The sequence below is a fragment of the Globicephala melas genome, chromosome 11 (genome assembly GCF_963455315.2).
Source record: "Globicephala melas chromosome 11, mGloMel1.2, whole genome shotgun sequence".
NCBI lineage: Eukaryota > Metazoa > Chordata > Mammalia > Artiodactyla > Delphinidae > Globicephala > Globicephala melas.
This window is the reverse complement of record NC_083324.2, coordinates 71,100,394-71,222,281: the sequence shown is the minus strand read 5'-3', so window position 1 is coordinate 71,222,281 and position 121,888 is coordinate 71,100,394. Positions and strand designations below refer to the sequence as shown.

General features: G+C 50.2%; 9 protein-coding genes and 2 pseudogenes across 28 annotated transcripts; 4 read left to right on the top strand and 7 right to left on the bottom strand.

Moving 5' to 3' along the window:
* Positions 1-3,895: 3,895 nt before the first annotated feature.
* Positions 3,896-15,096, bottom strand: LOC115860675 (kelch domain-containing protein 3). 7 transcript variants are annotated; one of them, XM_060308856.1, is made up of 15 exons: positions 14,881-15,096; positions 12,466-12,678; positions 12,111-12,287; positions 11,843-11,958; positions 11,583-11,654; positions 11,260-11,473; positions 11,095-11,181; positions 10,840-10,948; positions 10,639-10,712; positions 5,838-5,985; positions 5,640-5,706; positions 5,456-5,560; positions 5,096-5,170; positions 4,870-4,987; positions 3,896-4,431 (listed from the first exon to the last, which is right to left on the bottom strand). In XM_060308856.1, the coding sequence occupies exons 2-15, from the start codon at positions 12,617-12,619 to the stop codon at positions 4,295-4,297; spliced, it is 1,653 nt and encodes a 550-aa protein (XP_060164839.1). In that variant the 5' UTR covers positions 12,620-12,678; positions 14,881-15,096; the 3' UTR covers positions 3,896-4,294. The 7 variants fall into 7 exon arrangements, with proteins under 7 accessions (XP_060164839.1, XP_060164833.1, XP_060164835.1 ...); XM_060308850.2 differs by lacking the exons at positions 3,896-4,431; positions 4,870-4,987; positions 5,096-5,170; ... (1 more) ...; positions 5,640-5,706; positions 5,838-5,985 and adding exons at positions 8,689-9,309; positions 10,437-10,515; positions 13,629-13,745; positions 13,951-14,106 and having other exon boundaries at positions 14,881-15,083; XM_060308852.2 differs by lacking the exons at positions 3,896-4,431; positions 4,870-4,987; positions 5,096-5,170; ... (1 more) ...; positions 5,640-5,706; positions 5,838-5,985 and adding exons at positions 8,689-9,309; positions 10,437-10,515; positions 13,629-13,745; positions 13,982-14,106 and having other exon boundaries at positions 14,881-15,083.
* Positions 15,097-15,490: 394 nt separating this feature from the next.
* On the top strand, positions 15,491-17,250 carry MEA1 (male-enhanced antigen 1). 3 transcript variants are annotated; one of them, XM_030870696.2, is made up of 4 exons: positions 15,491-15,598; positions 16,082-16,361; positions 16,445-16,547; positions 16,853-17,250. In XM_030870696.2, exons 2-4 carry the CDS (start codon positions 16,092-16,094, stop codon positions 17,002-17,004), a joined length of 525 nt encoding a protein of 174 aa, XP_030726556.1. In that variant the 5' UTR covers positions 15,491-15,598; positions 16,082-16,091; the 3' UTR covers positions 17,005-17,250. The 3 variants fall into 3 exon arrangements, with proteins under 3 accessions (XP_030726556.1, XP_030726554.1, XP_030726555.1); XM_030870694.2 differs by having other exon boundaries at positions 15,570-15,707; XM_030870695.3 differs by lacking the exon at positions 15,491-15,598 and adding an exon at positions 15,610-15,747.
* Positions 17,251-17,293: 43 nt separating this feature from the next.
* On the bottom strand, positions 17,294-36,745 carry PPP2R5D (protein phosphatase 2 regulatory subunit B'delta). Its single transcript, XM_030870689.2, has 16 exons — positions 36,610-36,745; positions 31,642-31,719; positions 22,454-22,664; positions 21,999-22,198; positions 21,790-21,900; positions 21,576-21,668; positions 21,017-21,147; positions 20,820-20,879; positions 20,605-20,713; positions 20,337-20,390; positions 19,859-20,029; positions 19,625-19,752; positions 18,877-18,978; positions 18,710-18,782; positions 18,451-18,567; positions 17,294-18,304 (listed from the first exon to the last, which is right to left on the bottom strand). Exons 1-16 carry the CDS (start codon positions 36,634-36,636, stop codon positions 18,167-18,169), a joined length of 1,803 nt encoding a protein of 600 aa, XP_030726549.1. The 5' UTR covers positions 36,637-36,745; the 3' UTR covers positions 17,294-18,166.
* A 1,230-nt stretch (positions 36,746-37,975) lies between these two features.
* LOC115860572 (zinc finger and SCAN domain-containing protein 5B-like) lies at positions 37,976-39,024 on the top strand (annotated as a pseudogene).
* Positions 39,025-42,345: 3,321 nt separating this feature from the next.
* Positions 42,346-54,036, top strand: PEX6 (peroxisomal biogenesis factor 6). 2 transcript variants are annotated; one of them, XM_030870698.2, is made up of 18 exons: positions 42,346-43,315; positions 44,845-45,008; positions 45,483-45,566; positions 48,626-48,728; positions 49,097-49,230; positions 49,871-49,982; positions 50,348-50,556; positions 50,931-51,126; positions 51,324-51,400; positions 51,550-51,682; positions 51,764-51,969; positions 52,088-52,149; positions 52,373-52,481; positions 52,782-52,898; positions 53,022-53,099; positions 53,252-53,391; positions 53,586-53,763; positions 53,927-54,020. In XM_030870698.2, the coding sequence occupies exons 1-17, from the start codon at positions 42,434-42,436 to the stop codon at positions 53,720-53,722; spliced, it is 2,943 nt and encodes a 980-aa protein (XP_030726558.1). In that variant the 5' UTR covers positions 42,346-42,433; the 3' UTR covers positions 53,723-53,763; positions 53,927-54,020. The 2 variants fall into 2 exon arrangements, with proteins under 2 accessions (XP_030726558.1, XP_030726561.1); XM_030870701.2 differs by having other exon boundaries at positions 53,586-54,036.
* Positions 54,037-54,179: 143 nt separating this feature from the next.
* Positions 54,180-57,613, bottom strand: GNMT (glycine N-methyltransferase). Its single transcript, XM_030870704.3, has 6 exons — positions 56,881-57,613; positions 55,684-55,811; positions 55,118-55,234; positions 54,830-54,972; positions 54,604-54,725; positions 54,180-54,512 (listed from the first exon to the last, which is right to left on the bottom strand). The coding sequence occupies exons 1-6, from the start codon at positions 57,123-57,125 to the stop codon at positions 54,341-54,343; spliced, it is 927 nt and encodes a 308-aa protein (XP_030726564.1). The 5' UTR covers positions 57,126-57,613; the 3' UTR covers positions 54,180-54,340.
* Positions 57,614-64,391: 6,778 nt separating this feature from the next.
* Positions 64,392-72,701, bottom strand: CNPY3 (canopy FGF signaling regulator 3). Of its 3 annotated transcripts, XM_060307897.2 has the most exons (7): positions 72,354-72,692; positions 68,438-68,561; positions 67,726-67,781; positions 67,527-67,660; positions 65,428-65,550; positions 65,075-65,192; positions 64,392-64,750 (listed from the first exon to the last, which is right to left on the bottom strand). In XM_060307897.2, the coding sequence occupies exons 1-7, from the start codon at positions 72,526-72,528 to the stop codon at positions 64,527-64,529; spliced, it is 954 nt and encodes a 317-aa protein (XP_060163880.1). In that variant the 5' UTR covers positions 72,529-72,692; the 3' UTR covers positions 64,392-64,526. The 3 variants fall into 3 exon arrangements, 2 of the variants coding, with proteins under 2 accessions (XP_060163880.1, XP_030726563.1); XM_030870703.3 differs by lacking the exon at positions 67,726-67,781 and having other exon boundaries at positions 67,527-67,623; positions 72,354-72,685; XR_004042511.3 differs by lacking the exons at positions 64,392-64,750; positions 65,075-65,192 and having other exon boundaries at positions 67,527-67,623; positions 67,727-67,781; positions 72,354-72,701.
* Positions 72,660-114,369, top strand: PEX39 (peroxisomal biogenesis factor 39). Of its 8 annotated transcripts, XR_011377831.1 has the most exons (6): positions 97,742-98,000; positions 98,269-98,402; positions 102,990-110,276; positions 110,678-111,472; positions 113,310-113,394; positions 113,913-114,369. XR_011377831.1 is itself a non-coding variant. In XM_070046702.1 (4 exons), exon 1 carries the CDS (start codon positions 97,395-97,397, stop codon positions 97,725-97,727), a length of 333 nt encoding a protein of 110 aa, XP_069902803.1. In that variant the 5' UTR covers positions 97,173-97,394; the 3' UTR covers positions 97,728-98,000; positions 98,269-98,402; positions 108,674-110,276; positions 113,310-114,358. The 8 variants fall into 8 exon arrangements, 4 of the variants coding, with proteins under 4 accessions (XP_069902803.1, XP_069902804.1, XP_069902802.1 ...); XR_011377829.1 differs by having other exon boundaries at positions 113,310-114,367; XR_011377830.1 differs by lacking the exons at positions 97,742-98,000; positions 110,678-111,472 and adding an exon at positions 72,660-72,915 and having other exon boundaries at positions 113,310-114,368.
* Positions 75,713-81,966, bottom strand: PTCRA (pre T cell antigen receptor alpha). Its single transcript, XM_030871111.2, has 5 exons — positions 81,909-81,966; positions 79,007-79,036; positions 77,828-78,148; positions 76,932-76,976; positions 75,713-76,355 (listed from the first exon to the last, which is right to left on the bottom strand). Exons 1-5 carry the CDS (start codon positions 81,964-81,966, stop codon positions 75,886-75,888), a joined length of 924 nt encoding a protein of 307 aa, XP_030726971.2. The 3' UTR covers positions 75,713-75,885.
* LOC115860573 (mitotic checkpoint serine/threonine-protein kinase BUB1 beta pseudogene) lies at positions 101,072-106,076 on the bottom strand (annotated as a pseudogene).
* RPL7L1 (ribosomal protein L7 like 1) lies at positions 112,941-118,849 on the bottom strand. Of its 2 annotated transcripts, none has more exons than XM_060307898.2 (7): positions 118,538-118,849; positions 117,820-117,928; positions 116,985-117,145; positions 115,734-115,871; positions 114,955-115,064; positions 114,607-114,821; positions 112,941-114,184 (listed from the first exon to the last, which is right to left on the bottom strand). In XM_060307898.2, the coding sequence occupies exons 1-6, from the start codon at positions 118,576-118,578 to the stop codon at positions 114,613-114,615; spliced, it is 768 nt and encodes a 255-aa protein (XP_060163881.1). In that variant the 5' UTR covers positions 118,579-118,849; the 3' UTR covers positions 112,941-114,184; positions 114,607-114,612. The 2 variants fall into 2 exon arrangements, with proteins under 2 accessions (XP_060163881.1, XP_030726571.1); XM_030870711.3 differs by having other exon boundaries at positions 112,942-114,184; positions 116,985-117,148; positions 118,538-118,847.
* Between the last annotated feature and the right edge of the window lie 3,039 nt (positions 118,850-121,888).

Here is a 121,888-nt window from a genome sequence, read left to right as displayed (position 1 = left end):
CGTGGTCAGTAGTGCTTTCACCTTGGCAGGGTGGAGATTCAAGCCCACCTTGCCACGCGCTGGATGGCTTGCAACTTCGGCAGATCATCCAGCAGGGCTCCATTTCACTTGTTTGTGGAATTGGACAGTCACTATGGGACTCACGTGTGGGAGCCTTTGACATGGTGAAGGCTTTGCCACCAAGTCCCTCTTCTGGCCACCACGCTCAGCAGTGTGGTGCACGGCGCCATCCCGAGGTAAGGCTGACAAGGGGACGGTGAGGTAAAGGACCCTTGTGGCCACTACAAGCACCCAGGACCCTAACGTGTTCCCCATGGACGCTCTAGGGTCTGGGTTAGAAGCTGACCTAGAAGGATCTGCAGCTCCCACGGGCTCCTCCTCTTTGCCCCTCTCTACTCCCCTGCCTCTGCCCCCCTCTGGCTGTGCAGAGCTGCACCCCAGCTAGCTCCAGAGGCAGGCCTGTTGCTCTGTGCTGCCGATTGGCCCCCCAGCCCCACCCACACTGAGGCAGGGTAGGTCGGGCTAGGGGACCCAGTGCCAGGGGTGGAGCTCTGTGTCTGGGCAGGGCCCTTAGCGCAGGAGGGAAGGAGTGACCCAGGCGTCCTGAATCCATGACTAGGTGACTAGGAGAAAGCTACAGAAGAGTCAGGTGGTGGGAGAGGGCACATCGGCCGGAGGGAACTGGGTGCCACCCAGGACTGACATTTGGAATAAAATCTGTAAGGGAAAAAACAGCCAGGGCTTGGGAGTCAGGATGCCCAGGATGAGGCAACAAAGCAAAGTGTGGACACAAAGGGCCCCTGCTTGCTTTGCAGTGTGGTGGCCCTGTGGTGCCACTGGTGGTTCTCACATCGGTGGTGGTTCTCACAGCAGAGCCGTCCTGTTGGTCCGTGCTATTCTGAGGCAGCAGACAGGCAGCAGCAGGCTGGGGCAGCAGTGGGCACACTGGAGTTGCTGCACTTTGTCACTTGGTTGCTCCTCCACCTTTGTGCCAGAGATCATGGCCTGTCTCTCTTTCACTGGCCCAGGCCATGTCCTCCTTTTTGAGCCAGCTCTGTGGGGCCAGCGCCTTTTGCTTCTCTGGGTTCTCATGCTCTTTATGAGCCTATCCTTTCCCACAGAAACCCAGAGAGCCCCCGGGCTCTAGTAGCCAGGCCAGCATGCGGCACATGCGGGGACCAGGTGGGACTTTCTCCCACTGCCACCTCCTGTACTGCTGCTGTCCCACGGGCTCTGGTGTGGGCTGAGCTCCAGGCCACTAGTCTCATCCACGGCGTTTGCTCAACCCCTTGTTCGTCCCACTCAGTCACAAAGTCTCCCACAGGGTACCCACCTGCTCATCTGCAATGGACAAACCTCCAACAGTCCTTAAAGGAAGAGCCCACCAGCCATAATGCCAAAACCCTGCACATTCCTGTCCTCAGTCCTGCTCCTACATTGCCCACTGTCCTCCACACAGTCTAACCCCACTTTGACTCTGATCTGCCTGATCTGGTACCCAAATCCAGCCACCCAGGTGAGCAGTCCTGATTGCCCTTCTCTCACCTGCACCAGTAAAGATCTGAGCCTCCTTCCCTGCCCTCAGGGCTTTCCATCTCTACAGGGCAAACACTTCCTGGCTGACTCGGGATGAAAGTTTGCTTCCCTGATCCCCTTGTGAGACCATCCTCACAGCCTCAATTCCTTATATCCCTTTAGCTGGTTTGCACACCAAGGACCACATAATGATCCCATTTATGTGAAATGTCCCCAAATCGGCAAATCTAGAGACGGAATGTGGTTTAGTGGTTGCCTAGAGTTGGGGGGATTGGGAAGAACTGAGGAGTGACTGCTAGAAGGTACGGGGTTTCTTTTTGGGGTGTCACAAATGTTACAAAATTGTGGTGATGGTCACACAATTCTGTGAATATACTAAAAACCACTGAATTGTACACTTTAAATGGATACACTGTATGGTATGTGAATGATATCTCAACAAAGCTGTTAACAATAAAAACCAGAACCAACCAGACCAACCCACAGCTGCAGCTCAGGGCTCTCCATCTCCTCTGGCTCCTCGTTGAAGGGGAAAAGTAGCAGTTTGGAGGCTTGGGGACCAATACAGCCGTGTGGTGGACATACATTACGGTTTCTTGACTGCCCTTCACCTGAACCCCCTTCTTGTGCTTAGAAACTCCCTACCGCAAACCTAGGGAGAAGGTAGAGCCCACCTCCCACCATATGAAAGACCAGACACTTGGCTTTCCCAGCATCGCCTTTGCAGCCAGGTGACTCGATGCCTCTGCCAGGAATGCCTCAGTCTAGCGCAGAGCAGGGGGAAGTGGGGCACCTCTGGTGTTGGCACTGACATCTTCACGTCGCACTGGTTCCCGCACCGGTAGGGCTTACAGTGCTTTTAACAGCTCTGACTTTATCCCCCACTCCTTTTTTGGAGCTTCTCTCCAGCCTTCTTAGTGTTTCTGTGAGCCCAGTAGTTCAATAGTCTATTTCTGCTTTTATCAGCCAGAATCGGTCTTTTGGCTTTAAACTAGGATTGACACATGTGACACTGGGGACCCTGTAGCACTGGCTCCCTCACTCCCTCTGGGACAGGCGAACTATCCTGGTAGCCAGAGCCCTCATCTAACAATCACTGGGAGAAGCGCACTTTATGCATTTCTGTCATCCGAACTACATCTTTTCCCCCATCCCAGAAGCATCAAGCAGTAACAGATGTCTTAGCTTCTAATTCTACCTCTTCCTTTCCCTTACAGCTGCTTTTTATTTTTTAAATTATTATTTTTTTGGCTGCGCCACACAGCACACAGAATTTTAGTTCCCTGACCAGGGGGCCCCCTGCAGTGGAAGCTGGGTCCTAAACATTGGACTGGCAGGGAATTCCCTATAGCTGCTTTTTAGATGTTAATCTTTCTAATGTTCTGTAGTTTTTGTGATTTATCTAGGTCCCCAACCCCACCGTCTGTGATTAACTGGTGTTCCTGATTCTTAGGGTTTATAAATTATCAATTATAATTCTCATCCCCTTTAACATACTCTCTGCTTCTGGAACTCTGATTTGTCTCACATCTCCTCACTCTATCCTCCGTGTTGTTTAACCTCTTTTCCTCAGTTTCCATTTCTCTCTATCCCTGGGCTCCATCTGTGTAACTTCACATCTACTTCCAGTTCATTCTCCTTCTAGGTGTGTCTAATCTGCAGCTTAACCATAAAGTTTCTAACTTCAAATAATATATTTTTCATTAAAAAAATTTTTTTTATGAATCTGGTCCTTTTTGATATTTTTTTCATCAGTCATAGCTTTTCTTTAAATGTAAGTAAAATATTTTGTATTTTATACTTCTAACATCTCAGTCTTTGCTGGTCTGATTCTCTTGCCTGTTGTTCCTAATGACTCTTGCTTATGGGGTTTTTTTTTCCTTGTTTGCTTTGTTTTCACTGTAAGCTTAGATTCCTTGAAATTTTATCTGAAGGAATTCCTTGAGGCCTGGGTTTAAAGTACAATCCTCAAGAGAGGAATGCATTTGCTTCTGCCAGGTGCCTGAAGGCACTATCAACCTGAGATCACTTTAAACTGAATTGTCAGCTCCAGGATTTTCCAGTCCACACAGGCCATATGAATTCTCCACCCAAACAGTACTGAGAGCCAGCTGTGCTTACATATTATCATATTTTTGTCCCCACCTTCTACCTCCCCTGCATCCAAGACCAAAGCTAAGTAGATGAGTTGTGGGATTGGTTCCGTCTTTGAATGATCGTGTCATCTGTTCAGTTTAAATAGGAAGGGTCTCTGATCTGACTTCCCACTTTGTAGGAGCATTAGATTTATTGCCCACCCAACACGTGGCCCCTGAAATGGTAATTCTAGGTCACCCACAAAAGAAGCAGAATAAAAAGATGAGTGACACGAGTGTTTATGAACTGGCTCCTACATATAAAGTCCCAGTCCCGGGAGCCACTCACAGACTCTATGGCCTTCAACTGGCCTCAATGTCACTCACCAGTCCTTTTCCTTCTATACCAGAATCATTATTTTAAGGCAAGAATGGGAGGACTTGAGGACATGATGACCCAGATCCAAGCAGAAGAAGTGTGGAATGGCAGAAGGCTGAGCTGCTCTTCTTGTCCAGCCCTCAGGCAGTCCAAGAGCCTTTTAGTCATCTCTGAGCCAGTTGGGCTCCCAGGCAGCTGCCACCCTTGCCCTTGAATGGGAAAGAGTAGAACGGGCCAAGCCCAAATGTGTCCCCACAGATGCATTTCTCACTGGGACAGTGGCAGAGCTGAGGACAGCTCCTTACTACTCTTTGCTCAAAGGGAGATGTCTTCTGTCCTTGCCTGCATTTCGGCGCCTCTTTCGACTCAAGAAGCTCTCTAGCTTCTTGCTTCGTTTCAGCTCCTTGAACTTCTCAGCTAGGACCAACTGGCGCTGCTCAGCTGGAGGACAAGGAGAAAGAAAGCCGGTAAGCAAAGGAGGAAGTTCGCTTCTTTCCCTTTCCCCAGGTCAGTAATTCTCAACCACTATGCAGTGATATGTGACTCATCTGGAGTTCACCGGTGTGTGTAAGCAAGCTGACTTCTATGAATCTGCTCCTTCTCAATTCAACCAACTATGAGCTCCTTCTCTGCGCCCTACCCACATATGTGGGGGTGGGACAGAGATAAAAACAATACTCCCTGCCCATGGTCATTAGGGATACAAGAATGGTTACAAACAACAACTCCCTACTATTTTTACTTTCCTCCAACTTACCATGGGATCCAGCCTTCATGCCTCCCTTAGGGAGCTCATGGACCCCTAACGCAGTATCCTGCCTCTATGGCCACCCAACCCCTGTTCCTGTAACTAGCCTGTCATAGCTGTGTACCACTCACATTTCTTGAGGAAGTATGGCCGATGGCCCTGCTGGGCCTGAGCCCGCCGCTCCTGCTTCAGAGCCAGGTGCAGCTCCTGCTGCCGCTTCCGTTCCTGCTGTGCCATTTCTTGCTGCTCCTGAGGAGCAAAGATGAGATCGGTGAGACAGGTGAACAGCGGGGACTGTGAATCACCTCCTGCCTTGATCTGCTCTCACCTTCCTCCCCCGTATTCTGACTTACTCACCATTTGCTGAAGCAGCTGCTGCAGTTTCTCACGCTCCTCCCCTGAACGGCGCTTCTTCAGCTGCTTTTTCACAAGCTCCACGTTGGAAAATGAGTATGACAGTTATCATTCTGTAAATGTTAGGTGAAACTCTGTGCCAAGCATTATTCTAAGAGGTTCGCATATGTTGTTAACTCACATAAACACTATGAGATAGGAATTATCTGTGATAAGGAAACTGAAGCTAAAAGAGGTTAACTAACTTGTCAATGATCACACAGCTAGTAAATTGACGCGCCCTGCTCCCCTCTGCCCGACTCTCTGACCTATGCTCTAGTCTCACCACTTGGAATCCCCACAGACCAATCTCACGTTACTCACATCTTTCTCTCTGGCTCGGATGTCATTTAGGAATTGATACGTTTTATCAAACACCTCAGGATTATATTCCCCTGACAGATCGTCAAAGCGGGGGTCCCGGGCTACCTTTGGAGCGAACAGAGAGAATATAAAAGAACTGTTCAGTCTCCTTTCACTGAGAAAGAGCTTACTGGCTCCTCCTCACCTTCTTACTGACGGGAACAACTTGACGCAAAAATGGCACCCGGACCTTGGCTGACATTTCCAGAGGCCTATGGAGAAATTAAACAGGTCAAGGGAACTCCAGTCTTGTCAAAGGCCTCCCACCTGCCACCCAAGAAAGCAGACACCTACTCAAGGTCCCAGCTATCCTCCAACTCCTGGGGCAGGCCTTGCTCCTCACCTGTGTTTATCTGCAACACATGCTTTTTGGACAGGTGGTCTGGAACTTTGCTTCTTAGTGCTGTTTCCAGTTACCAATTGTTTGTACGTCTTAGTGCCCACTTGGCTCTGCAATTCTAACAGCTCCTCAAATGACATGTGAGATGTGCCTGTGAAAGGTAGGTGGGGGTGGGAGGGAACCGCAACTCAGCTCAGCATCTGCCACTGCTGCAAAGGTGCCACCCCATCTTCATTCTTCATAGGTAACTGATGCTTTCCAACATCCCCTTCAGACCAACCACTGCAGGTCCTGGGCAGCACAGCTTATAACGGCGCTACACTGACACCTAACTCCCCATCGGTTCCAGGTACCTGGGGCCTCACGTTGCTAAAGAAGGTGTATATGTAAGGCTCTTTTAAATCACTCCTTCACAGGTTTCCCCATAAGGACCCCTGTCTCCCTTGCTCAGCTACCATCGCCATTATTCTGGTTCAGGATACGCTCAGCACCTCTCACCTCAATCAGTACTCTAGCCTCCTCACTGCTCTCCCAACCTCCAGTCTCACTCCTCTCAAAGCTATGCTCCCCGCTTCAGCCTGGGAGAGGCATCTGAAAAGCAAAACCTGGGGAGGGGGTAAATTGGGAGATTGGGATTGACATATACACACTACTATTGATATATATAAAACAGACAACTAATAAGGACCTACTGTAGCACAGGGAACTCTACTCAATACTCTATAATGACCTATATGGGAAAAGAATCTAAAAAAGTGGATAGGACTTCCCTGGTGGCACAGTGGTTAAGAATCCGCCTGCCAATGCAGGGAACACGGGTTTGATCCTGGTCTGGGAAGATCCCACATGCTGCGGAGCAACTAAGTCCGTGTGCCATAACTACTGAAGCCCGCGCCTGGAGCCCGTGCTCCGCGACAACAGAAGCCACCGCAATGAGAAGCCCGCGCACCACAACGAAGAGTAGCCCCCACTCACCGCAACTAGAGACAAGCCCACGTACAGCAACGAAGACCCAACACAGCCAAAAATAATATAAAATAAAAAAATAAGAGTGGATATATGTATAACTGATTCACTTTGCTGTACACCTGAAACTAACACATTGTAAATCAACCATACTCCAATAAAAATTTTTTTAAAAAAGGCAACTGGGCTTCCCTGGTGGCACAGTGGTTGAGAGTCCGCCTGCCAATGCAGGGGACACGGGTTCGTGCCCCGGTCCGGGAGGATCCCACATGCCGCGGAGCGGCTGGGCCCGTGAGCCATGGCCGCTGAGCCTGCGCGTCCGGAGCCTGTGCTCTGCAATGGGAGAGGCCGCAGCAGTGAGAGGCCCGCGTACCGCAAAAAAAAAAAAAAGGAAACTACTTCAGACCTGAAGTTTTCACTTTAAGTTCTTTAATAAAATAACTTTCTCTTTCCAAAAAAAAAAAAAGAAAAAGGCAAATCTGATCTTATCACTCCCACCTCATTTCCACATACATATCCTACACGTTATGTCACTCCAGAACTCAAAACTCCCCAATGGCTTCCATCTTGCTCAGAAGAAAAGCTCTAGGCTTTGTAATAGCCTGAAGACCCCATGTGACCTAGCCCGGGTTTTGGCTCTAATCTCATCTCCTACCATCTCCTTCCTACTCCTCTCCAGTCAACTGGCCTCCAAGCAGTTCCTAAGCAGGAAGGTATGCTCCCACCTCAGTTCCTTTGCACCGGACTTTGCTTGGAACACTTCCTCCAGTTGTACTGCTTGCTCCCTCACCTCCTTCAAACGGTTTCTCAAATGTCACCTACCCAGTGAGGCCTTCTGTGATTACATAAAACTGTAACCCCTCCCCTGCGTTCTCTTCAAAGCTCTTATCACCTTTTTCAAAAAATTTACCCTTTAAAAATCTGCAATTCCGTGTTTTATTGTCTTTTATTAATTTGCTTGGTTTTTTTAACCCCTAAAAGGTAACCTTCATGAGGACAGTGTTCTGCTGCTTTATCTACTACTGTATCTCCAGCATCTAGAACTGTGCCTGCACACAACAGATGCTCAACAATGTTGGCAAAATTTGTTGAATCCTCACCTACTAAGCCTTCTCCAACAATCCATCCCCCTTCCTGACTCTGCTTTTGAACATAACGTTTCCTCCCCTGCGAAAAACCCTCTTCGCCCTTTAAAAAACTGCTCAGGATGTTCTAATCCAGGAAGCATTCTCTCTCACTCCCCACTTTCCAGTGCGTTGGGGGGGAGCTCCCGGTGTTCGCATCTTTCAGAGAACTTAGTCTCACGGTCACGGCGTCTCCAGGCTCCGAGCCCGCACCACACGCGGTGCCACTGGCCCCTCACCCCGCCTCCGCGGCTGCCCCTCGGCCCGGCGCCGTCCCCTCACCCTTCTGCAGGTCCCCGGGCCCCAGGCCCCCGCCGTCCCGAGACCCGCGAGGAGACCCGGAGGCCGCCCATTCCCGGGAGTTTGCAGTCAGCATCCCCTCGCGCAGCGCGCCGAAGACTAATGGCGCTACTTCCGCTCCGGCGGCGGCCGCTCCGCCCCACTCCTTCCGGCATCTCCGGCAGGCCGAGTCCGCGAGGTTTGGTGACAATAGAGCAGATCCCGTCCAGCGCCGGGCGGGCCGCTGGTGGGCGGCCGGGGAGCCCTCTCTGGGCGGAAAAGGGCGCCCACCGTAAATAACGTTGCCCCCTCCCTTTTGTCGCTTGGCGCTGCACTCCGCGCCGAAAAGAAACTCCGGCCAGTCCGTGGCGGTATTTGGTTTCCTAATGCTCTTGGCTGAGAAGCCAGAACCTCAGCACCCTGGCCCCACTGCAAACTCCTGCCGTCCCTTGCCTATTCCACACAAAAGAGAGCACACGTTTGGAGACTTTCAATTCATTTTTATAAAATGTGAGCTGGCTGAGAGCGTCAGGGTACAGCAACAGCTCAAGGAACGGTAGGATTATCTGCTGGTCCTCCCCTCCCCAGGTCAGGGAGAAGGAGATTTCATGCCAACAGCTGCAACTCCTCTCAGCTCCCAATCAATGCTCAGGGCTCAAGCAGCGGGAAGAGGTGGAAAGAGGGGTGGGGAGGGGAAGCTCCTGAGGCTGACACTGCTTGCTTCTCCCTCCTCCCCATTCCCTTCGCTTCCCAGCAGAGCATGGCTGACCTGGGGCAGAGCAGAGGCCCAGGAGCAGTTGGAGGGAGGTGAATGGGACAGAGCACCAAGGGGAAGGGGCCCTCGGCCCAAGGAGGAAGGGACCTAGCCCTCCCCCCTGCAGCTCCCCACTAAGTTCACAGCACAGAAAACACCTCTAGTCCAACAACTCCATGTGGAGGTATACCAAGTCCAGGGTCCAAAGGGGCAGGCGGGGGAGAGATGGGCAAGGGCAGTGAAGACACCAGCAGGCTCAGGAAGGGAGGCGGCAGAAACTTCCTCCTACCCATGGGAGGAGACAATGGGGCGACTGATATTGCTGTTGGTGGTCATGGCATTCAGCTCCCACCTGGAAGGCCAAAAATGACAGGCAGAAAGGACAGAAGGGGAAGCCTCCACCCCCAAGTCCAGAATTGCTCAAACAAAGCAATGAACACACCAGTGCCTTCAACTTCCTAAAGCTCAACCACCCACGGCCACCTCTTCCTTACAGCCCTATGAGGGTTAACAATCAGGTCTCCACCCACCACCAAATCCACTACCACCCACTAGTCCCCCTGCAAGCTCATGTGGACTTCCTGTTTATGTTTACATATTGATATTCTTGTGCCCAACACCTGGAGAAAAACGTTTGTGTATACATCTCAATAAACTTCCCAACCTACCTTTCCTCCTCTGCTGAGATCCAACCAGGATGCCCCTCCCCCCCACCAGGAATGTCGGTTTTTGCTCTCAACTCCCATCCTTTTAAGGCCCTGATTCAGCTCTCCTATCCTCCCTGAGGCCTTCCCCAGCCATCCCACCATATTAAAATTAAATTCCTCTCTTTTTGACAACTGTCATTCTACGAAGTACCTCCTTATGCCAAGGCTCTACTCTACTTGGTACTAGGCACTTGCACATGTGTTCATCTTGGGCCAGCCTGGGATCCATCTGTTCAGCCTTGTATACTCTATCACCAAATACTGAACACACAGACCCTCAGCAAGTAAGAATTAAGCTGAACTGAATCAAGGAGAGGAAAGTGTCGCAGAATGACCCAGAAGGGCAAAATTATACACAAGATAACTTTCAGTGCTTGATTTAGACCTAAGAATGGAATTCATAAGGGAAGGAGCTAGGAAGGACCTCCCTTAATTCTGGAATTAATGTGATCCAGAGGCTCCTAAACTTGTTTTTTTCTCCACAGCTAGGTTCTAAGATTTAATCAAACTTTCTCAGCATATTAACAAAAATAACTGTATAAGCTCAGGAATTAGGAAGTGATGCCTGAGAGCTTGGTTTGAAAACTGGACATTTTTTCCATAAAACTTACCCAGCTGACAGTTTTATATTTCCTTCTAGCTCCCTCTCCACAAGTACACTACAGAACAAAATCTTCTCTCTCCTGCACACTGAGACCAAGCCAATCAGGTCACGCGCCTGTGCTGCCCACTCACCCTCAACCAGTCCCTCCTTTCCAACCATTCACTGTACCTGATGTCATGGGGCAAACAGGACTGGTCCAGGTTATACTGAATCACAGCCAGTTTGCACAGGGTCTTCAGACTAGGGCCTTTAAAGGAGGAGTGGGGGAGAGGGAGATGGTCAAAGCCGAGGAAAGGGTCCAGTCCTGGATATCACCACCCAAAGACAGGGACCCTGAGGGCAAATGCATTTAGGGAATAAGTGTACTTACTAAAGTCCAAAATGTGTAAGTCAGAATGATCTATGAGGTCAAATTCATCTCCCAGGCCTTCCTCAGGAGACGGACTGTAGGGATCAAAAGAGAGACGAAGGAAGGAGCGAAGACTACCCACGAGACCCTCTTGCTCAAATGTCTCCCATGTTAGTCACAGGCTTAGGCCCTTCCTGGAGCCCTCCCCTCTCTCCTCCTAACCTGGTACCCCCAAAGAGGACAATCTTGTCACCAACAATACAGCAGCACTGGCGCCGGCGGGGACATGGCCCCTTCCCCTTCGGTTCAATCTTTTTCCAGGTAAACGACACTAAAGAGAAGTTTAAATGGAGGTTCAACACCTGCTAGCCCAGATATCCTCTCCACTCCCGCCCCTCACCCACTCAGGATTATTCTTTTCTTTTCCACGCCCCCTCAATTGCTCCCTGTTCCTCCCTTAAAGGCAGTGCTCTTTACCAGGGTTAAACTTCCAGAGGTCATGGAAGTGCCGGTTCAGCCTTGCATTATAGCCACCAAAAATGTACAGCTCCCCATTGTAGCCAACTGGAAGGAGAGAGGAATGTCAAGAATGTAGGGGCAATGGGGGGACGGGGACTCGGCAGGGACCTAACAGACACTCACAGGCTGAGTGGCTCCGGCGCCCCTCAGGCAGCACTGGGGTGGGTGGACAGTCCAGCCAGGCCTCAGTCCTCGTGTCAAAGACACGGATGCGGTTGCAGTAAATCTCATTGTTGGAATGGAATGGCCCAAAACGGTCTGCACGGCCCCCAAAGACATACATGTGACTGCCCAGCATTGTGGCCGAGTGGAAGTCCCTCCAGCGTGCAGGGTTGCCCTGGGCAGGAGCAGAGATGGGAGGGGGAGGGGTCAGCTTTCACTGTTTGAGCTCCCTATGGTTCCTTAAATTGAGGGTGGGGATCTGGGAGAGAGCAAGAAGGGCCAACCTTTGTACAGATCAGGGTCCATGTCATGGTGCTGGTATCCAGCTTGTGAATGTCATTGGAAAAGCAGTCCGCCTGACAAGGAAGAGAAAGGAAGTGAAGGAAGGGATAAAAGAGAGGAGCAGGGGTCACTCTCCGACCCTCCGTCCCTCCCACCTCAGAACCTGCAAGCAAACCAAAGCCTCCCATTCCACTACTTTCAATTCCCCTTCCTCCTTCTCATTCCCACCCTAGGGAAACTTCTAGTTTCTTCCCAGACCTACCAGCTGCTCGTAGCCCCCGAAAATGTACATGGTCTTGCCCAGGACACAAGCCGAATGTCCATCCCGGGCCCCAGGAACTGTTCCTGCCACTCGGGGTGTGGACCATTTGTGAGTATCTGAAGGAGGGGAGAGGGTGGGCCCAGTAAGCAAGCTGGTGCTCCCTCCTCGACTCTGGGGCGCCTTATTCCCAGCCCCCCTCAGCCCACACCTCCCCCAGCCCCGCGAGGCACCATTTGGCAGAACACAGCCTCCAGAGACTCATACTCACTGACGTCAAAGGCATAGAGCACATTGCAGGCCCCTTCGGTGTCATTCCGCCCACCCCAAAGGAAGACTGTGTCGTCGATGAGGACGGTGGAGTGTCCATACCGCATGTAGGGTACCACGGGAGCCTGCCCGCGGGTGGCGGGCCTCACTGGGGGCAGCTTTGTCCAACGCAAGGACACTGTGGGCACAGCTCTGCTCAGCCCTGGGAACCTCTCTTCAGGTCGTCCACATTTTCCCAAACCACATGTTAGTTTCCCCCACCCCCTCTGGCCGTGGGGGCCACCATCAAACCTCACTCAGCCACCCACTGTCCTCCCCGATGTGAGCACCCAGGGATGATCCCTGAGTTAGCTTACCTGCATTGAAAATGTGCACATCAATCTGACGCAGCGTCTCATAGTCTTCACCAGAGCAGTAACCCCCGAAGGAGTACACCCGGTGTCCGACAGCCACTGCAGCATGGTTCACCCTGCGGGGCCCGCCCTCCAGGTGCACCGTCCACCGTAACATCCCCTGGGCCACTGGTTACAGCAACATGCCCCCCCGGCACGGCCTGCTGCCTCTGCTACCTGCACACAAGTTAGGTCCAGGGGCTCCTCAGGCAAAGCCTTTGCCTGGTTCACCGAGACTCTGCCCAGGACTAGCCTTGCCTCTAAGTGTCACCCTGGTGGCCCTCCCACACCACCCCTCCACAGCTCAGGTGGCTGGCTCTGCTCCAGGGGAGCTGCTGAGGTCAGGAAGCTAGCCCTGGCCCTGTGTTCTCCAACAGCAAAGGGTGGGGCCACTCTGACCTGACTGCCAGCTCAGACTGCTGATCAAGGGCTCAACGTGGTCGTCCCCTACTCATGGCGGCTGCACCCTGTCACTGGCTTGGCCCAAGCTCCAAGCCCCCTTCAAAGGTCAGTGAGTTCTCTTGTCTTTCTGACTCTGCTCTGCTTACTGCCACCTCTCTAAGAATCTCTGTGCTCTTTGAGGTGGGGAGAGGGATCTCAAAATACTCAGAGCTATTAATAGCCCAGCCAACCCCAGACAGTCCACTGAAAGCTGGCATGAGTGCCTCCAAGCAGAAAAGCTTTTAGGCTTTTAGAGTGGAACAGTTCCTCTATCCAGGATGGGGTGGGACTGATCCCTGACAGGGACCTTCATGGATGATTAGCCCCTCATAGGGGGCTCTTGTCAAACAGAGCTGTTGTCATCGGGGTCACCCAGGGCCCCTCACAGGCAGGAGGAGTTCCTTTGACAGCTGTGCCTGGCATGCTGCCAAGAACTTAAGCCAGAAAGGTATGTGTGTGCTGGGGATTGAGGGGGTAGGGTTTTCTCCTCTTGCCACTTGCCCAACCTAGCCATTGTGGTAGAGAACGAGCTATTTCCAGCAGCTCTTCTCCCACTTGGGTCTCTGAAAGGGGACAGGGGTGGGGGTGTGCACTGGAAAGGGAAAGGAAAGCAAAATGCCCTTGGGCAGGACAAGAAAAAGACCCAGGGATGAGAGATCATGGTCTCTTAAAGACAACCCGCTAACCTAGTGATAATGGGTACATCTGAAGGCTCTGTCGGGCAAATCCTGCAGCTGGCACTGCCTGCTCTGGCAGGCACCTGCTGGGTTTGGGTAGATCATCTGCTCCCTGTTCAAGAAGCCCTGGCAGAAGGGAAAAAAAAAAAAAAAAAGAAGCCCTGGCAGAAGGAAGAGCCAGGCAGAATCTCAGGCAAAGAAAAAGCTCAAGTAAGGGAGGCCCCTCGCAAGAAAGACACACTGGTTTCAGCTGGCTTTTGCCAGCCCTCCTGCCCCTGCCCAGCCTCCCTCAACCCCCAACCCCATGCTTTAAATAGCCACTCTGCCAAACCTGAAATAGCCCCTCAGGAAACCACTCTCACTTCATTACTCCTGTCCTCAATCCAAAAGCTCTTGGATCTGGGCTTGTAAGGACAGATAGGAAGGAGGTTGAAGAGCTTAAGAACCGGAGTCCATCTTCCCTCATAGCTTCCACTCCCCACTTCAGCTATATCAAGGTAAAGCAAAGAATTCAGAGGACAAGAGAGAAGCAATTCCATCCAAAGGTGGAGAAAAAAACCTTAGCTTCTCCTCCAAAAAAAAAACAACAACTCAAGCTCGTGAAGAACAAGCCCCCAGGGTCTCAGGGGCTCCTCTTATCCCTGGGTCTCTCCCATCCTCCATCACTGCCGCATCCTCAAGCTTCTTCAATTCCCTTCATGTACCTATCCCCCTTGCTATTCTCTTGCAATTTTCATTCCCCGTTTCTGGCCCTTCTTGATCTCCTGAGAGCTTTGCCGTTTTCTCCTTCTTCCTTCTCCCACAACTCCAAGCTCCACCCCGACAGCCCTCCATTTTCCCTCTTCCACTAAGGGGAAAAAAGCTAATATCCATTGACCCCTTTCCGCCAGAGATATTCCTCCCTGTATATGACGCTATCCCTTTCGTCTCTCAGTCATCCCAACCTCCCCTCCCGCACAACTCCAGACACCCCCGCCCTTTTCTTCCATTATCCTCAGCTTCCCTGTTCTCCTCATAACCCGATCTTCTTTCCAGTTTCCTTTAGTGCCTCCTCCGGCTACCAGGCCTCTCCCACTGGTTTCCTCACCATCCTCCCGGAGCCCTTCTTTCCCCATTAACACTTTCCTTTCCCATCATCCCCCTAGCTCCCTCCCCACCCCCACCTCTTCACTCTCAGGCCCGTCCCCCACGACTCCAGCGCTAACCATGGGCATCCCCAGCCCCTATAGTTCTCCTTGTCCCTCAACCCACCCCGGACTACCTGCCAGGCCGGGCCGGGGCGGGGCCGCGGGTCCTCGCGCTGCCTGCAGCCTAGAACCCGTTGCACGCCAACCGACGACTCGATCCCCAACGAGATAAACACAACCAGGCTCTATCCTTCCGGCGGGCAGCTGTCTGCGAACATGCAGTCAGAGCTAAGTGCCCGAAGCCTACCGGGACTTGTAGTTCATGGGGTTCCGGAGGGACGTCAGGGGCTGAAGAGTGGGCAGGAGCCTGAGGAGATTCTGGGCATGTGCAGATACGTGTCAAAAATCGCGGGGTTGGGCTTCCCTGGTGGCGCAGTGGTTGAGAGTCCGCCTGCCGATGCGGGGCACACGGGTTCGTGCCCCGGTCTGGGAAGATCCCACATGCCGCGGAGCGGCTGGGCCCGTGAGCCATGGCTGCTGGGCCTGCGCGTCCGGAACCTGTGCTCCGCAACGGGAGAGGCCACAACAGTGAGAGGCCCGCGTACCGCAAAAAAAATAAAATAAATTAAAATTAAAATTAAAATTAAAAAATTTTAAAAAATCGCGGGGTTTACTGGGTAATGTAGTCCTTGGTTGTCCGGGAAGAAGACGGTGGAGGCGGGGCAAGGGGCGGACTCTTCGTCCTCGCTCGCGTCAATCATGAGCGCGCGGCAGGGTTGGAGGACTAGGCACCCCGGCACGTCCTGCCGCGCCGGAAGTGAAGGTGCGAGTTTGGCAGCGGGCTCTGAGCGGGTAAGGCGCGCGGAAACGCCAGCGCCGAGAATCGGTGGGGTGGCTGGGGCCGCCGCAGCTGCGGCCGTTTGAAGGAAGCCTCTGGGACCCGAAGGGCGTTCGTCAGGCGGTACAGAGGGGAACCCCTTGGAGAGGAGAGAAGGGGGCGGGTACGCCTTGTCTAGGGGAGCTTATTTGGCGACCCGGAGTTCCTAAGTGGACTGGGGGGGAGGGGCGTCCTCGAAGGGATGTCTTTTGGGAGGTGGCATGGCCTCTGGCTGGGCTGTTAAGAATTGGCGGAGTAAGGCGGGTGGGCCTCCGTTGAAGATAAGTCGGCTTAAGAGGTGAAGGGCCCAGGAGAGGCTTGGATGGTGGGGAGGGGGGCAGGAAACTTGGGGCGTTTAAATGTTTCGTGACGTAGGAGACCACAAGGAGCTGGATGAGAGGCTGAAGGTGGACTTAATTTCATCTGATCACTATTCTCCTGCCGCCCTGTTCTTGCAGCCCCTGCCCGATGGCAGCAGTAGTTCTAGGGGGAGACACCATGGGTCCTGAACGTATCTTCCCCAATCAGACTGAGGAACTCGGGCCACACCAGGGCCCTACAGAAGGCACTGGGGATTGGAGCAGTGAGGAACCAGAGGAAGAGCAAGAGGAAACGGGGGCAGGACCAGCTGGCTACTCCTACCAGCCCCTGAATCAAGATCCTGAACAAGAGGAGGTGGAGCTGGCACCAGTGGGGGATGGAGAAGATGTAGTTGCTGATATCCAGGATCGGATCCAGGTATGGTGGAGGAGGCATTGTTCCTGAGCAGGTGAAGCTGGAGTCCTTGGACTGGCCCTGAACTGTCGTCTCTGGCTCTGCAGGCCCTGGGGCTTCATTTGCCAGACCCACCATTAGAAAGCGAGGATGAAGATGAGGAGGGAGCTATAGCATCGAGCAACCACAGCTCTATTCCTATGGACCCAGGTAAAAGAGCTCATTCTTTTATTCTGGAATAATAATGGAGGAAGGGAACTGGTTAGTGCCAGTAGAGGGAAGTCACAGGAACACCCTGTTCCTAAAACAAGTTTGTAATCTAAGGTTTTGCAGACTTCAGAATCCAGGTGAAATGCTATTCTTCTAGGCTGGGGGAGGATGGGCAGCCTTGCCTAGGAATAACAGGACAGATTCAGTGACCTCACTAGCCCAAAAGCTCTGGGTTAATTCAACGAATGGGGAGAGGAGCTGGTCTTACTGTTTCTACCCCCTAACTGGTCTGCCTGTGATTTCAGAACACGTGGAGCTGGTGAAAAGGACGATGGCTGGTGTAAGCCTACCTGCGCCAGGGGTTCCTGCCTGGGCTCGGGAGATATCAGATGCCCAGTGGGAAGATGTGGTACAGAAGGCCCTCCAAGCCCGGCAGGCTGCCCCTTCCTGGAAGTGATCACCCTGAGAGGTGCCTTATCTCCCTGCATTCCAGGCCAGAACCAGCACAGGACTGAACACATCCTGGTTGTAATGTCCATCTCCATCCTCCCCATCTCCCTTCCACGTCAAGGCAAATCAGACTTCTCAGAGACCCACTTTATTCAGTTCTGTACATATGGGGACAACGGTCCAAGCCCAACCCACCTTAGCATGTATCACTCTGTGGGGAATAAAGCACCCTATGTACACAGCCAAAAGCTGCACTGCCTGTGCCCCTGGAACCCGGGTCCGGCCCCCCCCCCCCAGCCCCTCGCCCCTCCAAGGTTCCTGAAAGGGACAAGTGAGAGCCTGCCCAGCATCAGCACAAACAGGGAAATAAATAGGTGTTGGGGGGAGCCATGCTTAGGGCACTGCCCCCTGCTTCCTTCTTCCTAGCTTTGGGGACCAACAGCACAGGAAAGCAGTCAGCCCCAGGATGGTCCCTTCCGTGTCAGTGATCCCAGGGCTGCTGCTCACCAAAGAGGGGGTACAGGGTAGGGTGTTTGTTCATCCCCTTCTCTTGGTCCATCTGGGCCCTATATTCATCACCTACTGTCCAAAGCCTATGCTTTTCTCCTTTTGCTCTCCTATGTTGTCTTGATCAGGCAGGGGTAAGAGGAAATAATGCAGCCCCATCAGCCTGCACACTGCTGGGGCTGGGGGCCTATTTGTGCTGTTGGGGGTTGGCTCCCCTCCAGCTAATTCACTTCAGGGGCCAATGGGGTTTGATATAACTTTGGTGAGAATCATCTCCTGCTGCTCCCTATGTGCCTGCAGGGGAGGGAGACAAGGAGGAGACACCTGGAGTTCAACTGGGGCTGCAGGGGAGAGGAGAGGAGCACGTTATTCCCGTGTGTATTTCTCAGAGCAGCTGCAGGCAGCTGTGGGATAAGGAGCAGGAGGGGGCCAGGCATCCCCAAGTTGTGTGAGCGCTGAGCATTGCCGCGCTCAGCCTGTCTGTACTAGCCGCGGGGAGGCATGAACACATTTCAGGGGAGAAGAGGGACCACTCTGCGGGTGTCCCCGCTTCAAGTGCCTCATCCCCCTCCCTAGAGCAGAGAGGCCCTGCCTTGCCCCAAGTCAGCCAGTGGGGAGCAGAAGGTGGAGGGCTGGGGCCCTGTGGTGGGAGGGTGAGGAGGTCAGAGCGCCTCCTGGCTGGCAGTTAGAAACTCTTCCGCCCGCTTGTGCGCCTCCAGTGCCTTGATGGTGTACACGTCCTGAGGCAGCTCTGACTTCCGCCGAAGCAGCACTTTCTCCTTCTTGATGTCCTTTAGCATCTGTGTGGGGATGTGCAGGAGGTGAGGAATGGTGACCAAGTCCCGAGAAATCCCACTGTTCCCTGCCCTGATTCCTTGGCTCTGCGGCTCTTGTCTCCTCTCCCTCCCCGGGCTGTCTTGTCTTTCTGCTCCCCGTGCCCTCCCACCTGCACGGCCTCTGTCTCCACCGTTCTCTTCAGAAGCTGGATGTCCTCTGCCGTGGGGGTCTCCGTCTCCATCGAGTACACAGGAGGCAGTGGTGGAGGCGCTCGGAACATGGGATACTGAGAGGAAAGGAGGCAGACAAGTGGCGAGAGCCACTTGGGAAGTATGGGGACCCTGTTTGCTTCCTGCCCCTCCTCAGACAAACCCTCCCCCAACCCAGGCTGGACCCCTCAGTTCAGGGCAAGGGCAGAAGCACCTCACCTGGGGGTTAAGGCGAGCCAGCTCCTCAATCCTTTGCCACATCTCTTCTCTCTCTTTCATTCGGAACCGGCCCCTGAGGGAACAAAGACAGGATTGGGGTGGGCTTGAGAGAGAAGCACAGGGGGCTGGTGTGGAAGAGGAACACCCCCAAGGAGAGAGAGACTCACTTCTGCTTCTCTGCCTTGTACTGTTGTGTACAGTCATCAAACAGCTTCTGATTCATCTCCATAAACAGCTTCAGGGCATTGTAGATCAGGCCATGGATTGTCCTGCCGCCAGGAAGAAAGACGACGTGTAAGAGGCCAGAGCCTGCCCTCAGTGCCGGGACCTCAGTTTGCTCTCTCCCACAAGGTGTCTGTGCTAAGAGCTTTCTCATGTACTACTCCCATCCCACCAGCCTCTGTACAGTGTAAGCTCATCGCTCTGGCCAAATCATGTGACTTGAGATTGGCAGTTCAGGCCCTTTACAAATATGAGTCTGCCTGCCCATCCTTCCTGCACCCCGTGCTCCAAGAGCTCCCTTTTCCCCACTACCTCCTACTCTTCTAGCCCACACGAATGGCCTCCCAGCGCACAGCTTTAAACAGGAAAGCCTTTTAACAATGCTGGGATTTAATACATACTAAGAGGATCACATCAGCTTCTCACAACATGGAATTACATCTCCAAAGCTGCAGAATATCTGACCTCAAGAAGAGATGCGACAGAGGCCACAGCTCTGCTGCTGGGTAGCACAGATCTCTCACGTGGGTATCTTTTCTCCCCGGTCAGTCCCTCAAGGCCCTATTAATATGCAGTGGGCACCAGCCCCGCTTGCTGAGGGACCAGATGAGACCACTGGCTCTTGAGTCCATCCACACCCTCCCACATTCCAAAACCAGATCCTCAGTGCCCAGTGCCACCCCAGTTCCCTACTTGTTCCAGTGGCTCTTGGAGTTCCTGTAGAGTGCAGGGAACATGATGGGAAGGACTCGGGCAGCATTGTCACTTATCAGGCTCATGATGTACTCATTGTTCCAGTAATAGAGGGCACGCTCTGCCACCTGGTGGGGACAGGCGAGACTCAGTGGGGACATGGCTCGCTATGCTGAAGACCCTCCTCAGTTTTCTGGGAGGCAGGGGCTGGGATGTTCTGGGTCTGGGTCTCACCTGGAAATGGGGGCTGGAGACACACTTGGCAAGCTGGCGGAAGAGTGGTTCCATCACTTTGCTGAACTCTGAAGGTTCAATGACATCCAGAATCTCCTCTAGCTCATTCAGGAACATCACCTCCTTGGGGCTGTGGGTCTTGGGCCAGAACTTGAGAAGGCCCACGATCACCTGCGAGAAGAGGAGGACACGGGAATAAAATTCTCACTCAACACCTGTCTGGGTCTCCAGGAAGCCACCCTGCCCTCTCCCCCCAACCCCGGTGGGCACAGCTTGGGTGGCCTCAGCTAAGTGCTCCTGTTTCTCCGGCTTGGATGCTTCCTAGGTGCACAAAGGTTTTACTTCTCCTTTAGAGAGGAAACCATGCCACCTGTCGGGTTACATCGCCCGTGAGTGCTTGCAGCACCGCTCAATAGCTGCTGCTGGCAAGTGCTGCTGACAGGGAGAGGTGGACCCTGGGGCCCAGCAGGGGAGTTACCGGCTCAGTGAGGCTGCTTTCCTTCTCCAGGAACTGTACCACGCAGTACGCCAGCTGCAGAAGGTTGAGACAGAAAGGAGGTGAGGTGCAGGGCTCAGAAGGTCACAGAGAGGTCGGTGACAGAAACCAGACCCCGGTACAGAAGGGGAGGCGTGGAGAGGAATTCTGCCCCCTGCTCCCTCTGCCGCCCCATCACGGCTGGAATGCTTCCCCTTCCCTCTTTTCTCTGCAGCCAGGGCCGGGGATCATCAGGAGGAAGGCCGCTCACCTGAGGGTGGTAGACACTCAGAGACTTGACCTTGTGAAGGGGAAGCAGGACACGGATGAGGAACATCTTGTGCTCTTCTTTCAGGGGCAAGGCAAAGCCATTGATGATGCTGGGAGTTAAGGGAGGGTTGTCAGGACCAAAGGGCCAGGTCCAAGCTCAATGCATCAATCCTCCCGACCTCTTCTAGGCATGTGTGCCCCCGCCCCACCTCTCACCTGCCCAGGATCTCCAGGAGCTCGGCAATCCCATTGTGATGCTCCGTCTCATAGATGAACCTGAGGGAAGAACAAAGACTCTCTTGATAACCCCTGGTGCCCCTCCAGCATTCTGTGGAGTCCCACCTACCACCCTTCTCCCACCCCATCTTAGTGAGGGGCTTGCTTTGCTCCTGAGCCCAGGCTCCTGGCCTCACCTGTAGAAGATGTGGTTGATCTGCCTACGGATATAAGCCCGGAGCCCCAAAAACTTGCCATAGATGCGATGCAAGATGGTCTTGAGGAAGTCCCGCTCTCGAGGGTCCTCACTGTCAAACAGGTCCAGGAGCTGGGAGCAAGCGGGAGGAGAGGCGGCAGTGAGGCAGGAGCCGGGGAAAGCCAGGGCTGGGGTGACTTGGGTCCTGGCCAGAGGAAGCCCTCTGAAGAGGGTGCGTGGAGACAAGTCTCTGGGAAGAGCGATTCTATTGCACTGCTCTACCCCAGGTGATGTCTGGGAATACGTGCTGCATTCCCCATTGGGTGGGGCGGGGGGTAACAGTGTTGCTTTTTTGTTTCCTTCCATTATGCTGGAAGCTTCTTATGGACAGAGTAGGTTTGTTTAACCCCCATGGTCAATTTGCACCAGACACAGCTGAAACCCAATAGAGTACCTATATTCAGCAGAAGCAAAAAGAGCAGCTTGGACTGGAGGCAGGGGACGTGGGGCTAGAGTTCATGGACTGGAAGGAGGGGAAGGCAGGAACTTCAGGGACTCACAGCAAGGACAAACTTCTGGTCAATGTACTTCTTGGCTATGTTTGGCTGGAAATCGGGAGACTCAAGGAAACGTAAGAAAAACTCGTACACGAGCTGCGGGGGGAAAGGAGCATCACTTAGGGGCATTCCCCAAGGACTGGGAGAGCCCCCTTGCTGCAGGGCTCAGAGTGCCCCACTGCCCACAGCCAGGCCCCTGCCCTCTTTGCTCTGGTACCTGGAGATGCGGCCAGGCGGCCTCCAGGGTGGGCTCATCTTCCTCAGGGTCAAACTCGGCCCCGGTGGGATTTGAGGAAGGTGGCAGCGTCCGGAAGAGGTTCACTGAAAACTGAGGGGTAGGGAGGGCCCAGGTGAGAGCTCTCTGGGCAGGTCTGGGCTTTTCCGGGGCCCCCGTCCCTGCCCGCTTTCCCCTTTCCCTGTGCCTACCATAGTGACGGCCTCAGGGTAAATGGCCTCGGTGACAACATCGCGGCTGTGGGTGATGTACTCCACCATTTCGTTGAGCCCCGCCCGCTTCACCTCCTTGAATTTGAGGTCACTGAGTGGGTCTGACACAAAGTCAAAGAGGACGCAGCACTGGCGTAGCTTCTGGATAAACAGCTCCTCCCGCTCCTGGGTTGGTGAGTCTAGGGGCGGATGGGCCATGGTCAGGTCTCCTCTGTGGTCCTTCACTGCTATGCCCTGCTCACCTCGCAGGGCGTTCCCCGATCCCTTCCTGCCACCATCCTGCTCCCCTGACGCCCACCCCCAGCCCCAGCGCAACTCCCTCTCACATTCTCTAGAGCTTCCACCCTCCCCCAAACACCCCCAAACCTCCATTCTGCCAACACCCACTGTCCCCTAGGTCTGATGCCACAGCCCTCTTGACCTTTCCCAAGTACCTTTCAGGGCAGGAAGCTTCTGCAGCTCCCGGTTCTTGCTGAGGTTGAAGCGGGAGGAGCTTTGCCGTCGCTCCTTCTTGACAATCTGGGGCCCCCCTGAGTACTTGATTTTGCTGAGCTGTGTGGGGGGCGGCGTGCTGTTGCTAGGACGCTTGTTGGATGATGGCGGCTGCGGTGGTGGCTGCGGTGGCGGCTGCGGCTGGGGCTGGGCCTGGTCAAACGAGCGAGTCACTGGAGTGCACTCGCCAAGCTGCGCTTCCCACCCCAGGCCTGGCCCACCGCCCAGCCCCGGGTCAGTTTATGCCTCTATGGGCCTGGGCAGCAAGCAGCTGCCTCCCGCCCCGAAGGAGCCAAGACCAGGGTCAGACATAACTGCGGGACGTGGCCGTGGAAGGGGGCGGTCTAGAAGGCGTGTCTCCCAAAGTGACGCCCGCTGCCTGTGCATCAAGAGCCTTCAAAACGCTCACTCCCGTTCCTGAACAGGCAAAGCTGATTGATGGACTGACAGTGACAGAAGTCAGACAAGTGGCTCTCCTGCCGGGGAGGGGGTGGCAGCGGTGTGGGTTGGGGAGATGCGGGTGGTGACCGAGAAGGGGCACGAGGACCTTTCTGACTAATGGAAACATTCCATATCTTGACTGAGTCTGGGAGGTGGTTCATAGCATAAACATATGTAAAAATGCATCGAGCAGTACAGCAAAGATTACTCTATTTTATCATTTACTGAACGTGTGATAGTCTTCAGTTAAAGAAACTCCTCCCCATATCTCAGCAGTTTAACTACTAGAAATATAGATTAAGCAAAATCCTAAATATAAAAAAGGCTTTGTGCAAAAACACTTTTTATGGTCTTATTTATAATGGCCAGTATATAAATACATGGAAATCATGGAGTTAAAATTATGTTTATGAAAACTATGTACTAAATGTAATGATACGTGATTCAGCTGTGAAAAATGTTTACACAGTCAGAGTAATTTACCCAAAACGGGTGATAAGTATTCTGAGAAGAGGGGAAAAGTCTGCATGGAGGTATAAGACACTCGGGCCTTAATTTTCCACGTTAGGAAGTCAAGAGATATCTAAAGCTCACAAAATAAAGGGAAAAAAAAATCAGTAAAAGGATCTTGTTTGGAGGTACAAAAGTCAACCTGCAAGGAAAGAGTTAGGAGGTGAATGTGGTTGCCACGAAACAACAGGAGAAGAGGGGCCGGCGACAGGGGCTGCCCTGCTCATTACAAGCCTGAGAGTATTATCTGACCTTCTGAACAATGCACCTATCACCACGCTGATAAAAATTAAAAACAAAACAAAAAGAGTAAAACTATGGAATGAGAGAAAATTGCTTCCTATATGCTAAGTTAAATAAGGATAATACAAACCTGTATATCAAAATGAGCTCACCCATATTAAAACATGCACAGAACCCAAAATCCAGTTAAGAAAAAGAAAGAACAAGTGCCTGTGTTCATGACTATCTCCTGTAATGACAGAATGAGACATGACTTTTTCCTATTTCCCTAAATTTTTTACAAGCTGACACTGCTTTTATAATGGAGAAATAGGGAATGCCCTGGCAGTCCAGTGGTTAGGACTCTATGCTTCCACTGCACGGGGCCTGGGTTCGATCCCTGGTCAGGGAACTAAGATCCTGCAAGCCACACAGCACGGCCAAAAAAAAAAAAAAAAAAAAAAGGCAATATAATGGGAGAAATACAGCTAATTTCCAAAAGTTACTTCTTTACTTCCTCCCAGACACGGGTGTCAGAGCCCCACGAAGCCCATTTTCAGAAGCATACAAACAGGTGTTTGCAGGGCTGTCCACTCATAGGTACTGTCCAGGTAACCCCCTGCTGGGAGAGGGGAGAGGCTGAGCCACAGGACAGCCCTTCCCCCCAACCAGAGAAGAGACTGCAACAGGACCAGAGGAGTGAGGTCACGTCCAGCCGGGTCCCTACACCACAGGAAAACTGCCCTCCTGTGCTCACACCTGCCATCCCCGCCTCCTCTCCAGCCCGCTCCGTAAACTCTTACTTCATAAAATAAGAATGGGAGAATATGAAACTCTCTGGGATAAGGGGCAAGGAGGAAGACAAATGTTATGCTTTGTACGCTCTTGAATTTTTTATAGAAACAATTACGTCAAGCTTGTGACCTATCTGGGGGTCAGAGGCAGGAGAGGAGCGCTGGATCCAGCCCAGGGCAGGCCTTGGGTCCAGTGTAGCTCATTACCGCTTTGGCCATCTGGCCCTCTCCTCCTCCTGAAATGAGCCCCAGACACCAATTTGACTAGGGGAATGCAAAGAAGTGGGACAAGAGCAGTCATCACACACCTCCCTTGCTATGACTACACTCAACCAGTGTGATTTTTCTGGTTAGACAGTGCAAGGCACCCTGAAGTCTGGGGTCTCTCTTCCTGTATACGGAGGATGGATCACACCTTGGTAGAGGACGAAGGAGAGGGGCAAAAGGACAGGGGGCCAGAGCCTGGTGTGCATCAGACTCTCCCCATTTCCCTGTCGCAGGAACAACCCAATCCTTATCAGTGGAGCTCAACAGTCAAGGGCACAGACTTGAGCCTGACTGCCTGGGTTTGACTACTGGCTCTGCCATTTATTAGCTGAGTAACCTCCAGGAGGTCATATAGCCTCTCTGTGCCTCATCTGTAAAGTGGGGATGGCAATAGTACTACCTCACAGGGTTGTAATAAGGATTTAAATGAACAGTATATGGCACACAGAAGTGTCTTATAAGCAGTATCTTCTACTATTGTTGTTGTTATTATTATTATTTCCCATCCCTGGATTTTAGAAATACAGCCTGGAAATTCCTGAAAGTAGCACACCTCAAATGTTCCTTAGAGTTCATTATCCTTCTTGTTTTAAAATGGGGGAACCCAGGGAATTCCCTGGCAGTCCAGTGGTTAGGACTCCATGCTTTCACTGCTGTGGGCCTGGGTTCAATCCCTGGGTGGGGAACTAAGATCTCACAAGCCACATAGCGTGGCCAAAAACATAATAAAATAAAATGGGAGAACCCAAGAAGGCATTGCATCTTTCAAGACCCACCTTCTTCCAAAAAGCCTTCTCCAATCACTCCAGGACTTGCATGTCCACCCTCCACCCTCAACCTTCTGACACTGCTTATCTGTTCCATTGGCTCTGGGATCATCCCCAGTGACACCTCTTGATCACTTTGCTCATGTGTCATCTCCCCACTAGAAAGCAAGTCCCTTTAAAGCCAGGACCCTGGTTTGTGCCCCTCTGGGTCTCCTCAGCACTGGCACTGACACCTAACAGGCATTCAGTGAATGACTGGTTATTTGATTGATGGGAGGACAGGGCGGGCGGGGGACACCAAGCCCAGGCCCATCTCCATAGGTCCCTCCTGTCCTGACCGGGGACCTTCAGAACAAAGCCCTGCACAGTGGTGGGAGCAGAGTGGGAAGGAGAAACATCAGAAATACTAGGCTGAGGGGCTCAGTGGCAACTGAGGAACAAGACTCGGGAAAAATATGTCTCTCTCCATCCTCCCAGATAAGATGCAGAAACCCTGCATCTCCATGAATCTCGCACTTAGGGGACATCCAGAGAAAGGAGGCCTTCTTCCCAAAAAGGGAAAAGCAAGACCTCAATTTTCTCTGCTAACGAGCAGAGGGTTGGACTAGATCAGTAGTCCAAACACTCTCCAAGTAAGGTGTTTTTGTTTTTGTTTTTGTTTTTGTTTTTGTTTTTTGCAGTACGCGGGCTTCTCACCGTTGTGGCCTCTCCCGTTGTGGAGCACAGGCTCCGGACGCGCAGCGGCCATGGCTCACGGGCCCAGCCGCTCTGTGGCATGTGGGATCTTCCCGGACCGAGGCACGAACCCGTGTCCCCTGCACCGGCAGGCGGACTCTCAACCACTGCGCCACCAGGGAAGCCCCCAAGTAAGGTTTTAAGAAAACAGAGATTGCATGGCTGAAAATCATAGTTTAAAAAGCCACCCAATGAGTTGATGCCTAAGGTCCCTTCCCCTTCAGGATGGCATTATTGAAGGCTGGGGTGGCCGGAGAGCAGCTGAGCCGGCTTAGTCTGCCCCGCCCCCAGCCCACTGGGCCACCCTGGTTTTATAAGGACCATTGGCTCCCAGGCCCCAGATACACGGAGCAGCTGAGAGACAGCTGGGCCGGCCAGCAAAGCCCTGGAAACATACTTGTCAGAAGGGAGTATAGGTGTGTGCCAGCAACTCACTTCACGTTCAACCCTTTCTCCTAAAAGCTCTAGCTTCCAACTTCTCCTTTGTTGACCTGGGCTGGAGATGAGAGGCAGCTGCATCCCCAGGAGAACCTTCTGCAGCCATCAGAGCATGGGTGGACACGGCCCAAAGGCAAGCTGGTGACCTGCCTGCTCCCACTTCTGAGACTCCACAGTGGCTGTCTCCTCTGCCTGAACAACCGTCTCCTCCCACTTCTAAACTTGCAACAGGATCCAAACGCCAAGAAGCCTTCCTAGATTCAGGCCTCCTGCAATCCAGTGGGGCTTTTTTTAAAAATATAAATTTATTTATTTATTTTTGGCTGCATTGGGTCTTAGCTGCTGCACGCAGGCTTTTCTCTAGTTGCGGTGAGTGGGGGCTGCTCTTCGTTGTGGCTCGTGGGCTCTAGAGCGCAAGCTCTGTAATTGTGGCGCACGGGCTTAGTTGCTTCGCCACATGTGGGATCTTCCCGGACCAGGGCTCGAACCCGTGTCCCCTGCACTGGCGGGCGGATTCTCAACCACTGCGCCACCAGGGAAGCCCCTCCAGTGGGGCTTTGAATTTATACACCACCCTCACACTCAGGAGACTGCAACTATACTTGCCCACTCTGAACCAATTCCATTCCAACCTGACCCTAACACAGACACCTGTAATCATTAAACCCATATATTTAAACATAAAGTAGGACATAGAAATATAAGTTAAGCACTATAGAAGGTACTGTAGTAGAAAGACGAAAGATAAAATTATCAGTGAAAAACGCAAAGATTAATGTTATAGCTTTTGCATAATGAATTAACTAGCTGAGTGAAGATCATTTTAGTTTCAAACCCTGAAAATCAGAGAGGCATTCTCTCCTATATTGACACCTAGAGCACTGTTGGGTTGGCCAAAGAGTTCGTTTGGGTTTTTCGTAACAGCTTACAAAAAAACCAAATGAACTTTTTGGCCAACCCCATACCCATTCTTTTTTTGTTGTTTGTTTGTTTGTTTGTTTTGTTTTTTTCAGTACACGGGCTTCTCACTGTTGTGGCCTCTCCCGTTGCGGAGCACAGGCTCCGGACGCGCTGGCTCAGCGGCCATGGCTCACGGGCCCAGCCGCTCTGCGGCATGTGGGATCTTCCCGGACCGGGGCACGAACCCATGTCCCCTGCATCAGCAGGCGGACTCTCAACCACTGCGCCACCAGGGAAGCCCCCCCATACCCATTCTTAATTCATTTATTCAATAAACATCATGCTACGCATTAGAGATTAAAAAGGGAATAAGGCATGGCCCTTGCCCTCGAAGAGCTCAAAGTCCAGTGGGCAAGACACGAAAGCAGCCATTAGTGCAGGGCAATGCAAAACCAGAGCGCCGCAAGAGATTCAGGAACTCAGAGGGCTGAGTGACAAACTCTGCCTGAAGAATCAGGGAAGCCCTCCCTGAAGAGGTGACTTTTGATTTGTCTCTTAAAGGATAAACACGGGTTTAGGCAAAGAATGAAAAGAGAGAGATAAAGCAGTCCAGGCCAATGGGATGACACCAATAAGAGCCCTGAGCCACAAAAGGCTTGTCGGGTTGGAAGATGGAAAGTCCAGAGGGGCTGGAAGAACAGGGCAGGGCCAGCCCAGGAGGCCTGAGGCTGCATATTTGAATTTGTGAGCAATGAGATGCCAAGAGGGGCTTTTAAGTAAAGGACTGATAGGACCAAAAATGTTTTTAGGGTAACAACTCTGGCTACAGTGATGTCAGGCTGAAGTGGGGGAGACCAGGATCGTTTCTTCCTCCCTCCGTCCCTGTTCCCAGAACTCAGGACAGGGCACAGCACACAGAAAAGTCCACAGCACTGAAATGCTTTTTCCAAAGACAGGCCAGGAAAGACCCTTGCCTTGTAGCAGAGTCTGACCTAATCTCTCAAGGCTCCTTTCCATTCTAAGACTCTTCTAGAATCTTAGAACCAGTCTATTAGGTCATTAAGAACACGGGAGGACTGGCCACAGACCTGCGCTGAATTCCAGCTCTGCTGTTTTACTGCTGAGTAAAAGCTACTTAACATCACTAAGCCTCAGTTTCCTCTGTAAAATGGGGCTGATGATGATAACAGATGACCTCAGGGACTGCTGTAGAGATTAAATGAGAAGATTATAAGATTAAATGCATGCGTACTTAGCACAGTGCCTGGGACAGACTGTACTGGGTTGAACAGTGTTCCCCCAAAACTCACATCAACCCAACATCTATGAATGTGATCGTATTTGGAAACAGGGTCTTTGCAGATGTAATCAAGTTAAAATGAGGTCATACTGGATTAGGGTGGGCCCTAAATCCAACATGACTGGTGTTCTTATAAGAAGAGGGAAATTTGGACACAGAGACAGAGGCACAGGGGAGAACGCTGAGCGAAGATGGAGGCAGAGATTGGAACGATGGTTCTACAAGCCAAGGAGCAGATCGCAGAAAGCCACCGAAGCTGGGAGAGAGGCGTGGAAGAGATTCTTCCCTAGAACCTCAGAGGAACATGGCCTGCTGACACCTTGATTTCAGACTTCTGACCTCCACAGCTATGAGAGAATAAAATTCTGGTATTTTAAGCCACCCAATTCATGGTAATTGCTTATGGCTGTCCTAGGAAACTAATACACAAGTAACTGCTCAATAAAATAAATGTTGGCTGCTATAAATTATTAAGATCAGTTGGAAAGACTGGCAAATGCTTGACACGGGGTAAGTTTGGCTGTAAGAACCCAAAATTCTTGACTAGAAAAAGGGCAAGGGAGGGATTTCCTTGGCGGTCCAGTGGTTAAGACTTTGCCTTCCAATGCAGGGGGTGCAAGTTCGATCCCTGGTCGGGAGCTAAGATCCCACATGCTTCGCAGCCAAAAAAAAAACAAAACATAAAACAGAAGCAATATTGTAACAAATTCAATAAAGACTTTAAAAATGGTCCACATCAAAAAAAAAAAAAGGAAAAGAAAGAAAAAGGGCAAGAGAAGGACTGTGACAAACAGCTTTTGATGACCTGGGCCTCACAGCCTGGCCCCCAACTATTCCATGTCCCACTGCCTGGGGCCACCTGGGTGCATTTCTGCAAAATCATGGAGAATTCCTGCAGCTGCCTCAGACAGGTGAGCCCTGAGCGGCATTTCATAAAACAGAGCCCAAGGTGAACACGACACTCTCCTCTTCCAGAGGGCGGTGGAGAAATCACAGCAGCTGGTCTCAGCTTATTTCTTAAGCTGCTTGAGCCTTCGTTTTCCTACCTATGAAAAGAGAGGTTCCTTCCAGGTCTAATTTGAAGTTGGTTTGTTTGCTCATCCATTCACTAATGCATTCAAATGCAGGTGCTTCCGGTGGGCCAGGCCCTTCGGTGTGAGCGAGAGCCTCTCAGGAGCTAAGTGTTAACACAGGAGACAACTGACACACAATGAATTCCCACGGAATTGTTTCATTACAGCTGTGGTTAAGCACTGCCATGGAGTGATGCTGGGTACCAGGGGCCCTGACCGCGTCCTGGGCATGGGGATGGGGGCAGGTGGTCAAGGAGGGCTACTTCCAGGAAATGACAGCCAATCTGTCTAGTAACTGAATGAGCAGGAGGGAGTCAGGCAGAAGGCAGGGGTGGCCCCCCCAAGCTATTCCTTTCTGTGCCTTTAAATCCTGTTTCCAAGTCTCTTGCTTTGAGTATCAGTTGCCGGCTCCCGCCACCTTCCCTGTGGGTCCCACACATGTCATGGCTCCTGAAGGGGAGACTGAGCCCAGAGGGTGTGCCCTCCAGAAGCATCTCCTGGTGATCTCCTGTGAACCAAGGGCGTCAGCACACAGGTGTGGGGAAGAAGCAAGCGCCTTCCCTCAGAGTTCACAGCCTGGGGGAGAGAAACACATCCGGGAACCAACAGTGCCAGAACTGAGTGACAAGGACTGGCCTAGAGACATGTTCAGATGCCAGTGTATGTGCAGAGGAAGGAGGAATTTCTCTTCTGTGGTCCTCAACTCTCACGTCTGTAAGATGGAGAAAACCTACCCTGCTTCCTCCCATCACTCAAGTGAGGGTAAAATGATGGTCGCAGGTGTGAAAAGTGCTTGGCTCTCTTTGGAGGTGACAGGGACCAGAAGTATCCAGAAAAATCCAAATCCAGAGTTAACCCCAACCAAACACTTTTCAATCGATCTCCTCTCCATGACCTGCCCCCAATCCACAAGACCTGCTCAGAATTAGACAGCTCCATTTCCTGTTCACCTCCATCCCTCTGAACAGTTTAGCACAGGAGGGAGGAAGCGCAGAAAGCAAGGATCACCAGCTTCCGGGTAACACAGGCGCTCGCTCAGTGTGCTCCCAGGACCCTTCAGCATCCAAGCATCCCACTGAGCACACGCCCAAGCTTCCATGGACACACTCTGGACTTCCTTAAGTCCCTCCACCCCCGTGTGCTCTCTGCTTGCCATTTATTGCTTTACAGCCCTAGACTGCCAAGCTGCGCTGACCTCTGCTCATGCCTGTCCTTCAGCAGCTCCCGTCTGATCGGGACCAAGAGAGGTGCGCCCAGCCCTGCCCGACTCAAGGGCATCAGCCACTCCCCACCCCTGCCCCACCCAGAGCTACACTGAAGTCACCCCACTGAGCACCCATGTGCACCCATGTACTTTTCCCTCCTCCCCAGGACTCAATGCCCCTAGCTTCTTGCCCTAAGAGAAAAGGAATTCTCAACACTTTGGTAGACAGAGAATTGACTTTCACAGGAATCCCTGCGGAATCGGAAAAACTGGAGGGCTTATTTGGTTCATAGCCGCCAAAGGGAAAGCCTGCCTGAGGGCAGCCTGGATGGGCTGTCCAGGCCCCTCCCTGGCTATGAAAGTATCCTTCCCTTCTGTCCCAATAATCTCCGGGCCCCTGAGATCCCCCACCCCACTGGCCATCAAGCAGGTGGAACTGGCGCCTGCACCGTAACTAGGGCTATGCCCACGTTCATTACCTCCTCAGCGCTCTCGCCGCCACCATCCTTGCTCGAGCTGCTGGGCTTCGCCGCGCCTTTGGCAAGCTTGGGGGGCTCCTGAAGGGAGAAGACGGAGGTAGAGTTAACAGATGCCAAGGAAGGGAGAGGCCTCATCCTCATCCCTCAGGTCTCTGTTGTAATTCTCCTCCGTCCAATTGAATCAATCAGTCAATCAGCACCACTGAGCACCTACCTTAAACCTGGGGCGGTGGGGTGGCAGGTTGGGGTACACAAAGGGAGATTCAGTCCCTCAAAGGCACCAACGAGTTCAGAATCTGGTTAGGAAGACAACTCTAACACACAATAATCCAGCATGACCATGCTCCTTCACCTCACAAGGCTGTTGTATGCGTTAGGGCCTCGGTCAGGTAAGAACCAGGGTGACGAGGCTCAAGGGAGAAGCAGCATGGAAGAAGCTGCTCAGACTGGCTTCTGGCTAAAGCGGGCAGAGGGGGCCTGAGGCTCTCATGCTGGAGGGAAGGGAGTCACCACTCTACCCTCGAGGCCATCTGGAAAGACCTGGAAGCCTTTTTAGGATATCACAAACAGCACCCAGACTAGAAACTGCTACTGGCATAATCAGTGGGGCCCAGGGATGCTAACAGGTATAGGAATCGTCCCAAGAACGCCTCGGTAGACAAGCACAAGGACAGGGATGGCGACAAGGCCCAGAATTGCTATAAAGAATGAGCACTAGTCCAAAGTCTCCCTTGGGAACCTAGCTGCTGGCTCAGAGCCCTGGCCTGCCCAGCATCTCTTCCTATGCTTTGGGCCAAAAAAAAGCAACTGCCCAGGGACAGGATGAGGAAAATGTGAAAAAGACTTGGGGATTTAGGTCTGACTGCAAGCTCAACACAAATCATCCATGTGCTGTGGCTGCCACGGCAGCTCATGTGACCTGCCATCCAGTTAACAGACCTGTGCAGAGTGCCTGGCACCAGGGGACGTGGAAGCGCCCCGTCCTTGGCACTGATGGGGCCATTCTGGAGGATCTGGTTCAGTCGAGAGCATCACACTTTGGGAGGGACAAAGACAAATGCTAGGTTTTCTTCGGGGAATATATAACCCATAGAGGGAGTAGATTCAAAAGCAGGTCCTGAGAGCCACAGCTGCAGGAACTGGGATAGTTAACAATGGAAGGGAGGAGTCATGGCGGGTGGGGGAGCAAGAGGGATCTTTACGAATAAATGAAGGGCTGCCATGTGGACTAAAGACGCAACTTGTTCTATGTGGATCCAGAGGCCCAAGAGCCACGGGCAGAAGTGGCAGGAAGACAGGCTGAGGCTCCAAAGAAGGAAGACTTTTCTCCTGGAGCAGCTGCACAGAAACCAGCTGCCTAGTGAGGCTGTAAGCTCCCCAACCCAAGAGCATTCAAGCAGAGGTGCATTCATGCCTCCTCCAAGGCATGATGCAAAAGGGTCCCGAGCCTTAAATGCAGATCGGATCGGAGGACCTTGGAAATCACTTCTAGCTCTGAGATTCTGCCACTTGATAGCACCTGAGCCCCTTCAGTGAGAAGTGTTAAATCCAGTGATTATACCCATGGGGGCAAAAGGATTTCAGGGAGAAGAGAGCTCTGCGTAGGCTGGAGCAGGGGGAAGGCTTCGTGGGGGTGGGGAGGCAGGAAGCCGTTCCCAGGTGTGGAGCAGCTCCAGGCAGTCGTAGCAGTGGGAAGGAGCCCTGTGCTCTGGGTGGCTAGGCACTCTCCCAGGGCCCACTGACCAGGCGGGGCACACTCACCCCTTGCCGAGGGGCCAGCGAGTGGTGCAGAGTGTGGGGTGGAGAGGAAAAGGATGAGGGGGGGTGCAGGCAGGACGCAACACTGAGGTGACCGTCTGCACACACCCCAGACATGGGCCTCTCGGACAAAGCTGGCCCATCTGCACCCACGTCTCACCTCTCTCCTTGATCGTGAGCTCCTTGTTCCTTTTTGTACCCCTCCACCCACCCTGCAGCACTCAGACATATCTCCCAGGCAATGTGCAGAAGAAAGATCCCGGCTGCCTGGGGGGTGGTGTTGGGGGGTGGGCATGGGAACCAGGCCACCACCCTTGCTCCCTGGCTCCCGCAGAGCAGGTGAAATGCACACACTTCAGCCCAGCCCAGCTGTCCAGTGTTGCATGGCAATGTGGTTTAGAGTCAGCCCTGTGTTCCTGGCCCAGCTCTTACTGGCTATACAATCATGGGCAAGTTAACTAGCCTCGCTGAGCCTGTTTCCTCACCTATTAAGTGCTGACAATCAAAGTACCTAATTCCCTTTATTTTTTTTTTAAATTTTTAAATTTTAAATTTTTTTCTTTTTTGTCTGTGCCGCACAGCATGCAGGATCTTAGTTCCCCGACCAGGGATCGAACCTGTGCCCCCTGCAGTGGAAGCACGGGACGACTGGACCGCCAGGGAAGTACCCCTAATTCCCTTTAGCACAGTGTCTGGCACATGAAAAAATGAAATGTTAGTCAATGTTATTAACTATTATTATGAACAAGAAGAGTGTGGGAGGGAGCAGAGGCACGCCACCACCCAGGAACCTAAAAGAGAGAAGTCTTAGATCAGAACATGAGGGAACAGGAAGGATGAAAATCTCCCCAAGGATTGACTCAGCACTCATCCATTGAGCACCTACTGTGTACAAGGAGATGCCAAACCAAAATGGAACTTAGTTATTATCTCAAGGGGGAAGAAAAGACTTGTCTACAATTAATTCCAGTCCAAGGGAACACAAAAGGGCCATAAGTGACCTACCGAGTACTCAGCAAATCCAGGGGAGGAGGGAGAGCTCACCCCCAACTAAGGGTTCAGGATGGGCTTCAGGGAGGAGGCCATGAGGTTAGGCCAGGCATGGGACCAGCAGAGATGAAGGAGAAAGGGGAGAGGTGACGGATGAGCAATACAGACCCTCCATCCCCACCTCCTCTCTGCCCCCACCCCTTTTAGGCAAACCCCAGTGACATCGTCAGGACTTGTCAACCACTGAAGGAGGCCAAATGCAACTAGAAATCAAAAGTGGAAAGTTAAACCTTAAAGGGGATCAAAGATGCCTGGCCCCATGCAAACCAATCCTTCCCGTACTCTTTCCCAACCAAACACTTAACACCTGTGGTCCTAGCAAGTCTTAAGAATTTTTCTTCTTCTTCTCAGTCCTCTAGTAGATTAAGGCTTTCTGTGGATGGGACAGTATCTGTTCCATCAGACTAACAACTACAGATGAGTGAGGACCTCACCAGCTTCCCCTGAATTGCCTTGCTCTCCACACTCTTTGTAGGAGCCCTTCAGCCCCTGGTGTGGCTGACTTTTGTGTGCATCACCTACCGCTAAGCTGCCCAAACCACCTCAGCATGCCTGCTCCCCAAAGACACAGGGCCTGGGTGGGGCACCCAAACCTGCCCAGCTCAGCACCCAAGGAGGTTCAGTGCCTGCTATACCACCACCAACTCAACACTCAGAATCTCAGGCCCTGAGAGGTTATGGGGACAATCCAGAATCAGAGCTGCCTGGCAAATCTCCAACAGCCCCAGGATAGGGAGTTTAACTGATAAGGTCAGAGATGGCAGCCCAGCAATCCAGCCAATAAGAGGGCAAATGAAAGCAAGACACCTCTGGGGTCATAAAGTGGGTGAGCAGAACACCAGGCCAGAGCTAGCGCCCATCATGAAGGACCAGCCCCAGGAAAGAAGAAGCTGGGGGAGGCTGGAACTGGTATCCTAGCATCCTCTGTGTGAGTCTGTACCTCAAAGGAACCACACCTCTGAGTCAGACATCAGCAACAGCAGGAAACAGAGGGTAGGGAAAGACAGGGATGAAGAAGAGGAGAAGGCAGTTCGGAGGTAGAAGAGGAAGGCGAAAGAAGGCAGCATGAAGAAACAGTCTGTGTCAAGACAACAAGACAAAGGCAAGGGTGTCCAGGGGTGGCTGCCCTGTGGAGTAAGAAGGATAGCTAATCTGATAGTGAGGGCAGATTCCCAATTTGAGGACAGTGTGGCCCAGGAAAGGCAGAAACCCAGCACTCGTACAAAAAAGGAAAAATGCAAAGGTTATCTTCAATTAGGAATAAGGGGAGTAACCTGTCCAGATTAGGAAAGGTGACTGGTTGAGGATGAACCTGGGAGTGGGTTGGTGCCTGTTAGAGGGGCTTTGGAACAGAGGAGGCCTTTAAGTCAGGAGACCTGATATTACAGCTGGGCCTCCAGCAGGTTGTGTGACCTTGGCCAAGTCCCTTCCCCTGTCCCCCTGTCGGGGCTTCAGTCTCCTCATCTGTATCACTAGGGATTGCACTGAATGCGCTCAGACACCCTGACGTTCCGAGGTTCCATCGGCAGAAGGAAGGGCTCAGTCCTGGTTTACAAGTTTGTGTGTGAAGGAAGAACTAGAGGGAGGGGCCTAGGCCAGATTCGGTGGAGGAGAGAGAAAGCAGAGCCGTTCTAGGTCAAGGAGCCTGGCAAGGAGGGAGAAGGGGCTGTAGGGGACGGTGGAGAAGGCAGGCCCAGGCCCAGGCCCAGGCGGGTGGGAAGAGGAGGGAAGAGAAGGGGCTGCGCGAGGTTGGAGAGGGGGCTTAGTTCTGGAGGGAGGTGCAATCTCAGATAAGCGGCTGTCCCAAACGGCAAACGGGTGGGGGATGGGGAGGTGATGGGGAGGGGATGGGGGCAGAAAAGGCAAGGGAGTAACCTGGGAGTGGGGCAGGATCTGGAGGGAGGAGGTTACCCTGGGCCGGGGGTCGGTGGAGGGAGGTGCATGTCGGGGGACTCTACCCCGGACAAGGGAGGGAGCTTTCTCAGCTGCGGCACAGGCTGGGGGGTGCGACCGGCAGCCGGGGCGGAGGGCCGGCCCCGGGAGTCCTGCGGGGGCCGGACGGGAGGGTCAGTCCGGGGCTGTCCCGGGCCTGGCTCGGGCCCCTCCCAGAGCTCCGCACAGGCCCCGAGGCGGAGGCGCGGGGAAAAGGGCCACGCTTACCTTCTCCTTCTTCAGTTTATAGGGCATCTCGGCCCGTCCGGACCCGGTCCGGCTCTTGCGGCCCCGCTCCGGCTCCGGCTTTGCTCGGCCGCGCTCGGCCCGCTCGGCTTCTCTTCGCCACCGCCTGCGCGCTGCGCCCCGGGTCGAGCGGTGTCTGTGTCTCCAATTGGCCCGAACTCTTACAAACCTGCCTGACAACCAGGCGCCGCCTTCTCCGATTGGTCATTGGAACCAAGCGGCTTCCTTTTTTTCTCATTGGAAAGGAAGAGTACAAACCGCCAGGGTTGGGCTCCCAGAATTGGCTGAAGTGGGAGGTCCCGCCCTAAAGGGGGTCGAGCTTAGCGTGAGAGGCGCGGGTCAGGGGATGCCCGGGCTTTGCACCCAGTGCTGCACTTCGGCATCTGGTGTGCCTCAGCCTCGGCCGTTCTTCGCGGCCCGTTCAATTCTAAAGTGGTTCTCACTCTTTCCCCACTGCGATTCCGCCCAGTCCGAATTGAAGGAAAGAAGCCCTAAAATGAAAGGTGCCTTTCTTCGTCAGGGTAACGTAACACTAATTGCCTACGCAAAATCGGTGGAGAGAGCTACCAGGAGCCCTCGAGGGCATCCTTTCCAAGACAAGGCTTGAGGAGGATCAAAGGGGAAGCCTGGCAGCCCGGGACTTTGGGAAGAGGATCCCCGTTCCTACTGCATATGCTCTAGGGTTGGGGAACTGGCTAGACCTGAGCACTTGGGAACTCAGTGGAAATGCTACCTCATTGTTGAGTGTCTCGGAAATACATCCCTTACTCCCCACCCTGCCAAAGCCAGTGTCCTAATGCACAAGATCAGTTCCTGCCCTCAAGGAGTTAAGAGTCTGGTGAAGTTAACAGCCATGTATAAATAGATGATTAAGAAACAATGTAGTAGGGCTTCCCTGGTGGCGCAGTGGTTAAGAATCCACCTGCCAATGCAGGGGACACGGGTTAGAGCTCTGGTCCAGGAAGATTTCACGTGCTGTGGAGCAGCTAAGTCCATGGGCCACAACTACTGAGGCTGCGCTCTAGAGCCCATGCTCTGCAGCAAGAGAAGCCACGGCAATGAGAAGCCCGCGCACTGCAACGAAGAGTAGCCCCCCTTCTCCGAAAGCCCGCCAGCAGCAACAAAGACTCAACGCAAACAAAAATAAATAAAATAAATTTATTTTTAAAAAGATACAATGTACTAAATTACACAAACCTAGAGGTGGCTGGAGGAATATGTTTCAGAAAGTCAACTCCAGTAGCAGGTTGACTACTGGAGAAGGCTTAAGAGTAAGCCTGTGGTTGCTCAGGATTTGTTGATTCACAGGATTGTGGGGAGGATGGTAAGGGAAAGGGAGGAGTTGAGGATGAATTCTGGAAGCCATCAGAGATGTAGGAGGTAAACTGGTGTCATAATGGCAAAGGAAGTATAAGAGGATTGGTCAATAGTGTCAGATCCCAGAGAAAGGTTGAGTAAGATCAAGATCAAACAGCATCTCAAGAGCCTGAAATTCTCAAGGGTCCTGAGGGAGAAGTTTCCACTAAGAGTGGATACAGAAGAGGTTCTCCGAGGAGTCTAAGATGTTTCAAATGGAAACAGGCCAACAGTCCCACTTCCCAAGAAGTGCGTCAGGAAGAAGCCACATCTTTGGACAAAGGAGAATTCTCAGGACAACTTGGGTCCCATTCTGTTGGTACACCTAGCACAGTGGGACCAACCAGTCTTCCTGAGGGAAAAGAAGCCTGGGGATGGGCACCCTATGAATATGGTATGCAAGAAGAGATTTCCTTATCCATCTCAGCTTACCCTTCACCAGAGGACAAACATGGGAGAGACACCCTTTAAATGAAATATCTGTTCCAAAGGGTTTATGCAGCCTTCGGACCTGCAGGTTCACCAGCGAATCCACACAGGAGAGAAGCCATACTGCTGTGATCTCTGCCCCAAGAAGTTCACCCACAACTCCACGCTGCACGCTCACAAGAGGATCCACACCAAGGAGAAGCCTTTACGATGTGAGCACTGTGACAAAGTCTTTAGCCACAGCGAGAACCGCAACATTCACTGACACACTCACTCTGTGCTCAAACCCTACTTGTGTCCCGAGTGTCACAGTGCCTTCCGTCAGCTGGGGACTTTCAAATGCCACCAGAAAACACATTCCAAATGACTTTCCCAGGACCCCGCACGCAGGTCCAAGTCCCTTCTGCTCCAAGAAGGGAATTCAGGATGATTTGTCACCTCCGTGATACAAAGGATGGATGACATGTGAAGAACTTAGGAGGATACTGGAACCCAATGGGGTTCCATCCACGTGTATTAAAAGGATCTTTGAGGGCTTCCCTGGTGGCGCAGTGGTTGAGAGTCCACCTGCCGTTGCAGGGGACACGGGTTCGTGCCCTGGTCTGGGAAGATCCCACGTGCCGCGGAGCGGCTAGGCCCGTGAGCCATGGCCACTGAGCCTGTGCGTCTGGAGCCTGTGCTCCGCAATGGGAGAGGCCACAACAGTGAGAGGCCCGCGTACTGCAAGAAAAAAAAAAAAAGGATCTTTGAGTGATGACTTATCTTTCCCTTTGGATTTTGTTTTCTACTTTAGTATAGCCTATGTTTTTTAAAATAAGTTTTTGTTTGTGTTCTTCTTTCAACAATGCATGTCGTAGTGGTTTTAAATACTTCATCATGAAACCTAGGCTGCTGCTGATTGTCTTCCTTTTAGGCATGATTTCATTGTAAAATAGGATGCTCCTGGCATGGCAGCCAGATAAAATATAGGAAAACCAGTGAAATTTAAATTTCAAATAAACAAATGCATTTTTTGTCCAAAAAACCAAAAGATCAAACAACCTCACCTATATTCTGCAGTTAAGAGGTTACAGATGATCTTTGCAGGAAAGTTTCAGAAGAATGGAAGGAACATTATAGCAGGTTGAAGAGCAAGAGGTATGGAAGTAAAGGCAACAAAATCTAGGCTCCTGGCTATCTTACAGAAGTAATATTTGGCATTCAATGACAAACGACGATTTCAAGGTAATGCAGAGTGGAAGGCATGCCAACCATTATTTGCTGGGGGAAAAGCCTAGAAGGAAAGCACGTTTATTTGTGGATGGATATTTGTGTCTGTATGGATGCTGACCCAGGCAGGATACCAGATGTATTTACCCATTCCCAAGACTTCAAGGAGCACGATAGCCATGAGGCCTGGAGCTTGCCTGCTACTGTGTAAAGGAGGCATATCCTGTTTGGACTCACCCCACCATCCTCCCAGTCCTTGGTTCCTCTGAGAGGCAGGGGACAGAGCCACATAATAATTTAGAACTATCAAATGGGAACTTCCATCCTTGTGAATTCAGGTACCTAGTACATTCTTTTTTTTTTTTTTGGTTGTGTTGGGTCTTCACTGCTGTGCGCAGGCGTTCTCTAGTTGCAGCGAGTGGGGAACTACCTTCATTGCGGTGCTCGGACTTCTCATTGCAGTGGCTTCTCTTGCTGCAGAGCAGGGGTTCTAGAGCGCAGTCTCAGGAGTTATGGTGCACGGGCTTAGTTGCTCTGCGGCATGTGGGAACTTCCTGGACCAGGGCTCAAACCTGTGTCCCCTGTATTGGCAGGTGGATTCTTAACCACTGCACCACCAGGGAAGTCCGTCTTTTTTTTTTTTAATATTTATTTATTTGGCTGTGCCAGGTCTTAGCTGCGGCACACGGGATCTTCATTGCTGTGTGCAGGATCTCTAGTTGTGGCATGCGAACTAGCATGTGAACTCTTAGTTGCAGCATGTGGGATATATTTCCCCAGCCAGGGATCGAACCTGGGCCCCCTGCATTGGCAGCGTGGAGTCTTAGCCACTGGACCACCAGGGAAGTTCCCCTAGTACACTCTTGCAAGCTGTTTTAAAGATGTAGAACTGGGCAATTTCAGGTTTAGGACTAGGAAATATAATCAAACATTTAAAAAATATTTTCTTGTCTCTCTAGGGAATAGAAATACCTTATAGGGACTTCCTTGGCGGTCCAGTGGTTAAGACTTCACTTTCCAGTGCAGGGGTGTGGGTTCGATCCCTGATCGGGGAGCTAGGATCCCACATGCCTCACGGCCAAAAAACCGAAGCATAAAACAGGAGCAATATTGTAACAAATTCAATAAAGACTTTAAAAATGGTCCACATCAGACTTCCCTAGTGGCTCACTGGTTAAGAATGCGCCTGCCAATGCAGGGGACATGGGTTCGAGCCCTGGTCCAGGAAGATCCCACATGCCGCGGAGCAACTAAGCCCGTGCACCACAACTACTGAGCCCGCGCTCTAGAGCCTGTGAGCCACAACAAGTGAGCCCACGTGCCACAACTACTGAAGCCCGCATGCCTAGAGCCCGTTCTCTGAAACAAGAGAAGCCACCACAATGAGAAGCCCGCACACCGCAATGAGAGTAGCCTCTGCTCGCCACAGCTAAAGAAAGCCTGTGCACAGCAACGAAGACCCAACGCAGCCAAACATAAATAAATTAATTAATTAATTTAAAAACAATGGTCCACATCAAAAAAATACCTTATAACATGTAAATCTAATATTCACCTCTCAGATTTTCAGGAAAGTAGAATGTACAAAGTAGAAGACTGCCTCAAGATGAAGGAAAGGAGAAAGTTAGGCAGGGAATGCAAGGAAGAGAATGCAAGGTCCGGAAAGAGGAGATTGCCACCAACCAATTCACTGATTCTTTTCTTTTTTCTTTTTTTCTTTTTGGCCACACCACACGGCATGTGGGATCTTAGTTCCCCAACCAGGGATCAAACCTGTGCCCCCTCCAGTGGAAGCACGGAGTCCTAACCACTGGACCACCAGCGAATTCCCCAATCCATTGATTCTAAATGCAAGAATATTGTTAATAACTGAAAGTGCGGCAAGCCAGTGTCCGAGTGTTTTATACAGGGCAGTGGAGGTGGAGACAAGGATGAACTCTAAGTAACAGCACAGATGGGAAGCAAGCAAGCTGTTGGTTTGGTACTCGTGACTGAAACCTTGAACCTCTCTCTTCTGTCTGCTCTGCTGCCCACTCCTCTGTAGGGTGAAAGTTAGGAATGGATCTCCAGTCTTCAAGAATTGGTGGGGGGAGAGCATCTGGTTTTGGAGAGATGAAAAAGTGAGGCTACTTTGTCGTTGCTTCAAGCTTGGTGGGAGTAGAACAAACAGGACAAAAAACACTGGAACGTGGGTTTTGTGTAGGATGTGTTGGAACAGGTGTGGCAGCACCAAACACTCCAGGGCTACATGAATCACATGTAGTAATTCAGCCAGCAGCCACTACATATCCCCATAAGCCCGTCTGAGCCAGTTTTATAATCCTATCACTCCCTCCTGCAACCTTCCCCACAACCCTCAAACCTCAGTGCCTACAGTTCCACAGAGTGGACTCCTTCCTAAACACTCCACCCACAGCTCCCAGCAGTGGGCCTAGTTTAGTGCAGAACATAATGACCGTTCATTGATCATTCAGTAAACTGTTAAGTACATGTTATGGGGAGGGTAGTTGACAGGACGTTACTCCCCAAGCAGGCGCGGAAGGTAAATCCCTGTAAACACTTCTCAAAGGGTGCTTGCGTAGACTACCCGACCACAGTGACTGCGTTACTGCCGCCATGGCACCACCCGGATCGATCCAAAGCTCAGCTCACCTTCCTGGAGCAACCTCTTGCACCCGACGCCCCGCCCACTTCCCTCGCACCTCCCCTGACGGAAGCGGAAGCGGCGTGTGAGCCGCTTGGACGTCTGGCTCCCCGGCTGCCGAAGGCGCCTTCCTTCGCTGTGCTCTGTGCTTGTTGGTTTCCTGTCACCATGGCGCTGGCAGTCTTGCGGGTCCTGGAGCCCTTCCCGACGGAGACACCCCCGTTGGCGGTGCTGCTGCCACCTGGGGGCCCGTGGCCTGCGGCGGGGCTGGGCCTGGTGCTGGCGCTGCGGCCTGCCGGGGAGAGCCCGGCAGGGCCGGCGCTGCTAGTGGCCGCCCTGGAGGGACCGGGCGCGGGCACCGAAGAGCAGGGGCCGGGGCCTCCGCAGCTGCTGGTGAGCCGCGCGCTGTTGCGGCTCCTGGCCCTGGGCTCCGGGGCATGGGTGCGGGCGCGGCCGGTGCGGCGGCCCCCGGCGCTGGGCTGGGCGCTGCTCGGCACCTCGTCTGGGCCCGGGCTCGGACCGAGAGTCGGGCCGTTGCTGGTGAGGCGCGGAGAGACCCTGCCAGTACCCGGACCGCGGGTGCTGGAGACGCGGCCGGCGTTACAAGGGCTACTGGGCCCAGGGACGCGACTAGCTGTGACTGAGCTCCGTGGGCGGGCCAAACTGGGTCCGGAGACTGAGGACAGCAGCCGGCCCCCACCCCCGCCGGTGGTGTCCTCCTTCGCGGCCTCTGGCACAGTCCGGCGACTCCGGGGAGTTCTGGGAGGGACTGGAGATGCATTGGGGGTGAGCCGGAGCTGTCTCCGTAGCCTCAGCCTCTTCCAGGGCGAATGGGTGTGGGTGACCCGGGCTGGAGAGTCATCGAACACTTCCCAGCCACACTTGGCCACGGTGCAGGTCCTAGAGCCTCGCTGGGACCTCTGTGAAAGGCTGGGACCCGGCTCTGGGCAGCTGGGAGAGCCCCTCGCTGACGGACTGGCCCTCGTGCCTGCTACTCTGGCTTTTAATCTCGGCTGTGATCCCCTGGAGGTGGGAGAGCTTAAAATTCAGGTAGGATACCAGACTGAGGTCAGGAATGCTTCCTCGTCTTTATCCCCTCTTCTTTGTCTTAACCGAATTAGAAGATCAGAGCTGTAGAATTTAGGTCCCTTACTCCTTTAGATCTTGGACTTTTCACTTAATGCCTCTTAGCCTTGTTTACCCATTCTCTACAATTAAAAACATGTTGGTGGTGCATGGGAAGGGCTTTCACGATTTGGGTGAAAGGTGAAAATTACGGTCAAATTACCACTTGTATATATTAATCTACTAAATCTAATCAGTTGTTTGCTGAATTGCTGCAGTGTATCCAGTATTGTACTGGGTAGTATGGAGGATGATACGTCCAGCTTTTGCTCATGCTATCCTTGACTTCAAGTTCCTTCCTATTCTTTTAGCCTCCTCGGTTAAAATCCTACCATGCTTTCCTTGAAGGCCCATCTAAAGGTGGCACTGTCTTCTCAAAGCCTTATATAGTCTCACCACCACAAATTTAACATTACTTCTTCTTACTGTAGCATTTTGTATTGTACCTTTCAGAGAGCATTTATTTTATTGTGTTGTTATGCTCATGTCATCTGTCTAATGCTCAACTGTACATTTTAAATTCCTTGAAGGGAAGGGCTCTTGATGATCTTTAGTGCTTGGTGTTTAAGTTTAATATTTTATTAACTATATCCAGGAGGAGTTTTTGGTTTCTGCCTTTAAGAAGCTTACTTCAAGAAGGTAATTATTTTGGGGGTACAAATATAGTCTACTGTTTAATTAAGCACCTGGATGTGTGGTTTAGGCCTGCGCTGTCCAGTGTGGAAGCCACTAGCCCCTTGGTGGCGCTTTAAATCAACTGAAAGTAATGCAGTAAAAAATTCAGTTCGTTAATTGCTTTAGGCATATGTTGAGTGTTCAACATCCGCATGTTAATATAGCACATTTCTATCACTGTAGAAAGTTATATTAGGTAATGCTGGCATAGCCAGTTAGTGCTATGGGTTGTCAAAAAGAGATATAAGATACGCACGAATGGGAGTTAGGTGTGGATTTCCTTCTGAATGGAGGGAAAATACTGGATTACTCAGACTGGAGCTCATTCAGCTAACGCAGCCCTTTCAGCTTCATTGTGATCATATCCTTTAACTACAGCCTGAATTCAGAGTGTCCCCACTAATGTCCAATTAATATTCCCAGTGGCTGCCTGGTGTCACTCAAATGACTTGTGGGCATTAAATGTCTTTACTGTTTCACTGGCTCTGGGCCAGTATAAAGGTATTACGGAATGGTTATCTTTCCTGGTGAACTTTTTGGAGGGAGAGTCAGAAAAGTCAGAGTCAGAAATCTCTTGCTGGTGCCCATTAGAAGGAGAGGTTTCTGTTTTCTCAGGAAGATATAGGTATTCAGCTCTGCTACCTTAGGTCTCTTCTCCCACAAGCCTTATGGTTATGGAAAGGATAAAGGATGGAAGCAGAAATATTGATTGCTAAGGGATTGGGTAGAGCCTGACTCCTTGGGAGAAGGTTATAAGGTGGTGGTTATTTCTCTAATAGAGATACTTGGAGGGCTCCAGCACCCCTGAAGACAAAGGAAGCTGCTCAGTGCTGCCTGGGCCTCCGTTTGCCAAAGAGTTACACATCGAAATTGTGTCCTCTCCTCACTACAGCACTAATGGAACTTATGACCATGTTCTTTACCGGCACTTTCAGACACCCAGGTTAGCTGCGTCCCCCTTTCAGGAGGATAGCATCTTACCCTCATTGCTCTCCTCCCATCCAATGCCTTAGATTCAGGTACCACAGAGCATCTGATTTTAAAAAGCCACAGTTTAAGGCAATATTGTGGCTAGAAGCCTCTTGCTGTGTCAGGTGGACAATAGAAGAGTAATCTGGACCAGGAGGTGAATCCAGCCATCCTAAACTGAGAAACCACTTTGATTTGGGAAGACCCCAAAGCAGCCGGGATCCTGCTTTGCCTCCCTCTGGTCTCTGATCCCCTCTCTAGCCTCTCTGCCATTTCCTGCAGCTCTTTCTAGGTCAGACTTGTTCTCTGTACAACTGCTTGGGATCTCTGGGTGGGCAGGAGGCCCCTAAGAAATAGTCTGCATGTTGGGGTTGGCTGTGCGGGCACGTGTCAGGCCCATGCTCTTGACTCCCATCGTGAGCTGACCAGGGCCACTGCTGTGTTACAGGGCAGTCCAGGAAGGGGATGTTCTGTGTGTGCCAACAGTCGGACAAGTAGAGATCCTGGAAGGAAGCCCAGAGAAACTGCCCAGGTACGCAGCTGCCTCCTTTCCCACAGCTGGGATTCTTAACCTGGGTGCAGGAGTCCTCAAGTTGAATGGAATAATTTTGTGCATAAGAACATTTTGTTGTTGTCACACATATTTCTGGACAGAAGGCACATACCTTCTTCAGGTTCTCAAATAGGCGTGTGACTGAAAAAAGAATTAAGAACCACAGCCTGCTAGCTTTTGGGGGTGTTTATCCTCAAATCGATTGGTGGTCCCAGACAAAGTAAAGCATTTAGAACAGTTTAATGGCCTAGACCAAGGTGAGATTCCTTGCTTTCCATTCTTAACCAGTGTTGTTTAGGCCACACCTCCCATACACTCAGCAGGAGGAGACCCAGGCCCTGATTTCTACCCTAATGGATGGAATGTGCACATGCTGCTTTCAATCCTGTCTCCCAAGGCAGGGGAGGGAGGGATTTCTGCTGTCCTTGGGATGCCTCCCCTCTTTCCTTATCCTCAAAAGAATGAGAAATAGAGCATAACTGAGCTAGGGACCCAAAACAAGGAGTCCAACCTTTCTCCTCCTCCTGTTGACTCTGACTACAGAAGTTGCATGTAAAATGGTGAGGCGAAGAATTCAGAGACCACTTGGCCTTATGTGAAGGGGGAAGAATGTGTAGCTCCACACCTCAGGACTGATTTCCTGTAGGGATTTACTAGAAGGAGAGGACAGCTGGTAGGTACACTAACCCAACCTTCCAGGAAATCTCATTGAGGTGGTGGGACCCGCCTGCAGGAACTTGGGCATAAGAGCCATAGTGCCCAAGGTTCCGGGCCGAGCCAGCCTGGGCCCTCTGCCAAGAGAGGGACGCCTTGTCTGGAGCGCCTGATTCGTCCTTGGTCGGTATTCAGAGCTGGGTTCTGGCCAGCACTCTGTCTCCCCAGTCTCAGGGCTATGGTACCCAGAGGAAGGGGCTGGTAGTGCCCCATGTAATCCCATTTGGCGCTGCAGGTTCAAATCTACAACTGGGGATTTGAGCTTTCCCAGTTCAAATCTACAACTGGGGCCTGGTGGAGAATGCCAGGCTGCTATCCGTCACTTCCTACTCTGTATCCCATCTTAAATATAGCAAATGTCTATGAGCTAGCTTTCTGTAGGAAAACTGCAGAATGCCCACCCTTTGTACTTTGAAAGGAAAACAGGCACTAGGCCCTCCTGAGGCAGACTGGGAAGCCCATCCTTTTCCTGGACCTCTGCCATTCCAGCCCCCTGGAGACCTGTCTCCCTCCTCTGGGTGCTGAGCACATGGTTCTTCCCCCCTGAGCAGGTCCTGGAAAGCAGGGTTGGGGTGGACAGGTGGGTCCAAGGACAGAGATGAGTGCTTTAGCCCCACTTCTTGGACTTGGTAAGGGAAGCCCTGCAGGGAGGCTTCTGTGATCCCTGGCAAGGAAGTCCACTAAAGCCCCTTCAGACTCCCCAGAGTTCCGCTTTCCCACGCCAGGCCTATGGGTTCCAGCTCCACTGTTTCCCGTCTGGCTCTCGGGAACGCAACCCGGTGTTCCTCAGCAGTGTCCAGATATGTTCCAGAGGTCTGGCCCGTGTGCTCACTGAGGTGGTCCCTCCACTCTCCGTGGAAGGGGGTGGGCATGTCTCCCTCCCCCTCCCCGCCCCAGTGCTGTTCCTCCTTGGATTCCACTGCTTGCCATATGCACTCTGACTCAGGATGTTCAGCCTGACTGACTATCTAGGTTATGGACCCACCCATCATTTATTTATTTATTTATTTCCATCATTTATTTATAATGAATAACAGTAGGACAGTTTTCCTTATGTTCTAGTTTTTACCACAATCACTGCCTATGGTTACGTGAGTTTCATAATACTAACCTGGTGTGCTTCCCCCTCCACCTGAAAGCATTCCCACCCCCACCCTCCTGTGCTGCCAGAGGGAGCAGTTCTGTGACTGTGAGACACTGAGCAAAGGAATTTGCACCCTGATTGGACCTTAAAGAGGCCCAGGTTCTGTCATTGCTGTTCTGCCTGAGGATTAAAGATGGGAGTAGTTCATTTCTTTATCTGGAAAATTGGACTAGCGACTGCTATCTGCTACCCACCCCCTTAGCAGGCTGAGTAACCCTAACTCACTCTGACACTAGCCAGTGACTGCACAGCCCTGGTTACGGCCGGGAGCTTTCGAAAAATACAAATGTGTGAGTCCCACCCCAGACCTATTAGAGCAGCAGGGTGAGGCTGGGACCTGTGCAGTCTTTATTTTTTTTCCAAAGGAAGGAAAATGTTAATTTTTAAATTGAGATATAATTCACATACCATAAAATTCATGCTTTTAAAGTGTACACTTCGGTGGCTTTTAGTATATTCTCAAGGTTGTGCCATCAACGTCACTAATTCCAGAACATGTTCATCACCCCAGAAGGAGACCCCTCCCCGTTAGCAGTCACTCCCTGTTCCCTCCTCCCCTCAGCTCCTGGCAGCCACTAATCTACTGCATGGAATCATACAGTATTTGAGAGATGTTGATTTTTTTTTTTAAGTTTCACAGATAATTCTAATGTGCAGCCAAAATAGAGAATCATTAATCATTAAATGTCATTATGAAGGAATCTGCCTGCAATTAGATTTTGTGGATGCTTGAATAAGAGCCAAGGGACTCTTTCCTCTGAGGTTTTGGGTGGCCTTGGTGGGTACGTATTTGAGGGAGAGACTGTTCTGAAGCCAGTGAAAACAGTCAGATGGTCACTGCTTGGTGCAGGGGTGGCTTCTCCCATTGGAGTGGGTGGGCAGGCCATTTACCTGAAGAAACACACCCTCAGGTGATGTTGTCATGAGGGATGCGGAGGACAGGCACAGTTCCTGCGTTCAAAATGCATGTGATCCAGTCAGGGAGATAAGAAAGACCATCTGCTTTCCTTTTCCTCCACGTCCCCCACTTCCTCCCCACCTCCGCCATGTCTAGGGACATGTATTTATGCTGCTCTTGAGTTTGTCCCTGCAGTGGACCTCTGACTGAGACAGCCACCTTGCCCTTGGGGAGGGGTGTGTGTGCTCTGGATCTGGGGTTCATTGGGCCTCTTTCCTGCAGGTGGCGGGAGATGTTTTTTAAAGTGAAGAAAACAGTTGGGGAAGCTCCGGATGGGCCAACCAGGGCCTACGTAGCTGACACCACCCACACCTCCTTGTACTTGGTGAGGCCCTAGCGGTGGGGGTAGACTTGGGGAAAGGAGCAGAAAGAACTTCTAGAGAACAGACTTGTGGTTGCCAAGGGGGAAGGAGGGTGGGGGAGGGATGGACTGGGAGTTTGGGATTAGCAGATGCAAACTATTATATATAGAATGAATAAACAACAAAGTTCTACTGTATAGCATAGGGAACTATATTCAGTGTCCTGGGATAAACCATAATGGAAAAGAATATGAAAAATAATGTGTATGTTTATATAACTGAATCACTTTGCTGTACAGTAGAAATTAACACAACATTGTAAATTAACCATAAAATAAATTAAAAAAAAAAAAAACTTCTAGAAACTAAAGCTTCCTCCCACCTTTCACAGGTGGGTTCTACCCTGAGCCTTGTCCCAAGGCTCCCTTCAGGTGAATCCACTCCCTGGAGCAGCTTGTCTCCTCCAGGCCTGGAGGGCTTGGTGACTGAGCTCTGTGCTGCCCTGAAGCCTCGCCTCCAGCCAGGGTGAGTGAGGCCCCTGTGTGAGAAAAACCTGCTGAGAACGTCCCTGGAGGAGCGGCAGGCCAGACAAGTAGTTCCTAATGCCCTGTTCAGAGTGGAAGAATTAGGTGGACCTCCCTCCAACTGTTAGGCCTACGCCACTAGCCCGTGTCCTTTCTGTAAGCAAATTCCCAGGCTCCTTTCCGGGGATAACCACAGTCCTCCAGGGTCAGCTATGGAGGAAGAATCTCCACTGGGGACAACTGTCTCTGAGACTGCCATTCCCCTTGGGGAGCCCACTAGCCATCCTGACCTTCACCATCCTGTACCTGAAAGACACAGGTCCTCATACCTCTGGCCTAAGTGTAGCCACACACGCCTCCCTAATTCCGCCCAGTACAATCCAAACCAGACAGAATAGCCAAGACTTTCTTGATGACAAAAGAGAATTAGTCTCAGCTGCTGGATATGCTCCATGCCCCTGCCAGAGTACCAAGGTGGTGTGGGAAATATGGCCTCACCGTGTGGCGACAGCCCCGAGGGTTGGGGAGGGGGTTTGCTTCAAGGATGGTGTCTGCTTTCTGGATCCAAGGGGCCCTGTGTCACTGGGGACTCTCACATTTGGGCAGAATGGAGGAAAGAAACGTCTCTTCTCTGGTTGCAGGGGTGCCCTGTTGACAGGAACAGGCAGTGTCCTTCTACGGGGCCCCCCGGGCAGTGGGAAGACCACTGCAGTCGCTGCCGCCTGCAGCTGCCTCGGGCTCCACTTACTGAAGGTGAGGGTCCCTGGAGAGTAGATCCCAACCATGTCTCCTCCCCAGCCCAGATTCTCCCTCTCCCCCTGGCTACAAGCCTGACCCTGCCACCTCAGCCTAGTGGGCAGTGGGTCAGGCATAGTCCCATGATGCTGAGCTACTGAGAGATGCTTTCAAGAGGGAGGATGCTCCAAGGTTTTGGTGGACAGTCCAGGAAGTGAGGTTAGGGTAAAGAAGAGTTAGGGCTCGGCCAGTGTTACCTTCCTCCCCCATCCCTGCCCTCCAAAAAGAGATGGCCTGTACCTTCTAGTGACTCCTCCCTCCATTCTCCTGCCCCAGTCACCCCTGCCTCCTTGCTCACAGGCCCATCGGGACCCCCTCCCCAGGTGCCCTGCTCCAGCCTCTGTGCAGACAGTAGCGGGGCTGTGGAGACAAAACTGCAGGCCACTTTCTCCCGGGCTGGGCGCTGCCGGCCTGTGGTTCTGTTGCTGACAGCTGTGGACCTGCTGGGCCGGGACCGTGATGGGCTAGGCGAGGATGCCCGTGTGGTGGCCACACTGCGTCGCCTCCTCCTGGATGAAGACCCCCTCACCAGGTATCATCCAGCGCTGGGTCTGGAAGGGGGTAGGGTCCAGCCCTCTCTTCACCACCCCCTCAGTGGCTTCTTAGACGTCTGCTGCCCATCTGGCTGCTCTCCAGGCAGCCCTGAGCTGAGGGGCATGGGGGTACCCAGAGGGAGGAGGACGCAGTCCCTGGTATTTCTTGGGGGACACTAAAGCACAGCCTCTGCCCTCACTGAGCGCCCTGTGTAGGGGGGATGCACCATCCAGGAAGCTTTGGGGCGCCCATCTCCCTGTCCCATCCCAGCCCTACCCTCCTCCCTGCCCTCCACCAGCCTCAGGACGAGGCAGTGCTCAGGGGCTGCCGGCCACCTTCTTGCCCTGAGTGCTGCCCACTCCCTGTCTGCAGCTGCCCTCCCCTGATGGTCGTGGCCACCACAAGCCGGGCCCAGGACCTGCCTGTGGATGTGCAGACAGCGTTTCCTCACGAGCTGGAGGTGCCTGTGCTGTCAGAGGGCCAGCGGCTCAGCATCCTGCGGGCCCTCACTGCCCACCTCCCACTGGGCCAAGAGGTGAACCTGGCGCAGCTGGCACGGCGGTGTGCAGTGAGTACCCAGGCAGGATACGGGCCGCCCTGCACTCTTTGCCGGGGGTACTCAGTCCTGCTGCCATGCAAGTGTACAAGTGAGGGTAGAAAACCCGAGGCATCAGTGATGGGCCTCTGCTGCAGCCAGGGGTCCAGCCCCGCATGGGTTCCTGCCTACTGTGACCTGCTCACGTGTCCTCTCCTGTGGTTCCCCAGGGCTTTGTGGTAGGGGATCTCTATGCCCTTTTGACCCACAGCAGCCGGGCAGCCTGCACCAGGATCAAGAACTCGGGGTAAAGAAATTGGGCACAGGAGGGACAAGGCGGCAAGAGGCGGTATGGGTGGGTAGGGGCTGGTGAGGAAGGGAGGAGGGTGAGGGCCCTTATGGGGAGGAGACCTCAGGTTAGGTCTTCCAGAGGCCTCCCTGGATTTTCCTTTGCAGCTGGGCAGGTGGCTTGAGTGCGGAGGATGAGGGGGAGCTGTGTGCTGCTGGCTTTCCTCTCCTGGCTGAGGACTTTGGGCAGGCGCTGGAGCAGCTGCAGTCAGCTCACTCCCAGGCCGTCGGAGCCCCCAAGGTAGACACTCCAGGTCCTTGGAGGTGGGACCGGAGCTCCCTCCACCAGCAGGTGTCCAACTGTGCCCTCTCCATCTCCTAGATCCCCCTGGTGTCCTGGCACGATGTGGGTGGGCTGCAGGAGGTGAAGAAGGAGATTCTGGAGACTATTCAGCTCCCTCTAGAGCACCCTGAGCTGCTGAGCCTGGGCCTGAGGCGCTCCGGCCTTCTGCTCCACGGGCCCCCTGGCACGGGCAAGACCCTCCTGGCCAAGGCAGTAGCCACTGAGTGCAGCCTTACCTTCCTCAGGTGGCGAGGGGGCCTGGCAGGGAGGGTGGGTGGATTGGGGGCAGTGGCAGGGGGCAGGAGGTGTGTTGTGTGTTTTCTGTGTCTGAGGAGTCTCACCCTCTCCCATCCCCTCCCTCAGCGTGAAGGGGCCCGAGCTGATCAACATGTACGTGGGCCAAAGCGAGGAGAATGTACGGCATGGTGAGTGGGGGGTGGGGGCAGGGCTTCTGGCCCCCGAGCCGCCCCTACCCTCAGGCTGCTCTCGGTCACTGCTAGTCTTCCTCTCCCCAGGTCAGGTTCCTGCTGGGTGGGGCCTCTTACCTGAAGTGCTAGTGCTGAGTTGTCAACATGGGTTTCCCTCCCCATCTCCTGACTTCAAACCCCCCTGGGCTTCCCTGTCCTGTGGGCCCTTCTCTCTCCTAAGTGTTTGCCAGGGCCAGGGCCGCAGCTCCATGCATCATCTTCTTTGATGAACTGGACTCCTTGGCCCCAAGCCGGGGGCGAAGTGGAGACTCTGGAGGTGTGATGGACAGGTGGGGGTCTGAGCCAGAATGGAATCTGGGGTCCAGGACAGAGGGATGTGAGACAGGTTGTACTAGTCTTTGGAGCCCAAAGAGTTCCTGCCCTACTGGTTCTGCGATAGTATAACAGAAGCTAAAAGGGGCCATGGAATTGGGTGTGGGGCATTGAGGAGATGGGGGCCTGTGTGGAGGGGTACACAGGGCACAACCAGGCAGGGGGCCCTGTGGAGACAGCCTGCAAGGCACACCGCAAGCAGGGCAGAGGCTGGGGATGCACCAGGCACTCTCTCACCTTCACTTCCTCCCTCACAGGGTGGTGTCTCAGCTCCTGGCCGAGCTGGACGGGCTTCACAGCACTCAGGATGTGTTTGTGATTGGAGCCACCAACAGACCAGACCTCCTGGACCCTGCCCTTCTGAGGCCCGGCAGGTGTGCACCCCGTACCTTTCACCTCCGCCAGGCCCATTTGGGCCTGTCCCTTGACCCCCATCCGGTGCCTCTCCACCCTCATGCCAGGCACCCTGGCACTCACGCCCAGCTGTCTCCCTAAAGGTTTGACAAGTTGGTGTTTGTGGGAGTGAGCGAGGACCGCGCCTCCCAGCTGCGTGTTCTGAGCGCCATCACGCGCAAGTATGCCCTGTTAGAGGGAGACCCCCACAGGGCTTGGGCCTTGGGATGGTTAGGGGATAAGTGCAGAGTGCACAGTAAGCTGGTCAGGGATGCCTTCTGACAGAGTAGGGGGTGCCAGGTAAGTCTCTTTGTTTCCTGTATCCCCCCAACAGATTCAGGCTCGAGCCCTCTGTGAGCCTGGTAGACGTGCTGGACCACTGCCCACCCCAGCTGACGGGCGCAGACCTCTACTCCCTGTGCTCCGATGCCATGACAACTGCCCTCAAACGCAGGGTTCGGGACCTGGAGGAAGGTGAGCCACTCACCAGCCCCAGAGGTCAGCCAAGGACCTAATGGGCACCAGGCCTGGTTCTGGATTTCAGAGGAGGGACTGTTGACCCCTGGGGGACTGTGGGCAAGAAGGTGCCTACCAGGGTGCTCTCCTGCTTGGGCAGAGACCACAGCCTCCGTGCCCCAGCTGGCCTCACCTCCCCTTGTCACCCCCAGGCCTGGAGCCCGGGAGCTCGGCACTGCTGCTCACCATGGAGGACCTGCTGCAGGCTGCAGCCCGGCTACAGCCCTCGGTCAGCGAGCACGAGCTGCTCCGGTACAAGAGCATCCAGCGCAAGTTTGCTGCCTGCTAGGAGCCTCCTGCAGCCCGGGACCTTGCCCGCAGGGGCTAAAGGTATCTCCACAGAGACCTGAGAGAGCAAAGGCTCTTTCTCAGGCCAGTGCCACCGGCCCACCCGAACGCTGCCTACCTCCAGGCACTCCCTTGAGTGCCGAGTGGCATCAGGAGCCCCGAGAGAGCTCAGGAGGCATCCTCTTCCCACCTGTCCGCCCTCCAGGCCAGCTCCAAGACTAAGGCCCCTCTGCTCAGGAGGAAGGATCAGGTCCTGAGGGAGCCCCATCTGTGGCTGAAAATAAAGCATATGCCGCCCCCTGCTGGTGTCGTGGTCTAAAAGGTTGGCGTGGAGAAGCCGGTGGCGGAGTAAACTCAGGGGAGGGCAGGGTGGGCACCGCAGGAGCCTGATCCTTCTGATACAAACACAAGGTATACAGGACCTGAAAAAGGCATAAACTATATTGTTCAGCCTTCCATCTGCCTGAACCCAAATCCCTGTCCCCCAGCTGCAGTCTGCCCCTCCCCACACCCCCAAGATCTGCACTGGAGGGGGCTGGGCTTGGTGTGGGACTACTGGTCCCTCCTCCCCAGAGCCTGGCAGCGCCTGGGCAGAGGGCTGTGGGAGCTGAGGGCTTGTTCAGTCTGTCTTCTTGAGCACGTGGATGAAGTAGCAGGGGATGTAGGCCTGGCCCGTCTTGTAAGGCTTGAAGTCACCCAGGACGCTGTGCTGGCACTTGCCCCCGAAGGCTGTTTGAAGCAGCTCCGTAAAGGATGCCAAACAGTGAGGGTAGTAGGAGAGCCGGAACTTACTGCAACAGAGCCCCCGACCAACCATGAGGACTGGTGGTCTCAGCACCCTCACCCCGCCCCCCCCACCCCCCTGCCTTGCCAGGTGGGTACCTCAGGTCAGGAGAACCGCTCTGGCCAGTCCCTGGCACCTGCACCGTGTAATCCAGGGTCACCATGTGGGCCTTGTTGTTCACCGTCAGTACTGATGTTGTGATGTCCTTGGTCAGGTCACTCTGCAGGTGGTGGTTAGCTGCGTTAGCCTCTGCAACTACCAATGGGACCTGGACCCCAGTACCACACCTCCCTCTCTGGGCGGCTCCTCCCCCAGGGGCCCCACCTTATAGTAGATGTTCTTTCCTGGCGGTGCACAGCCTGTGCTGAGGATGTGGTCGTAGTTGCGATGATCGATGACCAGCACACCCCCTGACCTCACCATGCTCGCGATGTTCTTCAGGGCCAGCCGGTGCTCACTCTGGTCCCCTGAAGTCCGCCGGCCAGGGACAGAGAGGCTGCGTCTGCTCAGGGCCCCCAGCACCAGTCTCCCTCCCATCTTTCTCCTCCCCAGGGGCATGGAAAGGATATAGTTCAAAGCAGTGTCCATGCCCAAGGCCACATCCTCTCTCACCTTTGCAGTCTGGCAAGTGGGCAAAACTGTTTCCAAGGCAGATGACAGCATCGAAGCCACCCCGTGGTGGGTGGGGCACATCTTTGTCCAGAGTCATCCAGTTGGCTTCTTCAATGACTGAGGGCCGGGAAGGGGAAGAGGGATCAGGGTGGCACCATGGTACCAGCAGTACCCACCTCCACCAAGTGGAGTCCTGCCTCAGTTTCCCCTTTAAGGCACACACAGGGACTCCCCATCCAGTCAGGGGGAGGGGATCATTATGGACATGGAGGGTGAAGGGGAAGAGGGGCCCAGGGAGGAGGAAGCCATGGTTGGGAAGGAAGGCTCTGTGCTTACGGGTTTTTATTTGGGAGAAAGACAAGACACTATAAACATAATTAAAACTAGCCCCTCGTACTCAATACCTCATTCTGGTGCCTAAGCCTCCCTTTTCAGGGAAATGACAGTGGTTTTACTGTCTCCCTTGAGGAAAACAAAACACCCACCACAGGAGCTAAAGGAGCCCAGGGCAGAGAGAACCGTGTCCTTGGTGGCTGGGCTGAGGGCGCCTGGCTGGACCCACGTACCCCACTTGTCAAAGGCAGGCTCGTGCCGCCGGTTCCAGCGCTCTTTAAGCGCATACTTCAGCATCTTGTCACTGGCATCCACGCTTGTCACACTGAAGCCCTCTTCCACCAGCATGATGGAGTCCACCCTGGGCAGGACCAGGGATGACAGGCAGAGAGGGGCAGTCAGGGGGGCCTGGGAACGCAAGGAGGAGACCCTGTGCTGGACACTTCCGTCTCCTCTATATCCTGTCCCCAGCCTCTCTCCACTGACCTCAATTGACCTGGCAAATCTGTTACTGAGAACCCGGTAGCAACTTTTCTTTTTTGTTTTAGCACCGAGTCAGGTATTCTACAAATGTGCATTAATCCTTATGGCAATCCAGTAAGGTAGATGGTGTTATCCCCATTTGAGAGATGGGGCAAACTGAGGCTCCTGGAAGTTAGGTAACTTGAGCACAGGAGGTAGTATAGCATGATTTTTTTTTGTTTTTGCTTTTGGCTGCGCCACAAGGCTCGTGAGATCTCAGTTCCCCCAACAGGGGTTGAACCCCGGGCCCTCGGCAGTGAAAGTGCGAAATCCTAACCACTAGGCCACCAGGGAACTCCCAGCATGGTGGTTCAGAGCACAGGTCAGACCCTAAACAACCTGGGTCCGCATCTTCTCTCCACCTTTACCGCTCTGAGGCCAAATTTCTACAGCTGTAAATGGATATCACTTCTTACCTCATGGGGTTTTGTGAGGATTTTAAAAACTGATGTATCAAAAGCACCTGGCACAGTCCTTTGGCCGAGGCACATGTCGAACAAGTGTGAACGCTGCAGCGCTGGAGCCCGAACAGAGCTTCCGTCGGTGTGGCCCCAAAGCCTGGCCTTTGCGCCGCCCTCCTGAACCCGCCTTCCCCACCCGATGTGCTCACACCCTCGCTCTCACCCTGGGTCTCCTGGGCCCCGTCCTGCCATCGTCGGCCTCACCCTGCCTGTTCTGCCTGGGCAAACACTCATTCCTGGCCCTGGCGTCGCGCCCCCGCCCGGCTCAGGGTCGGCGGAGGAGGCTGCCCTGACGTGCCCGGCCATGGTCCTGCGATCAAGCTGCCTGGGCCGAGCTAACTCCGTCGCCCCAATGCCCCGGGTCCCCACTCACCCCGGTCCCCCACCACCCGCTCCCCGCTCCCCGCTCCCGCTCACTCCGGTCCCCTGGCCCCTGCCCGGGCTCACCCAGTGCCACAGGCCACGTCGAGCACCCGCTGGCAGCCGTGCTGGCGCAGCAGCCCGAGCAGCCAGGCCTTGTACTCGTCGGTGCGGCTGCGGGTGTCCCCGATGTAGAGCTGCCACACGCGCGCCGCCTCTCCGTCCGCGTACTGGTCCGGGAGCCCTTCAGCCGCCACCCCTAGGGAGCGGGTCCGGTACACGCTGTCCACCATTCTGCGACGTCCCTTGCTCCGCTGCCACCGGCTCCGCATTTATAATACGGCCCCTGCCAAAGCTCCGGCTGCCCCACCTGCCCAATGGCAGGTGAGCACGGGGACACGCCCCTGCTGGGCTCCGGGCCCGGGGCCGCGGCTGCTCGGGCCGCGGGGAGGGCGCTGCCTGGCAATCCTGGACAAGCCCTTCTCGCCCGCCTGAAGATCCGGCCCTCTGGCCGATCCCTCGGCGGGAAGGGACCCTCCCAGACCCCTGCCCACTTAACCCAGGTCGCAGGAGGGCCCAGGAAGGGCCAGGAGAAAGGGGAGAAGTGAGAGTGCCCGCTCCAGCCCCGCCCCAAGCTGGAAAGAAACTTTAAGTCCACAGAGATGGGCGCCCAGGGCTGGACCCTCCCTAGCAGGGAAAAAAAGGTATTCGAGTATCTAAAGAAGGACTGTCCAGGGACTTCCCTGGTGGCCCAGTGGTACAGAATCCCCCTTACAATTCAGGGGACGCGGGTTCGATCCTTGGTCAGGGAAATAAGATCCCACATGCTGCAGGGCAACTAAGCCCACCACTACTGAGCTCGCGGGCCTACTAGAGACCGCTTGCTGCAAACTACAGAGCCCACACGTTCTGGAACCCGCACGCCACAACTAGAGAAGAGAAAACCCGCACGCCACAACCAGAGAGAAGCCTGCACGCCACAATGAAAGACCCCGCATGCCTCAACAAAGATCCTGCGTGCTGCAACTAAGACCAGAAGCAGACAAAAAAATAAATAAAATAAATAAATCTTAAAAAAAAAACCTGTCCAGCTGAAGGAGGGCCTGGTCAGCCAGGGAAGGAAGGAATGGGGAGTATCTGGGTAAATGCTGGCTTGGCCATTCAAGTCCAGGAGCAGTCCTGGCCCAAGGAATCATTCCACCCACCTGGGGGCAGGTGTTCCTCTGTCCTGTAGGTGAGGCATCAAGCTTTTTTTTGAGCTGCCTAAGGTGAAGTCTGGTTCCAATTCCTCTCCAACCAAGCGCCCTTCTAAAGACCAACTGCTTTTCATGGAGGTGCCCACAGAGTGTGAAGTCCAGGGTCAGGGCTGGGAGTGTTTGATGCTCTTGCTATCATATTGCTCACTGTCACTTCATAAATTGGTCGTTTTGTTTGGTTACTGTACATCCATCCTTCCTCCCCAAAGCAGAAGGTCTCTTCCTGGGACAAGACCCTGGACTGAGGTGGATTCAGGAAAATGATGCCACCCAGGGAAGCCCAAGACAGCAAGAACAGCCTTCCCCACCTGTCTTTGTTCTTCTGGCTTCAGAAAAAGCGGAGGTATGGAATTTAGAACAAAGGAGCCTCCCTATCCCCTCCCCCTTTTACCATCTATAGGATCCGGGAGCTGGAGGAACCCCAAAGATATGTAATCATTCTTACCTTTCTATTTTTAGCACACAGACGACCTCAAACGGGCCTGCCCATGCCCAAGCAGTGGAGTCTGTGCTCACACTGACCCTACAGACAGGTCTTTGACTACAGGCTTAGAAAGACACTGTACTAGGGAGTCTATAATATGATTTTTTTAAATAATATGAATGCTGATGGTAAACTTGGCTTTTAAAAAATATATATAGGTTGTGAATAGCTTCTAAACGTGCTTTTCATTTCAAAGACAAGATTTTTGTCCTGAAGTTAGTAATTATTTGATTTCTTTCTCATCCAGAGGCATTTAAATAAAAAGTTGAGATCACAGTTCACATGGAATTGCATGGGCCTTTTTTCTTTTTTTTTTTTTGTTTTTGCTTTTAACTATCAAAAGCATATTTTCTTCTCTTGACCATAAATTACTTGGCCTTAAGCATTTCTTGGCTACACTGAGAGGATATGCCGCAACTTGTTTACTCACTCCCCAAGCTCTGAACATTTAAAATGCTCCCACAGTTTCTCAAAAGAGTGAACATGTGGATGGTTATGATGAAATTATTTTCCAAATGAAATTTTTCTATTAATTGATGCTGTCACCCAAAACAAATGTTTGTTTCAACCTTCTCTACATGAAGATATTATTCATTGGTATTTCATTGGGTAGAAAATTGTATTTAATTGTTGTAATCGTCTTTAATTACCACCAAAATGTACCAAGTAATGGCAGTCCTTCATTGCTAAATTGTTTGTCCATGTCTTCTACCCACTGAAATATATCAAAACCGCCTTTTGTTTTACTTGGTTACTCTATGTGAATTTTAGATAACCCAAACCCAAATTTAGATAACCCTGGGCCATGGAAGAGAAGGTCACAGAATATAAATCAATTTACAGTTTGACTTAGCTGAAAATAAGGTGCTATTTTTAATATGCAATGCTTATTATTTGCAACTGGCTGAAAAGACTAAATTCTTCATCCCCAAATGTATAATATGTTTGCAAAGAGATTTTAGGTTGGGAACATGGCTGCAACTGGACAAACTCCAAGGCTATACCTATTTGAGGACACATGAAAATCTTAGAATTGTGGATTATGTATATAACAGTAACTACAAATGGAAGACATTCTGGCTGGTTTTGTTTTGATTCAGAACAGGTAGAAATACATTGCTCAGAAGAGGGATGCCAATTTCCAAACTTTAGTCCAAGCCGCTGGAAAAAACTCTTCTCTGCTGACTATCTGTCCAGATTGACCATTGGGATGCCACCCACCCACATGAACTCTGCTAGCAGATTTATTACAATGGATCCTTTTTTAGCCTTTTCAATATATGATATGACTCACTCTGCTTTAATAAAGCCCCGTCAAATGAGTATAAAATTGGTCCCTACATTGGTGGGTTATAACACTAATTAATGGTGGCTACATTACTTTCTTTCTTTTTTTTTTTTTTTACATTTTTGGCCACGTGGCATGTGGGATCTTAGTTCCTGGACCAGGGATGGAACCCGTGCCCCCTGTGGTGGAAGCGCAGAGTCTTAACCACTGGACCGCCAGGGAATTCCCACACCTGGCTTTTTGAGTGTCCTGTTTTGTTTTGTTTTTTGGACAGAGAACCTTTTCTATTTTAGAAAAGTAATGATGGTAGGAGACGTTGCCACCCCTGGAGCTGGTTGGCCCACTTCTCCCGTCTCAATGTGCAGCTACGTCTCCTGTAGAGAATCACACCCATTTTAGCGGAAGTTTAAGCTCTGTTGGCCTGGATAAACTTGATAGATGGAGAGTACACTTTTAAAGAAAGAATGAGTAAAATTGGATTCCTCTTAAAGACACTGTAGAGAAGCCAGGTCTTGAGGGCAGCGTTAAAGGTCAAGCTTCCTTTAAGCTATACAAAACTGTAAACTTTGAAAAGGGAGAAAAACTTGGTTAATTCACTCCTAACTGCATGTCCAACCTTAAACTCTGAAGACATAAATAGACTAGTGGACAGCAGCTGGTCTGCTTTCTAGAAGAGAGAGCCATGTCTAAGGGGAGGATGGTGGACGAGCCAACCAGCTATGGCTGCAAGATTCTATGGCATGGAGGCTATGCCCCGGGGCACTGAAGCCATTCCATCTGGGTTCAAAACCTGGCTGGGCCACTTCCTAAATGTGTGGCCTGGGCAAGTTATGTAAACTTTCTGTGCTCCGTTCATTCAACAGATATTTATTAAGCGGCTACTCTTGGAATTCCCTGGCAGCCCAGGGGTTAGGACTCTGAGCTTTCACTGCCGAGGGCCCGGGTTCAATCCCTGGTCTGGGAACTAAGATCCCACAAGCCCTGTGGTACGGCCGGCGGTGGGGGGGAAAGCAGCTACTCTGTGCCGGGCACCGCTCTACTAAGCACTGGGAATATAGCAGTGAACAAAGTAGACAAAAATCCCTGTTCTTTTTGTAGGGTGTGTGTGGGATGTTTCTGGAGTGATGGTAATAATGTTTCACAATCTGCATGCTGGTGACTTTGGTGTTCAGTTTGTAAAAATTCATTGAGCTTACACTTATGTGTACTTTTCTGTAGGTGTATTTTACTTCGATAACGTGTTTAAAAATCCATGGCCTTGTGTGGATCACAGCTGTATTAAATGAGTTAATTAAAGCATGTAGAGCTGTGCTTGCCACATAGTAACATGCACTCAAAAAACAGTGGCTACTATTATTATTCCAGTGAAATTTCTTAATAGTGCAAACCAGGCCATCAGTGGATGTTCAAGAGGGATTCAGCTGGCTCTGCTGCTAGGATTAGTACACAGAGTCCTTCCACAAACCAGTTAGGCATGGACCATGCATCTGTCACGAAAAAAATGTGTTTTTCTTTCAAGATCAAAGATATGAAGAATTTTGTTCATACTTGTGAACTAAAGTGATTTAGGGCTGCTGTGCACATGTGGACAAGTTGTGAACTGCACAAGGTGTCCTTATTTAAAGGGCTTCCATTCAAACTGCAAACCTCATGGGCTTGTATATTTATTATCATTTTCTGGCAGGAATTCTGGCAGTCAAATGTCTTATTCTAACAAAACTTTTATTAAAACAACTTTCTGACAGATGGGGAGTCAAAGGTGTGAAAAGCACCACTTTCTAACTTGCGAAAAGATGTTGCATGAAAATACCACCCAGGAACTTGGAAATAAAGAGAGGAGCCTGCCTCCTAGGAGCTGTTCCTTAAAACGAATACACAGAGGCCCCGATGCAGCCACTTCTGAGACTACAGAACCCCAACCCCTGAGACTTGACTGTCATTGAACTGGAACAAACTGGCCTTGTGCTTTGTCCATCAGCCTTTGTGGTTCTGGATGACAAAAGTCTCCAACAGAGAGACAGATCCTCTCTGGGGTTCTGATAATTCCTGTTTCTGAGGACAAGACTTCCTTCCAGTGTGGCTTCATTGAGGTCTTGGCCCCTCTTAGCACAACACCCGAATTTCTCCTGGTGGAGTGGGTTGCAGCTGGCCTCATCTTAGGACCCACACAGACTCCCCAACCCAGCAAGTATGAGGGGGGGCCCATCTGCATGTTTAACAAGCATCCAAGTGACTCTCATGTCCAGGTGAGGGTAGGAGACCCCGTTCTAATTGGGTTTCTAACAAAGGGACTGAAATCAGGTTCACTCGAGCTCAGCCAGACCCCTCACCTTATGGGAAAGTGGGAGGCAGTATCCAGTTCAGAAAGGCTTGTGTGTGTGGTGGGGAGAGGAAAAGAAAAACCTGGGAAGCCAGATCCTGCCTTCTTTCTTTTCTAGGCTGGGCCAGGGAGAAGCTGCCTGCTGGGGTGGGTGCGTGGAGAGCCAGTGAGTGCGCAACACGCCTGGCCTTGTGGGGAATGGGGGGCAAGTGAGGGCACTCATCCTGCAGCAGCCACAGGTCAAAGAGCAAAGCAGTCGCAGCGCTGCCCTCCCTCTGGTCTGGGCCTAGGCCTGGGATTGGGCCCCTGGGCCAACACCCCAGTAAGGGGATAGGTCTTTGTCTCATCCTATTCTAAGGACAATGAAGCTCTGGGGACAGACCTAAGCCAAGTACTGAAGTGCTGTGGGTTAGTGACAGGATGGGGGTGGTCAGAGACTGTCCACCAAATCCTAGACAGTCCAGGGGCCTGCAAATGGTTCCCCAGCCCTGGGTTCCAATCCCAGACCCCCGCAGTCACCTCCTATGCTCAGACCAGAGTCCAGGATGGGACCACAGTCTAGGCTGGAATCTCTGCCCACAGCCCCTTCAACAGGCACCAGTATCAGCGCTGGAGATGGGGAGGGGGGTGCTAGACCAAAAAGTATCATCCTCCAAGGGCCTGTTCTAAGCCTCATGGGCCAGAGAAGCAGCTTCCAATTTGCTCCACTCTCTATGGCCTTGGTGTTCCCAGCCCTGGGGAGCGAGGAGGGGCTGAGGCTGAGTTGGGGGGACCCCAGAGCCTTTTTGCCAGAAGCTGGGAAAATCCTCCTGGGGCACCTCAGCAGTGACCCCTCCTACCTGCTGGGCCCAGCCTGGAGCGTGAGGGAGCCTGGGTGCGGGTGCTCAGGGGATGTGGTGTGGGCGCAGTGCTGGCGGGACCTTCCACTCTTCTCTCCTTTCTAGAAGCAGGGGCTGCGTCCTATTTTCCTTCTAAAAGAGACTTGTTGGTGGGCATGGGTTACGGGCAAGAAACCAAACCAGTTCAATGCGAATCACATGGCCAGTGCCAGGTGTTGGGAGAGGGGCCCTGGGGCTGCGGGAATACAGTGGGCCGGGGTCTCAAAGCCAGGGTCCGCGTGCAGCTGTGCCACTGCCAACAGGACTTTGGGCGCGTCCTGTGACTTGAGCCTCAGTTCCCTCTTCTACAAAATGGAGCTAACAGCGCCCACCCGAGTGCACTGCAGGGTTATAGCACTGACTACTCGCAGCTGTCACCACTATTGCTTCTGACCCACCACAGATCTCTGCCTTCAGGACAGACAAGGAGGTGCCGGAGCCTCCCATCCCTTCTCCCCAGAGGCCAGCCTTCCTGTTTCTCCCTTACTCCCAGAGAACATGGTGCAACCAGCTGTTTTGGGGGGACTGGGGTGTCCTCCCTCCCCTGCGGGCTCCGGGCACAACAGCTAGGAGGCAGGGAGTGGTCAGGTGTGGTCATCAGGGAACAAGGTTCAAGACCAACAGGCAGGGCCAGGCGGAGGTGGAGACGAGGGGCGGGAGCTGGTGGGGTCACTGGCGTACACTTTACACAACCAACGGGAAGGCCTTGGTGGCGGGGAGAGGAGAGGCGGGAGGGAGGGAAGGAATGAGGGCAGCCAGGTACCAGGGCACAAGTGAGGCCCCTCCCAGCCTGGGGGGCTCGGGGAGACCAAGAGCAGCTGAGGGGCCCCACCGCATACCCAAGGCCCACCCCTCGCCCCAGCGCCCCCGGGCCCTCCCTGCACTTGCTTTCCCCACAGTCAGCAGGTTCGGCCTCAGGGATGAGAGGATGGGAACAGCCTCCCATCCTCAGCCCCCAAGGCTGGAAGGTGAGGGACAGGAAAGAGCCACAGGGGGCTCCAGGCCCCTCTGAGGGGCTGAAAAGGACTCAGGAATCCAAACGAAAAAGGCCGAAAGGTTTTTACTCTGTGAGCCCTGGGGAGGGCTGGGCAGAGTGCAAGGTGTCCACAGGAGGGGTGGGTGCAGAGAGGAGGAGCTGGGGCCTCAGTCTTGCTTCCCGGTGTCAGTGCCGGAGAAGCGAGGGGGTGCGGGGCTCTGGAGCCCCAGTCCTGGGGCCCAGCTCGACACCTGCCTGTCCGAGTTCACACTGGAGTCCTGGGCAGTCCTCAGAGCGCAGAGCCCGCCTGAAGTCTGGGTCAGGAGAGGAACGCTGGGCAGAGGGAAAAGGCCGGCCTGGGCTGCCCGCAGCTGATCTGAGTTCTTCCAGGGCTGGAGTCTGTCTGCGGCAGAAGAGGCGCAGCCCAGGCAGGCACAGCTGAAGCCCGGTGCCGCTGTCTGCCAGAGCCGGGGCCCAGATCCTCCAGCTCCCAGGTCAGGGCTCTGGGTCAGCAGGAGAGCGGAGTTAGGCTCAGAGCTCCTCGGGGGCGCCGCGGGTGAGGGGGGAAGCCTTCTGGATGCCCTCGTCCTCCTCGGGGCTGGGGTCTCCCTCGAGGCCACCCAGCTCCTTCCTCTGTTTGCTGCCACCGCTGCTGCCACCCGAGGCCTTGGTCCTGCCACTCTTCTTCTTGGATTTCTTCCCCCCCAGGGCGGCTGTGTCCCCCTTCTTGCCAGACCACCGCTCTGCCAGGCAGCCTGGGGCAAGGAGGAGAGACACCGTCAACAGACTGCTTTGCTGGGTGAGGAGCACTGGCTGCGGAGCCACTGGGGGCGGCGACTGGAACACGTCCCAGCTCTGCCTCGTTGTGGCCCCAGGCCCGTTTTGGGGCATCTGAGGCATCCACACGTTACTCTGCACCGGGCGCGTCAGGCCTTGACCCCACCCTGTCCCATCCAGCTCCCTGAGGACAGATGCTACGATGCCCCCATTTCTTATTTCTTTTCTGTCCTCCCCCTACCCACCTCCCCTGAGGGGGAGGCAAACAACACAATCGAGGGCTGACGTGCCCTCAGACTCACTGGTATCCTTGCCCTTCAGCACGTGATTGGCACAGAGGAACTGAGTCAGGTCCTCTTCCTGGTGGTTCCTGTACCAGTCCTCGATCACCTCCTCAAACTCCTCCACCAGCACGTCGCACTGTTAACCACAACGCCTCGCGTTGGCAAAGCCCGGCGCCGACTTCTCCCAGAGGAGCCCAGCTGAGCCCCGCCGCCCACCAGGCTGGTGGCTGATTCCCGAGGAGGCTGCAGCCAGAGGGGTGAAACGACTTGACCACGGTCCCCCGGCTCCTGGTGGCCTTCCTCAGCTGAGGACCCCCCACCACCCAGCTCTGTGGGGCACAGCTGGCCTCTGAGGGCCGAGGGGTCCGTACCTGCTTCTTGAGGTCAGCCACCTCTGCAGAGGTCTCGTTCCACAGCTCGTAGGGGATGTCCATCACTACCTTGACCCCTTTGTGCACCAGGTTGTGTAGCGTCTCAAAGGTCTCCGACATGCCCTGGAAGAGGCGACCAGACATGAGAGGCAGAGACCCTTCCTCTCCCTGCCTCCTCCTCTCCCAGTGGAGCTGGAGGCCCAAGGACCCAGCTGGAAGTCAAGACCCCCTAGAGCTTCTCACACTTGTCCTGACCTTCCCCTCCCCTCTTTGAGACCTGCATCCCACAACCCCTCCACACACACGCCCTGTCCTGCCTCCCCTCACTCCTTCTTTCCAAAGGGTCTGCTGGGGCTTCCCTGGTGGCACAGTGGTTGGGAATCTGCCTGCCAATGCAGGGGACACGGGTTCGAGCCCTGGTCTGGGAAGATCCCACATGCCATGGAGCAACTAAGCCCATGTGCCACAACTACTGAGCTTGCGCTCTAGAGCCCGTGCTCCCCAACAAGAGAAGCCACTGCAATGAGAAGCCGGCGCACTGCAATGAAGAGGAGCCCCTGCTCGCTGCAACTAGAGAAAGGCTGTGCGCATCAATGAAGACCCAACACAGACAAAAATAAATAAATTTATTCAAAAACCCAAAAACCAAAAAAGCCTGCTGTTGCCCTCAGGCCCTTTGGACAAATACTCCTTTTCCAGGAAATAAGTTGGTCTTGGCTCTTTCCCCTCACTGTGACCTCCCCCATATCCAGGCCCACTCCCTGCTTCGGGTTCTTCCTATGGCTTGTGTCTTTCCTTGAGGGGAAGAGGCACAGGCGAAGCAGGGAGGACTCTTGGTTGCATAAAAAATATTCTTCTCCACGGAGACAACACACTATTTCTCCTCTATCTTTCCAGAGATCATGCACGCGACTAGAAGCAAATATACACACAAATATGTCCTCTCTTCCACCCCCACATTTTACACAAGCAGCAGTATGTATCATACACACCATTCGGCACCTTGCCTTTTTCACTTAATAATATACTTTGGGGCTTCCCTGGTGGCGCAGTGGTTGAGAGTTCGCCTGCCGATGCAGGGGACACGGGTTCGTGCCCCGGTCCGGGAAGATCCCACATGCCATGGAGCGGCTGGGCCCGTGAGCCATGGCCGCTGAGCCTGCGCGTCCGGAGCCTGTGCTCCGCAGCGGGAGAGGCCACAACAGTGAGAGGCCCGCGTACCGCAATAATATACTTTGGAGATGATCTTAGTTCAGTTCATAAAAAGCTATCTCATTCTTCGTTTTACACTTTGCAAAATGGTCTACTGAATGGCCACACTGATTTATTTAACCACTCCCCTACTGGTGAATGGTTAGGTTGGTTCTAATTTTTTTGCTATGGAAAATAATGTTAAACATTTTTAAATTAAACATGGATTTATTACCAAGTACAACATTAACACCCATTATAAAGATAAAACCTAAGACTTCTGGGGTTTGATACTATTCACCTAGGTTTCCCAGGGGTTTCTGATGGATCTCCTTTGCTATAAGGGTACTTAGGTGGAGAAATGTGGGAGACAACTCTCCTACCAAACATGGAAGATGCAGAGACAAAGAAACATGGGCCTTGTTGCAAGAAAGCTCATTCTCCAGGGAGAGAAGCATTCGTGTACACAGTAAGCACAATAAATGTCACAAAGGCACCATGATGGAGGTCCAGGTAGGGGCCCTGTGGACCCAGAGGAGGGACGTGGCAGTCACCGCCCCCCAAGAGTCTTCTGACATCTCCTCTAAACCCTCACAATTCGGCACAGCCTGAGTTCTCCCTGCACGAGTGCTTAGGCCTCCGAGGGGGCTGCCACCCGGGAGCATTTCTATCTGGGGCTGAGGCAGGACCCCAGTGGGCAGGCCCAGACCATCAGGGATGTGCCCACTGCCACTGAAAAGTCAGGCCGCTCAGGAGGGGAGGGGTGCCAACAGCAATGGATGAAGAATGGGGAGAGACCGAGGAGGGATGCTCCCAGGGCACGATCTTCCAGTGGCACCCAGACCAGCAGACACACTTAAACATGCAGCCTGGCCCCAGGGGGGATGAAGGGCCAGCACAAACCCAACCTTGGCAAATCGGTTGCTGCCGGTCCTCTCCTTGTGTAGGCTGTAGTCCAGGAGCCGCTTGCAAATGGTCTCAGTGACTTCGATTAACCGTAAGTCCCTGCCGAGACAGCAGCACGAGAGGGCCTGAGTTCCCCTCCTCACCCCCGTGGATTAGTGGTCCGTCCCTCCAGCCCTGCTACCCCAACACCTGCACATCTCACCAACGGGAAGGCAGAGCTGGAAGGAAGATAGGTCATCTGGGGGGGCTCTGAAATGCTGGAACACAGACCAGAGAGACACAATTTTAACAGCTCTACGGGAAGGAAGTTTTGTTTTTGTTTTTTTTAATAAAGCTAAATGATTCAGTAGATTTTTTAAAAATAAAGTAAAATGTATTAAAGTTTGATGTTAAGATATCACTTCATTTTGAAAGGATGATCGTAGTTGATGGAAGTGTTTTTTGGTTTGTTTTTAATATTTGTACCTGGCAAAGTTAGAAGTTGGTAATCTTTTCTTTTTTTCTTAGGCCACGCTGCGAGGCTTGCGGGATCTTAGTTCCCTGACCAGGGATTGAACCCGGGCCACGGCAGTGAATGCGCCCAGTCCTAACTACTGGACCACCAGGGAATTCCCCAGTAATTCTATATTTAAAAAAATTAATCCATAAAATCCAAGAGCCTGGGAATCACTGATAAGGTCCAACAGTCTTGCTTTTACAGATGAGGAATGTGAAGCCCAGAGGCATTCAGGGATTTATGAAGGCCACACAATTAGTTGGGGATAGAACCAGTGGGCAAACTTAGGTCTCAGTTAGAGCTGCCTCCCTTTGGTGGGTCTGCCTAGCCAGAAGGGAGAAGGGAACTTCGAGCTGCTGATGCCTCGAGGGACAAAGCAGACCAGGCCAGTGCCCCCCTCCCTACCACTTCACTTACGACTTGGTGTATTTGACTCCTGAGGTCTTCCGGTCCAGGATGCCATAGCCCATGTCAATCACTTCCTTGGTCTTGCCAGTTTCCTCAAAGGCTGACTTCAGCTCCACTGCGACGTATTTACACACTGGGGGAAGGAGACACAGCACAGCCTACTGAGTGCATCTTGAGCCTTTGACGGGAGCTGGCTCCCAGCAAAACAGACCCGAGTGGACGCCTCTCCGGGACTGGGTTGAGTCAATGCTTGGGGCAGAGAAAGGAGTTAGCACCAGACCACCAAATGGAGCTCAGTAGGTGAAAGCGGGCTCCAAGATCCCACTGCCCCCCGTCCACTCCTGGCCCTTATTCCTACTGGCTTCATTCCTCCCAGCTCCTTCCTGCTCCCCACCCCCACAATCATTTATTTTACTTAAAAATTTTTCAAACATATAGAAATGCTGAAAGAGTACAACGAATAACTATATACCTTCCACTCACAGTCAACAGTTGTTAGTAAAAACAAACAAACAAAAAAACAGTCGTTAGTGATTTATCACACTCTCTCCCCAATATATAACATAAAGCAATGTGATAATAATAGATGTCAAGAATATACACATTGTTTTTGCTAAACCATTTTGAAAGTAAGTAGACTTACATCACTCCTAAACAAGTCATCACGCATCTCTTGAGAACAAGGACCTTCTCCTACCTAACCATAAAAATCACCATACTGGAAGATTAACAATTCCAATGTCATCTAATACTCAGTCCATATTCAAATTTCCCCAGTTGTTCCCCAAATGTCTTTTTTAAATTTTTTATTTATTTAAAAAAATTTTAAGTTAATTAATTTATTTTTGGCTGTGTTGGGTCTTCTTTGCTTCGCGCCGGCTTTCTCTAGTTGCGGTGAGCGGGGGCTACTCTTCGTTGCGGTGCGCAGGCTTCTCATTGCCGCGGCTTCTCTTGTTGCAGAGCACGGGCTCTAGGCTCACAGGCTTCAGTAGTTGTGGCATGCGGGCTCAGTAGTTGTGGCTTGCAGGCTCTAGAGCACAGGCTCAGTAGTTGCGATGCACAGGTTTAGTTGCTCCATGGCATGTGGGATCTTCCTGGGCCAGGGCTCGAACCCGTGTCCCCTGCATTGGCAGGCGGATTCTTAACCACTGCACCACCAGGGAAGCCCCCCAAAATGTCTTTCATGGCTGTTTTATTTCTTGATTTCATATGTTGTTCCAACACCAGCTCTCTGTTCCTACCAAATTAATTTGCTGCATTCCCCCCACAGGCCTGTTTCTACTGTTTTTGTTCATTTATTTTCTCATTTCCTCTTACGCTTCCTTGAACAGTTATTAAGCAACTCCTGTGTCAACTGCCTGGGGATACGCAGACAGAAAGAAGGTCCCTCCCTTGTAGATACTCAATCTAATGGAGCAGAGAGAAGTGTAAACAAATAATTACCATTGCATAAGGAGTGCTACCACTGAAAGTGGGCAGTGCCTGGGGCTTCAGGAAAGTGCATGATGTCCCCCTTCAGGGGGTGTCTGTCCATTCTCCTAACCTCACCTTAAAAACCTCCTCCCCCAGGAAGCCCTTCTGGATGACTCCCACCTGCTCTTGATTTCATTCTGAGACTCTGCAGGATCCATGCTCTCACTAAGGGCCTCCGTCATCTCATGTGTCTCTCTGATTCGACTACAAGGGCACTCAAAATGAGGATCATGTACTGGATTTTTTTCTTTATTCCTCTAGTCTTGGACTTTATCAGTTGGATCCTTGATAAATATTGCTCAGAGAGACTGTGCTGGTGCTCGAGCAGCTTCTGACGTCTCCGAGTGGAACGTGGTCTGCAGGCTAAATGCCATCAGCGTTGTTATAACACCAACAGCAGAGTTGGGTAGAAAACCAACTTACTACTGAAACAAATAAATCCCCAGCAGGCTTGTTTGGTGAAATTTTATAACATATGCATTAATAGATGGCTTGGAGAACTTGGAACACGTGAAAATTCCAAAATGTAAGCCAGTGACCTCAGAGTCTGCAATGAATTGTGGGTGTCTCACCTCCCTGGCTCTCCATCCAGGACCATCTGGGCTCCCTCCCCTCTTCTGTCCTGTACTGTGTACAAGCTCATCATTTTTCTGGCTCCTGTGCCCCCCCCTTCCACACCCTCAACATGCAGTATGCCAGGCCCCGGAGGTTGGCACCCATCAACTCATCTCTCTTATACCCATCAACCACAACCTTGCTGCCCAACTCTTCCAAATCTTACCTCTTCAAGACCCCCTCTGGGGGTCCCACCCAGAGCCAGACTTGGAGGAGACTCATGGCACAGACCCCAGATCCTCATGCACATCCACCCACTTTTTTCTGGGCAGGTTCTCCTTCCTCTGTGCCAAGGCCGCTTCCACTCAGCCTACTGAGCCAGGAGGCAGGATTTGTTGGCCAGATAGTCAGCATTTAATACCAAAGATGTCACAGTGATAAGTAAAAGTAAATATACATGATTAAGAGGAGCCTAAGGGTTGGAGTTTGCCAAGCCTTCCTATGACTGAAAATCCCTTTAAAATTATTTTTATTAATTACCTACAAAATCAGGTTGGACTAGAATGATCTAAAGATCTTTGCCAGCTCTGTGCTATTATGAGTCTAAGGAAAAGAAATGTGAACTTCTTAGGCTATGAGAATAATAAGAGAAACAGTAAGGGCTCTTTGGTATTAGAATAAGATAGGAAATGAGAAGGGGAACTGAAACCCCCAAAAGATGTTGGCTATGACTAAAAGAAGAGTGAAAGAAAGGAAGGCATCATAACCCTCTGACTGTCTATTCAAGACAGTGAGGGAGAAAGTAGAGGCTAGAATCCACATTGGGAGGCCGACCAGTGAGGTCAGCTCAGCTCTGAAGCATCTCACCTTTAATCTCTCAAACAAAAAGGTTATGCTTTCCAAACTACCCCCACTTCCCAGTGCTTGGGGAACCTCTGGCCGACTGTACGCTTTGTGTTAGGATGCAACAAATTTATAGCCAACTTTCGTGGGGGGCTGGGGTTAGGGAGGGGAGAAGGAAGGAGTGGGTGTAAAGGCCTGAGGAGGAAACTGAGAAATGGAGGGGAGGAAATAAAAGGCAGGCCCTTCCCAGTCCTGAATCGCTGGTTTGCGTGCTGGCGCTCTTTTCTCTTTCCCACTCCCTCTCCTTCTCTCTCTCTCCAGTGCCACACCTTGGGAGGCCTTTGGGATTCACTCTTTTCCCATATTCCTAAAATCTTCCTCCCTCAGGAAGTTCCCCCAGGCTCTCTTCTCCTAAAGTGACCCCTTCGGCCTCAGACTCTCCTCCCCCCTCCACACACACCCACAGCGCCCCCACCCCCTTCACTCATACTTATTCCAAATACAACTACTGGCTGCTTACTAGGCACTGTGTGAATCGCTATCTGAGTCAAGGTCGCTGCCCGCAGCTCACAGCTAGTGGGGGAGACTTCCAATGACACAAAGTAGGTTGCCGTGAGGGCACAAACGGAGCGTCTCAAGCTCTTCTTCCCCCAAGACCAGTCATGTGGATCTTTTCAGTTCCTCAAACTTGTCCTTTGCTTGTAGGCCTCTTCATCTGTGGCTTCACTTCTCTTCACCCGGCTAACTCCTAATCGCTCAGGGCTTCCTGGACGAAGCCTTTCCCCCCATCTCTGGGCTAGATTTAGATGCTCCTCACCCAGCCCCCAAAGTTCTGTGCCTCCCCTACCACGGCATCTACTACCCCGATTATAAGTGCTTGTTTTCACCGATTTCTGAGCTCCAAGTGCACTGAGACCTGAACTCTCGCCCGCCCCTGTGTCCCCAACATCCAGCACAGGGCCAGGCACCATAGCAGGTTCAGGGAGTGGAGACCCGCTGGAGAGCCCAGGGCCTTCGATCCCCCGACGCTTCTCCTCAAGCCCCGCCCCCTCACCTTCGCATTTGCTGGGCAGTCGAACCCAGTCGGTCTCCTCTGCTCGGGCCTGCCTCGGGCCCAGTTCCGGGGCCGCCAGAAGTAGCAGCAGCAGCAATAGCAAGGGGAGAAGCAGAAGACAGCGGGCCCTGGGCCCGGGCCGGGGCCGGGACGCGGGCTCAGGTAACGGCTCCATGCCCAGCCGGACCCGACCCGAGCGGACCCGGCTGCGCTTCCTCCGGCTGCGCGAGCTAGGCAGCTTCCCGGAGCCGCTTCCGGGACTGCACACGTGCCTCAGCGTAACCAGGGCAACGAGGAGCCCCTCCTGCCTACTCCCGCTTTAGGCCGCCTCGTCCGGCCCCCAGAGCCGACGAAGGCCCGCGGACTAGGCAGCCAATGGGCTTTTCGGGGTTTGCCTTCTAGCGAAACGGAGAACGATCTTTTTTCGGCCTCGGCCAATGAGAGAGCGGATGGTGCCCTCAGTGACCTATGGCAACATCTTTGCCCATGCCATAACGGAGGCTCTGGGAGGGGCTGGAGGACCAGGGCTAGGGAAGAGGAAGCAGCGCCCTGGTCCTGAAAGGTATGGGAAAGAGCGTCTTCACTGCCTTCTCCGCCTCCTTGCACGTCGCTTCTCCCTTGGGGTCATTATGAAGCTAGTACTAACTGAGCACCAGTTTTTAAATTTTATTATTATTATTGCTGCTGTTGTTATTGTTCTAATTGCCGGTCACTCTAGTAGGCGCTGTGGATGAGACCTGGACGATTCCAAGAGTCCCCAGCCTTCAAGCAGCTTTCTTAGGGCCCAGTAACCCTAGATTTGTCCCAGTGAGAACTAGAACAAATCATTTCCTCTCTGAGCCTCAGTTTTAATCTGTATGATGGCAAAGTGATCCTCCGAGCTGCTGTTCAAGACTTGCCTGTTCCTGCGACGCTCAAACGGGTTAATAGAATTAAGGCTTACTGAGCAGATTGTAAAAAGTTCATGCAATAATTTTCTTTTTAGTGTGTAATCTGGCTCCCTTTTCTGGCCTATTGTTTTTTTCTTTGGATTCTGAGCTCCCACAAGGCAGGGACTTGGCTAGTGAATGGTTGATTTCTCTTCCGCTTCCCCAGCAACAGGGTGCCTAGCACAAGGAGTTGCTCAGTGAAACCCCCTTGTGCTGTGTCATCAAGAGGAGGACTCTCTGGGTCTTTGGGGCTGCTTCAGGCTGGCCCTGAGCTCAGTGTTCTATGGACACGCACAGACCAAGGCTGCTTCTCTGGGAGGTTGTCTGCAAATTCCATTTTTGTCCATAAATCCGTGTTTTCCAGTGTCTCTTGTTTCCTTTCTAGAGGTTGGATATTTATGCTATTTTATAAAGACTTTCAAGGACTGATGCTCAGGCCATTGACTTGTCATTTCCTGATCTTAGTTTCTTTTTTTTTAATTAATTAATTTATTTATTTATTTTTGGTTGCGTGTGGGCTTTCTCTAGTTGCGGCGAGTGGGGGCTACTCTTTTTTGTGGTGCACGGGCTTCTCATTGCGGTGGCTTCTCTTGTTGCAGAGCACAGGCTCTCGGCGAGCGGGCTCTAGAGCACAGGCTCAGTAGTTGTGGCACACGGGCTTAGTTGCTTCCAGGCATGTGGGATCTTCCCGGACCAGGGCTCGAACCCCTGTGCCCTGCATTGGCAGGCGGATTCTTAACCACTGTGCCACCAGGGAAGCCCCTGATCTTAGTTTCTTAGCTTAAAAGAGTTGTGTGGGTGACAAGGCACTTTGGATAGGCAGGAGCTGTGGTATGTAGAATTCCACAGTGTAGAGGGTCAGGACATTGTCCTGAGGTCCTCCATGCTCTCTAGGCTTTAAACGACTTGAGGAGGCTCAAGAGTCTGGCCAGGAACCCTCTTGGGAAATAACATTAATGCAGCCACAGTGGGGATTCAGAGTCTGGGGCAGGGCAGGATTGGGGGGAAGGGGGGCAAGATGGGTAGGAGGGCTGAAGCTAAGGGAAGCCTGCTTCCAGGATAAACAAAAGGGCCTCTGAGAGGACATTTACGGAGACACAGATTAGTTTGGCAGGAGCCCTGGGCTCAACATCTGGGCTGAGAGCTGGGAAGGGACAGTGGCTGGAGAAATTCTGAGATTATGGCTGGATACGCCCCCACCCCCACCCAGCCTACCCCTCCCTCATTCTGTGTGTTAGGGAAGGAGCCGGCTCTGTGGGGATGGTGGACAGGTTGATTCCCCAGAAGTTGTGCCCTGTCCCTCCTTGAAGGATCCAGAAAAGAGCTGGGAGAGTCTCCTTACAGGCTGGTGAGAGATGAACAGTGGAGGAGAGGTGAGGGTTTTCGTGGAAGAGTAGCTAAAAGGGCAAAGGGGCTCTGGCAAGCTGGGAGTCACTGATGCCATGTGTGTGGGGAGTGTTAAGAGTACAGTTCCTCACCGCCACGTTGGGGGAAGGAAGACTGAAGTAGGGCCATTGATCCAGGGAACTGTCCTGCACTGCCCCAGGGGACATCTGGATTCACATGAATGCACCCAGAGATTCTTGGGGTGATTACTGGAGAGGAAACTCTGGAAAAGGCAGGGTTTCCTGCAAGAGCTGGACTAACGGAGGACACACAGGTTACACCCCACTGTGGGAGCCTCATATTCTATCAGTGCAAGAACCCTCTTTAGGAAACAAAACAAAATGAAACTAAAACCTCTTTAGTGCCTGGCTCAGAGTCGAAGCTCAGTGAATATTTGTCAAATGAATAATGACCCTTAATTGATTAATAATGTATAAGTTTGGAATTACTATCTGTGCTCTTGGCAGTGGTTATGATCCTATTACTCTGGAATCCTGGCCCTATTCTTTTTTTTTTTTTTTTTTTTGCGGTACGCGGGCCTCTCACTGTTGTGGCCTCTCCCGTTGCGGCTCCGGACGCGCAGGCTCAGCAGCCATGGCCCACGGGCCCAGCCGCTCCGCGGCATGTGGGATCTTCCCGGACCGGAGCATGAACCCGTGTCCCCTGCATTGGCAGGCGGACTCTCAACCACTGCGCCACCAGGGAAGCCCCTGGCCCTATTCTTTTCTGTCAAGTCTGTACAAGACTTCACATCAGGCCCAGTGCCCCATCTTCCTGGGTTCATGGGCTCCTCACCCTGACCTCTCAGAGAGGTCAGGGCGAGGGTGAGGAGACAGAGAGGGGGAGGGGGCCTTGCCCCATGCCTGGTGATGAGGAAAGGAGACAGAGTTGGGACCACATCCACCCCAACCCCCAGCCCCACTCTGCAGTTTCCAGGCTCTCACTCTCAGGAAGCCTTCCCAGATTTCTGCCTCCTGTAAATCTGCCAAGTTCCCTCCTCCCAGAGCAGACAGGAGTTAAAATATTTTTCATTTGCTTGTGTCATATAAGTTCTCCTTTAATTGTTCTCAGTTATCAGCACCTCAAATGTCCCAGTGTCTGGGTCAATCACCACCCTCAAGGCACTTCCAATCTGATGGGAGAGACAAAGCCTTTTCCCTCAGAAAGCCGTCAGTCTGAGGCGGGGAGACGGAGCCTAGCCCCCGGGGAAGCTCGGGTCAGCTGGTGGAGGCAGATCGCAGAAAAATGCTCCAAGGCTGGAGGCAGGAATACTGAGGGCGGGTCCCGATCGCCACGCCCTGAGCACCGGCGGCCCCCTCCTCCCAGATAGGGCTCCTGGGATCCCGACCCGGAGGGCGCGTGTGAACCCAGCGGCCGTCCCGGGGCTGCAGCGCCGGCGGGGTGGACAGGCTGAGCCCTCGGCCTGTGGTCCACCCATCATTGCGGCGAATCCAGTCGGTGGGGTCTGCGGACGATCCTCCCGGTGGCGGAGGCTGCGGGAGGAGAAGGTGGTCCGCCCGCGGGGCCGCGGGGAGCCCGGGGTCCCCAGGGCGAGGCGCCCGGGCCGGGTACCCCCGCGCGGCGGGCGGGGCGCGGAAGCGGCTGCAGGTCAGAAGCACATCCAACAGCAGCAGCTTGAAGAGCAGCAGCCGCAGCGCCTCGAGCCGCAGCGCCCGGCCCCGGGTCCCTGCGGGAGAAGAGGAGCCGGTGAGCGGCCTAGAGGCTGGCGCTCAGCCCCACGCACGCGAGAAGGTTCACCAGAGGAGAGGGAACCCAGGGGACGTCCTTCCTGGTGTCTAACCTCAGCTCTGACTGGTGATAATAACACACACCTTCCTAGCCTTCATTTAATTTGATTCCCCAGCAACCAAGGCGATGCAAGCCAGGCAGGAATTAGCATTGGGTTGCAGAGGAAGGGAAGTAGAACCTGGCTCATGACTGCATCCAGCGGGGGGTGGGACTTTCCTCCGCTCTGTCTTCCGGGGCGCCCTAGACTCCTAAGAGTCTCCCAAGGCTCGGATGCTGAGGCCATCCCTCTGAGCTGCCCAAGGAGAGCTTCAAGGACCCTTCTGCTAGCTCTCACCTGTGCTTCTCAACTGGCGTCCAGGAATTATGCTGGGGTCAGAGGATCTATCCCCACCTGACCCAGGGGTAGACAGAGACCCAGGCTAGCCAGTGCCTCAACCCGGCAAGGCAGCCTCTTGAGGGGACCCATCAGGTCCAGAGCCCAACAGGGCCTGAGGTCCTGGTTCCTGGTACTCACCCCTGAGAGGCTCCCAGAGGCAGGTCCTGGCTGAGGAAGCCTCTCCTGCGAGTCAAGGAGAAAGGAGTAAGTCATTGGGATGGGCTGTGCCCTCCACCCCAGTGCTATGCCCTGGCCCTGCTCAGGGCAGCTCTTCTTGGAGCACTGGATAAATGGACAAATGAACCCGTAGTGGGAATCCTGAGCCCATCTGCAGCAAGTCCTCTGAGGGGCCCAGATCTCCCTCTCTCCTGGCTGTCCTCCTGCCCCTAGAGATGCCTCAGCACTTTTAGACAAGGAATCAATTTTCTTAGCAGCCTTCTTTGGAAGGCAGTACATTTACTCAACAAACATTCCTATTTGGAGGTTGAGAAAACAAACATAATTCAAAAAGAGAAAGTAAGTCATCTGGTCAATAATAATAATAGCTGGCTTTGGACATGTTACTTAACATTTCTTTGCCTATAAAATGAGAATAATATGACCTACTTCATAAGTGTAAAGTGTTTACAACAGCGCCTGGCACAGAATAAACAATAAGTAAGTGATAGCAACTTAATATTTAATTATTGTTTGATTCTAATAGGGTGTCATATTTAGGGTGATATAGATATAGATATTAACCCTGGGTATACATAGAAAGATATTAACCTAGGAGGGAGGAGACATTATTACCTCTTGGAAGTCAGGCATCAGAGCCTGGATTTGAATGAGATATCACTGTTTCAAATCCCAGAACTCAGGACCCTGAAGCCACCCTCCTTTGACCCCAGACATCACATCACCTAGATGGTTGGCACTTAGATGCCCTTCATGCCCCCATGGCCTGGATTCTGCCCTCCCTGCCACCATATCCTGGTTTCAGGGTGTGTGAAAGGGGCAGAGAGCAACCACAGGGGCCCAGGCTCTGTCCCCACCTGACAACTGTAGAGGCTGTGTGCTCTGGCTGTGGTCCCCAGTCCCAGGTCCAGTGTGGCAGACCAAGGTCTCCCAGGCTGCCAGGTCCTCAGAGGGCAGGGAAAGCTGAGCCAAGCTAGTCCAGGTGCCATCAGCTGCTGGGGAAGGGCCGTAGGTGAAGGCATCTAGTGAGCTGCCATTCCCAGCTGAGAACCAGATGGGACTCTCAAGGCCAGGGGGTGCAACGTCGAAGACCAGGCAAACCACCAGAGTCTGCTGCTTCCCATCCACCAGCAGTGTGATTGGTGGGGCCAGAGAGGGGAAGGGTGTGCTGCCCACACCTGCAAGAGAGCACGCACTTGTAGGGGGCTAGGTCTGTCCTTGCCCTCCCAGGTCAGGATCTCACATCCTTCCCTCTGGATTTCTCTCCTTCCATCTATCCTTCCACCAACCATTAATCTATCCTTCCACCCACTCATCCATCCCTCTCTTCTTGCATTTACCTATCTAACCACCTTCCTTCCCTCTATCCTTTCATTCTCCCATCTATTCATCCATCCTTTCTTTTTTTAAAAAAAAAAATTTATTTATTTATTTTTGTCTGTGTTGGGTCTTCGTTGCTGTGCGCGGGCTTTCTCTAGTTGCGGCGAACAGGGGCTGCTCTTTGTTGCAGTGTGCGGGCTTCTCATTGCAGTGGCTTCTCTTTGTTGTGGAGCACAGGCTCTAGGCATGTGGGCTGCAGTAGTTGTGGCACGCAGGCTCAGTAGCTGTGGCTCGCGGGCTCTAGAGCACATGATCAGTAGCTGTGGCACACGGACTTAGTAGTTCCGCGGCATGTGGGATCTTCCCGGACCAGGGCTCGAACCTGTGTCCCCTGCATTGGCAGGTGGATTCTTAACCACTGCGCCACCAGGGAAGTCCCTCATCCATCCTTTCTTCCATCATCCATCTCCTCTACATCTCTTCTTTCTACTTTCCATCTATATGTTTTTCTATCCATCCATCCATCCATCCATTTATCCATCTTTCCTTCCTTCCATTCATCCATCCATCCTTCCATCCTTCTGTCACCTATCTATCATACGTGAATCTCTCTGTGCCAGGCACTGGGGATACACATTAATTAAAATATTGTCCCTGCTCTCAATGATCTCAGTCCCATGAGAAAGACAGCAGATGCAAACAAATACTTATAGTACCTTGTGCCAGCCTCAAGAGAGTGGTTACCTCTGAGGAGGAAGGGAAGGAAATAGAATCTGGAATGAGATCAAAAGGGGCCTCAAATGTATCTGTAACTTTTTGTTTCTTTTAAATAATATTTGATTCAAATATGGCAACATTTTAACTATTTGCTAATCTGAGTGGAGTATGCATGGTTGTTTCTTGTATTATTCCCCGTTCTTTTGTGTAAGTTTGTAGTATTTTGTTTGTTTGTTTGTTTCATTTATTTATTTTTGGCTGCATTGGGTCTTCATTGTGGTACACGGGCTTCTCATTGCGGTGGCTTCTCTTGTCGCGGAGCACGGGCTCTAGGCACGTGGGCTTCAGTAGTTGTGGCTCACGGGCTCTAGAGCGCAGGCTCAGTAGCACGAGCTTAGTTGCTCTGCAGCATGTGGGATCCTCCCGGACCAGGGCTCGAACCCGTGTCCCCTGCCTTGGCAGGCAGATTCTCAACCACTGCGCCACCAGGGAAGTCCCTGTAGTATTTTTTAACAGCTTTGTTTAGATATAATTCAAGTACCATACAATTCACCCATTTAAAGTGTATGTCCGGGGACTTCCCTGGTGGTCCAGTGGCTAAGAGTCTGCGCTCCCAATGCAGGGGGCCCAGATTTGATCCCTGGTCAGGGAACTAGATCCCACATGCTGCAACTAAGAGTTCACATGCGGCAACTAAAGATCCCGCATGCCACAATGGAGATCCCGAGTGCCGCAGCTAAGACCCGACACAGCCAAATAAATAAATAAATAAAATAAAGTGTACATCTGTATTATTTTATAATTAAAAAAACAAAAATAAGTCATGTGGTACTGCAAACATTTGTCCTATATCTTTCAGAATAGTCCTGATTTTCCAAAAACTTATTCTTTTTGGTAAAGATGACTCATTTAATATATGACAAAATCTTAGTTTTGAATAGTTGGACATCAGGAATTCCCTGGCGGGCTAGTGGTTAGGACTCAGTGCTTTCACTGACATGGCTTGGGTTCACTTCCTGGTAGGGGAACTAAGATACCACAAGCCACTTGGTGCAGCCAAAAAAAAAAAGAACAGTTGGATACCTTTTCATATAAATAAAATCTCAAAGGTTAAAACCTACAAACAAGGGACTTCCCTGGTGGCACAGTGGTTAAGAATCCACCTGCCAATGCAGGGGACACAGGTTCGAGCCCTGGTCTGGGAAGATCCCACATGCCGCGGAGCAACTAAGTCCGTGCACCACAACTACTGAGCCTGTGCTCTAGAGCCCTCGAGCCACAACTACTGAGCCCACGTGCCACAACTACTGAAGCCCACGTGCCTAGAGCCCGTGCTCTGCAACAAGAGAAGCCACCCTAATGAAAAACCCGCGTGCCACAACGAAGACCCAACACAGCCGAAAATAAATAAAATCAATCAAACAAACAAAAAAACCTACAAACAAATTCACACCATGAGTTAGGTGCAGCCAGGCTAAAGAAATGCCCCAGGGTGCCGGGAAGGGAGGCCATAGAATCTCGTGGGGACTTAGAGGTGGGGGGGGTGCTCACAAAATATTTCTTTTTTTTGGCTGCATCACGTGGCATGTGGGATCTTAGTTCCCCGACCAGGGATCAAAACTGTGCCCCCTGCAGAGGAATCCTAACCACTGGACTGCCAGGGAATTCCCTCACAAAAGATTTCTTGAAGGTCAAATAACTGACCTAGAAGCAGGAGTATGGTAAGTAGCCCGCTCAGGATTTGAATTCAGACCTCGGTGACTCCAAATCCCACAGACTACCCCACTTGGAAGGATGACTAAGATTTGCTACATGACACAGTGGACCAAGCCTGGGACATGTCCTCAGACAGAGTTGATTTGACTCTTGACTTGTCCACTTAATTTAGAGTCTTAATTGTCCCATTGATATAATGGGGTTAATAACACCAGCCCAGTAAAATTGCTGTGAAGAATAAAAATCAGGAATATAAAACACCTTGGCAGATAAGTATCAATACTAATATTGATAAGGCATCACAAACAAAGGGAGGAGAGAAGGCTGGCAATGAGCTCCAGGACCCTCAACCTCCTGAGCCTTCTCAGCTGTACAGAGAGACACACTCCCCTAGCTGAGTTCAGCATCTCCCTCCTCCTTGAAACCTCCCAGGATTGCTCCTCCTCACCCTAGCTGCTTCTTTCCCAGAGCTCAGGCCTCCCGACACGGGCTCTCCCCATCCACATGGGTGTGGTTTATCTCCCTAGCGAGGGCGAGGTGGTGACATACTGGGGGCCAGCTTTAGAACAAGGAGATGCCCCAACTCAAAGTCAAGGACCTATCCCCACCACACACATGCAAACATGCACAAGCTTCTAGATGAAGCTGGAATTCTCAGAATTTGACTCCTTTGTCTCCAGCCTTGATCTTTGGAGGACCGGGATCGGGGTCGGGGGTCAATACACTGGGAAGTCACTGAGGCCTTGAGACTTCTGAGAGCCCATTTTTAGGGGGAGCTGGGAGTGAACGTGAGACACCCTGAGCCCTGAGGGTAGGAGACTGGACAGTAAGGAGGGTGGGACCTCACCATGTTGCCCGTGCCCCATCACCCCATATAACACAACACAGCCAGGCTACCCCCCCATCATACACACCTGTCCAGCTTGCTCCGAGAGGTGAGTACCCTTCTTCCCAACACTGTGGGCTCCAGGGGAGCAGGACTTGGGGGCCCCAGAGCAAGATAGCTGGGAGGTATAATACAATGGGGAAGGGGATGATGGGCTTCTGGTGAGACCCTCCCCAGAGGACCCAGGTACCTCTGTCCTGCCTGCCTGCATCCCTCCCACACCTAGGGACGCCCAGAGCGAGGGAGTAGGCTTGGGCAGACTAACGGGGCACAGAGAGGGATGCAGGGAGGGCGCTCACCTGTGGGCAGGGCTGGACACCCGAGGGCCAGGAGAAGCAACAGCCAAGTCCCAGGCATGGCCCACCTGAGAGGAGGCAGGACCCAGCTGCAGACCTGGGCTGTGGGCTGGGGGAGGAGGCGGCCACAGGACTGCCTCGCAGGCCACAGGCCCAGCTGCATCTCAGCTGCTCCACCACGGAGCCGTTTCCCCAGGTGAAGGGCCCCTCCCACCTTCACCCTGGCCCCCAAACCCAGCATTCTCTCACTCTCTCACGGGTCCAGGGAACTCAGAGTGCCACTACCACACCAGGAGTCAGATGCCACACCCCCTCCCATCTGAAGAGCACTTCACAGTGTGCAAAGCCTTTTCCCAGTCACTGCCCCTGCCATCTACAGGATCCAGAGCACTTGATGGTAGGTCAGGGGCTTAACATACAGCACTTCATTCCATCCAGCCAACAACTGTGAGTTCCATTTCACAGGTGAGGCAACTGAGGCTCAGAGAGATTGAGTGACCTTCCCGAGGCCACACAGCTGGCAGGTGGCAGAGCCAGGGCTTGAACTGTTTTCTGATGGCTGGCCTTACTATAGCCAAAAAGCCCAATAAACTTACTTCCATGTAGTTACAACCCTTTTAAATAGAATTTATTTTTTAGCGCCATTTCAGGTTTATAGCAAAAGTGACCAGAAATTTCAGAGATTTCCCACATACTCCCTGCCCTGTCATATCAAACCTCTTCTTAAAAATAAACGTTTTAGGGAATTCCCTGGTGGTCCAGTGGTTAGGACTTGGCGCTTTCACTGCCATGGGCCTGGGTTTAGTCCCTGGTTGGGGAACTAAGTTCCCGCAGGGTATGGCCCCCTCCCCGCAAAAAACTTTATAAATTCTATTTTCAGTGACTCCACTAAACTTTATCTGTAGCTGTTATTTTGACCCTGAAACTTTACATCTAAGTATATACCCTAAGGGAATAATAAGAGATTCAGTCATTATAAGACAAAGATTTATGCACAAAAATATTCTTTGAAGTATTATATTAAAAAACCAAGAGAAATTGGAAACAACCTAATTGTTCAATGCTAGGAGACGGTTCAATGATGTTTGGTGTATTTATATTAGTGAATATTATGCAGCAGCTTTTTTTAAATTAATTAATTTATTTATTTTGGGCTGTGTTGGTCTACCTTGCGGTACGCTGGCTTTCTTTTGTTGCGGTGAGTGGGGCCTACTCTTTGTTGCGGTGCGAATGCTTCTCATTGCAGTGGCTTCTCTTGTTGCAGAGCACTGGCTCTAGGTGCGTGGGCTTCAGTAGTTGTGGCACACAGGCTTAGTTGCTCCACGGCATGTGCGATCTTTTCGGACCAGGGCTCGAACCTGTGTCCCCTGCATTGGCAGGCGGATTCTTAACCCCTGCACCACCAGGGAAGTCCCCATGCAGCAGCTTTTTAAAAAAATATTTATTTGGCTGTGTGGGCTTTTAGTTGCGGCATGTGGGATCTAGCTCCTTGCCCAGGGATCAAACCTGGGCCCCCTGTATTGGGAGCACAGTCTTAACCACTGGATCACCAGGGAAGTCCCTATGCAGCAGCTTTTAAAGACATGTTTTCAAAAGAATGTTTAATGACTTGGGATATAGAATAGAGTTTGGTTCAGAGTGTGGGCTGTGAAGCCAGAATACCTGGCTTTCAATCCTGACTATATCATTCAGCAGTTGTGTGACTTTCACCAAATTACTTACTTCCCTAATCCTCCATTTCCTCATCTGTACAATGGGAATGATAATACCTCAAAGGGGTTCTGTGATATTTAACAAGATCATCCTGAAGCAGCTCTAGCATTATTCTCTATACATAGTAAGAAGTCAATAAATGTTCTCCCTTTCTTTATATATGTGTATACATAATTCCATACACAGAAAGTCTAAACAAACAGGATGCAAATTTAAATGGACAATATATACCCAATTTTGTATAAGAAATATATAACTGTTCCTAGAAGGATGCAGACCAGATGTTAACAATGGTTATCTCTGCATGTTAGGCTTTTGGATAGTTTTTATTTTCATCTTTATAATTGTTCATTTATTAAATTTTCTATGATGAATTTTCTATGATGAATCTGTATTATTTTTAAAATCAGGAAAATAAACATTATTAAAACATAGAACTACAGGTGTACTATAGTTTATTTAGCTATTCCTTTACTTTCAGACATTTGGGTTTTCCAGTTTGGGGCAATAAATATCTTTGGTCATAAAGTATTTTCCAAATTCATACTTATTTCCTTAAAATTAGCTTAAAGGCCTCTGTGATTTGCAGGGGGGATTTGTTTAACTTAAAAAATTTTAAATTGTAGTAAAGCACATATAACAAAATTTACCATCTTAACCATTTCAAGTTCAGTGGCATTAAGTACATCCACATTCTTGTGCAACCACCACCACCATCCATCTCCAGAATTCTTGCAAAACTAAACACTCCATTTCTCCTCCCTTCAGCCCCAGGCAACCACAATTCTACTTTCTGTTTCCGTAATTTTGATTACATCATTAAAGTGGAATCATACAGTATTTGTCTTTTGCGCTTGGCTTATTTCATTTAGCACTATATCCTCAAAGTTCATCATCCATGTTGTAACTTGTGAGAACCTCCCTCCTTTTTAAAGGCTGAATAGGGACCTCCCTGATGGCAAAGTGGTTAAGAATTCCTCTGCCAATGCACGGCACACGGGTTTGAGCTCTGGTCCGGGAAGATCTCACATGCTGCGGAGCAATTAAGCCCATGCACCACAACTACTGCGCCCTGTCACCTAGAGCTGGTGCTCTACAACAAGAAAAGCCACCACAATGAGAAGCCTGCGCACCGCAGCGAAGACCCAACGCAGCCAAAAATAAAATAAAATAAAAATACATTAAAATAAAAAGGCTGGGGTTTGCCTGGTGGCACAGTGGTTAAGAATCCGCCTGCCAATGCAGGGGACACGGGTTTGAGCCCTGGTCCGAGAAGATCGCACGTGCCGCGGAGCAACTAAGGCCGTGCACCACAACTACTGAGCCTGTGCTCTAGAGACCGTGCTCCACAAGAGAAGCCACCGCAATGAGAAGCCCGCGCACTGCAACGAAGGGTAGCCCCAGCTCACGGCAACTAAAGTCCGCGCACATCAACGAAGACCTAATGCAGCCAAAAATAAATAAATAAAATAAATTAAAAATTAAAAAAAAATTGTTTTTTTTAAAGGCTGAATAATAGTCCACTGTATGTACATTCTACATTTTGCTTCTTATCCATTCATCTCTCAGTGGACATCCCTCAACGTTTGTTTCCGTTTTAACTGTTGTGAACATGGGCATACAAAACTCTCTTCAAGATCCTACTTTCAGGGCTTCCCTGGCGGCGCAGTGGTTGAGAGTCCGTCTGCCGATGCAGGGGACATGGGTTCGTGCCCTGGTCGGGGAAGATCCCTCATGCCGCGGAGCGGCTAGGTCCGTGAGCCATGGCTGCTGAGCCTGCGCGTCCGGAGCCTGTGCTCCGCAACGGGAGAGGCCACAACAGTGAGAGACCCGCCTACCGCAAAAAAGATCCTACTTTCAGGGAATTCACTGGCAGTGCAGTGGTTAGGACTCCGTGCTTTCACTCACTGGACCCAGGTTCAATCCCTGGTCAGGAAACTACGATCCCAGCAAGCCACGTGGCATGGACAAAAACAAAGAAATAAACAAAAAGATCGTACTTTCAGTTCTTTTGTGTGTATACCCAAAAGTGGAATTGCTGGATCATATGGTAATTTAATTTTAATTTTGATAGTGGCCATCATAATTGATAGTGTGAAGTGTTATCTCATGGTGGTTTCAATTTGTATTTCCCTAATGATTGAGCATCAGAGGCCTCTGTGTTTTAAGTCTCCCTGATACACCTGTTGTACTAATTTATGTTAGTATAAAACCACCACAGTGTATGAAAGGTCCACTTCATCCCCATCAGCATTTAACATATCTTTAAAACATAAAATTAAAAATTAAAAATCTTAATTTCTTCAGTTAAGATGGTATTCATTTCTCTGATAACATTATTTTCCCATCTTACTTGTTTCCTTCACTGTATTGTCTGTTGTCTGCTTGTAGTCTTAGTGTCTTACTAGTTTTTTTTTTAATTTATTTATTTACTTATTTTTGGCTGTGTTGGGTCTTCGTTGCTGCGCATTGGCTTTCTCTAGTTGCAGCAAGGTGGGGAGGAGGGGGCTACTCTTCCTTGCGGTGCGCGGGCTTCTCATTGCGGTGGCTTCTCTTGTTGTGGAGCACGGCCTCTAGGTGCACGGGCTTCAGTAGTTGTGACACGCGGGCTCAGTAGTTGTGGCTCGCGGGCTCTAGAGCACAGGCTCAGTAGTTGTGGTGCACGGGCTTAGTTGCTCCACAGCATGTGGGATCTTCCCGGACCAGGGCTCGAACCCGTGTCCCCTGCATTGGCAGGCAGATTCTTAACCACTGCGCCACCAGGGAAGCCCCAGCCTTTTTTTTTTTTTAATGTATTTTTAAAAATTTAATTTGATTTTTGGCTGTGCTGGGTATTCGCTGTGGTGCCAGGCTTCTCATTGCGGTGGCTTCTCTTGTTGTGGAGCACCGGCTCTAGGCGACAGGGCTCAGTAGTTGTGGTGCATGGGCTTAGTTGCTCCGCAGCATGTTAAGGTCTTCCTGGACCAGGGCTTGAACCCGTCCCCTGCTTTGGCAGGCGGATTCTTAACCACTGCGCCACCAGGGAAGCTCCTCACTGACTACTTCTAATTTCACTTTTTTTTTAAGCCTACAGTTTTTTTGTTTTTGTTTTGTTTTGTATGAACCAACATGTCCATCTTCCCTATCGGGATTTATCTCATTCCTTCAAGCCTAGAAAGTCCTCTCTCCTCCAAAGGATGGATACATTCCTACTTCTATTGTCTTTTTGTGCACTTGTAGTTTAATCTCCCGCCCCCAATTTAACTCCATCAGGAATTGAATTAATTTTCGTGTATTATAGAAGATGTGCATCTAAATTTCTTTTTTTTCCCCAAAGAGCTAATCAGTTATCCCAGGATTATTCATAAATAATCCTTTCTGTCCCCACTATTTGCAAAACATTCTCTATTACGTGTATTTAATGTCTTTTACATTGGCGGATTTACTTCTTCCTGGCTCCCGGATTTCTTTATTTTGGTGGCAGCCTCACTCCGTTTCCTTCTGGATGGTTATTTTAATAATCATGTCAATAGCACTCTCCGGTGTCCTAAGGGACTCCCTGCAGCCAGGGCTGCGCTCCCGCCCCTTTTCCCGCGGGGTAGCCTGGCGGCCTCCGGCGCCAAGTGTTCCCAGGCGCAGCGGGTGCCCAGGTGCGCGCAGTCTCGGTGGGTTCCCGCCGGGCGGGGGAGGGAGAGAGGCAGGTGTCCCTAACGACTCTCCCGCCTTCCAGCCTGGGGAGGTGCTAGCTCGGGCTCAGTTACCACAATACAGATGGGGAAGAGCCCTCCGGCTTGCTTCGTTTTTTTGAGTTTCAAGATCTTCCCAGGACGAGAAAGCCGAAGACCCCCACCCCGCGCAGCCAGCCGCCTGCCTCGCCGGCTGCCCGCTTGGGCCCCCTCGCGCTGAGACAGCTACCCTTCCCCTGGCCCACTCCCAGCTCCCTAGACACAGGTCGGCCTGGAAGCTTTCTTTGCCCTCTCTTACAACGATTCCCTCCTTCCAGGAGCCCCAGGAATCTCCCCCTACCCCACAGTCTTGCTGGTTCTAAAGATGCCCTCCCCCAGGGCGGTGAGGATGCCCCGACATGCTGGCTTTAGATCCCCGAGCTGAAACCCTGCTCTGAGCTCCTCACTCGGGACGGAACCTGTCATTTGCAGACCCGCTACCTAGAGCCAGACCATGTTCACAGACATCTCATTTAATCCTCACAACCACACATCAGGTATTTTCATCCCGGTTTTGCAGTCGAGGAAACGGAGGCTCTGCAAAACGAAGTTACTTCGAGGAAGATTCTCTAGCAGGCAAGTGGTGGAACTGTGCGTTCATTACAGGGTTGTGTTTACAGGTCTGTCTCTCCAAAACTCTTTTCACAAGCTTTTGGGGAGAATTCAATTAAATATGAGGGCACACCTGAGTACCTGGTACACAGCAGATTATCCCTCTTCTCTCTTTTTTCACATGCACAGGTAGAAAACCAGGGCTGTGGTTAAACTGAGACGAGCCACATAGAATGTGAAAGAGAAAATTAAGGAAAAGTAGCAGGGCTTCTTAGAGAAGATTGCTGATATTACCAGATAATTACTGAGTGTAAATCTGACCTATCTGATTAGACTGTAGCCAGAGGGGCAAACGGGGTCAGCATGCCTGTGTCTGATGAAATAGCAAGTATAAGTCTCTTCCAGGGGCACCTATTCCATTGATCAAATGAAAATCCTACAATAATATTTAAAATGAAAAACTAAAATCACCTAAATGTTCAATGTTAAAGTAATAAAGGAACAATCTAGGGTGAGTCTACATGATGAAATATTTTGTAGGCCTTAAAATGTCCTTTCATTCAGACCCATTTATTGGTCTCTGTTTTATGCCACAGATTGGGGTTGGAGATAATAAGACAAAAAGAGAAGCTCCCTTCAGTCAAAGAAGGAGACAGACTCATAAACAGATAAGGGACTCTAGTGTGACAGATGCCGTGACTGAAGCGCGTGCGTGCGTGCGTGCGTGTGTGTGTGTGTGTGTGTGTGTGTGTGTGTTTAGGGGTAGAAACTGGGGTTCTGAGAGAGGGAGATTATTCTTCTAGAGCTGGAATGAGCATCAGGACAAGTGCTTTAGAAGATGGTACTTGAGCCAAGTCTTGATTCTTTCTAAAGAGTTTGTAATGCTATTGGAAAGCTTTTGTTATGATGTTAATTTTTAAAGGATACAAAAAATAGTATGATCTGATCTTCATGGAGCTACCATACCAGCTTTGGGTTGCTTAACACCAAGTTTAATTTATATAAGAAAGACAAACTTATCTTGCGTACACTATTGTTATTTTAGGTTTTCTGTTGCTCATTGCCAAAACTAATCCTAATTAAAATACATGCTCTATGTGCCAGGGTCCTAGCAGGAACACTGATGGGTAATTTTGAAGAGAGTTTAATAAAGTGATTGTTTATAAAGGTGTGGGTGGGGTATGGAGAAATCGCTGGGGCTGCTGCAGTATCTCATGGTTAGTAATAGTGGGGTGTCAGCACCTGAGGTCTGAAGAGGGGAGGGAGCAGATGACAGGAACCCCGAGCCAGAGAGAGCTGTGTGGAGAGGGTGCCTGACAATAGCTGTGACCTTCAATCATTGTAGGTAGTGTTGATTCTGCAGGGAAGGAAGCCGAGAATAAATTCCCTGTCTTCACTATCCTCCCATCTTCAGACCCCCGACTGGTCCCTCACTGGCTGAATCCAAGTGGCGGGGTGTGGGAGTCCTCTGATGCCGCTCAGCTTTCCGGGGCACAGGGCTGTGGGGGAGGGGGGGAGGGGGAATCTGGAGCATCCGCAGGAAGCTCCTCTTAGCCTTTTCCAGAAGAAAAACCCATGTCCCCAGCACAGAGGACACATTGGGTCACATTGGCTACTATATCATCGGGAGGTGATGTCATATGTCCACTGAAACCTAAAATATTAGCTCCCATAAGTTAGCAGGGGACAATGGGGGTTATGAGGCCTAAGTTCATATTCAGAGCTGCCTACTTTTTCCTCCAATGATGTAGTCTTCTTATCCTTTACCAGCACCTTGGCTGGGCAGTTTTTTTTTTTAATCGATCAATTAATTAATTAATTAAAGTTTTGGCTGCGTTGGGTCTTTGTTGCTGCATGCGAGCTTTCTCTAGTTGCAGTGAGTGGGTGCGAGGGCTTCTCACTGTGGTGGCTTCTCTTGTTGCAGGGCACGGGCTCTAGGCGTGCGGGCTTCAGTAGTTGTGGCTCGCGCACTCTAGAGCGCAGGCTCAGTAGTTGTGGCCCACGGGCTTAGCTGCTCCGCAGCACGTGGGATCTTCCCAGAAGAGGGCTCGAACCTGTGTCCCCTGCATTGGTGAGTGGATTCTCAACCATTGCACCACCAGGGACTGGGTTCTTTACCTGGTGGTGACTCAAACCTTTATTCCTGTGGGGTCTGAGTCCTTGGTAGTCTTGACACTGTGGGTTGCTGAAGTTTTCTGCTAACCAGGACAACCAAGCAGAGGATTATTAAGAGGCACTTTGTGAATCCCCTGGGTTCCAGTTCTAGTGCCTACCTCTGTTACGTGGTAGCGAGCTTATTTTCTCTGGTAATTGGGATTAGTCAACCCAGGCATTACAGTAACCCCTTTCTCTGCCTGTTGGTTCAGTAGCATGAGAAACCAAAATGGCCAGGGCCATCTCAGCTTCCAAGTCATCAATACTGTGATCATTCCACAGTGCAAATGTTTCTCCCTCGAATGCTAAGGATCGCCAGACTCCCTGAGGACAAGGTTCTGGGGATGGGTAGCAAAAGTTCTTCCAGTAGTTTACAGACTTTAGCTATAATAGCGAAAAGGCTGCTGCTACCCCCACCTCTCAGTTACATATAATACGATTCTGGTTTTGGTTTAAAGAATACACCACATCCTGTAGGATAGCGCTTCCACCTTGTAGGGTGTAGTTTCTTAGCTCTGCTCTAACTGTGCCTTCAGCTGGCCAATCCTCCATTCTGTCAAGCCAGCTGCTCCTGGGTCATGGGGCACATGGTAAGACCAGTGGATGCCTTGGGTGTGAGCTCATTTGTACATTTCCTTGGCTATAAAATATGTGCCCACATTGGAGGCCATGTTATGTGGCATGCCATGGTGATGGATAAGGTATTCTGTACGTCCATAAATGGTGGCACTGACAGAAGTACTGTAGGCAGCAGTGAATTCATACCTAGAATATGTGTCTGTTCTCTCTTTTCTTATATACGTTATTTTATATATGTATGTATGTATGTATTTATTTATTTATTTATTGGCTGCACCTAGCGGCATGTGGGATCTTAGTTCCCTGACCAGGAACCAGTCCCATGCCCTGTGCATTGGAAGCGTGGAGTCTTAACCACTCAACCACCAGGGAAGTCCCCTGTGTCTGTTCTCTTGAGGATAAAGCACAGTCCATCAACCCCGGGGGTGGGGGGCAGTCAAATCAGTCTACACCAGGTGAGAATGGTACCCAATCAGGCTGTAAGTAGGATGGTCAATCAGCACTGGCTACAGCCAGATTAGCCTCAGAGAGGGGAAGATCATGTTATTAAGCCAAAGCATAGCTTCCATCCCTGCCATCATGGGTCCACTGAACAAGCCCTGGAATGCCTGGGGGAAACGGCTGACTGCGGTCCAGCGCCTGTCACTTTGTCCACCTGATGAGCATTCTTTCCCACGCTTTATTCTGGGTCATTGTAGTTACCTTGCCTTTGGCTGTTAAGTACTACCATCTGCTCTTTACCGCACCAGGATACCCTTATTCTCATCAAGATCAAGGAATTAAGTTTCAGTATCCAGTCCCCCATTAGCATCTCCAGCCTACAGAGGACAGCCGTCAGAGCTAGCCAAGGATTCTGGTGGCCCTTACCAATGCATTTCTTAATGCGTTGGTGAAGGGAGTGTTTTCCAGACTCCCTTAAAATACATGGCTAGGGGTGGCTAAGCAGATTGCATATAATAAATCCAATCCAGCATTCCCATCTCTCTGAGATTTTGGATTCCTTCCTCTATAGTATGCCAGGGAAATTCTGGCATTTCAAGTTTATGAACTCTAGGTTACCATTAAGTCCAGGCTTTAGTTAAGCAAGCTAGCAGACTATGAATTCCTCTCCCAGGTGCTCAAGCCAATACACGAAGTCCCAAATCCTGGATGAGCATCCATGGCCATGAGTTTGGCCAAACTGGATCTTACATTCCACGCTCCTGGGTGTGTTTCCCTTCGAACCCTCTTCCACACATGCTCCTGGGGCTCCTGCCAAGGCAGTTTGCTAGGGCCTGTGACTCTTTCCGTCTGGGGGCATTCTCCTCTTAGCGTGGGTCTTGTGCTTCTCCACCCAGGCTGTACTGGGATCTAACTCATGAAGGGCCTGGGGCCAGGAGGGATGGAGGCAGGAAGGGTTCTGAGGCTGATGTCCCAGGAGACAGGATCACGACAAGAGGAGATTGTCTCTACAGACAAGACACTTCAAAATAATTTAGGAGTTCAGAATTAGCCTTATCCATGTCTGTACACATGTCCTCATCTCAGGGTCCCACCCCTTCCCCATCAATGCCTTCGCCTTAACATAGGAGACCTAGAGGGCTGAGGTTTTTTTGTTTTACTTTGTTCTGTTTGGCCAGGCTCTGTGGCTTGTGGGGTCTTAGTTCCCTGATTGACAGAGAAGGCTCGGAGTCCCAACCACTGGACCACCAGGAATTCCCTAGAGGGCTGAGTATTGAGTCAGCCATATGAACCCTCTCTGTAGGAGGTGAGGGACTCCTTCAGGGTCCCATCAAGGAGTCCTAATTGCTCACTCACGTTCCTCATCAGGCACTGGTAACTCCCAGTTCTCCATTCCCCTGCACATGTTCCCGGAGGCCTCAGAAGTCAAATGACTCCCCACCGTAGTGAAGAAGGGCCACAGCCATTCCATCTCCCATCTCCCCACCCCAGCAATGCAGTACCCTACACTTCATCCCATGCCACCCTCAATGATAATTTTTGTTTTTCTTTTTTTTTCCAATGAAAATTTAAGTAATAGTGATACCTCTGCATGCAGTGCATTACCTGGGTGCATTTCCCTCACTGCAAGGAGGTTTCCTTTACTCCCTGAATTTTTTTTAAAAATTTACTTATTTATTATTTTTGGCTGCATTGGGTCTTCGTTGCTGTGTACAGGCTTTCTTTAGTTGTGGCGAGCGGGGGCTACTCTTCGTTGCAGTGCGCAGGCTTCTCATTGCAGTAGCTTCTCTTGTTGCGGAGCACAGGCTCTAGGCGTGCGGGCTTCAGTAGTTCTGGCTCGTGGACTCCAGAGCGCAGGCTCAGTAGTTATGGCGCACGGGCTTAGTTGCTCCGCAGCATGTGGGATCTTCCCAGACCAGGGCTCGAACCCGTGTCCCCTGTAATGGTAGGCGGATTCTTAACCATTGCACCACCAGGGAAGTCCTGGACTGCTTATTTCAGTTGGCACATGACATTGTTACCACACCAGGCACCATACTGCATTACTTATGTAATAAATTCTGTGATACATGTATATCATAATTATCATAATAATTTACTTCTGTGACTTTTCAGTAGGCTGTGAGCCCCTTGATGACAGGGGTCTGTATACTAAGCACTTGGCACTGTGCACAGCACATGGCAGGCTCTCAGCCAATGCTTGCATTGAGTTGAATTCAGTCTTTTCTCCTTGAGTTTATAATAATAGATTCAGTCAGGCAGGCATTTAGTTAACATTTTCTTTCTTTTTTTTTTCCAGCCCCATCCCAGTAATACTAATATAAAACTTTAACATACTATTGTACATTAATTTATAATTGTAACAGTGTACATTCCTTGAGGGTAGTCAAATTTTTTAAAAAATAAATTTATTTATTTGTTTATTTATTTTTGGAGGTTTTGGGTCTTCGTTGCTGCGCTTGGGCTTTCTCTAGTTGCAGCAAGAGGGGGCTACTCTTCGTTGCGGTGCGCAGGCTTCTCTTGTTGCAGAGCACTGGCTCTAGGCACGTGGGCTTCGGTAGTTGTGGCTCGTGGGCTCTAGAGTGCAGGCTCAGTAGTTGTGGCGCACGGGTCTAGTTGCTCCACGGCACGTGGGATCTTCCCGGACCCGTGTCCCCTGAGTTGGCAGGCAGATTCTTAACCACTGCGCCACCAGGGAAGTCCCTAGTTAACATTTTCTGAGCACTAGGTCTCTGCAGGTGCTGGTCTGGGCACATAGGGATACTAGATGTGTAGGACTCATGGCCTAAGAGTCTGTGGATGAGCAAGGGACTGTGGGAGCGTAGAATAAGGATCGGTTCATTCTGATGGCAACGATGGGAGGGGTGGGCCCACTGAGAAGCCTTTGAAGGATGAATTGGGCTCCAATAAATGAGGGGGGTGTGTTTCCTATTGAGATGCAATGTTGAAAATCATGGGTGAAAGATGTCTAATGGGTTATAAGTGAGCTCAGGGGTGTTTGGGGCCTGTCTCTACACCTAGAGGTTGACATCTGGCCTTGCCACCCCCTGCCGACGTGACCTCTTGTCTTCTGAGGTCCTCGCTGATGAAGGCTGTGGACGGGCCTGGATGGGAAGTGTCTTCCCCGGCCTGTGGGCTTACTCGATTTTCCTTCTTTTGCCTCCCTGCCTTCTGCATGCACATCTGTGGCAGGGCACAGACTCAGAATGGCTGCCCACAGGGGCAGGGGCCTCTGTGCCCCATCAAGGGGAGGCAGCCTGGGTTACGAGTCAGCGGGCTCAGGTTCCCACCCCAGCCCTGTTACTCCTTTTCACAGGCTCGGTTTACCTCTCTGTATATAAGAGGGTTATGCTCAGTGATGTGTGAGGTCCCTCCTGACAGCCCCTGCTTCCTAGACTTGTCCTGTCCATACGACAGACTTGTGCTCAGGAGATGAAAGAATGCGGGGAAGAAAAACGATGACACTGAGACAACTCCCCACTTCCCAAACACATACATATTTTTTTGTTGTTGTTTGGTTTTTTTTTGCGGTACGTGGGCCTCTCACTGCTGTGGCCTCTCCCGTTGCGGAGCACAGGCTCCGGACGCGCAGGCTCAGCGGCCGTGGCTCACGGGCCCAGCCGCTCCGTGGCATGTGGGATCTTCCCGGACCGGGGCATGAACCCGTGTCCCCTGCATCGGCAGGCGGACTCTCAACCACTGCATCACCAGGGAAGCCCTCCCAAACACATACATATTACTGTCCCTAATTCTGAGGAAATTTGGTCCTTACTGAGCCTGGGAGGACACCCAAGGTTGGTCTTAATCTCATAAAGATGTCTTCATCTTGCCCTTGGCTGGTCGGAATGGTGGAGCAGAAAGCCAGAGTCCCCCAGGTAGGATGTTGGGAGTGGAACTGGGGCCAAGGACATCTGAGAATGGGAACCTGGTGATTAAGGAGGGAGTCCAGAAACTGATGCAGGCTACAGAGAGAAAGGTGAGTTCTTCCTTCATTCAGCGTTCGGTTAAAAACCCCAAATGGAGTGCTGCCATTCAGCTCTAGTGCTAAGCACCCGTAGTTAGCGCAGATCCCACAAGTTCAAGAGCACAATCCGCAACAAGACTGCTCTTAGTTCAGGTGCCAGCTGCAAGTTCAGAGGGGTCCCAGGCCACAGGCACTTCTGATTCACTGGGTACAGTTTGGGGGATCCCACAACCCCCTTCAGTTTCAAGAATTCACTAGAACTACTCACAGAACACACAGCTCAGGAAAGTGCTATTCTTAGGATTACAGTTTTATAGAGAAGATACAAATCTGCAGGACCAGACAAATGAAGAGGCACATAGGGCAAGGTCTGAGAAGGTCCGGCATGCAGGGCTTCTGTGTTATCTCCTCGTGGAACCATGGTACATCACCCTACTGACACATTGATGAGTTCACCAACCGGGAAGCTCCATTGAGCTTTGTGTCCAGAGTTGTTATAGGGGTTTCATTATGTCGGCATGGGTGATTAAATCATTGGCTGGAGGCTGAACTCAATCTCCAGGCCCCCTTCCTGGACCTCCCTCCCCATGGCTCAAAGCCCCAACCCTCTTCCCATAACTGGCCAGCCCTAGTCCTGAAACCATTTAGGGGCCACCATGAGTCACCTCCTTGGCATAAATTATCAAGGCCCACCATGAATATCACTTCTAATACTTGGGAAATTCCAAGGATTTAGTCTCCCCATAAGGAACCAGGGACAAAGGCCAGTCAAATTCTTTGTTATGTACAACACTTAGTTTGGTCAGTTTCCTCCAGACTGGCTTCTCAAGCTCACCCCTTCCAACTTTTCATCTTGACAAATTTTTTTAAGTTATTTTTTATTTTTCTTTTATATTGGAGTATAGTTGATTTACAATGTTGTGTTAGTTTCAGGTGTACAGCTAAGTGATTCAGTTATACATATATCCATTCTTTTTCAGGTTCTTTTCCCATATAGGTTATTACAGAATATTGACTATAGTTCCCTGCGCTATACAGTAGGTCCTGTTGATTATTTTATATATAGTAGTGTGTATATGTTAATCCCAAACTCCTAATTTATCTCTCCCCCCCCACCCTTTGGTAACCATATGTTTGTTTTTGAAGTATCTTGAGAAATTTCAAACCATTTAGATTCACCAGCTCTTAGCAATTTTGCCACATTTGCTTGCTCGCTCTCTCTTCCTCTCTCTCTCATGACATTTCACCCATAAATACTTCAGCATGTCTCTCCTATGAACAAGGTCATTCTCCCACATAACCAAAGCACAGTTACTGCACCTAATTTAACATTGATGTAACACTGTCATCTAATATACAGAGTATATGCAAAATTTCCCAAGGGTAAAATGTCCTTTGTAACTGATTTTCCCCTCATTTTGCTCCAATACAGGATCACAGTTTGGATTTTTCACATCTCCTTTAGTCTGACATAGTTCCTCAATCTTGTCTTTTTCTTTCTGTCTTTGTCTTTTATGGTATCAACATCTATAAAGCATCCAGGCCAGTCATTTTGCAGAATGTCTCTAACTTTGGTTTGTCTGCTCATTTCCTCCAGTTTAGATTCCGAGTGAACACTTTTGGCAGGAACACTACAGAGGAGACGCAGTGTCCCTGCACCTGTAGTGTCCCTGCAGTGCATCACTTCAGGAGGCAGATGCTGCCAGTTTGTCCGATTAGTCGTAATTAAGCTTTGCTTACTTGATTAAGGCGGCCTGTGCCAGATCAGGCTAGCTTTCGATAAACTTAGAAACCTGGGTTTTATTGGCATTGGCTTCCCAAGCAGCTGGAGGGAATGTAGCACTCCTGGCCCGCCTTCATCTTCTCTTCTCCCCTCTGGGAAAGTCTGGAATAGTCCTGACGGCAGGAAATGGGGAGAGAGTGGCGAGGCTCTGCAGTGGTGTCCTTTGTTGCAGTTTTCCTGAGACCACTGGAGACATTTCCTCCATTATTTTCTGTCTGGTGCTCTGGAGCCTGGGATGGAGGTTATCTCCCCCACCCTCCCCCCACCACGTGGCTATGCAGTAGTCTCAGCGCATGCATGAACGCAGGTGTGTGCGCGGTGCCCGGGCGAGTGTGCAAACTCAGGTCTTTTTGCCTGCATCGGCGTGTCGGCAGGCACGTTCCATTCTGTGCAAACCTTCCCGTGTTCTAAAGCATTCCATGTTGGAGGCTCTGGGGCGGGTTAAGTGGTGTATGTGTAGGTGAAGCGTTTCCGCGCAGAGCGTGTTTTCCAGTGCTCCCCGCTCTCTGGGCCGCTTGGTACGGTCTACGCCCCCCTTCACTTCCTCCGACGGTGGTTGCACCCATCCCTCCCGGAAGCGCTCAGGCTCCACGTCAGCCATGGAGCCGTCCGGCAGTCAGAGCGGGAGTGGCGCGGCTCCTGAACCCGCGGACTCAGCCTCAGCTTCGGTGACCCTGGCGCAGCTCCTGCAGCTGGTCCAGCAGGGCCGGGGACTCCCCGGCCTGGAGAGACGCCACGTCGTGGCGACCCTCGGCGAACCCACGGCGTCCCGGCTCCCGCGGAGGCCCAAGCCCTGGGAGGCCTCGGGCTCCGCCGACGCCCTCGCGCCGCCCTTCCAGACCCGGGGCCACAGGCCCGACGACCCTCCCTATGGGCAGAGGACCCTCCTGGAAGAGCCTGGCTCCGGGGAGACTGCGACAGCGCCTTCCTAGATGGCACATAGTGGGTTCCTGAGGCTCGAGGTCCTTTGCAGCTGTGAATGAAAAATGTTGCTGCCCTATCCGCAAAGGACGCTGCAGCCATCTAGCCGTCAGCCAGTGCTGCGGCCCCGTCGGCGAGCCCTAGGGAACCGAGGATGGAGACAGATGGGCCGCCGGCTGCCAAGCCCTCAGCCACTGCAGACACTACCAACGGCGCACCCTGAGGGGGCTCAAGATGGGAAAGAACAGGATACTGGCCTTGGATAGCTAAGGCGCATATCAAAGGCAAGGTGTCAGTGAGCCCAGACTCTTGCATCTACCTGTTCACAGAAAAAAGCTCAATTCACTAACGTGAGATGTCGGGTTTTCTTTCATTAACAGTAATCTTTTGATGTTCTGACTACCTGATTTTGTCGCAGAACTCCTATCTATCCTTCAGAGCAGTCTCTCAGAGCTATCTGAGAGGCTGCCTCCTGGGCTTGCGTCCTCAGAAAGTCTGCCAAATAAAATAATTCTCAACTTTGAGGTTTTGCTTTTTTTTTTTCTTTTTCAGTCTACAGTTTTGGTGACCATGGAGGGAACCAGAGCAGACTTCTCTTCGCCTGAACTCTACGAGGAACCGGACCCTTGGTACTGGCAGAGGCTCTTGTGCCCATCCGCCTCCTTGGAGAGTTCATACGAACTTGGGTGAGTCTCTCCTGGTTCTTGGATCTCCTGATTATTGGTTGATTATCCTGAGTTTTATTTGGCAGTGTCTAGCAGATGCCTGGCTCCCCAGTTGAAAGACATTGGGGAGTGACCTCCCTAGTTGAAAGATACTAGGGGAGCCCAGTTGTGAAAGACACTGGAAGAAAATGTCCCCCAGCTGAAAGATACTGGGGGGAACCTGGTTGAAAGACACTTGGATTTGCTCAGTTGAAAAGATATTTGGGGACTTCCCTCGTGGTCTGGTGGTTAAGCCTCTGCGTTTCCGCTGCGGGGGGCACGGGTTCCATCCCTGGTCAGGGAACTAAGATGCCACACCGCGCGGACAAATAAAAAAAAAAAGTACTGAGCAGTCTGGGCTGAATGTTTAGATAAGAGGGTGACCCGATGTTTTCATCAAATTGGCTACCTTAATAAGACTTTGTCAGGATAAAAGTGCAATAGTAAATTTTATCCCCGACGAATTCAGCTTTAAAACGGGAAATAGATTCTCTCAAACAAAAACGAAGGGCATCAGAAAACCAACCTCCGATTAACACTCCAGCCAGAGTCATGAATGTACTGAGCTCATACTTGCAAGTACCTACTTAATTGGGAGTCAGAGGAAATCTCACCCTGAAAATGACTCAGATTGGGCTCATTTATTGAATACGCAGTTAAGTTAGAAAAAGCCGGCTTGATAAAAACATCTTTTCAAAATTCTGACCTTAAAAAAACAAAAACAAATAAAAGCCCTTCCGGGGGAAGTTTCATTTCTCTTCCTGTGTCTTTGAGATGTAAATGTTCTACTTGATCTTCTTCCAGCCTTTTGCGTGTGTGGCTTTTGAGAACTTGGTCTCTGCCATCCAAAAGGTGCACATATGGTGTACATTTGGCAGCCAATCAAATAGACTGGGATTCTGAGCAGTCTTTTGTCTAGCTGTACCAACTCTCGGGGATTTTTTGCCATCTTAACCTTCATTGCGTCAGCCTGTACAACAAAGGCCTTTACTTTCTTAGACTATTTTTGGGAATAAACTTTCTGGATCTTGTTTAGGCAGCAGCCTTCACACACTCTTGTGGGGAATGCCTCTTGCATCTTATTGGTTTGAGTCACTATTAAGATACATCTTATTAATGGCCAGATGATGGAGCCTTTAAATTGGGAAAACTCTGAATTGGTAAAGTTTTAGGGAGCTCTCATTATAACTAGCTGTTTTATTAGTACCTATGAGGAAAAAAAAAAAGGTGGGAAAAATATATGTAATGGTTAACCTAAGAACTCCCTTAGTTTAAAACAACCCCCCACCCCCAAAAAAGTGGTTTGGGAAGCCTTATTGTGGTCTCTCCTTCCCCTCAATGGGTCTTACGGATAACAATAAAAACAGAATAATTAATTTAAATTAGGTTGTTTAACAGGAAAACAAGAAAAAGGTGAAGGGAAAGTCTAGGGACTTTTTCCCAACAAGTTGGAAATTTTCAGGTGGTTACTTAAAAATGGAATAAATAAAACAGATGTTAATGGAATTAAATTAAAGGTTTGATACAAAACTACCTAAGGTTGGATGGGCCAAAGGGACGCACTATTGGTTCCCAACATTAAAGGGCCCCAAACAAGTCTGCTCTACTTACCCCAGTTTAAAAATATATATTTAAAGGGCTGGAAAGAATTACACTGAGATACTTGACCAACAATTACTTGGGGCAACAGGCCAATTAATCAGCTTAAAAGATTGACAAAAACGCCTGAATTCCTTGGAGCCCACTGGACCACCAGGGGAGTCCCTGTCTTGCAAATCTTGACAACAGAAATGTAAATACAGCCCACAGAAACCTGAGACTGAGCCTAATTAACTCAATCAGAAAGAACCTGAAACTAAGGAAGAAAAAAAGGAAAAAGTGGCCTTTTTAAACTCAAACAGGTGGAAAGTCTCCCTCAGCCAAAATCTAATTCATAGCCTCCTTAAAGGTTTATCAAGGACAAATACAAATCTTAAGTCTTTTCCATAAATAGTAAAGGCTTAGTAATCTGAGCAAGCAAATTTAATTAATTCCAAGTGTTATTTATAAACTAGTAAGTTTATATTGTAATAACTGATTCATAACTAAGGTTTTTTTTTTTTTGGCTGTCGCACACAGCATGTGGGAGCTTAATTCCGCAACCAGGGATCAAACCCGCGTCCCTTGCAGTGGAAGCTTGGAGTCTTAAACCACTGGACCAACAGGGAACTCCCAATAACTAAATTTTTTTTTTAACAAATACTATTTTATTCTTTACAAAATACATAGTGGTCTTAAGGGTACAGGTCACAAATTACAAACGGGAAAAGCACAGGGAAAAGTTGAGAAAAATGCGTTAAATGACAACAAGGTTGTGTTCACCTAGAGGGGTGGGATAGGGAGAGTGGGAGGGAGATGCAAGAGGGAGGAGATATGGGGATGTATGTGTATGTATAGCTGATTCACTTTGTTATACAGCAGAAACTAACACACCATTGTAAAGCAAATATACTCCAATAAAGATGTTTAAAAAATGACAACAAGGTACCCATTAATACGGAATCCATTTAGAATAAAACAGTTCTTTGTTAGACAAGGCCAAGAGGAGGTACCTTGCTGAGTAGAAAATGCCGGTTACCTAGAAATATACTTCTATCAAAAAGTAGAAAAGTGTTAGTAGTGTACCTATATTAAATCATAGCATATACAGGTCCAGTGTTCCACAGTACAACCATTGGTTTTAGGCAGGAATCTGTGAGAAACTTGACTGCATATCTTGCTGGAAGAGGAAAGCCCCAGGACTGATTAACTTCCCTACCTTCCATAAAGCTTTGTTCAGGTGACTTTGGAATGTGGTGTCAAACACCCTATTCATTTCTGCCGCAAGTTCCCGCAGAACAGACACTGTGGACTCATCCCTGGCATTCAGAATCCGCACAAAGAATTTATTCCACAGTTCACCACCTTTTAGCTCAGAAATATTTTGGCTAAGTTTCCAGAGGGACCCATCCCAGAAGACCTGCAGGTGTTCCTTGAACAATAGTAAATGTGCTAAATCTGCTACACCAAACGGGGAAGAACAGTTAGCCGGGACCTTCTGTCCTTCCAGGGTCTGTACAGTCTGAAAGCCGCTGAGGTTCAAAACGTCTAGCTGTGCCCTAAGGTCAACACTGTAGGAAAAGTCCACTATCTTCAGAGCTTGATTGTTCTTCTTACAATCATCGGGATCGTGGATTCTGTTTCTAAGAATCAGACTCCTTGGACTCAAGTCACCATGGACTATTTCTGCTTTGTGTAGTTTCTCCACCATTGTCAAGAGGTTATAAATAATCAACACTGTCATTTCATGGGTCATAAAGTCACTGTATTGAAGAAGATCCTGAAGGGTGAAGCAGTTTATATATTGGTGCCAAACGATACAGCCATCTTGGTATTGATACCAGCGACACAAATTATCACACTCCTTATTTAAACGTTCCTTTAACTTGAAGTTGATATAAAAGTCCCATGGGACAGGTTGAGAAGATACCTTTATTATGGTTAACTCTGCAGAGTTTCGTGGCGTCACCCAGAATAATTTATGGTCTTCGCATAACGGGTATTCTTGTTTAATGCAGTAATCCTCATTGTCTAATTCAATTTCCTTCTCTATTTCCAAATTAGGCATTGGTCTATCTTCTACGAAAAACTCTGCAGAGGTACTCAGCTCTGGTTGGGATTTTAGCAGTTGTCTGTGGTACTGTGAACACCAGGGTGACTGAGTAGGGCTGTCTGTAGTCTCGCTAGTGAGCTCCAGTTTCTCAGGAATTTGAAGACATTTGATGGAGGAGGTGCTTGCAACTGAGGCAGAAGATCCGGAGCACCCAGAGGAGTGTGTGGCTTCACAGCTGTCTTCAATAATTGGGCCCCAAACTGCTGAACTCCACACTCCAGAGGCCCTCCTTTCCACATGCTGCCTCTCCCCTTCTGCGCAGTTCCTCCCAATAACTAAGTTTTAAAGTGAAGCTATGAGATCTCTAGTTTTGTCCGTTTATGTGTCTGTGTGTACATTATTATGAGAAGTATGTACTTCTAGAAATATCAAAATTGAAATTTAAAAAGCTCTATATAATTAACTTAAAAGTAAGGTGTTGCAAACTAAATATTTCTAAACATAGAAGACAGTGGTCAGAATGAATTACAGGTTTATGTGATCTAAGAAATATTCAATATTAAATTAACATTTCATTTTTAAAAGTATGTTTTTATTGATGTATAGTTGATTTACAATGTATTAGTGTCAGGTGTATAGCAAAGTGGTTCAGTTTTATATATATACTTTTTTTCTTTTTCAGATTTTTTTCCTGTAAAGGAAAAGAAAGTATTGAGTATAGTTCTCTGTGCCATACGTAGGTCCTTGTTGGTTAACTGTTTTATATATAGTATAACATCTGGTATTAAAGCTAGCTTAAGCTCACTGACTTAATTTAATATAGACATGTCTTACTGTATTGTACCTAGGTTTACTAAAGGTTAATACATTCATGTCTTTTTTTTTTTTTTTTTTTTGGCTGTGTTGGGTCTTCGTTGCTGTGTGCGGGCCTTCTCTAGTTGCGGTGAGTGGGGGCTACTCTTCTTGGTGGTGTGCGGGCTTCTCATTGTGGTGGCTTCTCTTGTTGTGGAGCACGGGCTCTAGGCGCACGGTGTTTGGTAGTTGTGGCTCGTGGGCTCTAGAGCACAGGCTTAGTTGTGGCTCGTGGGCTCTAGAGTGCAGGCTCAGTAGTTGTGGCGCACGGGCTTAGTTGCTCCACGGCATGTGGGATCTTCCCGGACCAGGACTTGAACCCGTGTCCTCTGCATTGGCAGGTGGATTCTTAACCACTGTGCCACCAGGGAAGCCCAGCATTCATGTTATTTCTGTTACAGACTTTGTCAACAGCAACAACAGCAACAAATTAATGTGGTAGGATAATATTTTCATAAGTTATAAAATGAAGGTAAATGAGATAGGAGTTTTCAGGTGAACTCTTTTAGAAATAATTATATCTTGGGTATGTCTGTCTAAAATAGTTTCTCTAGATTTTTGGTAACTTGAGTTTTGCTAAGTTAAGTTAAATGATGGGAATTTATTGAATGTCCAGGTCGTTTCAAATGAGATAAAATGCTGAAACATTAATTGCTAAACAGGTCTAAAGTTAATCACTTTATTCGTCTTAGGAAAGGAAAAACTAAAGATGTCTGGGTTTATTACAAACATACCTTGTACCACATTGAGGAAAGAAATTATTTTATATGTTTCTAGAGGTTATGGGATACTCCAATCAGGGAATGCTGGTATGACAAACAGCTTATAATTACTTGCTGCTTGTTGGTTTGTGCTAGAGATTAAGTTTTTTTATGTTTCTTTTTTTTGCGGTACGCGGGCCTCTCACTGTTGTGGCCTCTCCCGTTGCGGAGCACAGGCTCCGGACGCTCAGGCTCAGTGGCCATGGCTTACAGGCCCAGCCACTCTGTGGCATGTGGGATCTTCCTGGACTGGGGCACGAACCCGTGTCCCCTGCATCGGCAGGCGGACTCTCAACCACTGTGCCACCAGGGAAGCCCAGAGATTAAGGTTTTTAACAGTTAAAATTGTAGTATGTAATTAGAACTACTAAAGATAATAAGGGAAATATTTCAGTATGCAAGGAAAGTAGGATGTGTGTTTTCAGCAAAAGAAGGTATGAGGAATGGAAGTACGTTTTGTTAAGGGGAAAGAATGATTTTGTCCTAGAGCTGGTTATTTCTGTATTAAAAAAAATAAGGGACAAATTAATATGAATACAGAAACTTGTAGAAGATTTGTAAAAAGGGAGCCCTGAAAAAGGAGTTTTATACATGGTCAGGCTCATATTAGATTAAATTTAATTTCGTAAATGGATTTTGTTATTAAAAGTAGACTGGGGCTTCCCTGGTGGCGCAGCGGTTGAGAGTCCGCCTGCCGATGCAGGGGACACGGGTTCGTGCCCCGGTCCGGGAGGATCCCACATGCCGTGGAGCGGCTGGACCCCCCGTGAGCCATGGCCGCTGAGCCTGCGCGTCCGGAGCCTGTGCTCCGCAACAGGAGAGGTCACAACAGTGAGAGGCCTGCGCACTGCAAAAAAAAAAAAAAGAAAGAAAAAAAAAAAGACTGGTGCAAGACTGGATTTGGTTCTCTCTTTTAAGAGAATAAAGTTTTCTTGAAATACTGCTTTTGGTAACAGATTTTGTGAGCTTTTTTACCTTTAAGTGATCTTTTTTTTTTTTTTTGAAATTTTTTGTCACTTTGGTTAAGTGAGTGTTGTTTCACAGTGACCTGTGATCCTATTTGACCAAGTGTTAATATTTCTGACAAATATCCCAAATATCAAATTCTAACAAAAGTTCTTTTGACCTCTGGTTACCTCTGGGATGCTTCAAAGGGACCCTAAGACATCTCAGAGAGGATTATTAAACTAATTAGGCCTATTTGGTATGTTAAATTACTTGAGAAACATTGTCAAATGATTGGAGATGAGCCTTAGTTATATGGCATGGATAAATGTTATAGATATTCCAAAATTTATGTGAAATTCCTAAAATTCTGATATGCTCTGGTATAGTGTTATCAGTCATAATTCTAGTTATTATCTTAAAATGTTACATGTCATAGAAATATCCAAGTTTCTTGCCAGTTGCCTTGTAATCAGATCTTTAACCATGCCATTTAAGTCTTGTCATTTATAGACAATCATTGTTTTACTCTGAAGCTTTTATAAAATGGAAATCTTCAAGAAAATTCATAAAAAGGATTTCTGACAAATATAAGTTTCTGATAACTTTTGGATCATACCACTGAACTAGGTAACAAATTGCAAAACTAATGGAAAACCTGAACACTTCATCCAGATCATCAGAAATTAATTACATGGGACTGAATGAACTGATACACGTGATTTATAATTTTATGACTTTTTCTGTAATATCCTGGCTTTTAATCTTTGTTTTCTAGAAAAACCTTTCCTCTTATGCTATGACCTACAAAAAGTTGATAAAGTATACCTTTATAAACAAAGATGAATCATTTATCTTCTTCACTCTACCTAGTCCTTACAGAATTTGGCTTCTCCAGCTGGGTCTCCTGTGGACTTGATGGTTTATTACAACCAAATTACAGCTAGTTATACTAATCATTGTTTTAATTTGTTCTCTTTGTTTCCAGATTGTTTATGCTTTGTGTTTCTCTCTGCTGTACTATGACCTTATTAATGTTACTAGCTTTATTACGTATCCCATCTAGTTTATAAGATTGTCTCTTGCATTACCCAGTGTGTAACCAGGTCTCCAACAAAGTTAATGATGGCTAAACATCTTGAGGAAATAGATCAATAATTGTAACAGTGTGATTCTAGATATGAGAAGAAGCAACAAGGGAAAACATTTCCTGGATCATAATAGACTAGTAAGACAGGTGATCCAGAGGATTTTACATTATCGACAGGGCCTAATCCAAAAAGAGTTAACACATCGAGTAGGCTATCAACAGAATCTTTGCCTGATCTAGGAATGAGCCTTCCTAGCACCATGGGACAAAATTGGTCATGAAATGTCTCCCAAATGTTGGTCAAATTTTATTACTAAGGGGAAGCACTGTGGGTGAAAAATGTTGCCTGCCATATCAACAAAGGATGCTGCAGCCATCACGCCATCAGCCACTACAAGCGCCCCTGACGGTGAGCCCTGAGGGAACTCGAGGAGAGACAAGCGGGCTGCCACTGCCAAGCCCTCAGCCACTGCAGCCACCCGAAGGGCGCACCCTGAGGGGACTCAGGAAGGGAAAGAGCAGGATACTGGCCCTGGACAGCTAAGGTACATAGCAAAGAAATGATTTCAGTAAGCTCAGACTCTTGCATCTTCTCATACATAGAAAAGTGTTAAATTCGTTAACTTGAGATGTTTGGTTTTCTTTAGTTAACAGTCATCTTTTGATGTTCTGACTACCTGGTTTTTGCTGCAGAACTCCTGTATATCCTGTAAAGGCTGCTCCCTTACTTCTTTGGAGTGGCCTCTCAGAACTGTCTTGAGAAGCTGCCTCCCAGGCTTGAGTGCTCAGAAAGTCCACCAAATAAAACATAATTCTCAGCTTTTAGGTTGTGCATCTTTCAGTCGATGTAACTCTGAGATCTGGAGGGTGTGACTGTGTCCTGCTTAGACTAGGACCCTGGATACTGGCCACTGCTGTTTCTCTTTTGTGCATTCACCACCACCTGTCAGCTGGACTTAAGCCTCCTTGGAGCATCACTGTGGTGGTGGTGGTGGTTTTTTAATTTATTTATTTATTATTTTTGGCTGCATTGGGTCTTCATTGCTGCGCGTGGGCTTTCTCTAGTTGCGGTGAGCGGGGGCTACTCTTTGTTGCCGTGCGCGGGCTTCTCATTGCAGTGGCTTCTTGTTGTAGAGCACGGGCTCTAGGCACGAGGGCTTCAGTAGGTGTGGCTCGCGGGCTCTAGAGCACAGGCTCAGTAGTCGTGGCACACGGGCTTAGTTGCTCCGCGGTATGTGGGATCTTCCCAGGCAAGGGCTCGAACCTGTTTCCTCTGCGTTGGCAGGTGGATTCTTAGCCACTGCGCCATCAGGGAAGCCCCGCTGTGGTTGTTTTGTATTTGTATCTCTAGACAGTGAGCCTCAATTAAAAAAAAGAAAAAAAAATGTAATCCTGTTTCAGTCCTTATATGTAATTGAAACAAATCTCATACTTTACTACTTGCAGTGCATAGATGTGTTTTTATTTTTAAAATGCTACTTAGGACACACTAAACGGTTCTGACCAACTGGGAACGATTTCTTAGGAGTGTAGAAATTAGTGTTTATCTCCCGATTCAGCTTATTCTGGTGGTTGTGGAAGTGAATTTGGGATCCAAGTGGCATTTTTATTTCAGACAGCCATTCTCCAGATAGGCAGTGAAAAACAAGGCTTGATGAAAAAACTTGGCCCCAGAATGACAACGAATGAAATCTCAAAGCATAAAAAAGAGCCAGTCAACAACAACCCCTAGAACCTCAGGCTCTAAGAACCAGCTGGGTCAGGCAAGGGGCTAGAGGGTCTAGAGCCAAGGAAAAGCTTTAACTACCTTGTAAAGTCAGTCTCTTTAAATCAGCCGCATGACTCACTGCACCTACTATTGTTTCCTGAAACTAGGTCTTTTGTTCTCCCTACACCTAGAACATATCAGGTATTTATGCTGACTGTCGTGATCCCACATTAGCACACACTAATAAGACTAATTTTCCCCAGAAAAAAGGATAGTCCCATAACTTGTTCAGGGAATGGTATATAACATGGTACACAATACAGAAGAGCATAATTTTTAAAACTTCCTTTACATAGATTTCTAAGTTAAAAACTGTTGTTTTGCTTAATACTCTTAACCATGGGAGGCAGACAGGCTAGGCTATATTAGCCTCATTTTATAGGCAAGAGTGGAAACATTTCCATATTTAGTATACAACAGATCTGGGATATAAACCCTGGGGCTTCCACACTCAACTGCTCTTTTCCCGTGACTTTTTTTTTTTTTGCAGTTCGCGGGCCTCTCACTGCTGTGGCCTCTCCCGTTGCGGAGCACAGGCTCCGGACGCGCAGGCTCAGCGGCCATGGCTCACGGGCCCAGCCGCTCCGCGGCATGTGGGATCTTCCCGGACCGGGGCACAAACCAGTGTCCCCTGCATCGGCAGGCGGACTCTCAACCACTGCACCACCAGGGAAGCCCTCCCGTGACTTTTTGATACATCATTTTAAAGTAATCTGACTTCACAGTGCTTTACAGTATAAGAGTAACATCTATAACATCTCATCCTGGCAGGTTCACTCTTGAGCCAGTTAACTGTGAAATAAAATTCATATTTTATGGAAAGAGAAGAAAAATTTAAACAATCTTCTCTGCCTTTTGGCCTCCTCTCTCCCACCACTGTGCATTGTGTATCTTGTATTATGCATTGACCAAACCTTTACCATCGGCGGAAATTTCTACTCAACCATAAAGAGCAACATTCTCCTAAGACAGTTCCTTAAAGGTAACATTCCTTCTTGATAAGGGGTCACATGGTGCTCAGATGTGGATTATGTAAATTGTCAATAATATGTCATTTGATGTACAGCCCTCCTCTGTCTCAAAAAGCATATATAACTGTATCTTGACTTCTAATGGGCGGAACAATTCTCAGGGCTTTGTGAGATGCTCTTCCTGGGTTATAATCCTCAAATTTGGCTCGAATAAAATTTTCCATTTCTTTTTTAGATCGACTGATTAAAATTTTTCATCGACATATGCTTGGTGTAGTCAGCAGGATATCAGAGACTCCTGCCAGAGGCTACCGGGAGTCTATGCAGAACAAGTGCTTGGTGCCAGCGTGGGCCCATTGAGCCCCACCTGCTTCTCAGCACTCCCCAGGTGTTTTTGGTGGGTTCTCCTGATATTTGGATCTCATTGTTTGGGTGTTGATCCTAAAAGTTTTATTTGAGCTGGTTTTCACTTAAGACTTAGAGTCTTAAGGGGCACTGGTGCATTTCCTAGGCACCTAGGGCGTCTGGGCAAGAGGCCCAGGGAAACATGTGGCTGGGGTTTTGTTAAATTTGGCTTAAAAAAAAAAAGAGTTGATATATGGTCTGAACAAAACTTTTGCTAGTGAAATCAGAGACTGAATTATTCAGCGCCAAAGAATAAAGGGACATTTTGCTCCTTCCAGCCACAAGCCATCCTCAGATGACTGAGGATCTCTGGGAAGTGTCTGAGGATCAATTTTCATGATGTGTAGCGGTCCCATAGGGAAACCCCATTACAGTCATTAAGTAAGTACTGCTCATCCAGGCGGCGTGACAGAGGCTGAGCACCTAGTGTTCCGAGCACCCAAGATGGTTTTAGGCTGTCATTGGGAGAAACTGAGCCACCTAAAAGAAGTCGAACCAGAGAATTCCCTGGTGGTCCAGTGGTTAGGACTCTGTGCTCTCACTGCCAGAGGCCCAGGTTCAATCCCTGCTCAGGGAACTAAGATCCAGCAAGCCACATGGTGCAGCCAGGAAAAAAAGGTTAGTATCTGCAGATTTTGGTAACTTGAAACTAAACCAAGGTAAATTATGAGAATTCATTCACTATCTGGGTCATTTCAAGCAGGATAAAATTCTGGAACATTAATTGCTGGGGAGGTCTACGTTCTTAGAAGAGGAAAACTAAACCATAAGCATAAGTTTGTCAATCAGGAAATGCTGATATGACAAACACCATTTTTATTTATTTATTTTGGCTGCGCCATGTGCGGCATGCAGGATCTAGTTCCCTGACCAGGATTGAACTCGTGCCCCCTGCAGTGGAAGCTTGGAGTCCTAACCACTGGACCACCAGGGAATTCCAGAGAAAAATTAAGGTTTTAAGGTTAAGAATTATAAGGGAAACATTTCAGTATGCAAGGAAGTAGGATGTGTGTTTTCAGCAAAGAAGGTATGAGGATTGAAAATGCATTTTGTTAAAGGAAAAAAGGTTTTAAAAAAAAAAAAAGGTTTTGTCCTAGAGCTGCTGTTTCTGAATAGATACAGAAAGTTGTGGAAAGTTTGTGGAAAAGGAACACTGAGAGTTTTGTGCATGGTCAAAATTGGCTGAGATAAGATTGAACTTAATTAAGGAAATTTTTTTTTTTTTGCGGTACGCGGGCCTCTCACTGTTGTGGCCTCTCCCGTTGCGGAGCACAGGCTCAGCGGCCATGGCTCAGCGGCCATGGCTCACGGGCCCAGCCGCTCTGCGGCACGTGGGATCTTCCCGGACCGGGGCACGAACCTGTGTCCCCTGCATCGGCAGGCGGACTCTCAACCACTGCGCCACCAGGGAAGCCCAAGGAAATGTTTTAAAGGTAAAGTAGTATAAAACCTGAATTTGGTCCTCTAAGAGGACAAAGTTTTCTTAAAATATTGAACTGCTTTTGGTAATACATTGTGAGTTTCTTTGTGTTTAAGTGATCTGTATTTGCCATTGAGATACTTTAAGTTTTTTATTTTTTTGGCCATGCTTTTGGCTCATGGGATTTTAGTTCCCCGACCAGGGATCGAACCTGGGGCCCTGGCAGTGTGCGCACTGAGTCTTGATCACTGAACCACCAGGAAATTCCCTGCTATTGAGAACTTTTATCGTCACGCTGGTTAAGTGAATTGGTATTGTTTCACAGTGACCTGTGATTCTATTTGACCAAATGTTTTAAAACTTTTTTTTTTTCGGTACGCGGGCCTCTCACTGTTGTGGCCTCTCCCGTTGCAGAGCACAGGCTCCGGACGCGCAGGCTCAGCGGCCATGGCTCACGGGCCCAGCGGCTCCGCGGCACGTGGGATCCTCCCAGACCGGGGCACGAACCCGTGTCCCCAGCATCGGCAGGCGGACTCTCAACCACTGCGCCACCAGGGAAGCCCATAACTTTTTGATATTTTTGACAAACTTTCCTAAGATCAAATACTAAATGAAGGTCATTTGACCTCTAACTTTGAGGTTTTCCAAAGGGTCCCTGGAGCACCTCAAAATATTTGTTTTCTCTCCATCTCAGAGAGAGGAATATTTGGTATGTTAAATGGGGAGCAGTTAAATAGATGGTGATAAAACTTTAGTTTATGTCATATGTGTAAACATTATTAATATATACATTCTAGAAATTAAGTGGAACTCCCAAAATTCTGGTATGTCCTGGTAAGTGATATCAGTCATAATTTTAGTGTATGTCACAGCAGTAACCAAGTTTCTTTTCAATTGCATTGTAATCAAGTTCTTTAACCTTGACTCTTAAAGTCTTTTGTCATTTATAGCTAGCTATATGGTCAGTTAACCAGATATTTGGTAGAAATGAGGTTAACTTTAGAAAGAAAAAGATTATGTTTCAGTGATATTCTAGTTTTGTTAATTCAGGCATTTACTGGCTAAGACTCACTTCTCAGATAGCTCCTTGCAAAGTTTAATTAAAAGGACACTGTTTCTGAAGGCTATCACAGTACTCTAACTTTGGATGAAGATCAGATCCACCGTGACCTGCAACCAGGACATTATTCATATTGGAAAAGACATCAGGTAAAGGACTCCTTGGGCTTCCCTGGTGACGCAGTGGTTGAGAGTCCGCCTGCCAATGCAGGGGACACGGGTTCGTGCCCCGGTCTGGGAAGATCCCACATGCCGCGGAGCGGCTGGGCCCGTGAACCGTGGCCGCTGAGCCTGCTTGTTGGGAGCCTGTGCTCCGCAACGGGAGAGGCCACAACGGTGAGAGGCCCGCGTACCGCAAAAAAAAAAAAAAAAAAAGACTCCTTGCAGCCGTGTTGGAAGGGACCATATCAGGCCTCTCCTGAATGAACTGAAACTCGCTTTTGTTCTTTTTAATACATTTACTTATTTTTGGCTGCGTTGAGTCTTCGTTGCTACACGCGGGCGTTCTCTAGCTGTGGCGAGTGCCACAGCTAGAGCGGTGCGCCGGCTTCTCATTGCGATGGCTTCTCTTGTTGCAGAGCACGGGCTCTAGAGCACAGGCTCAGTAGTTGTGATGCATGGGCTTAGTTGCTCCATGGCATGTGGGATCTTCCTGGACCGGGGCTCGAGCCCGAGTCCCCAGTTTTGGCAGGCGGATTCTTAACCACTGCACCACCAGAGAAGCCCTGGCAGGTAGATTATTAACCATTGCATCACCAGGAAGCCCAGTGAGACCCCCTTTGACCAGCTAATTAATGCTGCCTGTTCTGGCCATAAATAATCCTTTATATTAGATGTTGAGTATCAGGTAGCTCCTAACGGGAACCAGTGGATTTATGGAACAAGTTTATGACCTTGGCTGTCCCCAGTAGGGAGATTCACAATTGGTTTCCCTTGGTCACTTACTTACAGGCAGCCTTGGAAATAGTTCCTGCCAAGCTGTCAGTCTGCCTTTAGTGCAGGCACACTGGTTTCTATCAGTTTTCCAATGGTACTACCATTTGGCCGTGATATTTAATTCACCTCATGACCCATGAGGAGTCAAACTTTTGCTCTGAACAACCCTCTCTCCCAGTTTAGAGGAAGTATTGATACTACGAAAATGGTTTGGTCCAGAATTTTGGCTTGAACTTTTGCTAATAACATTGTTCCTCCTCCTACGAATTTAAATGAGTTTGTGGAACTTACAAGGTGATAGTTTCTTGCCTTTCACACTGTGTCATTTGCTCCTACTAAGATAATGATGTTTGAATGACTTGGAACTATAGGTCACATCTATAGTTTTCTATAAAATTATGGACATACACAATGTACATGCAAGGAAAACTGGCTTAAGTACCTTTTTGGACAACTTGGAATTGGCTGTCAATCCTTGACAAATATTCTGCCAGTACAACCCTCTAAAAGAGAGAACCGGGCTACTAGGAGCCGGCATCAAGGGACATGATAGACACTGAGGCGGGCAAGCAGCCCCCTAGCTTTGAGGGACCAAACATTTGGTCACCTAATGCTTTCTGTCAAAAGATTAATGATCAACAGGGGCAAACTGTAAGATACACATTTTATGGCAAGACAAGAAAAATTTAAACAACAAATCTGTGCCCTGCCTCTCCCACCATGTGTGCTGTGTTGTCTGCGTTATGCATTGACCAAACCTTCCCCATCAGCAGAAATTTCCACTCAACCATAAAGAGAAACGTTCTCCTAAGACAACAATTTCTTAAGGGTAAAATTCCTTCTTGATAAGGGGTCACATGGTGCTCAAGTCTGGATTATGTAAATTGTCAATTATATGTCATTTGATGTACAACGCTCCTCTGTCTCAAAAAGCTTATACAACTGTGTCTTGACTTCTAATGGGCAGAACAGTTCTCAGGGCTTTGTGAGATGCTCCTCGTGGGTTATAATCCTCAAATTTGGCTCGAATAAAATTTTGTTTCTTTTTTAGATCAACTGATTAAAGGCACAGGGGCTCAGCAATCTACATGTTAATAGGAAACACCCACTGGCTTGAAGGGAAAAAAGCCACCTTGGTAAGCCTTGGTCTTCCACAGGGCACAGAACCAGAGGACACTAGCAAGGTCAGAGCCCAAGTGACCAATCCTGGTAGAGCAGGACTTCTTCACATAAGATGCCTGGGTCCCTGAGAAAGATCTACCAACACCCTACACTTCCAAGAAAAAAACTGGAGTGTATGCATGTTTGTTTTCCTGGGGAAAGGGTCCTTCCCTTCGCATAGATCCAAGAGTCGGTTAAAATCCTGAGCTAGAGCAAAGCACTAAGCCAGCTGCAAAGATGATAATAAGGAAGCTACCAGATACACCCAGAGCCAGCCAGTCGGAGAGCTCACTAAGCCGTCACGGAAGTTAGAACACAGACTCACAGCAGACAACAGGGCATTGTTTTTGTGCGCTTCTTTCTAACTGTATTTCAAGTTCTTTCTAAAACAAGGCCCTTGGATACCCCAGGTTCAATATGCCCCTGGGCCTGGTCCACTGCTGTCTTGTATTCATATGTGGGTATTTGTTCGTTCACCAACATTAAATCCCAGGATAGGTGTGATAAAACAGGACTCCCTCCTCCATGGCACAAGTCCTTTGCTGGTTTGAGGTGGACGGCGGTCTTCGCAGAAAACACACAGGAACTTTTTCTTGGAACTGAAGTGGGATGAAAAGTGCCTGCCCTGAACATCACCATCTTTTCCCTGACCCTTCCCCTCCAGTTTCTGAAGATACAGCAGAAAATAATCTTGCTTGAAGACACTGGGTAACAATTCCATAAAACAAAAACACATGCTTCCAATGCACTGTGCTTTCAGATGTGCTGAGGAAGAAAAACACAATTTCATTAATTCAAATGCAACTTGGCACCTAAGAGTAATCACAATAAAGAGCAATTTCAAAGAATTAACATTCCTTCAGCAAGTGATGATTTAGATCTTCAGGTCCTTTTTGAAATTAGTTTTCAATATTATTCTCTCTCCACCTCCAGCTAAATGACCACAGCAACACAGAAGGTTTTCTGGTTAGTCAGTGTTTTCTATCCTGTAACTCTTGGGGTACACAAAACCCCATGCCCTAGCCAGGCATTCACTGTTCCAAGTATCTCCATCCATTAGACTTGGGAATACCAGCCCCCCTACCCCGAGTTATTCTCATACATTCGTAAATGCAAAAAGATCTTTTAAGAGGCAAGGCATAGCCCATCCAAAGTCAGCCCAAGGGCAGTTTTCAGCCCTGCCTTACCTGGGTTTAGTTCAGCTGCCGGATGAGCTGATTGATGCGTTCACCTCGATAGCCAGGTGAGCCCACTTCCTTGAGGAAGCCCACTCTATTCTTGGTAGCGTGACGGGCTACTGAGAGTTGGAAAGGGCGCAAGAATCCTGAGATCACCTGAAAATTCTTCCCCGGAAAGGCAATTTCGTGAATGAGGTCTTCCAAGCAAATGACACCAAACTTCCCTAAGAAACATAAAGTTCAGATTCCTTTATTCATTTTCCCAGCACACACAGTGAGGCTCTTATATGCCAGAGCTCGGCACTCTGGCAGGTTCTTGGGACTCTTTCTGCTCCAACTCCTAAGGTGTTCACTTACCCAGGTGCTCCTCAATCACCGTGTTGTCTGTCAAAGGGATGATTTTATTCTTGACCTTGGCTTGTCCACGTTTCAAGATGAGTTCCCGAACTGACTTCAAATTTGGAAATCTATGTGTGGCAGAGTAAAATACAACCTCAGCCACCTCCCCACGGCCACCAGGCACACTGTATTAACTGGCCACACAGTCCAGCAGCCTGGCTAAGGATTCTACCAACCCCCCTCCCCAACGTGTCCTGCAACATGCTGCAGCTGGGATGCCTGGAAATTCACCTGAAGGAGGTGAAAAACCCAAGCAGCCCTATGTAATTAGAAATTAAAATTTATGCATACAAACGCTCACCAAATAAAGATTTAGTTTCCAGGCAAAAATACGTCCTGGCTTATCGTCTAGGACTTTGGCCTTAAGTGACCCTATTCAAGAGTTTGAAATGAAATCCAAGGCTTTTTTGGGTTTTACTGTTTGAAGGAATACTACCTAGCTCTGCTTCAAGATTCCAAGAATTAATCTGTCCTCTACTCGTCTTACTCAGCCTTAGCCTACAGCTGACCAAGCCCTGCCACAGCCCTGTTCAGACCATTATCAGCCGCTCTGGGAACCCCCGCTCTACCCGCCCCGTGTTCTGAGACTCAAGGCTGGCAGCTGATTCCTGGTGACTGTGGTCGCAGCAAAACGTCCCCTGGACACGGCAACATGAGCACTGGAGGACAGCACCCTGTGCCTCCCAATGTTCTCAACCTTCTCAAACATGTGAATTCACACAAAAATCCATACTCACCCCCAGGTCACATAAGGTTCCACTATACGAAGCGTTTTTATGGTCCGAGGAGTTACTTGCATAAAGACACCACTGAAAATCTTACTCAGGCGAAGTCTTGCGATGGTCCTCTGCACCAGTAAACTCACCCCATTAATCCTGAAATGAACACCAGAGCAAGTCAGGCTCTGTCCAGCAAGCACCCATGAAATGTCTGCCACTACTGGGCACCCAGAGGGTAGGACACAGACTGTGACTTACAAAGTGCAACTGAATGGGAAGCAGCTATGTAAACAGGTCATTTCCATGCTATGTGGAGCAATACCCGAGGTGCTAAGGGAACAGAAATGATCCCTGAATTTGTGTGTGTGTGGGGTTGAACACATCAAGCTAAGGAAGCCAGGCTTGCTTCTGTGAGCATTAAAAGCTATGGAAGATTTTAAGGACTTCCCTGGTGGTCCAGTGGTTAGGACTCCAAGCTCTCACTGCCGAGGGTCTGGGTTCAGTCCTGGTCAGGGAACTAAGATCCTACAAACCACACAGCAGGGCCAAAAAAAAAAAAACCCAGAAAAAAACAAACTATGGAAGATTTTAATAAAGGAGACATGATCAGATTTGTTTGGCCATCACTGAGGGAGCATATAAAACAAAATAGTGCATGACACCAGAGTCCGGGAAACCCAGCTAGAAAGCTGATGTGATAGTCCAGGAAAGAGATTATGGCAGTGGTAGGAGACTCATACATATTTAAAACCCACGGGTGACTGGGTAGGGAAACAGAGGCAGAGCTGTATGTGCTGATAGGAATAAGTAAGGTATCACTAAACGTGGAAAAAGCTTTCTGTACTCTCCCCAGCACTGAACATGCTCCATCCACTCGACCCTGGTTCAGTTCCTAGAAGATGCCTTGATCCCCCACTTCAGGACTTTTTCCATCTGTGCCTGGAAAGCCTTCTCCCAACCCTTTCATGTTTGTAGGTCTCACCTTCAAGTTCCTGCTTCCCAGTGTCCCAAACCATGACACACCACACCGAGGGCCCCTTGTCCCCACATCCAGCACTTTACCCTCAAAGCAGTCAGTGTATTCTCATGTCTGTTTGCTTAAGCTCAGTCTCCCTAATCTTGAAGACAAAATCTATGTTTTGCTCAACCCTGAATTCCTAGCATAACTTGCATTAATGGCTTAAGGCCTACTATCTCATGTCTCTAAAAAGGGCCTAAAGCTGAACCAATAGTTTGCCCCAGCCTCATGAAATCCAGCAAGTTCCCTACCTTTCGATGCGTAAAACAAAGGCTAAGGAATGTTTATCTGGCACTTCCAAGCCATGAGGTTTCACTTCTAGTCGTCTGAGTCGCACCTTGTCACGTAGTTGCCGCCAGGAATCATGTAGGAACCATTCTAGTCGCTTAAACTTGATCTCTTTTCCTTTCCTCTGCTACAGAGAAGGCAAACCATCACCGTTTTATGCCTCTGGTCATCTTTACTTCCACAACAGTAATTCATTAGTCACTACTGATAAAGCTTATTTCCCCCTATGTTCTGGAAAGGGGTGCAGACAAACATTCTCTATTCCTATATAGTGGGAAAACCAAAATACCCGAGTGAAGGTGATGTTGAGAAAACTTGGAAACTTATTGGGAAAAGTCCCTGCTAAATAAACAAAAACCCAATTAATTTACGTGCTGTCAGCCAATGTTTACCAGCAAGTGTTTATGGAACCTAACACTATGTTAGGCATCATAAAGCTCACACTTCTTTTGTTACCTGCCTCCAAAATACGTATTTCTCCAAAAACATTTAGCAAATAGCAAAAATCGTTTGGTATATTAAAAAAGTTTTCTTTCAGGTACACAAGCATGTTTGGTCTCTCAAGTCACTTGGTATATACCTGGAACTCTCCATTCACTTTTTCCTTAACAACTTTATGCCAGTATTTTGTTCGCTGAAAGTGATACATATTTGCTAAGCAAAGACAAGAACCCTATACCTTGCATAATCCAACCGATGGGAGAAGAGACTGTCAGTACCAAATCTAGTTCAACACATGCTGGATAAAACTCATCAAATACAAATTCTAATTCCCTCCACCTGGTTCTCCACCATTACCTCCTTCCTTTGCAAAAGCGCCTGCTTTGCCTGGGTGGCTTTCAGGGCCTGATAAGCCTTCCTCTTTTTCAGGAGATTTTCTGGAACCAAAGGGATCTTTTTTCTTGGCCTGACACAGAAAATGGAGACAAACGATAGTATTAAGTAAACAAATCTTCAGTGGATTTCCGAAACATATCCTGGGCTTCGGGAAACATTACTGTCTTCAAATTACTAAGGACTGAGGCGCCTCTTAAATCTGTGGTTTCTGGCTCCAGTCTTCAAAATGGACCTCTCACATTCCCTCGTCTCCAAAACCTTTTCAAAAGTCATGAGCCCCTTAACCACTGGTCCTCATATACGTCAACAGAGCTTTTAGTGCCACAGCTTTACAGACACCATCAGCGATGAGATTCGGCCCCGTGGGGCTGGGACGGGTGCAGACCCATCTGTAGGGGTAACACTTAAGCCAGGCTGGAGTAACCCACTCTCCAGCCCCAATGCCTAAAAGTCAATCCTCTCCCCTTGAGGTAACCCGAACTCGACCGCAGCCCCCTCCGCCCGCCCACCCACCCAACCCCTACGGCTCCTTACTCCTCCCTCTGTAATCTGGAACCTTTCCTATTCTCTCCCTTCAGTCCACAATTATCCTTATTTTCCGCCACCGGGAAATAAACACTGTGGATGGCACCGGATGCTCGAGACGCCAAGCCAGCGGCTCACAACCCCCAAAACTTACTCTTCCTCCGCCATCTTTCCAACTCTGCGGCTATTGCTCATGCGCAGCCCCACCGCGTGGGGAAGAGAGAAACTTCTCTGTTTACTCGACCATAGAGACGTCTACTCTAGCCCATGGAGGGGCGGTCCGGGCCGTTTTAGCGGCAGTGAACAGCTGAGGTTTTGCTAATCCCGATTCCCGCCAAAAGTTGCACAAAGCTTCCTTCGCACCGCTTCGAAGCTTTTTAGAGCCGTGTTATCTTCAAAACACAGCCTTTTTTATTCCAGCTGTACTCTCATAATGCTGGAGGCCACAGTGTAAACAAACAACGAAACGCTTCCCACAATGCACCGACTTCCGGTGGGGGTGGGAGCTGCTCCTCCAATTTCCGCTCGCTGGGCTGCACGTTTCCTTTTCTGGGTGGGGAGAGCTGGGGCTATGGTTTTGCCTCTCACGTGTGGGTGGAGCTGTGTATGGACTACCTAGGACGGTGAAAAAAGGCAACTCTGATTCTGTCGGCCTGGCTCCGTCAGTGGGTCCCTGAGCAAGTTCTTTAATCCCTCTGTCCCTTAGTTTCCTTTACCCATTAAATTGACATAATGATGGATCTTGCTATAGCCTTAGGCGAGTTATATGAGCTACTCCATATAAAGCGTTTAGCACAAAGTCTGGCAGTAAGCAGTTAACACTTTGTTAATTATTATTGAACCGAAAACTAGAAATTCCAACTTACCAAGTCAGGACCTTCCCTCATATAGTTCTTAACCACCTGCCATATGCTTCCTTCTTTCCCGGTCTTCATAAAACAATGAAAAGTCCCCTCCTGTGTTTTTCTGAAACCTCTAGAGCAGGCGCGTCTCAAGCATTAATGTGCATAGGAGTAACCTGAGGATCTTGTTAAAACGCACATTTTTTATTCAGGAGGGGGCGGGGGTCGCTATTCTGCACTTTAAACATGCTTCAAAGTGATGGGGATACTTCACGTCTGTGACCAGCAGAGTTCTTGAGTAGGCTCTATCCTTCTGAATTCCTTCAGCAAGTTGTTATATTTTTAACATTTCTTCGCCATGATACTAGGAGAGCAGAGATCATGCCTGCCTTGCTCATCACTGATCCTAAGAGTCTAGCACAGGTTTTTCAGTCTCGGCACTATTGGCATTTGGGGCGAGACAATTCTTTGTAACGGAGGCTGTCCTGTGCATTGTAGGATGTTTAGCAGCATTCTACCCACTGCATGCCAGTAGCATCCCCACCCCAGTGGTGACAACAAAACTGTTTCCAGGCATTGCCAAATGTCTAGCACAGTATGTATATTTCTCTTAAGGTCTAAGGCAATGTCATATTTTGACAGTGCTTACAGGCATATCCACAGACTTTATCCTGTATTGTTTGGCTTGTTTTTCCTGATTAGACTGGCTTCTCTGGAGGCTGAGAAGTTGTCACATACTTCTCTGAATCTTCTACAGCACCTCTGACAACAATGGGCACCTGCAGGGGCTTGTTAACCATCTTAAGCGCAAGGCATCGTATTGGTATGTGCTATGTAATTAGTTCAACCAGAAAGACAGTACCTTGCGCAGAGCGCAGTAGCTGATGAATAAACGTCAAAGGTCTACATAGTCTTCAGAGTCACAGGCTATGGCGTGAGCCTCATTTTTACTCGCTCTTTCAGCACCTCACCATGTGTCTTACTTTGTGGAAAGGCAAAAACAGAAAGGTTGGCAAACTGTAAAGTGTCCATTAAATAGTAAACAAGAAACAAAAAAAGTAAACATTTTGTAACTTCCCTGTCTACAGATAAAAGGTAGGTTCTGTGCTACTGAAGGTATTTCAGAGGTATTAACAATACAATACTCCTGGCTGAAAGACTCGGAGGCGGGGATTCAGGAAAGGCTTTCCAGTGCCAGCAGATGGTGCTAGAAGAGCACTTATTCTCAGTGTGGAAGCCATCGTTCCACCAGACTGATCCAAAGAAAAAAGAGACAGAGTCCTCCTGAACCCAAACATGTTCACTAACTGAAAACATGCTTACTGATCATTGAGCATATGCCCTGGGCCCTGGGCAAGACATGAGATTTTTAACTGACATTCCTGAATGAGGATGGGGCAGGGCCATTTACAGCCTCAAGAATCTTATTCTTTTTAGCCTGTCCTCATAGGCCTCTGTTCTCTTTTTTCTTGACCATTTCAGTTGTCCATCATTAGGGAATAGTTAAAAAATGTATGGAAGACCATGCAATTATACGGAGTGAGGTAGGTCTTTGTGTCCCGAAATCTCGATGGGGAGTATTTTTTATTTTTTTGCCCACCGACATCCATCCATTTCTCTTTTGGACTGATCGCTCCCTCATTGAATAGTCTTTGGAGGGTGGGGTATCTAATCCAAACACACTTGCCCTCCCAGTACATAAACTGAAGGGGTCTTTGGAAAATCTTTTCAACTCCTCCCACTTCTCCATAAGACCCTCTCTTCCAGGTTTTGAATCTTCAGCAGAGTGATGTTGGAAGAAGAGGAGGAGACTTCGGTTTTGTTTTTTTTTTGCGGTATGCGGGCCTCTCACTGTTGTGGCCTCTCCCGTTGCAGAGCACAGGCTCCGGACGCGCAGACTCAGCGGCCATGTCTCACGGGCCCAGCAGCTCCGTGGCACGTGGGATCTTCCCGGACTGGGGCACGAACCCGTGTCCCCTGCATCGGCAGGCGGACCCTCAACTACTGCGCCACCAGGGAAGCCCAAAGGAGGAGACTTTTAAGGATTTCCACCTACTAAGACCTCTTGCAGTTTTCTTATTCCTATCTTTCTCAAGCCCTTTTTTTTTTTTTAATATTTATTTATTTAGGCTGTGCTGGGTCTTAGATGTGGCACGCAGGATCTTTGTTGTGGCATGTGGGATCTTTAGTTGCAGCATGCATGCAGGATCTAGTTCCCCAACCAGGGATCAAACCCGGGTACCCTGCATTGGGAGCTTGGACTCTTACCCACTGGACCACCAGGGAAGTCCCTCTCAAGCCTTTAAGTTCTTCAATCTTCCCTTTAATTTTTATCCTTCCTATAAAACTCCTTTATGCTGGTTAACCAAGCAGACTGGTCTCTGATGCTTAAAACCAAAGAATCCTGACTATAAAACTGCAGATATTTGGTTACATTTGAAAACGCAAGATACAGAAGAGAATAGGGTGTTAAGAGAGTGGTTCCCAGTTGTTTTGTTGTTTTTGTTTCTTGGCTATAGATGTACTTGTATATAACAGTTTTGGAAGGATGTACAAGAAAGAGTTGATGGGGGTTATTTTTGGGAAATGGGAGGAAGACTTACAGTTGTGCTTTGCCTTTGTTTATCACTTACGTATTAGTTTAAGAAAGCGTTCTCTGGGTA

Bases quoted from the DNA above. Each gene is read 5' to 3' on its own strand.
- LOC115860675 (XM_060308856.1), bottom strand. From the start codon at position 12,619: ATGTTACGGTGGACGGTGCACCTGGAGGGCGGGCCCCGCAGGGTGAAC. The intron at 10,949-11,094 runs GTAAAGAGCACT...ACTTCTCTTTAG, and splicing joins CCTCTGGAAGTTTAACCCTG to TGTCGTTTACCTGGAAAAAG. The intron at 5,986-10,638 runs GTAAGTACACTT...TACCTTTCACAG, and splicing joins CTTACACATTTTGGACTTTA to GCACATCTCACATGTCATTT.
- MEA1 (XM_030870696.2), top strand. From the start codon at position 16,092: ATGGCAGCAGTAGTTCTAGGGGGAGACACCATGGGTCCTGAACGTATC. The intron at 16,362-16,444 runs GTATGGTGGAGG...CTGGCTCTGCAG, and splicing joins ATATCCAGGATCGGATCCAG to GCCCTGGGGCTTCATTTGCC. The intron at 16,548-16,852 runs GTAAAAGAGCTC...CTGTGATTTCAG, and splicing joins CTCTATTCCTATGGACCCAG to AACACGTGGAGCTGGTGAAA.
- PPP2R5D (XM_030870689.2), bottom strand. From the start codon at position 36,636: ATGCCCTATAAACTGAAGAAGGAGAAG. The intron at 21,669-21,789 runs GTACCAGAGCAA...TTCCCCCCGCAG, and splicing joins CCGCCTGGCCGCATCTCCAG to CTCGTGTACGAGTTTTTCTT. The intron at 18,979-19,624 runs GTAGGGAACTGG...TCCTGGCGGCAG, and splicing joins TCCAAGAGCCACTGGAACAA to GACAATCCATGGCCTGATCT.
- PEX6 (XM_030870701.2), top strand. From the start codon at position 42,434: ATGGCGCTGGCAGTCTTGCGGGTCCTGGAGCCCTTCCCGACGGAGACA. The intron at 52,899-53,021 runs GTGTGCACCCCG...GTCTCCCTAAAG, and splicing joins GCCCTTCTGAGGCCCGGCAG to GTTTGACAAGTTGGTGTTTG. The intron at 53,392-53,585 runs GTGAGCCACTCA...TGTCACCCCCAG, and splicing joins GGTTCGGGACCTGGAGGAAG to GCCTGGAGCCCGGGAGCTCG.
- GNMT (XM_030870704.3), bottom strand. From the start codon at position 57,125: ATGCGGAGCCGGTGGCAGCGGAGCAAGGGACGTCGCAGAATGGTGGAC. The intron at 55,235-55,683 runs GTACGTGGGTCC...CCCGGCCCTCAG, and splicing joins GCCTGCCTTTGACAAGTGGG to TCATTGAAGAAGCCAACTGG. The intron at 54,973-55,117 runs GTGAGAGAGGAT...GGCGGACTTCAG, and splicing joins CCACTTGCCAGACTGCAAAG to GGGACCAGAGTGAGCACCGG.
- CNPY3 (XM_060307897.2), bottom strand. From the start codon at position 72,528: ATGGAGCCGTTACCTGAGCCCGCGTCCCGGCCCCGGCCCGGGCCCAGG. The intron at 67,661-67,725 runs TGAGATGTGCAG...CGGGGGTGAGGA, and splicing joins CAGCTCTGCCTTCCCGTTGG to GGGGAACTCAGGCCCTCTCG. The intron at 65,193-65,427 runs GTACGGACCCCT...TGTGGTTAACAG, and splicing joins TGGCTGACCTCAAGAAGCAG to TGCGACGTGCTGGTGGAGGA.
- PTCRA (XM_030871111.2), bottom strand. From the start codon at position 81,966: ATGCCTGGGACTTGGCTGTTGCTTCTCCTGGCCCTCGGGTGTCCAGCC. The intron at 79,037-81,908 runs GTGAGCGCCCTC...CTTCCTCCTCAG, and splicing joins GTGTCCAGCCCTGCCCACAG to AGGTAACCACTCTCTTGAGG. The intron at 76,356-76,931 runs GTGAGTACCAGG...CTTCTCCCGCAG, and splicing joins CCTCTGGGAGCCTCTCAGGG to GGACCCGGGGCCGGGCGCTG.
- PEX39 (XM_070046702.1), top strand. From the start codon at position 97,395: ATGGAGCCGTCCGGCAGTCAGAGCGGGAGTGGCGCGGCTCCTGAACCC.
- RPL7L1 (XM_030870711.3), bottom strand. From the start codon at position 118,578: ATGAGCAATAGCCGCAGAGTTGGAAAGATGGCGGAGGAAGA. The intron at 115,872-116,984 runs GTAGGGAACTTG...TGTTCATTTCAG, and splicing joins TTTGTTTTACGCATCGAAAG to GATTAATGGGGTGAGTTTAC. The intron at 114,822-114,954 runs GTAAGTGAACAC...TATGTTTCTTAG, and splicing joins GGTGATTGAGGAGCACCTGG to GGAAGTTTGGTGTCATTTGC.